The following is a 142,798-nucleotide window of genomic DNA, read 5'->3' on the forward strand; positions in this document are numbered from 1 at the left end:
TATTGAGCGGTATTTGTCTTATATAAACAATATTAACAATAGATGTGCAACCTCTTATGTGAATACGAGGAGATTATGTCATTTGAATTATAACTTTGACGTAATTTACATCATAATGGAAAATTCTAGGAAGCCAGCAACTTTTGTGTTTTATGGCCAGCACTTAACCATCAAAACAAAAGTGAGTGATTTCCCACCATTAGATGTAATCTCATACCATTAAAAATACTATTGATGACTAATTAATAGTTACAAAATACTAAAATTGCTGGCCCTAGTATTATAATATTGAAAATTGAAATTGATTTGATATGTCATTATAATATTTTATGGTTAGATTATATATATATATATATATATATATATATATATATATATATATATATATATATATATATATATATATATATGTCTTAATTTTTTAAAATTTAATAAGTTTGATTATCAAAATAATATTAAATGCTTTGGTTGAAAGTGGGGTATTTGAGTGGTTCAAAAATATATTTGCATTATTAGTAGGAAGTAGTAGCTTGTAAAATTTTCCTTCTGAGACTAGATTTTCCTCTTTGTGATGTCTGCATGCACCTGGTACAAAATTTGTGCTTAATTCAGTTTTGATTGTGAGGGCTATGCAGCCAAAAAGGAAATATCACTTTCCATTTTCTTTATGTGTTTGTCTGTTTGATAAGTAATATTGATTGAATTTTAGAAAGCCTAATAATAGGGTCCTTATTCTGGACAGATTCATTTCTTGTCATCAAATGCTATACAGGGCAGATTCATTTTGATCTAAATTAATAGTCTAAAATTTACGATTTACAATTTATGATTTTGAAATTATGTTTTAACGTTTGGGATTTAATGTTTAAGATTTAGGATTTTAAAATTATGATTTAGGTCTTAAGATTTAATATTTTGAATTTATAATTTAGAATTTAGAATTTAATGATTTAATCTATAATTTTAAAATTAGTAGTGATAGTTCATAATTTAGAATTTTAAAGTTAAGGTTTACGATTTAGAATTTAATATTTAAAAATTTATAATTTAGTATTTAGAACTTATTGATTTAGTGTATAATATTTAAAGTTTAGGTTTATAATTAGAATTATAATTAATATAAAATATTTATAAAAAATTAATACTTTTGTGTTAAGATGAATAATAATTATATAATATTATTTTTTCATGCAAAATATATTTTATTTATTTTTTTTTACCAAAGATAGGAGACTCAAACCCGCAACTTCTTAATTGAGTATGGGGAGATTATGCCATTTGAGCTATTATTCATTGGCATAATATTTTATTTGACTAGTCTTTTTTTCAGCCTAAAATAAAATTCAACATGTATGGTAATTTATTAGCATATGTTACATTTTCATAATCCCTAATTCCTTCTATCACTATATTATGATTAGAGTTTAATTTAATTTAAAATATTCATACCAAAGATTTGAAACTAGTAAAATTAAATATAACTTAAATGACTAATAAATTATAAGTTAAATGATATTTTTTTTTATATTTATTTAAAATTTGTGGCTCCTGTCTCAAGTTTGGTCATGATATGAAGGTGTGCAAGACTGATAGCAATGCAGGAGGAGGAACTAATGCCAAGGTGATCAGCGATGTAGCAAAACAGCCAGAAAGCTCAAATTCAAAAAATCCAGTGCATGTGAAAAAGGCAAGTTTTCATTTTGGCAAGAATCTTGGAGATGAGACTGTAAATGTTACTGTCCCGGATTTGGTGGAGAGTGATTTGCATGCTGTTCATGTAGACCATGCACAACATGAGGATTTGGAAGGTTGGACTCAAGTGATTAGGAAAGGAAAGTATAAAATGGGTCAAAAGCCTTCTCCTAGTACCCATCAGGTCCAACCAAAAGCAAAGAAGACTCCTAACAAAGCTACCAGTACTTGGACAAGGCCTAACCACCAACGTACAACACATGCTACTGGATCCAAAGTAAAATTAAGCAGGGGCATCAATATTGGAAAATCGGTTAGTGTGGCTTCTTCGGGGACCTGGCACAATGTTCATTATCAGCAGCAATGTGAGACAACAAATGGCACTGTGCGAAAGCGTCCTCGCCCAAACTCTTTGCAGAATTCACCAGTAGATAAGGATGGAGCATCGACGGCAGGTATGGTGCAAGTTTCGACGGAGAAAATTGGGCTGCCATTTGAGAGTCCATTAAAGGCAGGATTGTCGAAGACAGGGACAACATATTGAGTCTCGGGTTTGTTATTGGAGCTCCCTTTTTGCTGTTTTTTATGGATAGTTTTAATATCATAGCCTGGAATGTGAGGGGTGCGTCTAACAAGATGGCCCGTGTGCATTGCAAAAATTTGGTGAGAATATATAAACCATATTTCTTCTTTCTCTTTGAGACTCATACCATGTTTAATAATTTAAAAATTTTTTGGGATAAGTTGGGTTTTCATTGTGTTGGTATTGAGGAAGCAGTAGGACACAGGGGTGGCATTTGGTTTCTATCTTCTATTGCTAATGCTTCTTGTGTGGTTATTGATCAAATTGACCAATGTATCACAGTGAAAGTGAGTGTGGGTAACTTAGTTTGGCTTTGTAGTGCAGTATATGAGAGTCCTCAATTCGAAAAAAGATGTATGCTTTGGAATCATTTGCGTTCTATTAATTCAGGCCATAATAGACCATGGATGGCCATTGGTGATTTTAATGAGATTGTGGCACCAGATGAGAGTACAGGTGCTTATTTTTCTTCTCACAGAGCTAGTCTATTAGCTACTACTCTAGATGACTGTGAGCTCTTTGATCTTAAAGTGACTGGTAGGAGATATACTTGGTATAGAGCAGTTCAGGCTAGCAGGGACTTGGCTAAAAGGTTGGATAGAGCTCTAGTTAATGAGGCGTGGATGTCAATGTTTCCTGAGGGTTATTCTGAAATTCTTAGCAGGCTTCATTCTGATCATTGTCCTATTTTAGTTCGTTGTCATGGTAGCCCCAGAGTGAAAGGTTCTCGTCCTTTTAGGTTCCAAGCTGCGTGGGCAACACATCCTTCTTATAAACATGTTATTAGTAAGGCTTGGAATTAAGAGTTTGGAGGCGTTACTGAAAGGCTTAAGATGGTTCAACAGGCTTCTTTGGACTTCAACTCAAAGATTTTTGGAAATATTTTTGTGCAAAAAAATAAGCTGGAATATCAGATTGATCAGATTCAACGACATTTGGAGGTTACCGATGTGTTATCTCTGAGAATTAAAGAAGCTGAACTGAGGGAAGATTATAATAGGCTTTTATTGCAAGAGGAACTTTTTTGGTACCAGAAATCTAGAGAGCAGTGGGTCAAGTATGGGGATAGAAACACTAAATTCTTTCATCTTCAGACTTTGGTGCATAGAAACCATAATAGAGTACATGGATTATATGTTAGAGATGGGTCTTGGTCTACTGATCCAGATATTCTCCAGGAAGAAGCCCTCTCTTTTTACAAGAATCTCTTTGGTACAACGGAAGAGGTTGAGGTTGATTGTTTAGGGGATGTTCCGATGCCCACTCTAAGCACTGAGGCTTGTGCTAGGTTAATTGACTGTCTCTTTTGTGGAAGTCAAGTCAGCAGTATTCAGTATGAGCCCTTTTAAGGCTCCTGGTCCAGATGGCTTTCAAGCTTATTTTTTTAAAGAATATTGGGAGATAGTAGGCACTGAGATTTGGAATATTGTCCGGAGCGCTTTTTTGGGAGAGTTCTTAAATCCTAGCATCATGGAAACTCTGATTGTGCTTATTCCTAAAATTGATAATCCTACCTTTATGAAGGATTTCAGGCCTATTAGCTTGTGTAATGTTGTTTATAAAATTATCACCAAAGTATTGACTAACCGACTTCGGCCTTTTCTTCCAGATATTGTTAGTCCTTTACAAGGAGGTTTTATTCCGGGTCGTGGTGCTCCTGATAATATTATTGTGGCCCAAGAAATTTTGAATTTCATGAAGCACACAAAATCCAAGAAAGGTACTCTTGCTTTTAAAATTGATCTTGAAAAAGCTTATGATAGGGTGGATTGGAGGTTTTTGGAGAGTACTCTCATTGCTTTTGGTTTTCCTATCATCACTGTTAATTTGATTATGACTTGTGTCCGTGCATCCTCTCTTTCTATTATGTGGAATGGGAATAGATTGGATAGTTTTGCTCCTAGAAGGGGGCTTAGACAGGGCGATCCAATGTCTCCTTACTTATTTGTGCTTTGTATGGAAAAACTTGCCTGCTATATATCTCATAAGGTGGTCGAGGGTGTGTGGAAACCAGTTTCTGTCACTAGGGGTGGCCCAAAATTTTCTCATTTGATGTTTGCAGATGATCTCTTACTCTTCTGCCAGGCTACAAAAAGTCAGGTCCAAATGGTCATGCATTCTCTTAACATTTTTTGCAAGGCATCTGGCATGAAAGTGAATCTTGAAAAGTCTAAAACTTTTTGTTCTAAAAATGTGACTGCTCGTAGAAGAGATATTTTTACTAGTGTTTCTTCAATACGTTTTGCTTTGGACTTAGGAAGATATCTTGGAGTTAACCTTAATCATTCCCATACCAGTAGGGCTTCTTTTCATTCGGTGATTGAAAAGGTGAGGGGAAGATTAGCTAATTGGAAAGGAAGGCTTCTAAATAAAGCAGGGAGACTTTGCCTGATCAATTCTGTTGCAGCATCCATTCCTGTCTATCATATGCAGGTATCCTTTTTTCCAAATTGGGTTTGCGATGAATTATCTTCTATGATGAGACAGTTCCTTTGGAAGGGTCAAGTTGATGGTAGAGGTCTTTCTCTTGTTAATTGGAGGACCGTGATCACTCCAAAAAAATTTGGTGGCCTGGGTGTTAGAGACCCTGCGTGTGTTAATATATCTTTACTTGGTAAATTGGTGTGGCAACTTTTTCATTGTCAGGACAAGCCTTGGGTTGCTCTATTGAGGGCGAAGTATCTGAGGAATGAGGGAGTTTTAGATGGCCCTGTCCCTTGCAATGCTTCTCATGTTTGGAAGAGTATCTCAAAGGCTTTTGGTGCTCTTAAGGATGCCTTCTCTTGGTGCGTTGGGTCACTTGATCAATCTTTTTGGTTTGACAATTGGAGTATTGAGGGTCCAATTGCTCAAGATGTTCCTTTTGTACATATATCTGACTCTGATTTAACTATTAGAGACGTTTGGAAAGATGGTCAATGGAATCTCCATGATATTTTCTCTATCATTCCAGAAGATGTCAAACAGCGTTTGAATGCTTATAATTCGGATTTGAATGCTGGAGAGAGTTCGGGTTGGTCGTGGGGTTGGCATCTTCTAGACTCTACTAAGCTAGGAGTGGGTACAGTTGGCTAGCCAAAAGAAAGTTTGACTGGAATGAGCATGATAATTGGTTGTGGGTATGGCGTCTGCATATTCCTGAGAAGTATAAGTTCTTGATTTGGCTCAGTCTCCATAATGCTATTCCTACAGCAGAGTTTCGTTTGGGTCGTGGTTTAGCTTTATCTAGCACCTGTCATCGGTGTCAGAATGGTTCTGAATCCATTCTTCATTGTCTTCGGGAGTGCCCTAGTGCCAAGGAGGTCTGGACCCTTTTAGGCCTGTATTCAGATAACTCGAATTTACATGATTGGCTCTACAGAGGTGCAAGGAGTGGAGATGCTTTTCTTTTCTTTTCGACTATCTGGTGGATTTGGAGAAGCAGGAATCATGACTTATTTAATATAGATGATTCATGGAGTGCTAGTAAAGTGGTGAGTTTGATTCGTAGTTCAGTAAGGGAGTTTCACACTATTTTTGCTATGCATCAATCTCTGTCTCCTCCTTCACTTTGTTTGCATTGGGTTCCACCTCCAGTTCATTCTGTTAAATTGAATTGTGATGCTAGTTGGTTTGCTCCTTCTGGCTATGCTGGTTTTGGTTGTATTATTCGCAATCCTGATGGATGTTGGTTGAAAGGTTGCACTGGAAAAGTCGAAGTGTGCAGTGTTCTTTTTGCTGAATTGTATGCAATTTGGAGAGGTTTACTTCTTGCTTGGGAGAGTGGATTTCGTGAGGTTATTTGTGAAACAGACTGTTTAGAAGCTCTTTTCTTGGTAAACCAAAGAATGCTTAGTAAGGATATTCCGGAATGGGATTTGGCAAAGCATATTCAGGAGGTTATGAATTGGAATTGGAGAGTCTCTATTCTTTTAATTCAGAGGACTGCAAATAGTGTTGCAGATTGTATGGCTAAAGCAGCTGCTTCTGTCGCGGACATTCACTTGAATTGGAGCCAACCATGGAGTGAGCTTCAACATCTAATAGATTTAGATATGACCCTAGCCAATTAATTTGGTTTGGTCTCTTTTTTCTTTCTTTTCCTTTGATAGGCTATTCCCTTGAAGCTGCTTGCTTTCCTTTGATAAACTGTTGTAATAAATTTGGAGCTTAGTCAGAATTTAGAATTGTGAATATTTGAAGAAAACTCTCAAGTCTTATTATTACATTTTTCTCTATGTCTTGGACAATACAATCAACATAGACCCCTTTATTAAATCATTCACATTTAACATGTTACTCTTTTCTCTGAAATTATTTATTTATTCATTCTTGTTTTTGCATTGCTCTATGCATTTATGTATGTATGTATACATATGCAAAGGTTCTTGATTATTTATTTTTTGTCATCATCCTTTTAGTAAATTAGTTGGAGGGAGGAGGACTCACCATATGGAACTCTTTACCCAACAGAAGGTTCAAAGATACGAAGAATTCGTTGATCGTTGCTTGAAACCTGATCTTCAACGCGCTATCGATGAGCGGTATTCGTCTTATAGTTGTTGCTTTTGTTTGTTTTCTGGTTCAAATAGATGTGGATGTATACCTTATCGAATAATAATGTTGGTTTTCTGCAATTAGCATAAGCTCTATTAGGATATATATGATGCCATTGGATTTATTATGAGTTTGAAATCGAAAGAGTTACATAGTTTCATTCTTGTTGACATGGCATTGTTTAGGTATTGTGCTATTATATGATTTAGGATTAAGTTTGTAATTTCCTTGAAATGGATTTATAGATGCGGTTTACATGTGCATCCATAAGTATGAGTGTTTCTTGTCTGTTGCATGTGTTTCCACAGTTTTTCTTTACCTATTTCCTTTGTTCTCCTTTTTGCAGGGACAAGGTCTTTGAACAACAGAAAATTTTGTATCCTTTTTCAGTTTTATGTATTCTGGTGACGACCATATATTTTTATCATCCATGTCTTGTAAAATCCATGGTTACATCAAATCCCCCTATCAAGTGGATCATGTCATGCCAATAAGCTAATTTCGGGATTAGTTTGCAATTTGCATCCCAAGACTGCCTCTTTAAACTATCTTGTTCAAAAGAGAAAAAGAATATTTATGTATCTAATTATTTATATATATTCATGTGAAACTTGTTATATTACATACCATCTTTGAATTCAATGTTGCTCTTTATGAAGTTCCTTGTGTTATAAAGGGATTCACTTGAATTTTTGTTCTCAGTGCTGATTTGCGAAGAAACATTGAAAACCTAGAGAAGAATAGTGTTACCAGTCTAAGAACTCTGGTCAATCTTGGATCCGAGGTGTACTTGCAAGCAGAAGTGTAAGTCGTGATCATATCATATTTTCACTTTATTTCACTGCTGTTTTTCTTTTCTCAGAGTTGGTGACCAATTGCATTTTTCGATTCTTTAAATTACATATTTTCTTTATTTCTTTTGACTTTGTTCTTGGCATACATCTGTTTTATCATCAATCCTTATTATGAAGCATATGCTATGTGTTATAAAGATATATGTATCTACATTTGAGTCATTACTCATCACCATATTCTCATCAAAGATATATGCTACATGGTTCAACTTTCATATCTGTTTTATCTATCTTTCGTGAACCTACAACCTTGCAAACTAAGAGCATTTCTAAGTTGGTTTTATTTTAATTTCATTTTGGATTCCACAAAATGTCACATTAGCATTTGTCCGACTTGAGACTAAATATGAGAATTTTTCACTCGAATGTTTGGTTTTAATTAATCTAAAACTTTATATGAAGTGGCAAAATTAATTGTTTCTCCAGCAAAGTGAAACCGTCTCTCTAAAGTGAGACCGGTTTCATTTCATCAATTATCTTCAATGTAAAGTGAAATTTCGAACCATTTCACTTCATGTACACGTCAGATTTGAAACTCTAAAAGGCACTGCATTGGAGTTGCTCTAAGAGACCTATTCCCACATAGTCCACTCCTTTATCTTTTCACTTTTGCACCAATAAATATAGATCTTCATGTTCTCTCTTTAATCTGGTGAAATTCCCATTTTTAATCTATGTTAAATGTTGATGAAACTTTGCAGGCCCAAAACGCAACATATTTTTGTGGATGTAGGGTTGGAATTCCATGTTGAATTTACTTGGTTTGAAGCTTTGAACTACATACAGAAAAGGGAAGAAACAATAGCTAAGTAAGATATTTTCACTTAACATATTTTGTATAGCTAAAACATCAAGATCAATCTGCCTTATTATGCCTTTCCGGATTTGCTTTTGAAATTTTTAAGCAACAATATATGCCTTACTTAAATGGAGTGGTTTAAAGGACAATGGATTGGAACAAAATCTTTAGTAAGATTGTAGCCCAAGATCCTCATATTTTCTGTGCTGAACATCGTCTGCATCAATGACCACTAGAACTACTTGATTTTCCTTAGACATTGACATTAGTACTATGGCTTGGAGGTGTTGTAGATGATCATACTCAAGATTTAAGTGCATTTCTTATTTCAAGTATGCTGAGGGAATTTACTTATGACAAGTTTTGTGTGCCTTTTCTTTCTATCTTGCATGATTTTTGTACGTGGTTAGACTGAAAGGTCGCAGCTGATAATTGATCAGTGTATACAATTACTCTGGCTTGTAAGTTGGAATACTTGGTCACTTACCAAGTCCTCATTAAAAGAGTGATTAAAAAGGACATGGCTTATTTATTTCAGGCAAATAGATGAGTACAATCAGTCAATCGCATCAATTAAAGCTCAGATCAAGCTGGTATGTTTTGTTGAAGGTTTCCCTGTTTATTATTATTATTATTATTATTATTGGAGTTATGAGAACTTTTTCTTCCACTATTTCCACGTAGGTTCTCGAAGGGATTCGAGAATTACTACAACTTCCAGCTGAGAAATCATTACCAGAGCGGAATTTTTTATGCTTACTGAGTATAATTCCAGATCATTCATCTTTAGTCTCTTTTGAACAATTGTAAATTCCGGATCATTCATGTTTAGTCTCTTGCGAACAATTGTAAAGGAACAATGCAAGGCAATGATGTGATCATGTGAAACAGGACAAAGATTGTTATTTACCCCAAATATTGTCATTCTAATTGCATATATTATAATGATTAAAACATTGATTAAGAACCCAAAGGGGCAAGTCTGTTCATCTGTGATTCTCTTTAGTTGAAATGCTGATCTTAGTATCTCCCAACATTCTGCAGAATGATGCCGAAGTTCTTATACTTGTAAAATACATTTAGATAAAGGAACTTCGTTTAGTGGTGTGAATGGCCTACCTAAAGAGAGACAAAAGTATACCTTTCTAACCATACGAAACATTTTTTGACCCTCCAAAATGTGGGATCAAGAAAGGTCAAATTCAGGAAGTCTTTCTTGCTATTCTCTTTGACCTTAAATCAGAAGCCAAATGCCCAGCTGAAGGTGCATGGCCACTTAAGGACGCCTTTAGATCCATGTAGGATTGTGTTAATCTTGCCATAGCTCATGTAAACCTTTGTCGCATCCTAAGATACAACACAATGGTATCTTTTGATTCATGTAATCCACTCCATCTAATAAGAAGAGGCTTTAAGTAAATATTTGTTTTTGGAAGTTTTATAGTATGTTAGTTAGTTAGTATGAATCACCCTAGATTTTAGGCTCGGTTTAAGGGAAGTTTTTGAATTCAAGTAAACATTTTTAAACAATGTGTGAAGTGTGAACAATATGAATTAATAGAGTTAAAAGAGTAAATTAATCTTAAATTTAATTAATAGTATTAAATTAGGGTATAATATATTTTTATTTGATTGTTAGTTGTTCATATTGTTCAAGATGATCATTGTTTACCTAGTATTCTTCTTCTGAATTTTATCCACCATTATGAAATGTGTATCATGATATATGTGATTTTCATTGTTAGATTCAGCATCTCCTTCATTCTTCTTAAAAATATCATATTTTATTTCCATATTAATTTTTTTTTGCCTAAATTGAAATGTTGCATTAGCTATTAGTCACATAAGTTTAGTGTTTTTTTTAGCGAATTAGATGAGCAAAGTTTATTTTTTTTTGTAACTAAACAAAAAAGAAAGAAAAAAAATAGAGACAAAACCAAATTATTGGCTAGGTTAATATCTAAATCTATTAGATGTTGAACTTCATTCCATGGTTCACTCCAATTCGAGTGAATGTTCGCGACAGAAGCAGCTGATTTAGCCATACAATCTGCAACACTATTTACATTTCTCTGAATTAAAAGAATAGAGACTCTCCAATTCCAATTCATAACCTCCTGTATATGCTTTGCCAAATCCCATTCCGGAATATCTTTACCAAGCATTTTTTAGTTTTCCAAGAAAAGAGCTTTTATACAGTCTGTTTCACAAATAAGCTCACGAAATCCACTATCCTAAACAAGAAGTAAACCTCTCCAAATTGCATACAATTTAGCAAAAAGAACACTACACACTTCGACTTTTCTAGTGCAACCTTTCAACCAACATCCATCCGAATTGCGAATGATACAACCAAAACCAGCATAGGTGGAACCCAATGCAAACAAAGTGAAGGAGGAGACAAAGATTGATGCATAGCAAAAATAGTATGGAACTCCCTTACTGAACTACGAATCAAACTCACCACTTTACTAGCACTCCAAGAGTCATCTATATTAAATAAGTCATGATTCCTGCTTCTCCAAATCCACCAAATAGTTGAAAAGAAAAGAAAAACATCTCCACTCCTTGCACCTCTGTAGAGCCAATCACGTAAATCTGAATTATTTGAATACAGGCCTAAAAGGTTCCAGACCTCCTTGACACTAGGGCACTCCCGAAGACAATGAAGAATGGATTCAGAACCATTCTAACACCGATGACAGGTGCTAGATAAAGATAAGCCACGACCCAAATGAAACTCTGCCGTACGAATAACATTATGAAGAATGAGCCAAATCAAGATCTTGTACTTCTAAAAAATATGCAGTCGTCATAGTCACAACCAATTATCATGCTCATTCCAGTCAAACTTTCTTTTGACTAGCCAACTGTACCCACTCCTAATTGAGTAGAATCTAGAAGATGCCACATCCTACGATCAATCCGAACTCTCTCGAACATTCAAATCCGGATTATAAGCATTCAAACGCTGTTTGACATCTTCTTAAATGTTAGAGAATAGAGAGTATTTAGAGAATAGAGAGTATTTTTATATAAACAAATTTAGTATTTATATATCCCTAAACATATTTGGTATTTATATATCCTTAAATAGATTTGATTTTTATATAAATAAAAGTATTACTAGTTTTTCATATGAATGAAAGGTTTTTGATTCGACATTCATTCCTGATGTATTTTTTGTTTTAATAGTGGATTGAATTGACAATCTTATTTGACTGAATTAATAGAGTTATTTGTTTATGCTGTTCCTTATTCTCATATCTTACCTTATCCCGTTTATTGCTAGTGAAACAATTAATAGTTTAAGACCATTATATGATTACCTAATTCTTCAAGGAGGCCAAAGGGCAATTTTCTTTCTAAACTCTCATATGTATATGTGCAATTATATTTTTAAAAATTCTGTTAGCAGAAAGAAAGTGCATTTTTTAAGTGATGGTGCTTATGGGATCCACATCCTTTAGTAAATCTATCATAATAATATGAATTCAAATGATATGTATTATTTATTATTAATACAAAAGTTTATAAAAAATACTTTATATAATAAAATAATAGGTTATTGGATTTATTATTGCAGGATATTGATGGAAAAATTGAAAATGAATAACTGAAAAACATTTGTGTTTATCAGCGGATAAAAGTTAGATGAAAATGATATTATGTTAACTAATCGAATGGTATTATGTTACTAAACATAACGGTTAGATACTCAAAGTTCATGCTATTCATTTTTGAAAAGCATTCAATTAGATATGATAATATTGGATAAAAAATCAATTATCCTAATTCTATTATTTTCTTACTGTTCCTGTCTTGTAATCTGAGTCGAGGTATAACTCTATCTAATGCCGAGATATAACTCCTTCTTCCATGTGTATGGAGTTTTCTGTCCTAAGAGCACAGATGCCGAACTATACTTCAGCCGTCAAGGAACACCGGAGGAGGTTGGGACCTGCAAAGAGACTCCAACGCTCAAGTTAGTAAGAGTATAAGATGAATATCAAATGACTCAGAATGAATAGTGTTGTGTACCTAAGATTGGAGGTGGACGTATTTATAGAATTGTTGTAGTACTGATATCGTGGAGCTGTTATTTAGTGGGTCTAATTATGTGATAACTGCTCTTTAGTGAGCTTGTTTAGAGAGATTTGAGGAGAGATTCCTGTGCCATCTGGATTGGCACGTAGTTATATGATTGTATATGATAAGTTTGTTAGGAGAGCAAAACACGTCCTCTCCACGTACTCTGCACGTGTGTATTTAGTTTTAACCAGATTAATTCCAATTTATAGTCTTGAGCCGAATTATAACCAACGGACAGATCACTTAAAAAAAAGAATATAAGAAAAAGAAGTTATATCACGTTTGTTTTCTAAAAAAAAAAAACAGCTAAAAGAATCACAAATTTAATAATAATCTAAATTACAAATATTATTTTATATACTTAAGTTTGATTTGGTAAAATTTTTTAAAAAATATAAACTTTTTATTTTATATTTAGTAAATAATAAAAAAATCACGTGTTTATACTCAGTTTTTTTTTTGATAGTTTTAGAACTCACTTAAATCCCAAATAAAAAAGTGAGAGCAAGCTACAAACAACAAAAAATTTTTTTAAAAAATATATAAAGTAGAGTTTTAAAAATAATTTATACTTATCAAAATTAAAAAATCTAATATAATTTTTAAATTTAACTCTTATATTTGTGTCTATTATAATATTTATAAATTTTAAAAATCATTGTACTGAAAATAATTATCATTTGTATTTATTAAAAATTATTTTAAATTTAATTTACTAAATATAAATGTTACCATTTTTAAAAGATATATTTTAAAAATTACTTTAAAAAATAAAATTTTTACCAAATCAAATTTTAGTTTGTAATTTCGTTCTATTGTTTAAAGTTTAAACTTTATTACACAAATAGTTTTATTTAATATTTAACAACATGATTATTTAGATAAATTTGAATCATAGATACGCAAATCTTAGTATAATATCATATGACATGTGAATGCATCAAAACTATACAGGATGCCATGTGAACAATCTGTCGAGGACCAATAAGAGCATGAAGTCATTTTATTTTATTACAAAAATATTCAACACCTAACACATTTATTTAACTACTCAACACAGATCACAGTTAAGGCACTACCACAAACTACTACAACCAGTCAACCACCAGTCAACCCCTTGCTTTCCATCTGTTCCTTCAGATCTCATCACTTCTCTTCAGAAACATGGCTGCAGAAGCTGTTTTATCTTCCGTTCTTAGTGTTGTTTTCGACAGGATGTCCTCCCCTGAAGTTGTTAACTGGATCAAAGGGAAGAAGCTTACTCAGAACCTGATTGAAAGGTTGAAGACTAATCTCTATGCTGTTCAAGCCTTTCTCATCGATGCTGAGCAGAAGCAGATCAAGGAGAGACCTGTCAAGAACTGGCTTGATAGTCTCAAAGATGCCATGTATGTTGCTGATGACTTGCTCGATGAAGTCTTCACCAAAGCTGCCACTCAGAAGGAACCAGGTACCTTCCTCTCTCGTTTTCTCAATTTGCAAGATCGGGATGTAGCAAACAGGATGGAGGAAGTCATTGATAGGATAGAGTCTCTTGTGATTCAAAAAGACACTCTTGGTCTGAGAGAGATTCCTAAGGAGAACATGTCATGGAGGATCACTACATCTCTAGTTGAAACATCTGATGTATGTGGCAGGGAAGAAGACAAGGAGGCCATAGTAAAACTGTTGTTGGATGATGATGGTGATGATACAGGTGGTCATAGTGATGTATCTGTGATTCCCATTGTGGGCATGGGTGGGATAGGAAAGACTACTTTGGCGCAATTGGTTTACCAGGATGGCAAAGTAAAGGAGAATTTTGATTTTCAAGCTTGGATTTGTGTGTCAGAAGAGTTTGATGTTTTCAAGGTCACCAAGACTATAATCGAGGCAATAACTTCAAGTTTTTGCAGCTTGACGGATTTGAATTTGCTTCAGCATGATTTAAAAGAAAAGTTGTCAAGGAAAAAGTTCTTTGTTGTCTTGGACGATGTATGGAGTGAAAGTTGCGAAGATTGGGATAAGCTTCTAAAACCTTTTCAAAAAGGGGTTAAGGGAAGTAAAATTCTCATAACAACCAGAAGTAAAAGAGTGGCTTCTGTGGTGCAAACTGTTTCACCTTATGAACTGAGCTTATTGTCTGAGGAAAATTGTTGGTTAGTGTTTTCAAAACATGCACGTCTCTCAACTGTTTCTATGGAGAATCCGACCTTGAGAAAAGTCGGCAGAGATCTCGTAAAGAAGTGTGATGGATTGCCCTTGGCAGCTCAAGCCCTTGGAGGTTTATTGCGTGGAAATTCTGATATCAAGTATTGGAATCATTTATTGAAGAGTGAGATCTGGGAACTCTCCGATGATAAGATAAAGGTTGTTCCTGCGTTAAGAATCAGTTATTACTATCTTCCTTCATATTTAAAGGAGTGCTTTGTTTATTGTTCTTTGTATCCCAAAGACTATGAGTTTAGCAAAGATGAATTGATATTGCTATGGATGGCAGAGACTTTTTTGCAACCAGCAGGAAAAAAGACTCCAGAAGAAGTTGGTGATGAATATTTTGATGAACTGACTGCGAGATCATTTTTCCAACCTCATAAGATTCGTGAAAACAAGTTTGTGATGCATGATCTGGTGCATGACTTGGCAATGATATTTGCTGGAGAATTCTATTTCAGAGCTGAAGAGCTTGAGAACGCAGTTGAGGTTGATATTAAAACTCGCCGTTTGTCACATAATGCCAAAGGCAATTATCCAATCTCAAAACTTTTGGAAGTTTGTGACCGAGTAAAACATACAAGGACATTTCTTGAAATCAATTTGAATTTCCTGATTCCATTTAAGATGGAAAATGCACCTTGTATCTTGTTGTCAAAGTTGAAGTACCTGAGGGCTTTATCATTCAATGGCTTTCCTCTTGAGTCATTGCCTGATTCAATAGGCGAGTTGATTCATTTGCGTTACTTGGATTTGTGTTACACCCGCATCATGACATTGCCCGATACACTTTGCAACTTGTACAATTTACAAACATTGAAGCTGGTTGGATGTTGGAAACTAACAGCCCTTCCTGTTAGCACGAAAGATCTTACAAACTTGCGTTACCTTGATATTACCCAGACTCGTTTGCATGAGATGCCGGAAGGCATGAGCAAATTGACAAGTTTGCAGGTTTTAAGCCGCTATGTTGTTGGGAAGCGTGAAGGGAACAAGATTAATGAATTGGGAGCACTTGCAAATCTACACCAAACAATTTTCATTGACGAATTGGAGAATGTGGTCAATAGCAGCGAAGCTTTGGAGGCAAGAATGTTTGATAAGGATGGCATTGAATCTTTGATCTTGAAGTGGTCGCCAGATGAATATGAGAATACAGTTGATTCCCAAATTGAAAGAGATATACTTGAAAAGTTACGACCTCATAGTAATTTGAAACGACTAGAAATTTATTGTTACAGGGGTACAACATTTCCAGATTGGTTGGGACATTGTTCTTATCACAACATCACCCAAATAACACTGGGCAGTAATTTTTGGGGTCATTTCAGGAATTGTTGTATGCTTCCTTCACTTGGACAGTTGCCCTCTTTGAAGCACCTGGAAATTTCAATGTTTGAAAGGCTTGCTATTGTGGGGGCTGAGTTTTACCGCAATGATGAATCTTGTCTGGAGACTCCATTTCCAATGCTTGAAACTCTTACATTTGAGTCAATGCCTTGCTGGGAGGAATGGCGTTCATTGGAGTTCAATGCATTTCCTCGACTTAGGGAGCTTATCATAATGGATTGTCCCATGTTGAGAGGAGATTTGCCAAATCAACTACCATCTTTGCAATCACTTCAAATTGGGAATTGCAAGCAGCTCAGTTGTTGTGTTCCAAGAGCTCCTGCGATTACCTCTTTACGCGTAGAAGGAAACAATGAAGTGAGAATTGGGGAGCTACCTCCTTTGCTGGATAAGCTTTCAATTAATGGAAAGCATCAAGCGGAGTCGGTGATGGAGGCCATTGCGCACACCCAACTCACTTGCCTCACATCTTTATCCATCTCAGATTGTTCATCCCACGTATTGTTTCCAGTTAGTAGTATCCCCGCATCACTACAAAAGCTGAGGATATTGGATTGCAAAAAATTAGAATTCGAAATGGAAGGCCAACACCACTCATTGCATAAACTAATGATACAAAACAGCTGTGATTCGGTTACATCCTTCTCGCTGGATTCCTTTCCAAATCTTGTGCGTGTTAAAATCAGCAAGTGTAAAAAGATGGAGTATCTCGTGGTGTCACGCTCTCTTTCATGTCTCCGTTCTTTAGAAATAGAGAATTGTGGGAGTTTGAAATCCCTGCAGACGCTATGGATGGCATCACCTCAGCTAGAAGATCTCATATTACTTGGTTGCCCAGAGATTGATTTGTCGGCTACAGGGGATCCACACCGTAGCTTGAGAGATCTTACCATCAGCTGCTACGAGAAACAACTCAGCTGTGTAGCATCGCAATTTCATGGGCTTACTTATCTTTGTATTAAAGGTGAAAATGAGAGTGTGAAGTGTCTCCCAAAGGAAGGTTGGTTGCCTGCCACCCTTGAGTCTCTCAGACTGGAATTCATCACAAGTGTGAAGATGTTGGAATGCAAGGGACTTGCCCACCTCACCTCCCTCCAAGAATTAACTATGAATCATTGTTACAATTTGGAGAACATTGACGGAGAAAAGCTGCCTGCCTCTCTGTTACGACTCATCATCAATGGAGGCCGTTTGGGTAAACGGTGTGAGATGAAGGACCCGCAGGTTTGGCCCAAAATTTCCCACATCCCCGCCATTCAAGTTGATGGAAGATGGATTTGGTAATCCAACAACTTCAACAGGTAATTCTTTCTATCTCACACAACATTACTCTGTGTTGCCCAGTCACTAGTTTTTCATTCTTCATTGTTATTAATGTCTTGTATCATTCATACAGCTTTTCTATGGAAGCCAACAAGAGATAACTTGTGCAGTTACGATTTTGCTTTTCATGCATCAATAATATTCAATCATTGAAATACTCACAGGAATTCTCAGAAACAAGACAATCATAATAAAGTGGTACGGATGGCTGAAGTAATGATTTTTCTTTTATTTAAAAAGAAAAAATCATTTCATGAAAATTTGTATATTACCTGAGAAGGAATATCAACTTTATAATGTTGGAATAACTTTGATTACTCAATATGAAAATTTATATGTGGTGGTTGAAACTTTCTTGCAGAAAGCAACTGAGCAACCAGGGACAATCATGGACACAATCCAAGAGATTCAAGAGTGGCATGACACACTCATTGATATAGAGCGGAACCCCAATGAACTTCATCAACTGTTTTCTGGAACCTACCCTTTTCAAGATTGAGACTTTCATGTTCACGGTCTGGAAGGTTATATTTGTAGTGAAATAAGAGTGGCAAAAATTCACAAACGAAATAGTACAACACCAATGAACTGAAAAGTATAGGGAATTCAGAATGTTTAAATGGTTAAACAATGAAAAGGGAATGAACTAAGATGATGATGAAGACAATCTTTAAGAATGCCATCGTCTGTCCACTTGCATTCACTAACCTTTTCCATTAATTGACAGCAGATCCTTATTATTGGGGTTTAATTCATCAATACCCACTCTAATCTCTTTTGCATGCATGTATTTTGTTTTTTGGGATTTTAAAAATTTTCTTTACACGTATCACATGCTATAACTATTGTTGAATTACCTTGCTTGGAGTTTATATATTGGAGGAATGAGATCACTTGTTTTGCACCCTTAAACCTATGGTCTAATATTTTTTTTCTCTCCATTTTTTTGTGCATTGTTGTTTAAGAATTGCATGTTTTGTTAGAAAAATAACAAAAATTAGTCGATAATGCAGCAACAACTATGTTTATCCCACTTTATGATAAGTGAACAGTTGAATAGTAATACTAAAACCTTTGAGGATCAATAAAACCTGAAAGTTTCCACCTCAAACCATCAAAGAGAAGCAACTAAAAATAGGAATATATTACCAATGCATCAACCAACTGTTTAAACGTATTATTTACTCACTGAAAATACTATTCGCATCTCCTTTTATATATTATAATAGATAGATAGATAGATATTTCAAAATATAACATGTACAATACAAGTAGTGGAAATTGAGTTTTTTTTTTTTTGGGCATGATGTTCAAAATCACTAAGCTACGGTTTTATGTTGCAAAAATTCCATAAATATTATATCATATAGAAAACTATTTTTGATACTTTTATTTAATTTGTAATATTGATTAGAACTAATAACCTATAAATTAGAATGTTGCATTAGCTATTAGTTACATAAATTTAGGATAGGATCGGATGGAGAGTATTTTTACGGAGAAAGCTCGAGTATTTGAGCAATTACATTGTTCAAAACTCTATTAGCTGAAAGAAAGTGCAGTTTTTTAAATGAAGGTTCTTAGGAGTGTGTGGTTCAAGTATTACTTTGTTACAAAGATTTCATTCTTATGGGAATCAAATATACCCAAGAAAAAGGTGGAAATTGAAATAATGGTATTTTGATTCTTTGGAATCAAACTTATTTCAGAATATCTTTTCAAATTTTAAACAAAACATAAGCATATGATATTTCCATTTTAAAATTTTTAGAAATTATTTATAATTCTTCCGACCACACACACTCTTCTATACAAATTAGAATTTATTATTATTATTATTATTATTATTATTATTATTATACACAAACTAAATAAAATTGTACCAACCAATTATAACTCAAATAACATAGTCTCTTTATCTTTGTCTAAAAGTCTTGGGTTCGAATTTCACTTTTAATTTAAAAAAAAAATAGATAACATTGTGCTTATCCAATGCAAAGACACAGACACTAGAAGTGCGTTTGATTTAATTTTTATTTTTAGTGACCAAACTCACCCTAAAATTTAAGCAACGGAAATGTCGGAGATAGATGTACAATTACGAAGGTTCATGCTCCATATTCCATATATAATATCAAATACGATACGCAAATAATTAAATTGGACCAACATTCTATAATTGTAAATCATGTTGCATTTGTAATTGATGAGAAAGGTTATAGCCGCCAACAGCCATGGATCCGATGAGTTAATAATTATGGCTCCTTTATTTTGCTTCAAAATATTATATATTAAAAATTTTATATAATTGATTTTTGTTAATATAAATTAAGACATTTTTAATATTTTTAATAAAAAATATTATATATACATAAAAAAAATTAATTACAAAATTAAAAAATATATAATTTAATTTATTTTTTATATATATTTTATATTTTAATATCTATTTTATACTAGAATGATCGTATAAAATAAATGAATGCTTTTATGTCTCAAACAGAAAAAGAGCTTAAGGAATCCATCCTTTAGAATGCAATATAATTCTGAATCGAAAAGTCTAAGAGTAGCAACTTTATTAAATTTTGGCTAGCATGTAACCAATAAAAGAAAAGTGAACAATTATATGAAATCTCATACCAATCTCACACCATTAAAATATCATTGATGGCTACTTGATGACTACAAATCACAAAAGTTGCTGCCCCTAGCACTTCTCATTCTGAATTATGAATGCCGTCTAACTGTATTTTTACTGATAAAGGGCCAAAAAGTAATTCCTTATAAAATCACTTAATTAGCGAGTGTGCATGAATAATAAGTTCTAAAGTATACACAGTGTGATTCATTGGATATTTTGCTCTATTATTCTTTCCAAATTATAAAGAAAACGAAAAAAGATTGTAAATATATACAAAAACAAAAGGAAGAACAACAGTGAGAGTTGGTTACTAATGTTGTGTTATATACCAAGAATACAACAGAGAACAAATGGTGCCTAATGTGTCTGTGGATCCTTCAAGCTACATTTACAACAGAGAGCAAACATCATGGAGCATGATCATTGTTTGTGATTCCTATTCTTGAGGTTTCCTTGCTGAATATTTGATGATGAGCAAAGGTGCGGCGCTGAGTCTTTTCCTGGAAATTCTTATTGGGGCCACTGCCATTGTAGGGTCTCTGACTCTGAGGAGTAGCCTTTCTTGATTCCGATTGTGTCTGTGGATCCTGAAAGCATAAATTACAATTAGAAAAATTAAGGGTGTGTTTCGGTTTGCGTTTTTATTTTCTATTTTCATTTTCAGTTTCTCTTTTCAGGATCTTGTGAAAAAGAAAGAGGGAATAGGACAGAAAACAGAATTTTATTGTTCTAAGAACCAAAACAAATTTTATAAGGACTCAATTATCCGGAACCACATGGAGATTAAGCACAATATTGTTAACCAAACAAAGCTTGAGGAGAAAATGGGAAAGAAGATTATATTATTATTGCAAAGAGTTTAACATACCTTCTGTGTCTCCTTGTTTGATTCTTTCCTTTCCTTGTAAAAATCAGGTAGTGGCCTTGCTTTGAAGCAAAAGCTTTGGCGAAGTTTTCTGATCTCTGTCTCTGCTTTTTCCTGCAAAATGAGGAAATTGAATGATTTGGTGACTAAACTGAACTGAGGAACTAGATATTGTTCATAGTAACAGACACTTGGTATTAAATTTTACTTGTCAACCAACCTTGAGTTTTGTATGAAGTTGCACTTTTTGTGCCTCATTGGCATTGAACTTTTCTTCAAGTTTCTGAAATTGATTTAGATCAATAGAGAAAGGAAAGGCAAGTAATTTAGTAACTCAGTTAATTAATTCTCATTTTTATTTGTAGTAAGGTTTAATTAAAGCTCATAAACAACTAAATTTGATTGATGGCAGAACCTTCTTTCTTCTTGCAGCCCTTTCTTCTGTCCTCAAGCTGAAAGGTGAGGATATCATTGGGGATCTCATTTTATTTCTGCATTCAAGTAGAAACATTGTAAATACTAATGTAAAGAAGAGTTCACAAAAGCCATAAAACTTCTTTAAGCCAGAGATAGGTTATGTAAATTTGTGGTCCTTGAAACTAAAGATAGCATGTTTCAACTATTGACAAACTCTACATTATGTCTGGCATGGATAAAATTTGAACATAGAAACAATCCAAATCCATATAGCACAATGAAAAATCTTATAACACCTTCAATCAGAGTGGAAATGACTTAGGGTGTGTGTGGCAAACACGTTGGGGAGGAGAAAAGCCCGTTTGAGCTTCTTGAAAGTTTCACTTTGATGTTTGGCAATTTTTATCTTTGTAAACGCAGAATTGATTCTGCCTCTGAACCCAGGTTTAGGAGAAGCTCAAATTTGTAGCTTCTACGTTTCACGTTTCACGTTTCATGTTTAGGAGAAGCTAAAATATTTCTTTTTTACCAACCCTACCCTTCATTTTCTTCTATAAGAATGATACTAGTAACTATTATTTTCACAGTCATTCTTTGTAGTTCTTCCTACTTCTTCATAATTTTTTAGTTCCATTTTTTTTACAAATTTTATTTTTATTTGATTTTATTCATATGAATTTTATTTACGTTTTATGATATTTTTTTTGTTCATATGATATATGTTGTTGGTTTTATAGAATTTTTATTATTTTTTATCTGTATAATTTTTTTCTATTCTTTGATGTACTCTATTTTTGTTTTGTATTAATTTTTTATTTTTTATTTTGAATTTGTAAAATTTGTAATTGTAATTGTAATTATTATATACTACGTTTATTATTAAAATTTTGAATAATATAAATTATGATCCTATAAAAAAAGGACAAAATAAATAAAAAATTAATTATAAGTAACAATAGAGTCATATTTATAGTCTAAAATAATACTAAATTAAAGAGTATTGACGATACTAAAAAAAATTATAGAATATTTTTTTTTGTGTGACATTAAAAAATTTATAGTACTCTTTTTTATATTTTTATTTTTTATTGTATTTATTTTATTTATATGATAAATATTTTTTATATTGATGTCTATTTTAGTAATTTTTCATCTAAAAGTGATTTTGAGTAGTATAATCCAAACAACATTTATTTTACTATAATCAATTTTGATATAAAGATTACCAAACATAAATCACGTTAACCCAAACTAACTTATCATCAAAATCAATTTTACAAAATCAATTTTATGCAAACTCTGGTTTGCAAACTGTAATCCAAACACACACTTACTCTGTTGAGAGCAAGCGCCATTTAGAGCTGGCTGTATTTTTGCCTGTGCTTGATAAATCAAGAGGAGTTTTGTTCCTATGGTTTAACAAAACTCAAATGCACCTAATCAGGATATAAAAACAGTTTTACATCATAATTAACAACTTACTAGAATTAGATACCTTTTCTTTTCTGTTAATGGGGTCAATGCAGAATGCATCTGCATCTCCTTCTTATAAGCCTGCATTTAAAAAACAACACTTTAACATCATAGAAATATAGATTGTGAAAGACATGTCAAAGAATCTGACAAACCATAGTCGGTGTTCTTAGAGGAGTTAATGATGCATCCTTTGAAGCCTTTGAGGAACCAGCACTAGCCCTTGCACTTTCAAATTTCTTCATGACTGATGCAATCAATCTATTAAGTTCTCTAATCGGTGTAAAATTGACTGACTAGTAAGGAGTAGATCTTCTTTTATCAGCAGAGCTTAGTAATGAAGCATGCTTGTTGCTACTGCTAGTTGGGGTAGCAGCAATATTACAGTTATCTCTCTTTGAAGAAACAGTAGCTGCTGTTGGTTTGATTGGTGTAGAAGCAACTTTGGAGGTTGCATTGCTCTTTAGCAATTTGAAGGAAGAAACTGGTGGTTTCTTCTTGCTAACTGAAGGCAAAATTTCTTGATCATAGCTTGAACCCTGCTGAAATAATCAATATTAAATCAATGCTATGATCTTGATTCTTAAACAATCAAACCAAAGAGAGTAATATCAATAACCACCTTCAGTAATGGTGTCATAATTGGAGTTGTTTCAAGGATCTTTTCAGCATCTTCATTTTGGCTTTGCCGTTCAATCTTCATTGAATTCCCAACCAAAGGTTCTTCTTCCATCTTTGACACAGCTTCTTCTACCTTCTTCATATTATGTATCTAATTATTTATATGTTCGTGTGAAACTTGTTATATTACATACCATCTATGAATTCAATATTGCACTCTATAAAGTTCCTTGTGTTATAAAAGGATTCACTTGACTTTTTGTTCTCAGTGCTGATTTGCGAAGAAACATTGAAAACCCTAGAGAAGAATAGTGTTACCAGTCTAAGAACTCTGGTCAATCTTGGATCTGAGGTGTTGACTTTGTTATTGGCATACATGTGTTTTATCATCAATCCTTATTATGAAGCATATGTTATGTGTTATAAAGATATATGTATCTACTTTTTAGTCATTACTCATCACCATATTCTCATCAAAGATATATGCTACATGCTTCAACTTTCATATCTGCTTTATCTTTCTTTCCTGAACCTACAACATTGCAAACTAAGAGCATTTCTAAGTTGGTTTTATTTGCAGTCGACTGCAGGTGAAGTTGTTTCTGGATCGTTGACACGTGTTACTGTATAGTTTAAAAAAAATCGATTTATTTTATAGAAATGGTTTATTTAAAAAAATCGGTTTAAATAGATCAAATAACTACTTTTAAAATAATTTAAATTTTTTTCTGCGTGTTATTCCTAAATTCCTAACAGATGAATTTGATATGTTATTTTTCTTCATTCATATTGACCAATTTTTCTTTAAATTTATCTGAAACTTTTTTTTATTTAATTTTTGTCAAATATATGTATATAAATTGTTTGAAAAAGTAAAATTTAGTATTCTGAAAAAAAAACAAAATTCACGATTTTTTTTATAGGAATGACATAAATGATATCATCTGTTATTTTTGTGTGTCTCTATTTCTATTTTCTTGATTAGTTTTGTTTTGTTTCTCATAACTTACATTTTCAGTTACTTTTAAATTAAGTTGTAAAAATATGTTCAATTGCAAATTTATCGTTAAATTAAATTTTATGGTAATCAATCAATTAAATTTTATTTTACTAATAAACTATTTTCATGCAAATTATTGTTGATTTTTCAATATTATTCTATAAATAAATTATTTTTTTAAGATAATAAGACTATAATTTACTTGTCTAGAAATTATGATTTCACTGTCATGCACGTTTTTGTGTTTTTACTTATCAACTAGAATTTATTTTTTAATGAAATTAGAATTTATTTTCAATAAAACAAAAGTATCTAATCAAAATATTAATTTGGTCTCCTTAAATAATTGAACATAATATTATTAATTTTGTCTACAACAAAAAATTTTAATAAATTTTTTCAAAATAAAATTGATTCAAAAATAGAGAAAAAAAAAGAACTAACTAATGAAAATATTTATTTTGACATTGTCATCAAGAATAGGATAACCATAGAAAAAATTCAACCAAATAAAAAGGACCTAACTCATACAATTAAACTACCATCATATCATCACAATAAACTATAACATCACCAACTAAAGAGACATATAACACATATGAAAGAGATCATGCCAAAATTTCAACAATGCTCATGCTATCAACTAGTCTACGTTATACCATAATTACATTTTTATCTTCCATCACATAAAATTGCCATGAATTATCTTGGTATTTATGATTCTGAACATCAAAATAGTGTGATGACATAAATATGTACGTATTTATTAAATAATTTTCATCATTCACAGAGGAATGAATAAAAACATAAATTAAGAAATGCATTTAAAATAATAAATTTAATTAAGAAATATAAATAAAAGGAACATACCTAATTGAAAGTTTCATATTAGTTCTGAAAAATGAATTGAAAGAGAACGAATTTTACGTGTGAAACGAAGAAGAAAGGAATAAAAGTAACTGCTTCATCCAATTCAAACCGAATTTTTAAAATAAATCATTTATATAAAATAAACCGATTTTTTTTAAACCATATAGTAACACGTGTGAGCCATTTAGAAGCAACTTCACCTGCAGTCGACTGCAGGTGAATTTCTGTCTTATTTTAATTTCATTTTGGATCCCACAAAATGTCACATTAGTATTTGTCCCATAAAACTTTATATGAAGTGGCAAAATTTAATTGGTTCTCCAGCAAAGTGAAACCGTCTCTCTAAAGTGAGACCGGTTTCATTTCATCAATTATCTCCAATGTAAAGTGAAATTTCGAATCATTTCACTTCATATACATGTCAGATTTAAAACTCTAAAAAGCACTGCATTGGAGTTGCTCTAAGAAACCTCTCCCCACGTAGTCCACTCCTTTATCTTTTCACTTTTGCATCAATAAATATAGACCTTCATATTCTCTCTTTAATCTAGTGAAATTCCCATTTTTAATCTATGTTAAATGTTGATAAAACTTTGCAGGCCCAATACACAGCATATTTTTGTGGATGTATGGTTGGGATTCCATGTTGAATTTACTTGGTCTGAAGCTTTGAACTACATGCAGAAAAGGGAAGAAACGATAGCTAAGTAAGATATTTTCACTTAACATATTTTGTATAGCTAAAACATCAAAGATCAATCTGCCTTATTATGCCTTTCCGGGTTTGCTTTTGAAATTTTAAGCAACGTTATATGCCTTACTTAAATGGAGTGATTTAAAGGACAATGGATTGGAACAAAATCTTTAGTAAAATTGTAGCCCAAGATCCTCGTGTTTTCTGTGCTGAACATCGTCTGCATTAATGATCACCATGAGTGTTTTATTATACATATCAAATTAAGTGATAAACATGAACTGAACTACGTGATTTTCCTTAGACATTGATATTAGTACTATGGCTTGGAGGTGTCGTAGATGATCATATTCAAGATTTAAGTGCAGTTCTTATTTCAAGTATGCTGAGGGAATTTACTTATGACAAATTTTGTGTGCCTTTTCTTTCTATCTTGCATGATTTTCATACATGGTTAAACTGAAAGGTCGCAGCTGATAATTGATCAGTGTATAGAATTACTATTTACTCTGGCTTGTAAGTTGGAATATTTGGTCACTTACCAAGTCCTCGTTAAAAGAGTGATTAAAAAGGCTAGAGTAGCAAAATAAAGAAAATATAGCCTGAGCATTTTGAGCATTGTGGTGTTATAAAAGGATGGTATCTAATCAGCGGGTGGTTCAAAATTTTGAAACTATGTCACGTCATTTTGGCCTGGGAACAATTATATATGTATGCACTATGCAGATATACTTGTGACTGTTAGTTATGTAATTGATTCTGTGAAGATTTTAACTTGTTTGTTCTACTTTGGCAATCAATTGTGAAAAATCTTTGCCCTTTTATTCTCTTTTCTTTTTGTCTAGACGGGGCAATGAGTTCCTCTTATTTGCTTTTCCATTTGAAGTCTAAAAATAATGCTAATTGGTTTTAACAATAATGTTGCAAATTCAAATTTAGGACATGGCTTATTTATTTCAGGCAAATAGATGAGTACAATCAGTCAATTGCATCCATTAAAGCGCAGATCAAGCTGGTATGTTTTGTTTAAGGTTTCCCTGTTTATTATTATTATTATTATTATTATTATTATTAAAGATCCCTGGTCTCCTAGTCTCTATTCGTTCTGGCCATTCTTCCCACTAAAGGGATGGTACTTGTCCCGTTATATTCTGTGAAGTATCGGCAATGTTGGCTTGTGTTGTAGGGCATAATAGTTTCAGACTTGAGCCAGAGTTGAATTTACTTTGATTAGCAAAGTTGTAATTCTATCCAAATATTGTTGATTTTACTTGCTTTATTTGGAGTTACGAGAACTTTTTCTTCCACTATTTCAACGTAGGTTCTCGAAGGAATTCGAGAATTACTACAACTTCCAGCTGAGAAATCATTACCAGAGCGGAATTTTTTATGCTTACTGAGTATAATTCCAGATCATTCATCTTTAGTCTCTTTTGAACAATTGTAAATTCGGGATCATTCATGTTTAGTCTCTTGTGAACAATTGTAAAGGAACAATGCAAGGCAATGATGTGATCATGTGAAACAGGACAAAGATTGTTATTTATCCAGTATGAAAAGTTGCATCTTTGTCTTATTTACCCCAAATATTGTCATTCTAATTTCATATAGGGAAAGTACGAGAAGCCAATGGAATATTTGTACAATGTGTACAATGGAGATTTAGGGAGTATTAGAGATATAACTATTAGTGTTACTTTTTTCCATTAGTTGAAGCTGATATCATGATATGGTATTAGAGCTCTAGATCCGAAAGGTCAAAAATTCGATCCTTGGTGAACCCAAAATAACGGGATCCCATTTCATATATTATAATGATTAAACACGAAACGAAAACGTTGATTAAGAACCCAAAGGAATGATGCCGAAGTTCTTATACTTCTAAAATACATTTAGATAAAGGAACTTCGTTTAGTGGTGTGAATGGCCTACCTAAGGAGAGACAAAAGTATACCTTTCTTACCATACAAAACGTTTTTTGACCCTCCAAATTGTGGGATCAAGAAAGGTCAAATTCAAAAAGTCTTTCTTGCTATTCTCTTTTACCTTAAATCAGAAGCCAGATGCCCGGACGAAGGTGCATGGCCATGTAAGGACGCCTTTAGATCTATGTAGGATTGTATTAATCTTGCGATAGTCCAAGTAAAACTTTGTCACATCCTAAGATACAACACAATGATATTTTTTATTCATGTAATTGGCTCCATTTAATAATCATCTAAATTTAATGAAAGCCAAAAGAATCACAAATTTAATAATCATCTAAATTATAAATATCTACTTAATATACTAAAACTAGGTTTTTCCTCAGCTGCTAAAGGTGATGTGTCGATCTCTCATGCCTCCGTTTTCCCTCCAAAACGAATAAAAAATTTTTTCTATTCTAAATTATTTTATTGTAATTATATTATAATTAATACTAAATGAATAATATATAATTATACTAATTTAGCAACATATCTTCATTATAATTATATTAAATCAATATTTAATGCACTATTAAACTATTTATCAATTATCAATTAAAAATACTTTTAATAATTTTAATGATAATAATAATATCAATAATAGTAATAATAATAATAATAAATCTTTGTTACTCGATTCACGTATATCAAATAATTTTTCTAAATTATTTTATAAGAAATATCTTTAATATAATTATATTGTAATTAATATTTAATGAATAATATATAATTATACTAATTTAGAAACATATCTTCATTATAATTGTATCAAATCAAAATTTAATGCACTGTTAAACTACTTATCAATTATCAATTAAAAATACTTTTATTCATTTTAATGATAATAATAATATCAGTAATAATACTAATAATAAAAAATATTGGTTACCCGTGATATGATGAAATTAATATATAATTATACTAATTTAGGAACATATATTCAATATAATTGTATCAAATCAATATTTAATGCATTATTAAAAAATTACCTTAATAATAGGTAATTTACATATTTATTTTTGTTTTACTAAAGTCTATATATAGTGTTTTCCTGTGGTACATGAATCTAAATTTGAGAGTCAATTCATAATTTTATATTTAGTGTTTTTTCATTTTCACTACTTCATAAAATAAGAATGTATTCTTCGTTTTTTATTGAAGTTGATCCTTTTAAGGTATAATTTATAATTTTTTATAATATTTTTCATGTACTCATTCTATTATATTATTCTTTTAATAATTTTTTATTTGTTGTTACTCTAAGTTATTCTTATCGTCTAATGTTCCAGTTCGATTGTCTTTTGCCACAATCATTTATAATGCATCACATCCATGAAATACCTCATCGAGTTGTCTTCACTGAGACTGGGTTTTTTCCCGACTAATGAAAGTGAGGTGTCACTTTCTCGTGAACCCATTTTCCCTCCAAAATGAATGCATTTAATGAATAATGCATAATTATACTAATTTAGGAAAATATCTTTATTTTAATTATATAAAATTAATATTTAATTTATTATTAAACTACTTATCAATTATTAATTAGAAATATTTTTTATTATTTTAATAAATAATACATAATTATACTAATTTAAGAAAATATCTTTATTATAATTATATAAAATCAATATTTAATGCATCATTAAACTAATTATCAATCAAAAATATTTTTAAATATTTTAATTATATTCATTTTAATTATATTCATATCCTTCTAATTCTTATTCATTATCCAATGATTTTATTAGTGGCAAGTTGTTAACCCATTTATATTGATAATAATAATAATTTTATTAGGATAAATATCAAATTCTATTCCTAATATAAAAATATAAAATTTGATTCCTTCCATTTTTATTTTACCACTATAAAAGACCATGTATGCTAGAAGAAAATATCATTCGTTTACCAATTACTCTTTCATTTGATAGCTTTTACAATAATTTTTTTTCTTCCTATGAGGCATCGTTGCAAGAAGACAACTATCGTGGATACAAACTACCACACTCTCCAACTTTCGTGGTTATCATTCGGAGCTCTATAAGATATGTTATCTATGAAGTATTTATAGACCATGGTGTTATCATGTATGTATAAATAAAAACTGTTTTGTATTTAAATTTAAGTCATTTATCTGTTTGTGATATATTGTAGTGTGAAATTACTTTCAATATGTGTTATGTAATGATATTATGTTCTAATTTAAGCTTTTACTTTAGAACTGTATTATGATTTTATCTCATCATTTTTTTCTTAGATATCAAGTTGACGTATTTTTATTTATTATTATTATTATTGAAACGAATGTGATATGAAATGTACCAAAAAATTCTCACATTTAATTTATTTTATTGTAGTCTTCTATCTATTCTATTTATTTTTATTTTCTTCTTATTCATTTTTTTTCAAATGTTATGTAATCTATCATAATTTATACCAATCTACTTCTATTTAATATACTAAAATTGTGTTTTTCTCCAACTAATGAAAGTGAGGTGTCACTTTCTCGTGAACCCATTTTTCTTCCAAAATGATTGCACTATTTCTCTCTTTTAAATTTATTTTTAAAAATTATCTTTAATTGATATAATTATATTATAATTAGTATGTAATGAATGATACATAATTATACTAATTTAATATAATCTCTTTATTATAATTATACTAATCTCTTTTAAATTTATTTCAGAAAATTATCTTAATTATAATTATATAACAATATTATACTTAGCATTTAATGAATAATTCATAATTATATTAATTTAGAAAAATATCTCTATTATAATTATATAAAATCAATAATTAATGCATTATTAACCTAATTATCAATCAAAAATATTTTTAACTATTTTAATTATATTGATTTTAATTATATTAATATAATTCTATTTTTTATTCATTATCCTAAAATTTTATTAGTGACAAGTTATTATTTTAATGGTGACCTATATTATTATTATTATTATTATTATTATTATTATTATTATTATTATTATTATAAATAATAATAATAATAATAATAATAATAATAATAATAATAATAATAATAATAATAATAATAAGATAGAAAATTATATTTTAGAGAAATATAAATTGATTATTAATAATTGATTATTAATAATAATGATAATTATAGGATTAATTTTTAGTAATTATTAAATATATTTAATATAAATAACCAAGTTTAATTAATTAACAAATGAAAGAAAATATTATTGCACGATTGTAGAAGCAACAATAAATATATATATATATATATTAATAACCAATTTAATATTAATAACGATAATTATCGTTATTATTCAATAATAATAATAATAATCTTTTTTTTATTAAAACACTCATCTAATTGAATTAATATAAATATTTAATGAAAATAAAGGATGGATTTTTTTGGTAAATTTATTAGTTGCTCAACCGATTCATCTTATTTATTGTGATTGAGATTGATATATAATCATAAAGATTTTTTTTCTCCGTTAATTTTAGTAAAGAAATCCATGACGTAAAATAAAATAAAATAAAGTCAGTATCTACTTTTTTCTCAATATTTTTTATATTTACGGTAAATATTAAATGTAAAAAAAATAATATTAATTATTATCACTTTTATTTATTTACATTCATAATTAAATTTAATATAATTATAGTAAGTCTCTATAATTATAACAATTTATATCTATTACATATATAGCAATTATATTATATATAATTATATATCTCCTCTTTTATATATACTTAGCAAGTATTTCTATTTATATAATCTGCTTAATATATTAAAATTGGATTTTTTTCAACTGATGAGTGAGGTGTGAATTCCTCATGAATTCATTTTCCCTCCAAAATGAATGCATTTAATGAATAATGCATAATTATATAAAATTCATATTTAATATATTATTAAACTACTTATCAATTATCAATCAAAAATATTTTTAATGATAATAATAATAATAATAATAATAATAATAATAATAATAATAATAATAATAATAATAATAATATACTTCTACTTAATATACTAAAATTGTATTTTTCTCTAACTAATTGAAGTGAGGTGTCAATTTTTCATAAATTCATTTTTCTTCTAAGATAAAAGCACTATTCTCTCTTCTAAATTTATTTTACAAAAATATCTTTATTATATTTATATTACAATTAACATTTAATGAATAATGTATGATTATACTAATTTAGAAAAATATATTTATTATAATTATATAAAATTAATATTTAATGCATTATCAACTAATGAAAGCAAGGTGTCAATTCTTTATGAATTTATTTTGTCTCCAAAATAAAAGTACTATTCTCTCTTCTAAATTTATTTTAGAAAAATTAAAATTTCATGCTGAATATAGGTGGCAAGTAAAAAAAAATTAGCAAGTTCATGGAATCAAATCATATTTCTATAACATATATAAGAATGTATATTTTTATTATATAAAATTTGTATTTCTTCACTTCATGATGGGCGTGACATACTTCTTAGCGTGTTTCTTAATTTGTTTTTTATAACTCATTGAATACAAATTATTATAGCAAATTAATTATATCAACTAATTGATTTGATTATGTATTTAAATATCACACGATTTATTATAATTTATATCAATCAAATAATTGTAATTTATTATATCAATTATTTTAATTCATTAATTTATAAGGTACATAATAACATAGATGATTTATTACTTATAATGATTAAATACAATAAATACATATTAATTTAGTTAAAAAAATCATTGTCTCCTATGTTTTCCTATTTATTTTTTCTAATTCATTAAATCCAATTAATTATAATAAATTAATTATATTAACTAATTAATTCAATCAATTATTTTTTAATTTATTTTTTGAATTCAATAAATCAAATAAAATTAATTATACTAATTATTTGTAATGAATAATTAATTTGATTAATTCTTAAAAATATTTTTGTTTAACTTATTTTATTTATTTAAATATAACTAATTAGTTATTTAATTTTATTAGGATAAATATCAAATTTTATTTCTAATATAAAAATACAAAATTTCATTCATTTTATTTTTATTTTACCACTATAAAAAATCATATATGTTAGAAGAAAACATCATTCATTTACCAATTACTCTTTCATTGGGTAGCTTTTACAACAATTCTTTTTCTTCCTATGAAGTGTCGTCACAAGAAGGTAACCATCATGGATACAAATCAGAACACACTCTTCAACTCCCGTGCTCATCATTCAGAGCAATATATGATATGTTATTCATTAAGCATTTATAGACCATGGTGTTATCATGTTTGCATAAATAAATAAAAAATTCGTAATTAAGTTTAAGTCATTTAACTATTTGTGTGGTATATTGTAGTGTAAAATTACTTTTAATTTGTGTTGTACAATGATATTATGGTTTAATTTAAGCTTTTATTTTAGAATTGTGTTATGATTTTATCTCATCATTTTTCTTAGATATTAAGTTAATGTATTTTTATTTATTATTATTGAAGCGGATGTAATATAAAATTTGTAAAAAAAAAAATTCATTCAATTTATTTTATTATAGTCTTCTATTCTTCTATTTCTTTTTATTTTTTTATTCATTTTATTTTCTTTTTAAATATCATATAATTTATTATAATTTATACAAATTAATTAATTATAATTCATTATATCAGTTAGTTTAATTCATTAATTTATAATATACATGATAAAATATATCATTTGTTACTTATACGTTTATTTTTTTAAAATCTAAATCTGAATAATTATATTTTTATTTTTTGTTATGAACAAAATATTATTAATAATGAATAATAATTAACCACTCATACTTTTAATCAAAGTGATTGGATGATTTTTATATTTATTAATATTAATTATTGATTATTTTTTCATAAATAAATTATATTATAATTTGATGTTATTTCATAATTGATTAATGTTCATGAAACTATGTTACTCTAAATTTTATATTTTATAAATATTTTATTTAAATATAATTTTTTACCATAAAAATGTATTATTTTTAATAATATCATAATTTTATTTATTTAATTATTCTAATTGAATATTTTATCAAATACTAATTAAAGTCATTCTTCCATTTGCTTTTACTAATCTATTATCTAACTATTATATAAAATTAAAATCGTATTAATGAGTTTAATATTAAAGTTAATTTGGCTTTTTATTATTTAGAGTATTTTTCAATCAATAATTTTATACTCTTTACTTTTTTTTTCAGTTTCATTTTGAATTTTAATTTAGTACTTAAAGGTAGTGAAATTCCATTAATACTGAAATAAAGTTACAAAAGTTACAAAAGGGTTCATAGAGTAGAATAAGTAAAATAATGTGATACCCACATTGCAATATCCAAATGAAACAACTTAGGATTTAAAATTTTTATCTTTCTCTTTCTCGCCGTTTATTATATTATCTATTCTATCTATTCTATTATATAAAAATCGAATTTTTACCTTTAATGATAGAATCAACGTAGCATGCTTCTGCTTTATTTTGTTTAACTCATTAAAGTCAATTCATTATGATAAATTAATTATATCAATTAATTGATTTGAATAGATATTTAAATATCACACAATTTAAAATTATGTATATTAATTATTTGATTTAATTTTTATTATATATAAATTTAAGAAATAAATTAAAATAAGATAATTTATTACTTATTTAAATTGAATACAATAAATATAAATTAATTTAGTTAAAAATTTAATATTTTCTAATCTTCTATCTTTTTATCACTTTTGCTATTTTAATTTTATTTTCTTTGCTTTTTTTTATGTATAATTTTATTTTATATTAACTTTGTTTATTTAATAATAAAATATACTCATATTAATTCTATCATGTAATAGAAGTTTAACCCAAGTTCAAAATGCTAAAACAAAAAAGAAAACAGTGGATATATGATTAGAGAAAAATGTATAATAATGACAAAATATACTAAAACTGGATTTTTTCTCCAACTAATAAAAGTGAGGTGTTAATTCCTCATGAATTCATTTTTTCTCTAAAATAAAATCACTATTTTCTTTTCTAAATTTATTTTAGAAAAATATATTTATTATAATTATATTACAATTAACATTTAACAAATAATGCATGATTATACTAATTTAGAGAAATATTTTTATTATAATTATATAAAATCAACATTTGATACATTATCAACTAATAAAAGTGAAATGTCAATTCCTCATAGAATTCATTTTTCCTCCAAAATGAAAGTACTATTCTCTCTTCTAAATTTATTTTAGAAAAATATATTTATTAGAATTATATTACAATATTACAATTAGCATTTAATGAATAATGCATAATTATAATAATTTAGAAAAGTAAAATAAAGTCCAGTAATTTATCTTCTGACCGCACACGTGTATAGAATAACTTTTAAGAATGAGTCATGTATAGTAAATACGGTTGATAATTGTAAAAATGTATACTAACATTGATATAATATTATTTCACGTATATGTTTTGCAGGCATCAAAGAAAAGTGTTGAGTTGTTTTTTAGTAGATTTAGATTATTTATTGTTTATTAAAGAATTTTATGCATTAGAATTCTCTAATAATTTCTTATTTATTTTGAGCTAATTTTGATATGTTCTTACTTGACAGTAAAATAATATATAAAACTTTGTTGGTGGGTCTAAATATTATTAAGTTATTTATGGTCACATTGAGTATATATGTTTGGTTTATTGAAGAAAGTAGATTACTAAAACCAATTAATAACTATTTTAGAGTTAATATATTTAACACTAGCTTAAGAAAAAACCAAATAATACATAACATGTATATTTTTATTAATCAAATTATTATAATTTAAATTAATTTTAACAAAATAATTTAAAATTATAATTTCAATTTTATCACGTGCATAGCACGGGTGATTAAACTTGTTATTTTATATACTTAAGCTTAGTTTGGTAAAAAAAAAATTTTAAAAGTATAAAATTTTCATTTTTTGTGTGGTAAATAATAAAAAAAATTATGTGTTTGTATTTGTAACTTTTAAAATATAAAGTATTTTTGAAAGTATATAAAGTAAAATTTTTTAAAGATGACTTATACTTATAAAAAAAAGTAGTATTATTAGTTTATTATTATTATATAATATATATATACAAACAACAACAACAACAAAGCCTTGTCCCACTAAGTGGGGTCGGCTACATGAATCAAACGACGCCATTGTGCTCTGTCATGTATCATGTCTATAGAGAGACCGTTTACATGTAGATCTCGTTTGACCACCTCATGGATAGTCTTCTTAGGTCTTCCTCTGTCTTTCGCCCTTTGTCCATCTTCCATCTCATCCACCCTCCTGAATGGATGTTCTATCGGTCTTCTTCTCACATGTCCAAACCACCTGAGATGCGATTCAACCATCTTTTCCACAATGGGTGCTACTCCAACTCTCTCCCTTATATCTTCATTCCTTATTTTATCCAATCGCGTATGACCACTCATTCATCTCAACATCTTCATCTCTGCCACACTCAGCTTATGTTCGTGCTCCCCTTTAGCCGCCCAACACTCCGTACGATACAGCATAGCCTGTCTTATAGCGGTGCGATAGAATTTACCTTTAAGTTTTAAAGGCACTTTTTTGTCGCATATAAAACCAGATGCACTCCGCCATTTTGACCAACCTGCTTGGATCCTATGATTTACATCCTGTTCAATCTCTCTATTATCTTGTATGATGCACCCAAGATACTTAAAACTTTTAACTTTTTCTAGAATGTTTTCTCCAATCTTCACCTCTATATTGGGGTTTTCCCTTCTCAGACTGAACTTACATTCCATATATTCCGTCTTGCTACGGTTTATGCGTAGACCATACACTTCTAAAGCTTCTCTCCATAACTCCAACTTCTTATTTAGGTCTTCTCTTGACTCTCCCATAAGGACGATATCATCGGCAAAAAGCATGCACCATGGCACAGGCTCTTGGATGTGCTCTGTGAGTACTTCCAGGACTAATGTGAAAAGGTATGGGCTTAAGGATGATCCCTGGTGTAATCCTATACCAATAGGGAATTCTTCCGTCACACCACCTTGAGTCTTCACACTAGTTGTGGCCCCATCATACATGTCTTTAATTGCCCGAATATATGCGATCCTTACTCTCCTATTTTCTAAAACCTTCCATAAGACCTCCCTTGGTACCCTATCATACGCTTTTTCCAAATCAATAAACACCATATGTAGGTCCCTTTTACTACTACGATACCTCTCCATCATCCTTCTTAATAGGTATATCGCTTCAATGGTAGATCTTCCTGGCATAAATCCAAATTGATTCTCTATTACTTGTGTCTCTTTTCTCAACCTCCGTTCTATCACCATTTCCCATAACTTCATAGTATGACTCATAAGCTTAATCCCTCTATAGTTTCCGCAACTTTGTATATCCCCTTTATTCTTGTAGATAGGTACCAAGGTGCTCTTTCTCCACTCATCAGGCATCTTCTTTGACCTTAAAATCTCATTAAAAAGCTTGGTTAACCACTTGATGCCTTTTTCTCCAAGACCTTTCCAAACCTCAATCGGGATATTATCAGGTCCTATTGTCCTGCCATTTTTCATCTGCTTTAAAGCCTCTTTTACCTCGAAGTCTCGAATCCTTCGATAGTAGTCAAAGTTTTGATCTTCTTCCCTTATGCATAATCGACCAAGACTCGGAAGAGTCTTCTGTCCCTCATTAAATAACTCGTAGAAGTAACTCTTCCACCTTTCATTAATCTTCATATTTTATATATATATTAAACTATATAATATATATATATTAACTATATATATATAATATATATATTAAACTATATATATATATTAACTATAGATTAAATATATTTTAATATATTACACACTAAAAAAATTACATGTTAGTAACTTAATATGTATAAATTATAATGTGTATTATAATATATTAGTAGTAATTAAAAAATAAGTTTAAAAAACAATAAAAGCTTATAAATATATAAATAATAGAAAAGTTATTGAAATATATAAGTTTGGACTAATGTAAAAAATCATAACTATAAAAAAATTATTATTTTGACTTTTTCTATGACAATAATAACCATTGAATAGACTTTTTAAACAATAAAAATTATAAAAACAAGATGAAAAACGAATTTTTAACAGATTATATGATTGTATATATTGAAAAAGAGAATGTTTCAAAAATTATTCCAAATGATAAGTTGATAATTTTAGTTATATGAAATATCGCAGAACAAATTTAAAAATACCAAAATCTTAAAGTATGTAGTTGAATGTTGATTTTTATATAATATAATTATTAATTTTGATCTATATACTATAAATTATATTTTGTTGACTTTTTGTTATATTATATTTTAATTTATTTTATATTTAATTTAGTCCTCTTCTTATAAATTTTTGGATCTGCCACTTATATTTATGTCTTTTATAATATTTTAAATTTTAAAAATTATTTTACTAAATACAATTATTATTATTTGTACTTGTTGAAAGTTATTTTAAATTTAATTTTTTAAATATAAATGTTACCATTTTTTAAAAGATATATTTTAAAAGTTACTTTTATAAATTACTTTTAAAAAGTAAAAATTTTACTAAATTAAACTTTAGTTTGTAATTTCGTTTTATCATTTAAAGTTTAAAGTTTAAATTTTTTTACGTAAATAATTTTTTTAATATTTAACAACATGATTATTTAGATAAATTTGAATTATTAGATAATCAAAACTACACAGGATGAAGGCCAATAAGAGCATGAAGTCGTTTTATTTCACTACAAAAATATTCAACACCCAACACAGATAAGCCACAACCACAAACTACTCCAATCAGTCAACCAAGTCAACCCCTTCCTTACCATTTGTTCCTTCAGATCTGATCACTTCTCTTCAGAGACATGGCTGCAGAAGCTGTTTTGTCTTCCGTTCTTAGTGTTGTTTTTGACAGGATGTCCTCCCCTGAAGTTGTTAACTGGATCAAAGGGAAGAAACTTACTCAGAAGCTGATTGAAAGGTTGAAGACTAATCTTTATGCTGTTCAGGCCTTTCTCATCGACGCTGAGCAGAAGCAGATCAAGGAGAGAGCTGTCAAGAACTGGCTTGATAGTCTCAAAGATGCCATGTATGTTGCTGATGACTTGCTGGATGAAGTCTTCACCAAAGCTGCCACTCAGAAGGATCCAGGTACCTTCCTCTCTGGTTTCTCTCGTTTTCTCAATTTGCAAGATAGGGATGTAGCAAACAAGATGGAGGAAGTCATTGATAGGATAGAGTCTCTTGTGATTCAAAAAGACACTCTTGGTCTCAGAGAGATTCCTAAGGAGAACATGTCATGGAGGATCACTACATCTCTAGTTGAAACATCTGATATATGTGGCAGGGAAGAAGACAAGGAGGTCATAGTAAAACTGTTGTTGGATGATAATGGTGATGATGATACTGGTGGTCATAGTGATGTATCTGTGATTCCCATTGTGGGCATGGGTGGGATAGGAAAGACTACTTTGGCCCAAATAGTTTACCAAGATGGCAAAGTGAAGGAGAATTTTGATTTTCAAGCTTGGATTTGTGTGTCAGAAGAGTTTGATGTTTTCAAGGTCACCAAGACTATAATCGAGGCAATAACTTCAAGTTCTTGCAGCTTGACGGATTTGAATTTGCTTCAGCATGATTTAAAAGAAAAGTTGTCAAGGAAAAAGTTCTTTGTTGTCTTGGACGATGTATGGAGTGAAAGTTGCGAAGATTGGGATAAACTTCTAAAACCTTTTCGAAAAGGAGTTAAGGGAAGTAAAATTCTCATAACTACTAGAAGTAAAAGAGTAGCTTCTGTGGTGCAAACTGTCTCACCTTATGAACTAAGCTTATTGTCCGAGGAAGATTGTTGGTTAGTGTTTTCAAAACACGCACGTCTCTCAACTGGTTTTATGGAGAATCCAACCTTGAAAAAAGTCGGCAGAGATCTTGTAAAGAAGTGTGATGGATTGCCCTTGGCAGCTCAAGCCCTTGGAGGCTTATTGCGTGGAAATTCTGATATCAAGTATTGGAATTATTTATTGAAGAGTGATTTCTGGGAACACTCCGATGATAAGATAAAGGTTGTTCCTGCTTTAAGAATCAGTTATTACTATCTTCCTTCGTATTTAAAGGAGTGCTTTGTTTATTGTTCTTTGTATCCCAAAGACTATGAGTTTAGCAAAGATGAATTGATATTGTTATGGATGGCAGAGAATTTTTTGCAACCAGCAGGAAAAAAGACTCCAGAAGAAGTTGGTGATGAATATTTTGATGAATTGACTGCGAGATCATTTTTCCAACCTCATAAGATTCGTGAAAACAAGTTTGTGATGCATGATCTGGTGCATGATTTGGCAATGATATTTGCTGGAGAATTCCATTTCAGAGCTGAAGAGCTTGAGAACGCAGTTGAGGTTGATATTAAAACTCGCCATTTGTCACATAATGCCAAAGGCAATTATCCAATCTCAAAACTTTTGGAAGTTTGTGACCGAGTAAAACACACAAGGACATTTCTTGGGCTCAATTTGAATTCACAGATTCCTTTTAACATGGAAAATGCACCTTGTATCTTGCTGTCAAAGTTGAAGTACCTGAGGGCTTTGTCGTTCTATCGCTTTCCTCTTGAATCATTGCCTGATTCAATAGGCGAGTTGATTCATTTGCGTTACTTGGATTTGTCTTACACCGACATGATGACATTGCCCGATACACTTTGCAACTTGTACAATTTACAAACATTGAAGCTGGTTGGATGTTGGAAACTAACAGCCCTTCCTGTTAGCATGAAAGATCTTACAAACTTGCGTTACCTTGATATTAGCCTGACTCGTTTGCATGAGATGCCGGAAGGCATGAGCAAATTGACAAGTTTGCAGGTTTTAAGCAGCTATGTTGTTGGGAAGCGTGAAGGGAACAAGATTAATGAATTGGGAGCACTTGCAAATCTACACCAAACAATTTTCATTCGCAAATTGGAGAATGTGGTCAATAGCAGCGAAGCTTTGGAAGCAAAAATGTTTGATAAGGATGGCATTCAATCTTTGATCTTGAACTGGTCGACAGATAAATTGCGAGAATATAGTTGATTCCCAAATTGAAAGAGATATACTTGAAGAGTTACGACCTCATAGTAATTTGAAACAACTACAAATTTGGGGTTACAGGGGTACAACATTTCCAGATTGGGTGGGACATTTTTCTTACCACAACATCACCCAAATAACACTGGGTGGTTTTTTTTCGGGTTATTTCAAGAATTGTTGTATGCTTCCTTCACTTGGACAGCTGCCCTCTTTGCAGCACCTGGAAATTTCAAAGTTTGAAAGGCTTCCTATTGTGGGTGCTGAGTTTTACCGAAATGATGAATCTTGTCTGGAGACTCCATTTCCAATGCTTGAAACTCTTAGATTTCAGTCAATGCCTTGCTGGGAGGAATGGCGTTCATTGGAGTTGAATTCATTTCCTCGACTTAGGGAGCTTATCATAAGGGATTGTTCCATGTTGAGAGGAGATTTGCCAAATCAACTACCATCTTTGCGGTCACTTCGTATTGAGAATTGCGAGCAGCTCAGTTGTTGTGTTCCAAGAGGTCCTGCGATTACCTCTTTACGCATAGAAGGAAGCAATGAAGTGAGAATTGAGGAGCTACCTCCTTTGCTGGATAAGCTTTCAATTAATGGAAAGCATCAAGCGGAGTCGGTGATGGAGGCCATTACGCACACCCAACTCACTTGCCTCACATCTTTATCCATCTCAGATTATTTATCCACAGCGTAGCTTGAGATCTCTTACCATCAGCTACTGCGAGAAACAACTCAGCTGTGTAGCATTGCTGTTTCATGGGCTTACTCATCTTTATATTGAAGGTGAATGTGAGAGTGTGAAGTGTCTCCCAAAGGAAGGTTGGTTGCCTGCCACCCTTGAGTATCTCAGACTGGATAGCATTAAAAGTGTGGAGATGTTGGAATGCAAGGGACTTGCCCACCTCACCTCTCTCCAACAATTATCTATTCATTTTTGTTACAATTTGGAGAACATTGACGGAGAAAAGCTGCCTGCCTCTCTGTTACGACTCACCATCTATGGAAGCCCTTTGCTGGGTAAACGGTGTGAGATGAAGGACCCGCAGGTTTGGCCCAAAATTTCCCACATCCCCGCCATTTATGTTGATAAGAGATGGATTTGGTAATCCAACAACTTCAACAGGTAATTCTTTCTATCTCACACAACATTACTCTATGTTGCTGACTCGCTAGTTTTTCATTCGTCATTATTATTGTTATTCTTCATTGTTATTAATGTCTTGTATCATTCATACAGCTTTTCCAACAAGAGATAACTTGTGCAGTTACGATTTTGCTTTTCATGCATCCATAATATTCAATCATTCTAATACTCACAGGAATTCTCAGAAACAAGACAATCATAATAACTGCAACAGAGGAAGGTTCTTCAGGAGATAAGGGTAGAAAACAGAGAATGGAATTCTCACCATGATTGCTTTCATATAAGTGGTTAAGAAACCTGATGATAAAAGTGGTATGGATGGCTGAACTTCAAATCATTTCATGAAAATTTGCATATTACCTGAGAAGGAATATCTACTTTATAATGTTGGAATAACTTTGATTACTCAAAATATGAAAATTTGTATGTGGTGGATGAAACTTTCTTGCAGAAAGCAACTTAGCAACCAGGGACAATAATGGACACAATCCAAGAGATTCAAGAGTGGCATGACACACTGATTGATACAGAGAGGAGCCCCAATGAACTTCATCAACTGTTCTTGGACATGCCTGTTTTGGTCCAGCCGGGGGTCTGCGGTGGGTCCAGCCGTTCCAGTTTGCAAGGAAGCACCAGAAGAATACCGGAAGTCCACTTTCATTGCATTCATAATATTGATCATTTTCATATTGATTTTTGTCCAGTCACCAAAAAAAAAATTGATTATTGTCCTTATTTACCTTTTGAATTTCGGTTCATGTGTATGTTACACTCAAATTCTTCCAAACCATCTGATAATAAATTTCAGGCGCATGAACTAAAGTTTAGCAGATAAATTTAGTTTTGCTTTAGTTAATGGGATATTGATTGGTGGCTATGAACAAATTGGACTAATTCAAAACCTTATCAAGAGAAATCAGGTCAACATATTCTGTCACTGTGTCACATAACCATTGCATTGTAAAATAATACCTTCTTTGTTTTTCTGAACCTACGCTTTTCAAGATTGAGAATCTCATGTTCATGGTCTGGAAGGTTATACTTGTAGTGAAATAAGAGTGGCAAAGATTCACAAATGAAAAGTATAGGCAATGCAGAATATTTAAGTGGTTAAACAATGAAAAGGGAATGAATTAAGATGATGATGATGAAGACAATCTTGAAGAATGCCATCATCTGTCCACTTGCATTCGCTAACCTTCTCCATGAGTTGACAGCAGCTCCTTATTATTGGGGTTTAATTCATCCATAGCCACTCTAATCTCTTTTGAATGCATGTATTTTGTTTTTTGGGATTTAAAAAATTTTCTTTACATGTAACACATGCTATAAATATTGTTGAATTACCTTGCTTGGAATTTATATATTGGAGGAATGAGATTAGTTGTTTTGCACCCATAAACGGTTAAACCTATGGTCTAAGATTTGTTTTTTTCTCTATTTTCTTATGCATTGTTGATTAAGAATTGCATGTTTTGTTAGAAAAATAACAAAAATTAGTCAATAATGCAGCAACAACTATGTTTATCCCACTTTATAAGTGAACAGTTGAAAGTTTCCAGCTCAAACCATCAAAGAAGAGAAGCAATTAAAAATAGGAATATATTACCAATGCATCAACCAACTGTTTAAACGTATTATTTACTCACTGTAAACACTAAACACTATTTGCATCTCTTTTTAGTTTTTACATATTATAATAGATAAATAGATATTTCAAAATATAACATGTACAATACAAGTAGTGGAAATTTATTATTATTATTATTATTATTATTATTATTATTATTATTATTATTATTTTGCATGATGTTCAAAATCACTAAGCTACGGTTTTATGTTGCAAAAATTCCATAAATATCATATAGAAAACTATTTTTGATACTTTTATTTAATTTGTAATATTGATTAAAACTAATAACCTATAAATTAAAATGTTGCATTAGCTATTAATCACATTAATTTAGGTTAGGATCGGATGGAGAGTATTTTCACAGAGAAAGCTCGAGTAAAGTGCAGTTTTTTAAATGATGCAATGTGATTCCGAATTATGAATTTCGTCTAACTGTATTTTTATTGATAAAGGACCAAAAAGTACTTCCGTATCAAATTACTTAATTAGCTAGTGTGCATGAATAAGTTCTAAAGTATACAGTGTGATTCATTAGATATTTTTACTTTCTTATTCTTTCCAAATTATAAAGAGAACGAAAAAAGGATTGTAAGAATAGCTCAATTGAATATATTGAGGATACAAAAAACAAAAGGAAGAACAACAGTCAGAGTTGGTTACTAATGTTGTGTTATATACCAAGAATACAACAGAGAACAAATGGTGCCTAATGTGGTGCATTTCCTTCAAGCTACATTTACAAGTTCAAACTGATCTTTCATCTGCTACATCATGAAGCATGATCATTGTTTGTGATTCCTATTCTTGAGGTTTCCTTGTTGAATATTTGGTGATGTATTCTCAAGAGTAGTACTCAGATGATGAGCAAAGGTGCGGCGCTGAGTCTTTTCCTGGAAGTTCTTGATGGTGCCACTGCCATTGTAAGGTCTCTGACTATGAGGAGTAGCCTTTCTTGATTCAGATTGTATCTGTGGATCCTGAAAGTATAAATTACAATTAGAAAAATTAAGAGTGTGTTTGGTTTGCGTTTTTATTTTCTATTTTCATTTTCAGGATCTTGTGAAAATGAAAGAGAAAATAGGACAGAAAACAGAATTTTGTTGTTCTAAGAACCAAATCAAATTTTATAAGGACTCAATTATCCGGAACCGCATGGAGATTAAGAACAATATTTTTAACCAAACAAAGCTTGAGGAGAAAATGGGAATGAAGATTATATTATTATTGCAAACAGTTTAAGATACCTTCTGTGTCTCCTTGTTTGATTCTTTCCTTTCCTTGTAAAAATCAGGTAGTGGCCTTGCTTTGAAGCAAAAACTTTGGCGAAGTTTTCTGATCTCTGTCTCTGCTTTTTCCTGCAAAATGAGGGGATTGAATGATTTGGTGCTTAAACTGAACTGAGGAACTAGATATTGTTCATAGTAACAGACACTTGGTATTAAATTTTATTTGTCATCCAACCTTGAGTTTTGTATGAAGTTGCACTTTTTGTGCCTCATTGGCATTGAACTTTTCTTCAAGTTTCTGAAATTGATTTAGATCAATAGAGAAAGGAAAGGCAAGTAATTTAGTAACTCAGTTAATTAATTCTCATTTTTATTTGTAATAAGGTTAATTAAAGCTGATAACAAACTAAATTTGATTGATGGCAGAACCTTCTTTCTTCTTGCAGCCCTTTCTTCTGTCCTCAAGCTGAAAGGTGAGGATATCATTGGGGATCTCATTTTATTTCTGCATTCAAGTAGAAACATTGTAAATACTAATGTAAAGAAGAGTATTCACAAAAGCCATAAAACTTCTTTAAGCCAGAGATAGGTTGTGTAAATTTGTGGTCCTTGAAACTAAAGATAGCATGTTTCAACTATTGACAAACTCTACATTATGTCTGGCATGGATAACATTTGAACATAGAAACAATCCAAATCCATATAGCACAATGAAAAATCTTATAACACCTTCAATCAGAGTGGAAATGACTTACTCTGTTGAGAGCAAGTGCCATTTAGAGCTGGCTGTATTTTTGCCTGTGCTTGATAAATCAAGAGGAGTTTTGTTCCTATGGTTTAACAAAACTCAAATGCACCTAATCAGGATATAAAAACAGTTTTACATCATAATTAACAACTTATTAGAATTAGGTACCTTTTCTTTTCTGTTAATGGGGTCAATGCAGAATGCATCGGCATCTCCTTCTTATAAGTCTGCGTTTAAAAGACAACACTTTAACACCATAGAAATATAGATTGTGAAAGACATGGCAAAGAATCTGACAAACCATAGTTGGTGTTCTTAGAGGAGTTAATGATGCATCCTTTGAAGCCTTTGAGGAACCAGCACTAGCTCTTGCACTTTCAAATTTCTTCATGACTGATGCAGTCAATCTATTAAGTTCTCTAATCGGCGTAAAATTGACCGACTTGTAAGGAGTAGATCTTCTTTTATCAGCAGAGCTTAGTAATGAAGCATGCTTGTTGCTGCTGCTAGTTGGGGTAGCAGCAATATTACTGTTATCTCTCTTTGAAGAAAGAGTAGCTGCTGTTGATTTGATTGGTGTAGAAGCAACTTTGGAGGTTGCATTGCTCTTTAGCAATTTGAAGGAAGAAACTGGTGGTTTCTTCTTGCTAACTGAAGGCAAAATTTCTTGATCATATCTTGAACCCTGCTGAAATAATCAAATATTAAATCAATGTTATGATCTTGATTCTTAAACAATCAAACCAAAGAATAAAACACTAAGATTAAATTTTCTAAAAAGACAAACATTGTGAACCAAGAAAGTAATATCAATAACCACCTTCAGTAATGGTGTCATAATTGGAGTTGTTTCAAGGATCTTTTCAGCATCTTCATTTTGGCTTTGCAATTCAATCTTCATTGAATTCCCAACCAAAGGTTCTTCTTCCATCTTTGACACAGCTTCTTCTACCTTGTTACTTTGAGGCAAAATAGTACTACTTGCCTCTAAATCCGAAACTGAGTAATTCCCATTGGCACTGATAATGGAATCTTGTTCTTCTTTGACAACCAATCTAGTGCTTGAACTTCTTCTCTCTGAATTATCATCAATAGCATTGTTTTGTGCAACATCATTGTTTGCAACTTCGTCGACATGCTCATCTTCATTATTGTTTTGTGCAGCAGCATTGTTTGCTTGTTCGAGCAATGCTGCTGCAGCCGCCTTTTGAGCGGCGAGTTTCTTGTAGTGAGCTTCAAAGAAGGCCTTCTTCTGAGCAACTGAGCCAGGCCTTGAGAACCTCTCTGCCTCTTCGACGTAGCGGTTGTGAGAGAAGCTTGACCATTTCTCCCATGCAAGAGATTCTGACATGAACCTCCCAAAGGAAACTGATGATTGCCCCAATGCATGAATCGGGTTTCTCTGAAAAGTTTCACAGTTTTTTCAAGGTAAAACACCTTCATACAACATAGAGAAGAAAAAAAAACAATGTCTTTTCAAGTTTTCATGATTAATTGCACCCAATAATATCATGCATGTGAAAACCTAACTCATCAAATGATTAACAAAAAAAATAATAAGCAAAATTCATGGTCCATGAAAAATCAGATATAGGGTTCCTAAGCAAAGATTTGCAATTTCAAGCAGTTCATATAATGAGAAAAGAAATGAATACCAGCTCGAATTAGAAATTTTCATCTTCTGTTCCCATTCTTTCAAAATCACATGCATTCAAGTGAAAATTTAAGGAAAAATTTAGGTTAAAAAAAGGAAAACAAAGAAAACAGTCAAAATAGCAAAAGAATAAGTAGTTTATTATTGATCAATTGCACCCTAAATTATCCAAAAAACAAAGAAACTAAGACAAAATCTGCAAGCAGTTAGTGAAATAAGAAACTAACACCAGCTAAAACTAAAGAATGAGAATATAATATGAGACAAGTTCTTGAATTAACCTCATTGGCTTCATTGATAATCCCAGAAGCATAACAGAATGGTTGTTGCATTTGCATGAGACAAGCTGAGTCCCCCATGTTTTTCAGTTTCACTACGCAACGTAGTAACTATAACCTGAGAAAGGTCCAAACTTTACCACTAACAATAACAAATTATAATCATAATTAATATTACTATGATGATATATGATATGATATGATGTGATTCACCATGTTAATGTTAGTAGTATTATTCTTCTATTAATATTTTTATGCTAATGTGGCCGTTTGTTTTGTACACATTCAAATTTGAAATTCAAAATAATAAAGGCATTCTGTGTCCAATACGATGTGGAAAAGCTGACACAACTTTAACATATTATAAAATAAATAAATTAATTAAAAACAAGATGTGCAGTGAGAGCGTCGTGTGTAAACTTTTACAAGTTTGCAAAGTATATGTGTAGGGCCCACTAACAAAACGGTTGGAAGAGGAGCCCAAGTTTGGGCCCACATATTTGAGAATTGAGACAATTAAAAAAAATGAAAGAAAATTCTCTAACGGCTATGTTTGAATTTGGTGAAGCTTGCCTTCAATTCAAATAAAAAATGTTGTTGTGGTTCAACTTTTCAACCTAGGAAGAGAGTTCTTTGATATGGATGTAACATTTTTTCAAGCCTCGTATTAAAAGGGTTTTAAGAGAAAGTTGGTGGCAACTACAAAGTGTCAAAGTTGTAGAAGGTTAAGATGTAACAATGCTGAACCACAGTTAGTTGCAACATCGCCTTGGTGAAAATAACTAGCTTAGGATATTGACTAATTTATCTATGGATGTCTATAGTTGGTAATTTGAAAATAATATATAAGCCATTTTGATGCATATGTACTAGAAGGAGTTTGTAGTGTGGATGATTTGCTAGAGTTGAATGGTAATGAGATGGAATATTACGAGAATAGATTCTAGTCATTTTTTTAAGTGGGACAAAAAAAAATGTTTTGCTAAAAAATAGAATCGAGTAAAGAATAAAAATTTTTACTAAATTTTTTTAAAACATATGTTCATTGTACATGATTTTTTTTCTGTTGAATTTTCCTATTATAAAATAACAATGTCAATTTTGGTTGAAAGAAGATGTAAAAAATGATATATAATAAGATATCACAGTTTAACATTAATTTTAGAGAAAAAATTGAGAATTTTCTGAATAATTGTTGCTAGAATTGATGCATACGTAGCATCTTCAACTCTTCAAGGGATACTTTCATTGTCCTATTTATTATTTTATAATAATATAACGTTTTCACTTTTCTAATACATGGTACTCTAATTGTTTTTGGAGATAACGATCAAGGGATAGATGGATGAATAATGGGGATAGGGACACAGTATTTTCCACTAAGCAGCATTGATTAGGAGAAGGAAGAAAATAATATGAGAAATTAAAATAGATGGGAGAACAGTAAAAGAGGTGGAAAATTTTACATAAATGATACAAGGTGAGTTATTCAATGGGCAAAGTATAATAATACTATGTCAGAGCTCAAAATGCCTTTGTATCCCAAGGCATAAAGAAAAAGTGAAATGTATACATATTCTCACTCACCTATTCTGCATGATCATCCAAGTTGAACTTGAAGGTGCATGCTTCAGTCACTTTCTCTACATTACTAACGTTACATCTTATCATTTTTGGGTACAAAAATAATACAAGCACTCTCAAATTCAATAACAGAATATTAGTTTCTCCCTGTAAACTTTCTCAATCATTAATGTCCAAAGAAAACATCAAATGGGAGGCCTCTTGGATGGTCAACAATCAACATTGCTTGCTTGCTTTGTAGGAATGAACAATATAGGCTCAGTCAAGGAACATGCCTACTAATCCTTCAATTTGAACTGCAGAGTCAAATTCTGACCACCCGGCATTACAATATGGGAAAGAAAAGGATCAGAATGTTACAGAGGTACGTCGAGGCCACGGCTATGTCGGTCACGACCGTTCATTTCCATGAATCCTGTATGAACACTTCTTCTCCGTGTTCTATGGGGTTTTGCCCTTGATCCTCTTCTTTTATGACCTGAATACACCATATAAACGACAACAACGAAGCCACATCCGGAAAAGGCCCATAGGAATATCACCCAGAATCTGAAAGAGCTTGGCATCTCGTCTTTTGGAACACTATCCAAATCCTCAGAATCCTTTCTCAGTTGCTCAGAATGATTTACTGAGATATGATTGCTTATTGAATCAGTACTTTCATCTACAATGCCAAATTTCCTTGACATGCCGCTTTCTTCTGTTCTTTGATCCTCTTTTGGTGGGGATAAAGAATTCGCATTGGGGCATCTTCTCTCATGATGCAAAGTCAGTGCTTCATTAAGTGTTTTTGCACATTCAATGCTGAGCAGATCACGCTGAAAACCATCCTCATTGGCTCGATCAAGTGTCGATAGATCTGGTGGGTCTGGGAACTTTGCCCAGCATCTGTTGACCATGTCAACGTCCCGCCAATCTGCCTTGTCAAAACTCCAATTCCCAGTACCAAAACGTAACCCATAGTGAAAAACTCGATATTTGACCCCCGGTGCAGGTACATATCCTGGGTATATCAGTATCTCATTGTTTACAGTATGCTTCAATTTTAGCTGCATCAATAACATTACTGGTTATAGCGGTGAAGTTTCTTTATACTAGAAAGGAAGTAATTACATAGCATACAATACATAACACGACATGCCATTAGAGAGAAAGACATAAAGCAGAATGATAGGCAATGAAATGAATCATTTCAATCCAGAACTTTGACTATAGAGGCTCTAAAATCATGACAATGACCAGTTCTCCAAAAAACTTCACCTGTTAGGTGTAAGAGTTCACAGCTCAAGAATGGTTTTCTAATAAATAATATACCCTTTATCTACTTGTCTTATTTGCATCTAGATGCATGACGGAACACCCTTAAGTCAATCGCCACTCAACAATAGCTTTGTTTCAAAGTCTGCCACCATCATTTGTTTGAAATTATCAAACACTTTTCCCTTCTTTTCTGATAGAAGAATGAAAGAGTTTGTTTGAATTAGTTGTTGCAATATTCACTCCCCCTAATTAATTCTAAACCACGAGTGTGTTTCTTCTTAACTAAGATTATTCAGTGTATGTGTGTGCAATTACATATGCTAACTCTATTTTGGCTATCTAAAAAACCAAACATAAGTTCGATTCATGTTTGTTTACTAGATTGGTCTTCGCTAGTGTTTGCAGAGAACAATAAAAGTAAACATGATTGCAAAAGGTATGCTTATATTTATAGATTCAAAGAAGCTACTACTGAATTTTGAAAATTGTGTGGTTGGTGGCCAAAACATGTAGGAGCAATAGCTACCCAATTCAAAGAAGACGAACAAAAACGTTTGTGTTCATATGCATCTTAGTTACTCAATAGCAAATGATCTCTAGCAAAGAGCCAAGCTACAGAATTGATTAATGCTTTAAAGGCTTAAGGAGGAGATGCTGGACCTTAGGTTGTATTTGTAACACTATGGAACCCATAAGCATAAACAGGTCAGTAGAGTATGCATAACAAAGTATGTAAAAAGTAAGAGAAAATACCTCGGCTGCTCCAAATGAGTAGCCATACATCTCACTGATCCAACCAGATTCATATATGTCTCCTGTTATATTTCTTGCATAATGAGCTCTATCAGCTCGGACTTCCTCAGTTTTATGTAGCCATAGCAAAGCGAATTTCCGAAGATCATCTATGTGCATAATGATTACACCACCAACCTTGTCACAAGCCTCAGGATGGCTAGTGTGCAATTTGGCAAGCTCGTTGTCACAGCCAATGAGGTAGCTACCAATAACAGGAAAAAGTAAATAAGTCACCCCGAGGATGCAAGAGAAACAGACATCATGAGAAACATATATGGATGGATTCATGCAAACTCTAGTCATCAAAATCGCATCTCCAGGAAAACAAAATTAACAGATCCCATAAACATAAATCAACTTCGGCAAGCTTACTCATAGGGAGTTGAAACTGGACGGCCACGAGCAGCCTTGAATTCCCATGGTGTAATCGGGCCTCTCAAGATCATATCAGCATCAAGAATCACTATGAACTCAGCATCAATATTTGCATGGTTAAGCCAGTGAAGTACAGCAGCAGGTTTATTAATTGCTGGATACCTAAAACAAAGAGACAGAAAATCATGTTTTTTTTTCCTATAATCTAAATCATACAGGCGAGTGAAGCATTTAATAGTGGTAGGCTCTCAATAACAGCACATAAAGAGTTGAGGCACAAGAGATCTTGTATATAATTTAGGTAATCAAAATCAAACATGAATTGATATAACACAGACTAAGCAGTTCTGCAGTACTAAATAAATATATGAAGATTATTTGGACAACATCTGAGGGTATCCTGAAACAATAATAGAATAATCCATAAACCATAATTTAGAATACCAAAATCAAGCACAATTTTGATATAATGATCACATATAGCTGACTTCTGAGAAATAAACACAATTGAAAAAAAAAAAAAAAACAAAGGGGAAAAAAACGCAAACTAATGTAGATAATGAGCTTCGTCATGGCATATATTGTTTCAGTTAGAATTTGAAGATAGTCATTGGTCATAGTGATGAACCACGGAGATTGAATTTGATCTAAATTAGTATCCTTAAAATAATTATACCACAAAAGTTAATTCTTTGCTTGTTCCGTGCCTGATTTTGCAACTACTAATGATAATCACTTCGTCCAACAAAGTCAGTCAAACTGTAAATATCAGTTCAGACATGACAAGCAACTAACAGGAAAAAGGTTAGAACAGCACAACTTGAATTGAATAGCAGAGATACATAATTACCAGTCTCCTGTTAATGGATGTCGGCTCATAGAGGGAACATAATGGGTAGGAGCCAGATCATGGCCCTTATATTGCTTCAAGTCTTCATCTGTGCAGCTAAGAAGTCTAGTGATATTTCCTGGCTGCCCACTCAATCGGAAACTGTGCATAAGTCCTACTGTCTGCCAATCAAAGTATGTGGTACATTCTGTGGAAAAAACAGTATGAATTTTAGGTTGCGGCTTCTCAGCATCAAGAGCATTGTCATCTTCTTTGGTATCCTCCATCATTTGTAAAGTAGCAGGAGTTGGATATTTTGGCTTCGTTAGTTCAGCAAAGGCTTTGCTTTTCAAAAAGTTCAAATATTTAGACCAAGTAGGTTTAGGACAACCATTTGCTGCATGCTGCAGCAGAAGACCCTCATTTATAATATTTATGCACTCTATACTTAGAAATAGTCCTCGCCTTCGATTAGGGTCAAGTTCCATCTGCCTTACCTGCAAGAAACTTTCTATTTTCAGCAAAACTTGGGAAACCAATGCTAAATTTATTGTGCCATATATTCAGTATATTAGAACTAAAGCATTACGCATTTATCATTATTATTATTAGTTAAACCATCACACGTAAATTTCCTCCCATAAGTATACTTGTTTACATACCTCCCTGGGATAAGGGGGTTCTGGAAAAAGACGGCCACATTCATAAACAACTCCATCTTCATGGTGAGCCAATTTATTAAATGACCAATTTCCTACACTAAATGGAAGCCCATAGTGAAGAAGAATCGGTTCAATTCCCTCCCGAGGAACGTAACCTGGGTAGATCATCAAGTTATCATTGATCTTGTGCCGAAGTCCTATCTGTAAACAGAAGGGTGGAATCCAACAGTGTAGATTGAAAGAAGAAAAGAAAGCAAAGAAAATAATCAGCAAAAGTTGAATAGTCAAGCACTACAAATGGAGTGCTAAATGGTTTGAGTAGAGTTTAGTAAATATAATAAAATAAAAAATTAATTCAATCATTTTAAGGCAATGAATTTGACTCACTTCAGCAGCACCAAAAGAGTAGCCATACATCTCACTGATCCATCCTTTCCCATAGATGTCACCAGTTATGTTTGTTGCCCAGTGTGCCTTATCTTCCCTCACTTCTTCTGTTTTGGAAAGCCACAATGGTGCGAAAGCTCGGAGGTCATCTATATGAAAGGCCAAAAGCCCACCAACTTTGTCGCAAAGTTCTGGGTGTTTCGTATGCAGTTGAGCCAAAATATTGTCACAACCTCGTAAGTACCTGAAGAAAGAATTTTGGAATATGGCAAGTTTCAATGATAGTGCCTGAGAAAGAAACACACTACAAATTTATAGTTTTTTTGTGCTTGAAGATACTTAAATGCATTTCATAGGTTCAAGCAAAGCACCCTAGTTTGCACTTTGAACTTTCGATTCTCTTATATGTGATACATTTAAAGATGAGATACATATAAAAGACCTAGGCATCCCAAACTCTAATATTTTCATAGTATACGTACTGCCGCGTGTTAAGGCGCACAATGCCATTATCATCATCCTTCTTCTACAAATATGTTCAACTGGTAGTGGGAGGTATTATCTAGCTTCTAACACTCTTATTATTATTAAGGGTGAGTTTGTGTGTTTTGATTTACATTTAAAGGCAAGGAAGGGAAGTGCTCCTACTGTAAAGCTTAATCCATTTTACACTATGAATAAAAATTCCATAACAAATTGTTAAAGGGAAAAGGGAGTAAATATATTGAATGAGAAATGAGTAAGAAATTAGTGATTACCCATAATATGCGGCAACAGGTCTTCCTTTCTCTGCACCAAGCTCCCAAGGTAAAATTGGGCCTCTGATTATCATGTCTGCATCCAGAATGACAACCCAATCAACATTTTTTGCATCTTTACTATGTTTGAGCCAGTGCAAAACCCCAGCTGGTTTGTTTATTGCAGGGTACCTGAATAGCGGACATAGAGTTAATATCTCATGCTCATATGACAGAGGAATTACTCTTCATTTGCAAGGAGGTATGAATGTGTTTGATTCGGCACAATGAAGCAATAAAACTCAAAACATTTGAACAGAGAACAGCAGAGAGCACAAAACTTTTCCAAAATACCAAAAGTACAACAAAAAAAACACATCGATAATGTAGCAAGATCAGTAAACAATACTTATCTAAGACCCTTCACTAATTGCTGAAAAGAGTAAGCTTAGAGATCTGAGTTTCAACACTCAGAAGAGATATCAGCAAACTTCTTACAAACCTCATAAGATGTCACTACTCATTGAAGCACTTTTAAAACAACAAGTAGGAATTCTACCAATCAAAACTTCTATAAACACAAATCTCTACCCTTAGTTTAAAAGAACAATTTAGCTACGACAGCAGCCCACAATCCATTTCAAGAACATACACATCCCAACATAAAACATACCTAAGAAAGAAGAACAATACTAGCAGCTATCACATAACTATACATGCGACACATTGTTGCAGAGCTAAAAAAAAAGGATGTCCTACTAAACAACATAGGCCAATCAATCAGAAACTAAAGTCAACGGCACCATTAGCATTCATTCTCAACAAAACACATCAATCAATCTACATTCAGGTCACAAGGCAAAAACCTTATCATCCTTCTCATTGTGCCAAGGTTCACCTTCTAAACTCAAACATATACATATACTAAAAGAACGAAATAACAGATGATTTATCCTCTAATAAATGCATCCTCCTAATCATCTTCCTAACAACTTCAAACCAAATGCCTTTTGATGTTTTCAAATTATTCAATGCATTTGAATATTTTTCTAGTTCAGAAATTACGAGGATAATCAGGAGAGTATATGTATCATCATTAATCAAGAAATAATACAATGCTTGCTTAATTAATATCTTTGAACACTAAGTGATTGTCGATGTAACCTAAAATTGAGAGTGATCAATTTTACCAGTCACCACCAGAACTTAACTTGAACACTAATTGATCGTTTCAAAAGCTACTAGATTTGGATAACTTCTACCACTAATCACACCATCACATCAAAAAAAAAAAAAAAGAAGATTACCAGTCACCAGTTCTGGGATGCTTGCTCATAGAAGGAACCTCAAACGTTGGCGCCAAATGCATCCCTCTATAGTTCTTCTTCTCCTCATCCGTACAACTCAGGAGACGGGTTATGGGCCCGGGCTGCTTGGCCTTCCTGTAACTGTTCATGAGCCCAACCGTCTGCCAGTCGAAGTAGTTCTGACACTCAACAGAAAACAGCGTGTGGAGCCTCCATTCATGCTTCCTCGCCGCTTCGCTAAACCCAATGCAAACCACAATTCCCACTAAAAAAGAAACAATTAACACTCTCGCCATTGTTTTCTCCTCTGAGCTAGATGTGAAATTGGTGTTTCCTGAAGCTTGAAGATCTGGATTTCATGCCTGGCTTGTTGTTCTTGTTGTCAAGTCAAAATTGAAGCGTTGAGATTTGTATTTATAGTATTGAATTTGCTACTATAAAGTATTGAATAATTGAAGAGTTCAATTAATTGCCTACGATCTACAATAGTAGTAATTAATTATTGTTATTATGAATCTGGAAAAACGTGTTGTTGGTAATGGTAACGCTGGCTATACTGTGAGATTAACAAGTATACGATCGCCAAAGAAACTTTTTGTCACTCTTGCATTTTTTTTTTCGATTTCTATAATTTTTTTAAAAAATAATTGTAAATAGAAAATAGACGTTTATTTATTTAAAGTATTATAATAAAAAATAATTGCGAGTCAAACAAATTCTAAGAATTTCATAATTTAACATACCAAATAAAACATTATTATTTTAATGAAAATTATTGAAAATAAATACGATATTCAATCTATAATACTTTAAATAAGTTATTTGCATAATCCAAAACAAACACAAACGTCATAACTCATAAGTTTAAAACAAGCTCTCTTTTATAACCAAAAGATAAATAGAATATATTTTAGTATATATTTTATATATTATTTTTATAACTAAATCTAATTAATTTTTTATGTCGTTATTTTTATTTTTTTATTTTTATTATTAATTTTAAATTAATAAATTAATTTGATTAAATTTAATTACTAAAATAACTTAATAACCGGTTACTACATATATTGATCTTAATGGCTCTTTTGCAGAAAGGATGAATCTGAAGAGCATATTTTGTCCACTTAGTTGGAATTAATAAATTGATACACTTAGACTTGAACCATATCTTTGGCTTAAATCATCTAAAAAGTTAAGATAACAAATTTATTTTTTCTTTAATTTTTACATCGTAATCATATTAGTATCTTAATTTTAAAATTAATCAAATTGCTTCATAATTTTAAATCATCAATAAATTAATTTTTCTATTAAGTCAATAAAATTAAGATAAAAACTCATATGCAGATATTTTTATATAAAGTTATTAATTAAAAATCTTTAAATGATTTGACATATAAAATTTTATTAGAATATAAATTAAACTTGTTATATAATTATTCTTTAAAATATTATATTATAAGAAATAAATATATTTATTAGTATATTTAACCATTTAAAATCTAAATTATTTCTGTTATCAGTAGTTTATTTTTCTTACTGGTAGACACTTTTGTCAATGCAATGTTCATTCTTTAACACTAAGCAACAAGAACAACAGTATAGGACGCTGGCGTTGCCGCAGTGTTTTACTGTTTTTACCTACCATAGTTGGTGTCACTTTGATCTTAATACTAAATTTGAGTTTCTGGATGGAGAAGACGATGAATTTGCATGCATGAGAAGAAGAATCTGCATGGAGTGTTTTTAATTTTTTGAAAGGGCAATTTAGAGAATTCACTCTACTACTCTACTTGTTAGTTGTTACTATAATTTTTGGTTATTAAAATAATATTTTTCATAATAATTATTCATAACATTTTAAGGAGTTATTGACAACCTCCTTCTATCTCTATCTCTGCATTGTTTCTGTATTGTGCTCGATTCCATGATTCAATCTCAACAACCTTCACATTACAACGAGCAATTAGCTAGGGGAACCAAAATCAAAACAACCAAAGACCCCTAATTCCCACGTAATTTATGAATTTCAAGACTAATCGTAATAATTAACCCATGCATTTATCGTGATAATCAAAATCCCCAGAATACCCCTCCGTTTTCCGGTTACTTGGGTTGGGGGAAAAAGGAAATGCCGACCGTGGCGGTGAAGCTCTACAGCGTCTTCTTCAAGTTTCTATTGAAGCAGCGTTTGCAGAATCGGATCCAAGACTCGCTTCAAGAATCCGACCCGTTCGGAGTCACGTCCAGGCCCGGCGAATCCGTCGCAGCCGCAAACCCATCCTTCTCCGACGGCGTCGCCACCAAGGACATTCACATTGACACCTTCACGTCCCTCTCCGTACGAATATTCCTACCCGAGTCAGCACTCGCCGAACCCGAACTTGCACGAGGTTCAAAGCCTCACCATCTCAAATCCATAACTGACTCTACAAACAAATTAGCTCAGGCAGGACCTGGATTAATCCGCGCCGAAAAGGCGTCGCTCGCGTCGCGGCGAGCGGGGGCGACGCCGAGGGAGGAGCCTCGACGGAACAGCCTCGGCCCTACGGGAGAGGGATTGAGCTCCGCATCCGGTGGCGGAGGGTACCTTGGATACTCGCCGGCGCCGGGAGGCCGCCGGAGAAAGCTGCCGGTGATTGTGCAGTTTCATGGAGGAGGTTGGGTGAGCGGGAGTAGTGACTCGGTGGCGAATGATTTGTTCTGCCGGCGGATCGCAAAGCTGTGCGACGCGATTGTTGTGGCGGTGAGTTACCGGCTGGCACCGGAGAACCAGTATCCGGCTGCATTCGAGGACGGGTTCAAGGTTCTGAATTGGCTGGCGAAGCAGGCGAATTTGGCGGAGTGTAGCAGGTCCATGGAGGTTAGGAAGTTGGATGCTCACAAGGCTATTGTTGATTCGTTTGGAGCTGCGGTTGTGGAGCCATGGCTCGCTGCTCATGCAAATCCATCGAGGTTTCTTTTCTTTTTCCTTGAGTTTATCATATTGATTTTTCCCTTGTAGATTGCTCTGTTTAAGCTATTTGTATTGAAATTTGACATGATAGGATCCTAGTTATCAGTGAACTATATAGGATATGATTTTCTTCCTTTGTATACATTGATTGTTTCGTTTAAATGTCGATGCTGATTGGCCAGCAAATTTAAGTTAACATTTGCTTGTTTAGGTCTAACCAAGTTATAGCAGAACAGCAAGACATGATTATGATTTTTGATTAGAACATCATAGTCTCTAAACAAGTTATGAACTTCTTAGTAATAAGAATATAAGATGCTCCCTTAGTCTACAACAACAGAGAAGCTTAAACCAAATATATGAAGAGGACGTGATTTGTGAATAGTTTAAATGAAGCAAAGACATGTTTCTGTACCTTAACTTCTTCCTTTCATGTTTCCTCTTGGAAGCTTGTTAGTAACCACTTTTTCCACTTTGATTTTGAATCAGGTGTATTCTTCTAGGTGTGAGTTGTGGTGCAAATATTGCCGACTATGTGGCTCGAAAAGCTGTAGAAGCCGGCAAACTTCTGGACCCTGTCAAGGTGGTAGCACAGGTCCTGATGTATCCATTTTTCATTGGAAGTGTGCCCACTCATTCTGAAATAAAGTTGGCAAAGTCTTACTTTTATGACAAGGCTATGTGTATGTTAGCATGGAAACTTTTCCTAAACGAGGAAAAATTTAACCTCGACCATCCAGAAGCCAATCCCCTTGCCCCAGGCCGGGGTCCTCCCTTGAAGTTGATGCCTCCAACATTGACAGTGGTAGCGGAACTTGACTGGATGAGGGACCGAGCCATCGCTTACTCGGAGCAGCTCAGGAAAGTGAATGTTGATGCGCCTGTTCTGGAGTATAAAGATGCAGTCCATGAATTTGCAACGCTTGATGTACTTATCAAAACCCCAGAGGCCCAGGCTTGTGCTGAGGACATCGCCATCTGGGTCAAGAAATATACCTCACTTAGGGGTCACGAATTCTCGTATTGAGTATGATATCCCATATTAAGATGCTGATCAGTGAGAAAATATTGACCTTGTTTTCGAAATTAGCTTTAGATATCTCTTGCGCTACCAAATTAATTGGGGGTTTGGTGGCATATTAGTTAATTTGTTTTAATGCTTATGTCCTGCCGTCCTAGGTGTTGACAGGTTCTATGTTCAATCCACCTGTTGTTGCTTTTTTATAAGATAGAGTTATCTGAGAGTGGGATTAGTTGAATCAGTGAGATGCATTTATCTCATGCACACAACAGTTGGAAGCCACCCAGTTCATTTTTCCCCTGTATTATGATGTACTATCTTATGGAAGGGTATAAAGGGTATAAAATTTAGTGCAATGCTCCTTTAGCATAAGTATGACAATGTAGTCTCCAATCCATTTTCTTATTCTATCTAATCTCCTTGTAGTAATGGTGGGTCATAGTTAAATTTTGTACAAGAGTTGTCCTTGTTTCTCGATAGGATTTAGAGTTCAGATTAAAACGACTTTTTTACCCATGAGGTACGGTTTAGTGATGATCATAGATGAAGTATCGAGTTTCTTTAATAATAAAGCATGTTCTTGCATAGTTTGCTTTGTTGGGCACAATGTTTTGCCTCCACTACAGACAATTGTTGAAGTCCTACTGCGACTATAAATATGCTATGGTCTTAACATGATTTCCTTGGGCTATTATCACAAATATGTTGAGGTAATTGGCCCCACTGGTTCCACCACTTGGTTTCTGGTGAGAAGAACCATTGGAAGCTCCATTAGAGGATCCTCTAATATAGCTTTAAAGCTATGTTTGGATATTGTCTCTAAGATAGAAAGATGGAGTTAGTAGATACCAAAATTTGTTTGGTTGTAGAGTCAAAGAAAAATGTCTCTGTCTTTATTTTTGTCTTCCTATTTCTGTCTTTCTATCTATTTATTCTGTATCAAAGGCAGAATCTGAACGCGAATTAAGAGATAGTCTGGTTAAAACTTATAACTATCTTCATGCCGAAGCCAAACCAATTTGGCTTGTTGATCTCAAAATATTGGAAGCATTTGAGGGAATGAGGAGCCAGTGTGACTCAGTGAAGTATGCCCAGTGATCAATATGTTACTTTTTTTTTTGGCGTATTTTGCCTGGGTGGCATCTCTGCTGAATGTACTGTATAACCATTTGTTATACGGACTAACTAGACATAGAATTATATTTCTTTTTTAAAAATTGTACTACAACTTTAGTTTCAAGCAAGCTAGAAACTGCAGCCAAGGCTTGGACCCAGTGGCAGAATCTGCTGCCTCACAAGGAAGTTATAGAACCCATATTAGTAGTGGTGTGTATGTTTGTGTTGTGTAAAAGAACAAAAAAAAAGCAAGCTAGAAACTATTGTAAGATCACTTTACTACATAACGAAAAAGAAATATTTGCAATCAATCTCTTCTTTCTTATTATCAACGTGTGATGTTTTCGGTTGAAAAATTTAAAAGCAACTTGCAGGGGGCAAATTGCTTCTGCCCTTTTCAATTTTCTTTTCGTAAAAAAATTTCTTTCGGGGAAAACTAATTAAAAGTGATATTCGGATGAATAACGAAACAGACATAAAATAAAAAGAAAATAAGAGAAGCATTTGAAGTCAAATAGAAATTGTTGATGCAAACGATATGGAAAAGAGGATGACAAGTTTGGCGTCCACGACGTGGTATGCACAACTGGGCCAACATGACCGTGTAATTAATCAACACAATTCAAAGTTCTGCATATAATTAAATTGACATTTCATAAATAACACTATCTAATACTATTATGAATAATTAATTATATTACAATAAAATTATTTAACAAGAAAAGCATAGATATTGGATATGTAAATTTGCAATAATATGATTTTTCAGGTATTGTGATATCTCATTGTGAAACTTCAAGCTTGCACTTCTATTTTCCCTTACCTTCAACTTTCTTCACTTCCAATTTTAACTTATAGCCAACCTTCTTCGGCTCTTACTTTCAGAGTTTCAGTTTTTCAACCTGAACCCAACCTTCTTCAACACTCACTTTATTATTTATTTATTTAATTACTTTTTGTCAATAAGTTACTTTAATTGAAAATCAAAGGCAGCCCAGATGCAATAAGAACATGACAAATTGACAATAATTGTTAAGATTCTTACTATTACTGATTAGAAAGAAGTGACCAAGAGAGACACCATTAAGTGTCATTTACATTAATGGCAGACAAACTGCCCCAAAATCAACTGAAAAAGAATTGTTTCCAGAATAATAAACAAGAAGCTAATAAATAATAATTAACTACAAAGAACTTTCCTGATCAAACTTTCTGGGCCTATAGCTATCAAAATTGGAGATGTTACCAACCTGTACAAATATACATGGCAACAGAAAATAAGTCGAACTATTAATCAGTGAATCTTCTGATTCCTCTCCAATGCAACGCAGATACGTCTCAGACAAGTCCCAGCACTCAAGGGCAATGCAGAAACTGTAAATATCCATATAACATAAATAAGAAATAAGAAACAACTTAATTCTTGTAGCCAACTACCAACGAGCCCCCTAACAAAATCGACATACTGAATTTTAGGACACCAAACAAACTATTCAATGCAAGTACGGGCTACCTAGCAAACATACAACCATAATGCATTCAAATATCTAGAATGATATCAAGTCTATGCAAAAGCTCAAAGAAGAATAATGAGCAAATAGATTGTAGTCTTTCTTTATTTACTCAAGAACTGAGAATGTAAACCAGTGACATGAATAGTTTGCAATACAAACCTGATATAAAATCATCAACATATTCAGCATCAATCTTTCCATGAGCCATTGCACCAACCTCAATAACAGAAGCACGCAAGTTAGTCGATGACCTCAACAAAATCTCACAAGTTTGTTTTGGTGGCCAGGATACTGATACTAAGACTGAGACTCTGAGACTAAGACAAGAGACCGGACACAAAATTGTATTTGGTTCCAGAGACATGGAAATAGATACTAAAATTTGTGTATTTTGTGTACCTTGAAAATTGGGAACACTGAAGACAACTTGGGGACACAATATTTACCTCATTGCTCCCACCGGAGCACCACCGCCGACTGCCAGACCTTTGCCGTCAGCAACCTCTTTTTGGCAAGGATCCAATGGCCGACTACTTTTCCGGCAGTGGTCCAGCTAGGAGTAATCATGTCCACCTAAAATATTTTGTCTTGTCCTCAACTATTGCCAAACAAGTTAGACACAAATTTGTGTCCATGTCTCTGTCTTTGTCCCTATCATTAAATATATACAAAGGCATTAAGCATACCACAAACACAAGGTTCTCATCTTGATTAGCAGCAGCGAGGTAGTCGTTTATTTGAACAGCCTTAGGTGAACTGACAGAAAGCCCTAAACACAAGAAAAGCTATACATAAGAATTTTTATAACAAGGATGAAAATATCAGTGGTTTATAGAAGAAAACTCACCAATCTTACGAGAGTTAACGGGTAGGTGTTGAGTTACAGGATTTTCAATTAGGCGCAAAAGTTTTCCACGTTTACCCTTTGACTTGATGCTGAACTTTTGCAGTAGCTCAGCTACAATTATAATTAAAGATTCATAAAAATAAGAATAAATTAGGTACATGACTTTAATGGTGAACCATAATAATGAAAGAAGAATGGAATAACAGATTTATCTGAAATAAAACTCACCCATCATGTTGCAAAAGCTTCCAAGAGTCTTTGGTATCTGGGTGTTTGGTTCAACTCGGATTAGTATTCCTTCATCAGTCCTAATGAACACACCACGCAACCTACCCAGCCATGCAAAGCCGACTACCCATAATTTGAAGAAGGGCCTAATGATAATATGAATAAAAGAAAGTTAAATAAAAAATGAAAAAAAAAATAAAACAATGGCTGCTTGATAAAAAGGGAAGTAAAAAGAAAATAAAAAACCCTCTTAAATTAGATAAAAATAAATTCAAATCAAAATGAAAGGGGAGAAAAAAAGTATATACCCATAGCACAAAGGAACAATATTTATACCCCCGGACAGAGAAATATGAACAGATCAACACTCAAAACAAGGTTTTACAATTACCCAACAGAGAGAAAAGAGGATGAACACGGCTGGTTCTACTAACCTCATGCACAATATCAGGCCTATAATCATAAGGGTTCTTGTTTTTCCTTCGAAGGAAATTAGCATGCTCATCTGGATTTAAAATCTGGTACCTCTGAAAGAGTTCACGAAAAGAAAAATGAATTTAGATATAGCATGAAAATTACAAAGTATTTAGTTTCATATTTATCACAAAGCAGTTTCATTCTTATCACTACTAAGAAAAATGGGAGAAAAACTAAGTAAGGAACAAAGAAAGAGGCACGAAAATCTTTCCATTAAAAGCGCAAATCAACTTTCAACTTTACAGATTATAAAAATATAATAAAAAGAATACCTTTCCAACATAAGCAGCAACCAGCGAGGCTTTCTCAAGAACAAAATAGACTCCACCTTTTGAGTCCGGGTAGCAAGGAGATACAGGAATTCCTGCAAGCCCCACCATTGTAGTAGCATGTTCTTTGGGCCCCATTGATTCATCACATTTGCTAAGCTTTGTCTGTAACAAAGCAAAATGTACTTCAAACTATTTGTTATACCTTGGGATGTAAAAGCACAAACTAAGGCATGGAGCATACCACAGCAAGACTGAAAATAGAAGGTGCATGTAACGTGTAAAATACTCGCAAATTTATAGCACCCCCAAAACTTGAAAGTATATTTAAGTGTAAACCACCATTTTGGCACATGTAAGATTCTGTTAAGATCTTTCAGGATCCACGAGTGCCGTTCTTTCTGGCGGCTTTTTTGGCGGTACCATAAACTTTCGGGTGCTAAATTTAAATTGGCAGCTTACCCTATATTTGATGAGCAGAGAAAGAAAAGACACATTCTGCAAATGGAAATAACTTCAGGCTTCAGCTATGACAGGCCATCCTAACCCATCTGGTCAACAGGTCAAGTATATGGGCTGGGCGGCTGGGCCAACTTTGTAGTCAGTTTCATAGTGTATGTTTTAGGACAGCCACATGCCTATACAGCCTAGGCTTTTTCAATTCTTTCTTTTGAATATGATTTACATAAGTACTACTTAGCTTCAAATATTCAAACTGAGTCCGAACATCAATAACATAATGTCACAATAACACAATATAAACCAAATTATATAACTTAAACACAAACTGAACTAAACATCACATACAAATGCAAATGAAGGTTGTGAGGGTGAAAATAACCTTTTTAATAAGACCCCCCTTGAGAGAAGGGTTGCCAAGGATCTCATTACCATGATTCTCTGGCTCTTCCTCCTCCCAACATTGGATTTGGGTTTGTTCTTCATCCCTCTTATGCTTCAGTTTACTGTCTGCACGAGGAGTGACCATCCCTACAATAAGTCATTAACATCAACGAATTCAGAATTGTCTTTCCAGCACCAAACAATGCACATGCCTATTTTTTATTGAAAGAAGAAGAGCTTATTATGATAGCTCAAGATTTAAACCAATAAATTAAAGATAAAGCACATTGACTTATACAATGTGCCCAAAATATAGTCGAGCTTATGCCCAAATATCAACATGACAATACATGCTTTTTCTTCGATGGCATGTCTTTTGGACTCTAAACATCCAAATTTGGATAGAGTCCAGTGAGCATCAAATCATGCTACAAATGGCAACAGAAAAGGCCATAACACACCATCATATCCAAAATAAAAGGTCTCAAGAAAGAGACATTACATAGGAAAAAGGGTAAATTAATACTTACCTTCCTCCAGGCTTACTAGGATTATATTTGATCCCCTATAGTGTTTAACCTAACACTTACCAGTTACCATGTAATACTCACAACTGGTGAGAGCATTAGTACCCTTCTCAAACTGTGAATAACTAGAAATATACATATAAGCCTCCATATTGTTATTCTCACTTAACTAAGATGGAACATTCTCTTAAAACAAAATAAAATTAGACAACTAATCATCGGAAAGTACAAAAGTAACATATGTAAGATTGTAAGTACAAAGAAGTTCCCAAAAAGTTTATATACAATCTAATCCAATTAGCTCTTTAGTCACATAAAGCTACATTTCAACCTAAATCTTAATTAACCATTTACAAGACTAACATAAGCTTAATGCTAATCATAGATTAGCTAACAAGAATCACCAATCTAGTTTTTTGAACTTTGGACGTGCATATTTAACTAAGTTACCCCTAAATCCTCTCAAACTAATCCACAATTCTAACAACTAGGCTATTTCAACCCAAGTTACTCTTAAGTAAATCAGTAATGAGAGGGTTTAGCTCCTATTCCACATTCTTATATCTAACCACAATACAGTGCCCAATCGCATTAAAACACGTTCGATTTCTTAAAACCACGATCAAAATCACGAATTACTCAAAGTCACATGGCCTAGGATTTGACGGAATAGCACCTCAGTTTGACTTAGTGATACGCAGCTGAGACAAGCGGCAGCGACAACGTCTACAACGGCAGTGGCAGAATCGGCGGGCTTTCTCTTCTCTCTTCTTCTTCTCCCACACGCACACATGCTCTCTCCCCTCCTTCTTTATTTATTTTGCTAACTTGGTGAAGAACAATTGGAAATTATATATAGAGATTAGGGCAAAGAGCAATTTGGTCATTTTAATTAGTTTAGGAAATAAATATATAGAGTAATTTAGGAAATTGTATCATTTGTGTGATTGTGTTTAGTTTATCTTTTATCTTTAGTATTTTTGCATTGTTTTGTTACCAAAAAAAATTAAAATAAATAAAATAATAAATTAAAAAATAATAATTAAGACAATATTTAGTTATATAAATATTTTTTCTTTGCATTTTATTTTGCATTTGAACAACATTAACTAACTCTTCATTTTTTTCACTAAAAGTATTTTATCTCTAACATTTTTCAAATAATTTTTGTCTTAATAATTTTGCATAGTATATCATAAAAAAAAATTATTTACTTAAAATAATACAAATTTACTTAGTATTTATTTGGACGTTATTATTTTGTTAAAAAAAACTTTTTCAGTGAAAAAAATTATTTTTTATTTTTTAGTGTGTTTAGCAAATTTTTAGTAGTAAAAGTAAAAGTACTAGAAAAATGAAAACAAAAACATTTTTTGAGAAGATATAATTTACATCTTTTTTCAAAAGATTTTTTTCCTTAAAAATAAGATATTTTTCATGTAATAAATAAACAAAAAAGTATTTTTATATTGTTATACACAAACATAATTGATAAATAAAAAGATCTTTTTGCATAAGATATTCAAATATAAAATTACTTTTACTTTTCCATAAAATTTTTAAAAAAAGATAACTAAAAAAAATTTTTTTCTTAAAAGTTTACCTAAATAAGATCTTAAAATAAATACAATAAATAAAAATATTTGTCTGAAATACTTTAAATTCAGTCAATTGTTAGATGAAATAAACAATTCCTTAATTAGTCACAAAAAAAACAATTCCTTAATTAGAACAACGTTGTTGTTTATTTATCATTTTTTAATATAGCGAAACAATTCATGTTCCTTAATATAGTGACATGTTTTTTATGCTGCAGTGATAGAGTACCACAAACTTTTTGCATGTATTAAAACTTTTGCTGAAAACATGAGTAATTACCAAAATTAAATAAAAAAGTTGTAAATTTGAGTCATTATTTACACAAATATTTACAATTTTTGTGATGTAAAAGTAAAATATACGAGCTTTAAAATTACTACGATATATGATACTATATATATATACATATTAGTTTAAAAAAATTATATTTTTACGATGATATAATTTTATTTTCATTTATTATTTCAACAACCATATCATATAAATACTATGTCTTATCATCAATTATATTTTATATTTTAGTTTATATAATCAATTTGTTTATAAAAAAATATTTTTTTATTTTTTTATTTGTTTACATTCTATTTATATGTTTGTATATATTAATGTTATTTTTAGTTTTTAGATGTTTGGGACATAATTTATATTTTTTAATCTTTACTTAAAATCTTTTTTTAAATTTCTTATCATTCTTTACAGTAATGTGTTTTGCATTCATTAACTCTTGGAATTTTAATTTCCTACCTCTTGTATTTTTTTTTGTAAATAATTAAAAAAATGAATGAATGAGAATAAAAAACATATAAAAATGTTATATTAAATTTAAAAAATTTTTGACAATTAATATAAGAGACTAAGAAATAAAGAGTAGTAAGAGTTTTAATATGTATAAGTTGTAGAATTTGAATATTTGTAACTGAAATTTTTTATAATTATCATTATTATGACACTTTTAATGTATATTTATTACATTTAATTAGTACTTAATGTTTCAATTGAATAATAATAGATAAAAATTTTGTTTTAATTTTTTAAAAATATTTTACTAAATAATGATCGGTTGATTTTAATTTTTTGTCAAATCATTAGAATTACTAAAAAAAATGATTTAAATTTATTGTGGAAAAAATTAGTAGCAGCTTTTATAAATAGATAAATAGATGTACCATTGAATGAGAACTTAAATGTGATCAATGATATTTATAAAAGTTTGCTGTTGAAATAGTAGTGATGATGATTCATTTTCTAGGTGAAGAAATGAAGATGAGTATGAGTAAGAATACATTGTGTATAATTATTAGTAGTTGAAATTGTAATTACTGAGAAGATTGAATGCAATTGTAATAGTTTATAAAAAGACTGAATAGAAAATAAGTTTCGATGATAAAGCAAGGAAAAAGAAGACAACTATACAACAATAATTATGCAGTAAAATTATAGAATTGTAACTTTGTAAGATCTTAATTACCCATTTGTGTGATAATATTTTCATTAGCTTTTAATATAAATTGATTTTAATGGCCTTATCTAGATGAAGAATAGCTCAAGATGTAAAATTTCTAGTCCACCAATATATTTTGCCACAAGACAACTAACCCATCTTGCAGTTCTTGTTAAGATAAGATGTATAAGATAGACAAACAATTTAAGCAGGGGGAAGGAATCATATTCCACTACTTAGTCATGTTAAGTATTAAAAAATACAATCCATAATTAAAAAAATAGAAGAGGAAGCAAAGAGACAATGCAATCATATACAGAACAGTAGAAATAGCGTAAAATTTTCATTCCTGATCATGAGATACAAGGCCTAAATCATGAGATACACAACTGCCCAATGCTTAAACCGATTTTGGTTGATTTTGGGTGAAGGGAGAAGGGTATTTTTGTTCGAAAGACGATTTTAAAATAAACTGAAATTTTGGGGATTATTTTGGAGCGAAAAAAAAGCCGGAGACGAAATAAATTTTCAGCTTCTACATTAGGGACCAAAATCATACTTATCCCTATATTTTTTATATATTAAATATTAACTTGGAACAAGACAAAAATTAAAAGAAATAATTCAAATATTAAATAAGTATAGTCTATTAATGTATAAAGAGAAATAATCTGAATAGTTGATTTTATCTTTATATAACAAGACATATTTATTTATTTATTTTTTAAATTAGTTAAAATGTGTTCTAAAAATTTTCATTTAAAAAAACCATTAAAAACATATAAATTAATATTAACCATTTTAAATTTTATATACTTATTTTTTGTAGCTAGATTAAACATCAGGGATATATTTGATACAAAATAAAAAATTTTAGAGATAAAATTAAAACAAAAAAAATTTAGAGATAATTTTAAAAATTTTAATAAATTCCAGAAACAAAAAATATACTTTACCTATAAAAGAATATTGACAACTCAATTTGTGCAACATGCGAAAAGTTTTGTTATTCATATATACACTCCTTTACGCATAAATTAAAAACAAAAAATAAAATAAATTTATAAAACATCATGCATGAATAATAAAAAATATACTAGAAAAAATTCTAAATAATTAATTTTACCATTCCATAATAGTTAATTTATCTTTTTTTTTAATTTAGTTGAAATATATTTTAGAGGTTACCATTTGAAAAAAATATAAAAATATATAAATTAATGTAAACTAAAATATTATAGAATATTAACTACATTAATTTTTTGTATACTAAGTAAATTAATCACTTAATCTTTCTGTATATTAAGTAAATTAATCTTTTTAATAAATATATATTAATTTTATTTTAAATAAACTATATATAAATATTAGGGTGATGATATATATAAGTATTTTTTGCAACTAAGTTAGTCCAACTATAATAAAAGTCACTCTCAAAATGAAAAATAAAACGTGTGACACGTGTTCCAGTGCTCTTCTAGCACATAATTCAAAGAGCTTGTACTACATGCACAAGTCTTTTTAAAGTATAGAAATAAATTTTAAAGTATAGCACACAAAAATTGGCGGAAAAAAGAGCCCAGATATACCACATCATTTCTTCTGGGATAGGTCCCTGGTTATTGGCACAGTGCAAAAGGGGGTGTCCATGTCAAAGTACCTTGGGTTTGGATGGATTTGGGTTATGATAAGGAGCTGGTGTAGCCAGTAAAACAAGGTTTGTCTAGCTAGACTATCTATCCGAAACTTTGTCTGGGGTGTTGCTTGGAGTGGAAAAAGGCCAATCTTTCTTCTGTATGGGCTTGAAGAGGGCAGTCAGGGAATGGAATGGTGTATGAGGGTTTGTAAGAACTCATGGTGCAGATGTAGTAGATTGGTTTTGGGATTGGTTCTATTGGTTTGGGAGATAGTTCTTTGGTTGGCCTAGATAGGAAATCAGCAAGTGTGTTTTGGTGGCCTTTTATGTGTTTCACCTCGAATTTATAGCGGGAGAACCAGTCTTTCCATCGCAAGAGTTGAGAATCTGGCAAGATCTTTTTCTTGATCTCCAGCATTGATGGGAAAGAGGTGTTATCCATTTCCACAGTGAAATGATAAGAACTGAGGTGGAAATTGAATTTTTCTATCCTTCTTTTGACAGCAAGAATCTCTTTGTAAGTGGCATGGTAATGTCTTTCAGATTCTTTGAACTTTCCGCTAGCATGCGCACAGTAGTGTCTTGCCCCATCAATCTCTTCGAATAGCACAGCTCCCCAGAATTCATCACTAGCATCTGTCTGCAATATTCTTTTTCCTGTACTGGGAATCTTTAAAGGAGGGGGGTCCTGTGCTATCTTCTTCAGGATTTTGACAGCTGTGGTTTGCTCTGGTCCCATGGTGGGGGGCTTCTTTTTCAAGAGCTTTGACAGCTGGCTGGTGTGTTTAGTCACATCTGGAATAAAGTCTCTAATGTAGTTGACGATTCCCAAGAATTGCTGGACTTGTTTGACTGTCATGTTCTCATCAGGGAAGTTGATTAGCCCTTTGGCAATATGTTCTCCTGGTTGGAAAAATCCATCTTCAAAAATCATCCCAAGAAATTCGATTCTTGTTTTTGCAATAGAGCTCTTTTTTGCTGATAGCATGATTCCTTGATCTTTGATGATTTGAGTGAACTGGGCCAGAAGTGCTTTGTGGGCTTCATTGTCTTTCGAGAACAGTAATATATCGTCAATGTAAATAAGTGTGGAGTGTAATATGGGCTCAAAGATTTTGGTCATGGCCTTCTGGAAGAGGGACGGGGCTACTTTGAGTCCAAACGGCATTACTGTCCATTGATATTCCGCTTCAGGAATACAAAATGCTGTTTTGTATCTATCCTCAGGATGGAGCCCAATTTGCCAAAAACCAGCCTTTAGATCAAACTTGCTGAATATCTTTGCTCTATTTAACCTTTGTGTAGTAACTGAGATTTTTGGTAAAGGAAACTTGTCATCTTGTAAGAAGACATTAAGTGGCTTATAATCAATAACAAGCCTCTTTTTTTCTCTGTTTTGTTCAGCCCTTTTTTCAACATAGAATGCTTGACATGCCCAGTTAGAATTGGTCGGTTCAATAAGTCCTTGAACAAGAAGGGCTACGCATTCAGCTCTTGCCAACTTTAAATCTTCAGGGTTCATTCCTGAATGCGTGGCCTTTATTGGGTTGATGTCTTCATTCTTTTTGAAAGGGAGGCGAACATAGAATTCTGGATTCTTTCACAAAGGTGCAGGGTGATTGAATAGGTCATGACTGTCACAACAGGCACTAAGAAGTAGTTGTTGGATCTCTCTATATTCTTCTGGAGCTTCTTGGATTTCAAAAATGCTTTGCATCCCCGCAAAAGGCAAAAACTGCCCTTTGTAAGTTAGGCCAGTGGGTTTGATATGCAACCCATGAGTTTAAAAGAATGCATCAAAGCCAAATAGAACATCTTTATCTGGGAGATAGCTTCCCAGCACCCTGAGCCAAGTGGTTTGGCCTGCAAAAATTTCCAAACCAATAGGTTTTTTGGAAATAAGGTTAATGGTGAAGATTTCACTGTTAGCTGCTGTGAACCTTTTAGAAAAAGGTGCCTACATTTCTTTTGGCAAAACATGTGGTCTTAGGACAGTGGCGCAAGATCCAGTATCCATTAATGCGACAGCCTTTGTTGGTTGGTCATAGACGGATGTCTTGACCTTCAAATCAAAATGAGGACGAGAAGCACCATCAATCTGTTTCATTCCTAAGGATCCAAGGTATCCAAGTTCTTCTTCTGGAAAATTTGATCCTTTAGGAATTTTGTAGTAATGGAGGCTATGGGTGGTGCAAAGGATGATATAGAAAAAATTGATCTCTTTGGTGGGAGGTCTTCTTCTAAATCAGAATCTTGGAAAACATATTCAGTTTCTCCATCTTTAATTTCTTGTTCTTCAAGTACTGATTCAAGATCTTCTTCATCTCCAATGGAAGCTGCATCCATTAAGGACTGAAGCATTTTTATCTCCTTTTTTGTCTTGTGGGGACATGACTTAGCAAAATGTCCTTGTTTTCCGCAGATGAAACATCTGTTTGACTTAGTTTGGGGCTTCCTTCTCTTGAAATAATGGTATTTTTGCTTCCTTCTTCTCCTTCTAAATGCCTTTTGATGAAATGCTTTGGTTGGAGATTGTCAATGGGTCTTTTTCTTTGGCTTGCATTCACACGTGCTTGGCTCTTTGCATTTGATCTTCAAATAAGATTTATTGCATGCTCCTTTGAGTTTGCTCGAATGTTTGCTGAGCTGTTTGAACATCTGTTGTTGTTCACACAGTTTGTCAAGAGCGGCTAGAGCCAGTTGGTATATTTCTCCAATGGTAGTGGTTGCCACTTCTTTACGAAGAGCCATCATCATTCGGTGTAGCTCTGGCTAGAGTTCATCTGGCAAGGATGCGATAAAGACTTGTTTAAGTGGCGGATTATTATTTCCTCCAAGAGGATAATATTTAGTAGCCATCTTCTTGTAGTGTTTTTCCAAGTCCTTTCTGTTGAGTGAACAACACTTCATCTCAAAGTATTCTTGAGAATTTCTCTTCTGAATGATCGTAATGTCTCCCAGAAATTCTTGGTGTATTATTCCTAGAAACTATGAAGAGGTACCATTGATGAGCTGGAGTCTTTCATACTCAGAAAGGTTAGTTGCCCATTCCCGGAGATTGCCAGTCATCCGATTTATGAAGTCTGCAAGGACTTGTCTGCTTGTGAGATTTGGGTTGGCCATGTTGGTCTCGATCCAAGCACTAAATTCATTTAACCTTTCTCTGTACCTTGCTGGTGGGATATCATCAAAGGTGAACCATTTGTTGAAAGTTTTAACTTCAGAGGACCCTGTCTGTGTATGGCTAGATGAAGCTATTGGTTCATCCCTTTCAGAGGTTATTTCTTCCTCTTCTTCTTCTTCTACAGGGTTGACCATGACTATTGCTGAAAGGTCTGCTTTGTAGTCTTCTTCAGACCAATCATTTGTCTCTTCTCCGGTTTCAGCAGTCCCTTCCTCAGATTCTTCAGTGATTTCTTCACTGTGTGATTGATTGTCCAAAGAGATCATATTAATTGATCGTCATGGGGCCGGCGACCCTTCTTTGATGCCTTTATCTTTTTTAGGGACATTTTCTTCTCTGAAAAAATTTCCTGGTTTCCAAGGGGGATAAGGCTTGGGTTGACAAGAAGGCTTAGACTGGGATGAATAACTCTGTCCTTGGGGGGAGATGGATTTTTTGGTATTTGCTTGTCTGGCTAAATGGTAGGTGGACTTAAAAATAAAATCATAATCTGGGATTTCTGGTGATGAATATGTTGGAAGGAACAAGACAGGTGAATATGAAGGATATGGTTTAGGATACATGGATAATGGGTCTATAGCCAGTGCTTGGGGTACAGCCGCTTTGCTTTTGTCCATCTCAATTTGTCGAAGTTGAGCCTTGACTTGATCTAGCTCTCTATTTTTCTTGTGGAATTCTAGGCTAAAGTACCTACTGTCAATATAGGTTTTGAGTTCTTGATCAAGTTGAAAAGCTTGCGCAGATAGTCGCTTTGTGAGTTCAGCAACCTGTTCTGCCACGGAGCCTATTTGTGCTGAGAGACCTTCAATTTTTTCTACTAGAGCATCAAGGGTGTGATCAATTTGGAGTAAGACTTTATTTTGGCTGACTGCATTGTCTGTATGCCAATTAAGTACTTCCTCCTGAGGAGTTGTTGCTTGATGTCCATGTGGAGTAATTCCTTGAGGAATCACATAAGGTCTTCTAGTGATTTTCTTTTCATCAGTTTAGGTCACTAGAGGTAGGAATTCTTCCTCATAAGATTTGAGAGTGGCAATGCATGAGATAGTATTGACTGACTGATAAAGATAATCCATAGAGCCTTTTTTGGACAATCTTGTATTTTTGAGCATTGGTCTCTTTTTGGCCATCGGAGTTGCTTTATCATCATCAGGAGGCTCCAGTCTTTTGAAGGAGCATGGGGCCTGTAATAACTTATTTTTCTTGTTCCTTCGTCTTTTAGCATAATCCTTATCATCAGTGTCACTCCATTGGTTAGCACAGTCACAATCAGAATCACACATAGAGGGATCAACATCCCAAATGAAATGGCCATTTATATGAGAAACATAAACAGGTTTACCCCTCTTTTATTGCCCCCTCTTTTTTCTTCTAATCTAATCCTTTTCTCTTCATTGTATGTTTTTCCTTTTTTTTTTTTACTAAACTAAAAAGAATCTTTGTTTTCAATTTTTCAGCAAAGTTGTTTTTTTTCTTCAAATCCCAAGAATTCTTATAGGACAATTCTTCCTATCTTTTTTAATGAGCCTATCCTTTCTTATTTTTATTTGTATTCAAATATTTATTTGAAAGATATTGAAATTGATAACTAACACAAGATCGGAATTTTTATAAAAGTGCACCGGTGGATCATTCTGATCGTGAGTTGTCTATACTTGAATAGGAGATATCATATTGATTCTTCTGAAGGATGGTCCTCTCAGTGAAGTTTGTTTGGTAATTTCAGGTCTCTGAAAAATAGTGGTCACCGTTCCATCACTATTATGCGTAATAGTTGGTGGTGCTATAGTGTGAACATCAACCTGTTCTTTCAAGAAAGCTCTCTCATAATTAGTAATCCATTCCAATGGAATGATAAAAGAAAGTTCATCAGTGGTAATCATTCTTGGAATGTTTATGATTGCTGGTCCTCTTGCATTATCTGTGAACATGAATAATACTTCTCCTATAGTGTTCGGGAGATTGAGGTCAAGAGCATGATCTTGAACTCTATAGAGAACTTGATGGTGCAAAGTGGCTTGTTCAGAATTAGAATCCTGAATTACTCCAACTAACTGAATCTGGATCTTTAACCTTTGACCTATCGTTGGATCTGAGAGTCTCATGGTGAAATTAGGTGCAATAGTGAGGATGACACTTCCGTTTGAGAGTGTAGTTACTAATGCTCCTATCAATGCATGTTGGTATTCTTTGAAAGTGGTATCTAAAAGAGCAATTTTGGCTATTACAGGAAGGGATCTTCTCCCATGAAGAGTGAGAATCAGCCTGACTGCTCCTAGATGCAAATGAGTATAGCCCTGATTTTGGTAGTTTTGAATAAGTTCTGGAGGGATCTCCAAGGTTATGTATTGTTCAGCAGTAGTGGCTTTTAGACCACACTGTTGTAGATGGAAGGACTGGATGACTTCTTTGGGAGGAGGAGAAGGGTTTCTGTGGATGAGATGACAAATGGAAGTGAGGGTAGATTTCCTTATCATAACCCAAATCCATCCAAACCCAAGGTACTTTGACATGGACACCCCCTTTTGCATTGTGCCAATAATCTAGAGACCTATCCCAGAAGAAATAATGTGGTATATCTGGGCTCTTTCTTCCGCCAATTTTTGTGTGCTATATTTTAAAATTTATTTCTATACTTTAAAAAGACTTGTGCATGTAGTACAAGCTCTTTGAATTCTGTGAATAGTAGAGCACTGGAACACGTGTCATACGTTTTATTTTTCATTTTGAGAGTGACTTTTATTATAGTTGGACCAACTTAGTTGCAAAAAATACTTATATATATCATCACCCTAATATTTATATATAGTTTATTTAAAATAAAATTAATATATATTTATTAAAAAGATTAATTTACTTAGTATACAGAAAGATTAAGTGATTAATTTACTTAGTATACAAAAAAATTAATGTAGTTAATATTCTATAATATTTTAGTTTACATTAATTTATATATTTTTATATTTTTTTTAAATGGTAACCTCTAAAATATATTTCAACTAAATTAAAAAAAAAAAGATAAATTAACTATTATGGAATGGTAAAATTAATTATTTAGAATTTTTTTAGTATATTTTTTAATTTTTATTATTCATGCATGATGTTTTATAAATTTATTTTATTTTTTGTTTTTAATTTATGCGTAAAGGAGTGTATATATGAATAACAAAACTTTTCGCATGTTGCACAAATTGAGTTGTCAATATTTCTGTAAAGTATATTTTTTGTTTTTAGAATTTATTAAAATTTTTAAAATTATCTCTAAATTTTGTTTTGTTTCAATTTTATCTCTAAAATTTTTTATTTTGTATCAAATATACCCCTGATGTTTAATCTAATTACAAAAAATAAATATATAAAATTTAAAATGGTTAATATTAATTTATATGTTTTTAATGGTTTTTTTAAATGAAAATTTTTAGAGCACATTTTATCTAATTTAAAAAATAAATAAATAAATATGTCTTGTTATATAAAGATAAAATCAACTATTCAAATTATTTCTCTTTATACATTAATAGACTATACTTATTTAATATTTGAATTATTTCTTTTAATTTTTGTATTGTTCCAAGTTAATATTTAATATATAAAAAATATAGGGATAAGTATGATTTTGGTCCCCAATGTAGAGGCTGAAAAATTATTTTGTCCCCAACCTTTTTTTTGCTCCAAAATGGTCCACAAGGTTTCAGTTTGTTTTAAAATCGTCCTTCGGACGAAAAAACCCTTCGACCTTTACCCCAAAATCAACCAAAATCAACCACCACCACCACCAGAATAGAACCTACGCCCAACCAGAACCACCACCACCACCAGTATCATCATGGTCATCATCATCATCATCAGAACTTTTTTCAAAACCAACCAAAATCAACCAAAAATTTCTCAAAGAATCCAGAAATTTCACAAAAAATCCAGAAAAATCACCACCATTATCATCATGGTCATCATCATCATCATCATCAGAAAAATCATGCAACATGAACTTTAAACAATAATCAACAAATTCAGCAACAATAATATTCTAAATTCAAATTTCAGCAACAACAATAATATTCCACGACAAATTTTCCAAAGAATCTAGAAATTTCACAAAAAAATTCAGAAGAAGAAGAAGAAGAAAAAGAAGACACGGTGGTGGTGCGGTGGTGCAGGGTGGCAGGGTGGTGGGGCGGCGAAGAAATGATGGTGGTGCGGTGGTGCAGGGCGGCACAGCGGCGGGGCAGCGAGGAGAAAGAAGAAGAAGAAGAAGGAGAAGGAGAAGGAGAAGGACAAGGACAAGGAGAAGAAGAAGAATAAGAAGAAGGAGAAGAAGAAGAATAAGCGGGCAGTGAAGGGATCGGCAGTGCGGCAGGATGGCGGTGCGGTGGTGCGGCAGGACGGCGGTGCGGTGGTGTTCTCTCCCTTCCCCCTTCTTCCCTTCCCCTCCCCCTTCTCGCACCCCACCCCCTTTCTTTCCTCCCCCGATTCTGTCTATCCCTTTCTTTCCTTTTTTTATTTATTTTATATTTATTTTATTTTATTATTTTTTAATGAAGGGTAATTTGGTAATAAAAAAATAAAATTGGTAAAAAGGACGATTTTAAAACAAATTAAAATCTTGGGGACCATTTTATAGTAAAAAAAGGCCAGGGACGAAATAAATTTTCAACCTCTACGTTGGGGACCAAAATCATACTTATCCCAAAAATATATTATCTAATTAATATGCATATGAATATTATATTATAATTTATAAGTGTAACTTGAATAATTGAGGTTAATTTTTAAAGTCTTAAACATATATTATTAAGCAAATTTATAAAAGAAATAAATACTACTATGTATCTTAATATATTGTGTGTCATTTTAAAAGACGTTAATATTTTTGTAGAAAAATAGAAAAATAATTATATTAATTAAAATACAAAAACACATGAAAAAACTACTATTTGTATATTAAATATTTTTGACATTCGTATAAAAATATAATTGTTATTAATTAATCGCATATCTAATTTTTTTAATTAACAAAACAAATAATTTGTATATATTGTTAAGAAAATACTGATGTCAAAACAATATTTATTAAAAAGATGTCTAGACTGCAAAAATAAAAAAAAATTAATCACTTAATACATTTTTTTAAATATTTATTATTAATAAATTCATAAATATATCTTATTTTTTATTGTAGTATATTCTATTCTACTGAAATTTTGAATAAAATAAAAGCACATTTAAATTATTGTGTGTCATGATAGCAATTAAGACAGTGTTTCATTTATTTGTTTAATTATTCTATAAAAGAGTGCTATATAAATTCTAAAAATAAAAAGACAAAAGTACTACCTATTAAAGTGATAGTAATATACATCATCATCATCATGCACACAAATCTTAAATAAAAAAGAACAATTATATATAAGATCAAATATTATTTTTTTCATTATTAATAACAAAAAAATAGTAATTATAAAAAAAATAGTGAATTACTGAAAAGAAAAGAATTTTGATATGATCTAATCTTTATATAACTCTCGAATTTTTTGTCTATTTGATAGAATTTACAGAAAAACAAATTCATATACTTGAATTACATAAAAGAGTAATTATATACTCAAATATAAGGATGTCCAAGAGGTGAATGAAAAGAACCACCATACTTTTGTGAGAGGAAAAGTATTGGATTTTAGTCCAAGAAGTATCCAACAAGCCCTCTAGTTGCCACTTGCTGAGCACACTTTGACTTGTTATAGTGAGAGGGTGAGCCAAAACCAAAAGTTGGATCAAATATGTGCTGAGATTTGCCTCCCACGAGTTCAGTGGAGGTTGGGTTCGGATAGTAGATCGAACTAAATGAAGAGCAGCAACCTCATTGCTCTAGCTACGGGATGGATGGACTTTATCTATAGGTTTATTATGCCCACTAACAACCAGTCGGAGTGCACGATAGACAGAGCCATACTAATTTACTATATCATGGGCAGAAAGTATGTGGGTGTGCAAGAAATAGTTGCACACTGGTGCATGAAATTATAAATCACACTTTTCACAACTCGTACCACTAACCAGCAAGTGCATTGGGTCGTCCAAATAATACCTTACGTGAGTAAGGGTCGATCCCACGGAGATTGTCGGCTTGAAGCAAGCTATGGTTATTTTGTAACTCTTAGTCAGGAAATTAGTAATAAAAATGATTGGGTTTATGAAGAGTAAATAACATAAAATAAGTACTTGTTATGCAGTAATGGAGAACAGATTGAGGATTTGGAGATGCTCTGTCTTCCGAATCTCTGCTTTCCTACTGTCTTCTTCTTCACGCACGCAATGCTCCTTCCATGGCAAGCTGTATGTTGGTGGATCACTGTTGTCAATGGCTACCATCCGTCCTCTTAGTGAAAATGGTCCAAATGCGCTGTCACCGCACAGCTAATCATCTGTTGGTTCTCACTCATGTTGGAATAGGATCCATTGATCCTTTTGTGTCTGTCACTACGCCCAACACTCGTGAGTTTGAAGCTCGTCATAGTCATCCCATCCTAGATCCTACTCGAAATACCACAGACAAGGTTTAGACTTTCTGGATCTCAGGAATGGCCGCCAATAATTCTAGCCTATACCACAAAGACTCTGATCTCACAGATTCGAATGCTCTATTGTCAGGAGATGCAATCAAACACGTGGACCAGGAATCAAAGAGATACACACTCAATCTAAGGTAGAACGGAAGTGGTTGTCAGGCACGCGTTCATAACTTGAGAATGGTGATGAGTATCACGGATCATCACATTCATCATGGTTAAGTACGAGCGAGTATCTTAGAACAGAAACAAGCGTGATTGAATAGAAAACAGAAGTAATTGTATTAATCCATCGAGACACAGCAGAGCTCCTCACCCCCAATCATGGAGTTTAGAGACTCATTCCATAGAGATACAATGTAAAACGTGAAAATGTCATAAGGTGCCTAGTAAGTCTCTAAAAGTTGTTTTTATTCTAAAATAGTAGCTAGGGTTACAGAAAATAAGTAACTAAGTGCAGATAGTGCAGAAATCCACTTCTGGGGCCCACTTGATGTGTGCTTGGGCTGAGCATTGGGCTTTACACATGTAGAGGCTTCTCTTGGAGTTAAACACCAGGTTGCAGCCTGTTTGTGGCGTTTAACTCTGGTTTGTAGCCCGTTTCTGGCGTTTAACTTCAGAATAGGGCAGGAAGTTGGTGTTTGAACGCCAGTTTACGTCATCAAAACTCGGGCAAAGTATGAACTATTATATATTTCTGGAAAGCCCTGGATGTCTACTTTCCAACGCAATTGAAAGCGCGCCAATTGGGTTTCTTTAGCTCCAGAAAATCCATTTCGAGTGCAGGGAGGTCAGAATCCAACAGCATCTGCAGTCCTTTTTCAGCCTCTGAATCAGATTTTTGCTCAGGTCCCTCAATTTCAGCCAGAAAATTCCTGAAATCACTGAAAAACACACAAACTCATAGTAAAGTCCAGAAATGTGATTTTTGCATAAAAACTAATAAAAGTATACTAAAAAGTAGCTAAATCCTATTAAAAACTATATGAAAATACCCCTAAAAAGCGTATAAATTATCCGCTCATCACAACACCAAACTTAAATTGTTGCTTGTCCTCAAGAAACTAGATAAATAAAATAGGATTGAAGAAAATCGAGAGGCAATAACATCTCAGAGTTTTATATGAAGCTCAAATTCTCATTAGATGAGCGGGGCTAGTAGCTTTTTGCTTCTGAACAGTTTTGGCACCTCTATTTATCCTTTGAGGTTCAGAATGATTGGCATCTATAGGAATTCAAAATTCAAATAATGTTATTGATTTTCCTAGTTCAGTTTGTTGATTCTTGAACACAGCTACTTTATGAGTCTTGGCTGTGGCCCTAAGCACTTTGTTTTCCAGTATTACCACCAGATACATAAATGTCACATACACATAACTGGGTGAACCTTTTTAGATTGTGACTTAGCTTTGCTAAAGTCCCCAGTTAGAGGTGTCCAGAGTTCTTAAGCACACTCTTTTTTTCTTTGGATCACGACTTTAACCGCTCAGTCTCAAGATTTTCACTTGACACCTTCACGCCACAAGCACATGGTTAGGGACAGCTTGGTTTTAGCTGCTTAGGCCAAGATTTTATTCCTTTGGGCCCTCCTATCCACTCATGCTCAAAGCCTTGGATCCTTATTACCCTTGCCTTTTGGTTTAAAGGGCTATTGGCTTTTTACTCTTGCCTTTTGGTTTAAAGAGCTTTTGACTTTTTCTGCTTGCTTCTTTTTTTTCTTTTTTTCTTTTTGCAAGCCTTGTGCTTCATTGATTTTTCTTGCTTCAAGAATCAATTTTATGATTTTTCAGATCATCAATAACATTTTTCCTTTTTCATTATTCTTTCAAGAGCCAACAATTTTAACATTCATGAACAACAATATCAAAAATTGTGCACTGTTCAAGCATTCATTCAGAAGATAAAAAGTATTGCCACCACATATAAATAATATGAATTTTTCTTATTAAGAACTCGAAAATAAAACTGCCTCCTTATTCTAAAAATCTGCTATTTTATTCATGTTTAATGATGATGAGAAAAATAAATTATAGTTTACTTGGAGATAATAAAATAAAAACTAAAAAGAAAGATAAAAATAAAGATACTAATTACTATTATTCATGTGACTCCTAAGGTAGATCTCTAATAGCAAAAGTTATCATAGAGTTAAAATTAGGACTCAACAACCTTTATTTTGGGAGATGGATGCTCTTTTAATCTGTGGGGTGTTTGGCCCTTCAAGAGACAGCTTCTGGCGCTTCAGCTCCTGTAGCTCATGCCCTTGCTTCTCATGTTCCTTCAGTAGTTTGCAGAGCATGCTATTTTGAACTTGCTGTTCTCCTTTCAGTTGATCCACAGCTTCTTGCAGCCTGGTGACAGAGGCTTCTAGGCGAGTCCAGTAGTCAATCTGAGGTATTTCTGGGAGGAACTCTTGTGCCCTCCTTTTGATGGAGTTATCTTGCACTTGTTGTCCCTCCATTGACTTTTTGGTGATTGGGTGCTCAACTGAGATATACTCATCCGCCCTCATCTTTACCCCAGCATCCTTGCGTAGCAGAGATATTAAGCCTGGGTAAGCCAATTTGGCTTCTTTGGAGTTCTTATTTGCAATTGTGTAGAGCTCACACGAAATCAGATCTTAAACCTCCACTTCGTTTCCCTGCATAATACAATGGATCATTATTGGTCTTTTGAAAGTAACCTCAGAGCGGTTACTGGTGGGCAATATGGAACGCCCAATGAATTCCAGCCAGCCCCTAGCGACTGGTTTGAGATCCCCTCTCTTGAGTTGATTTGGGACACCCTTTGTGTTGGTTGTCCACTTGGTGTCAGGGATGCATATGTCCTTCAGAACTTGGTCCAAGCGCTTATCTGATCTCACTATTCTCTTGCTGAAAGAGTTCGGGTCATTTTGTAGTTGCTGCAGCTTGAAGATCTCTCTTATTTTGTCAATGTGAAAGTAAATAGCTTTCCTCTTACCATGGTTCGAAAGGTGTAACAGGCGATTCCAGCCCTTCTCTGCCTATCCGTTTGCCACACATTTGCGTAGAATTCCTAAACCATGTTTCTTCCCACCTTTGTCTCAAGATTAGCTAGGATTTCCTAGCCCCTTTTTCGAATTTGCTCTTGGATCTCTAGATATTCGTCTTCTTTCTGGTCAAATTTAACTTCCGGGATCACTGACCTTAGACCTATTATTTTGTAGTAATGGTCTTCATGTTCTTTTGTTAAAAACTTCTCTTGATTCCAAAGTGGTTTTGGATTATTCTCTTTCTTCCCTCTTGAAGTGGTTCGTTTTCCCTTGGGGCCATGATCTTAGTGAGTCTTGGCTTAGTGATCACGGAAAAACACACCAAACTTAGAGGTTTGCTTGTCCTCAAGCAAAAGAAAGGAAAGGAGAGGAATAGAAGGAGAGCCAAATTCGAATGGTGGAAGAGAGGGGGTGGCCGAATGGCAATTTAAAAGGGAGGGGGTGGGCACGAAAAATTTGAAAAAGATATGATAGAAGATATGATTTGTAAAAGATAAGTTTGAATTTGAAAAGATAAGGGATCAGAAAAGATTTTGAAATTGATTTTGAAAAAGATATGATTGAAAATTATTTTGAAAAAGATTTGAAAATTAACTTGAAAAGAATTGATTTTTGAACTTAAAGTTGATTACTTGACTAACAAGCGACTAAAAGATATGATTTTAAAATTTTAAATTTAAAACATTAATTGTTAGTAGGTTTTCGAAAATCATGAAGCAAAATAAGAAAAATATTTTGAAAATCATCAATTTTTTTTTAAATTGAAAGTGAAGGATGATAGTTTGAAATCTGTTTATGCAAGAAATTGTGGATGGAATTATGAAAATTTGAAAAAAAATTAGGTTGGAAAACAAAACTTCCTCTCCTCCACAATCCTGGCGTTAAACGCCCAACTGCTGCATGTTTTGGGCGTTTAACGCCCCTCTGTAGCCTCTTTTGGGCGTTTAACGCCCAGCTGTTGCTTCTGGCTGGCGTTAAACACCAGAATTTCTTTGTGCTGCAAGTGTAGCGTTAAACGCCCAGAATGGGTACCATTCTGGGCGTTTAACGCCTAGAAAGGTATCATTACTGGCGTTAAACGCCCAACATATGCTTCTTTTGGGCGTTTAATGCCCAAATATACCTCTTACTGGCGTTTTCTTGCCAGTGAGCTCCATTTCCCTGTTTTGTACTCTGAATCCTTCTGTAACTCTGTGAACTTATGCAATTGATTTTTTTACTTTGAAGATTATTTATATTAAACTCGTATAATTATTATTTAAATAACAAATAAGCTTTGCTAATGGCTGGGTTGCCTCCCAGCAAGTGCTTCTTTATTGTCTTTAGCTGGACCTTGCTGAGCTTTTAATCTAGCCTCAGCTTTGAGCATTCTTGCTCAATATTGCCTTCAAGATAATGCTTGATTCTCTGTCCATTAACAATGAACTTCTTATTAGAATCAATGTATTGAAGCTCCACACAGCCATATGGTGACACACTTGTAATCACATATGGTCCCCTCCACCGGGATTTCAGTTTTCCGGGAAATAATCTGAGCCTAGAGTTAAACAGCAGAACCTTCTATCCTGGTTCAAAGACTCTGGGTGACAGTTTCTTATCATGCCACCTTTTTGCTTTCTCTTTGTAAATCTTAGCATTTTCAAAAGCATTGAGTCTGAATTCCTCTAGCTCATTCAGCTGCAGCAATCTTTTCTCTCCAGCTAATTTGGAATCAAAGTTTAGGAATCTGGTTGTCCAGTAGGCCTTATGTTCCAGTTTCACAGGCAAATGACAGGCCTTACCATACACAAGCTGGTATGGAGAGGTCCCTATAGGAGTCTTGAATGTTGTTCTGTATGCCCACAGAGCCTCATCCAAGCTTCTTGCCCAATCCCTTCTGCGGATACTTACAGTCCGTTCTAGGATTCTTTTTATTTCTCTATTAGAGACTTCAGCCTGCCCATTTGTCTGTGGATGATATGGAGTTGCTACTTTGTGTCTAATTCCATATCGGACCATAGCAGAGTAAAGTTATTTATTGCAGAAGTGAGTGCCCCCATCACTGATTAGTGCTCTAGGGACACCAAACCTGCTGAAGATATGTTTCTAGAGGAACTTCAGTACTGTCTTAGTATCATTAGTGGGTGTTGCAATGGCCTCTACCCATTTGGATATATAGTCGACTACCACCAGAATATAAGTGTTTGAGTATGATGGTGGGAAAGGCCCCATGAAGTCAATACCCCATACATCAAACAACTCAATCTCTAAGATCTCTTGCTGAGGCATGGTGTAACCATGAGGTAGATTCCCAGCTCTCTGGCAACTGTCACAGTTACGCACAAACTCTCGGGAGTCTTTATAGAGAGTAGGCCAGTAAAAGCCACATTGGATGACCTTAGTGGCTGTTCGCTCACCTCCGAAATGTCCTCCATACTGTGATCCATGACAATGCCATAGGATCTTCTGTGCTTCTTCTCTAGGCACACACCTACAGATTATTTCGTATGCACATCTCTTAAAGAGATATGGTTCATCCCATAAGTAGTACCTTGCATCAGTAATTAATTTTTTTATTTGTTGCCTGTTGTACTCCTTGGGTATGAATCTTGCAGCTTTATAGTTTGTAATGTCTGCAAACCATGGTGTTTCTTGAATGGCAAACAATTGCTCATCTAGAAACGTTTCAGAGATCTCAATAGAGGGAAAAGACGCCCCTTCTACTGGTTCTATCCGGGACAGATGATCAGCCACTTGGTTCTCTGTCCCTTTTCTGTCTCTTATTTCTATATCAAACTCTTGCAAAAGACACACCCATCTTATGAGCCTGGGTTTTGAATCCTGTTTTGTGAGTAGATATTTAAGAGCAGCATGGTCAGTGTACACAATCACTTTTGATCCTACTAAGTAAGATCTAAACTTGTCAATGGCATAAACCACTACAAGCAATTCCTTTTCTGTGGTTGTGTAATTTTTCTACGCATCATTTAAAACACGGCTAGCATAGTAAATGACGCGCAGAAGCTTGTCATGCCTCTGTCCCAATACTGCACCAATAGCATGGTCACTGGCACATTAATTTGAATGGTAATGTCCAGTCTGATGCAAAAATGACAGGTGCTATGACCAACTTAGCCTTCAGAGTCTCAAAGGCCTGCAAACACCCTGTGTCAAAGACAAATTGTGTGTCAGCAGCTAGCAGATTACTCAGAGGTTTTGTGATTTTTGAAAAATCCTTTATAAACCTCCTGTAGAATCCTGCATGCCCCAAAAAGCTTCTGATTGCTTTAACATTGGTGGGTGGTGGTAATTTTTCAATCACCTCTACCTTAGCTTGATCCACCTCTATTCCCTTGTTTGAAATTTTATGCCCAAGGACAATTCCTTCAGTCACCATAAAGTGACATTTTTCCCAGTTTAAAACTAGGTTGGTCTCTTGGCATCTTTTCAGAACAAGTGCTAAATGGTCAAGGCAGGAGCTGAATGAGTCTCCAAATACTGAGAAGTCATCCATGAAGACTTCCAGAAATTTCTCTACCATATCAGAGAAGATAGAGAGCATGCACCTCTGAAAGGTTGCAGGTGCATTGCACAGACCAAAAGGCATCCTTCTGTAGGCAAACACTCCAGAAGGACATGTGAATGCTGTTTTTTCTTGGTCCTGAGGATCTACTGCAATTTGGTTGTAACCTGAATAGCCATCCAAAAAAGCAGTAGTATTCATGACCTGTTAGTCTTTCTAGCATCTGGTCTATGAATGGTAAAGGAAAGTGATCCTTCCTGGTGGCTATATTGAGCCTTCTGTAATCAATACACATACGCCACCCTGTAACTGTTCTTGTAGGAACCAGTTCATTCTTTTCATTATGAACCACTGTCATGCCTCCCTTCTTGGGGACAACTTGGACAAGGCTCACCCAGGGGCTATCAGAAATAGGATAAATAATCTCAGCCTCCAGTAACTTGGTGACCTCTTTCTGCACCACCTCCTTCATGGTTGGATTTAGCTGCCTTTGTGGTTGAACCACTGGCTTAGCATCGTCCTCCAATAGGATCTTGTGCATGCATCTTGCTGGGATGATGTCCTTAAGATCACTTATGGACCACCCAAGAGCTGCCTTGTGTGTCCTTAGTACTTGAAGTAGTGCTTCCTCTTCCTGTAGATTTAAAGCAGAGCTTATGATCACCGGAAAAGTGTCACCTTCTCACAAAAATATATATTTCAGGGATGGTGGTAGTGGTTTGAGCTCGGGTTTAGGAGGTTTCTCCTCTTCCTGAGAAATTTTCAGAGACTCTTTTATTTCCTCTGATTCCTCCAGCTCTGGTTGAACATCTTTAAAGATGTCTTCTAGCTCTGATTCGAGACTCTTAGCCATGTTGATCTCCTCTGCCAGGGAGTCAATAATATCAACACGCATGCAGTCTTGTGATGTGTCTGGATGCTTCATTGCCTCAACAACATTCAGCTTGAACTCATCCTCATTGACTCTTAAGGTCACTTTCCCTTTTTGGACATCAATGAGGGTTCGTCCAGTTGCTAGGAAGGGTCTTCCTAGAAAGAGAGTTTCACTCTTGTGCTCTTCCATCTCCAGCACTATAAAGTCAGTGGGAAAGGCAAATGGCCCAACCTTGACAATCATGTCCTCAATTATGCCTGATGGGTATTTAATGGAGCCATCAGCAAGTTGAAGACATATCCGGGTTGGTTTGACATCTTCAGTCAAGCCAAGCTTTCTGATAGTGGATGCAGGGATTAGATTGATACTTGTCCCAACGTCACATAAAACTGTCTTGATACAAGTACCCTCTAATGTGCATGGTATCATAAAGCTTCCGGGATCCTTAAGCTTTTCTGGTAAGCTTTCTAGGATGACTGCGCTGCATTCTTCAGTGAGAAAAACTCTTTCTGTTTCTCTCCAATCCTTCTTATGACTTAAGATCTCTTTCATGAACTTAGCATAACAGGGTATTTGATCAAGTGCCTCTGCAAACGGAATCTTTATTTCAAGAGTCCTGAGATAGTATGCAAAGCGGGCAAATTGTTTATCCTATTTCGCTTGGCGGAGTTTCTGAGGATAAGGTATCTTGGCTTTGTATTCTTCAACCTTAGTTGCTGCAGATTTATTTCCTGCAGAAGTGATTGGAGAAGCCTTCTTAGAGGGATTACTATCAGCACTTATAGGTGTCTGATCCCTCACTAGCCCTTGAATGCCAGGGTTGGAAGCTGGATTGGCGTTTAATGCCAAATTCCTACCTTTTTCTGGCGTTTGAACGCCAGAATTGAGCTTCCATTGGGCATTTGACGCCAACTCCTTACCTGTTTCTGGCGTTTGAATGCCAGAATTGAGCATGGGTTGGGCATTTAACGCCAGCTTTTCATCATTTTCTGGCGTTTGAACGCCAGAATTATTCCTCTCTGGGCTCTTGTCGTCCTCAGAGGGATTTTGAGCAGTAGTTTGCTCATTCTCTGTCAGCTGTTTTGTTCTTGGCTTTCTGCTGCTTTGAGTTGATGTATTTAACATTTTTCCACTTCTTAATTGAACTGCTTGGTACTCCTCTGTTATCTATTTTGATAACTGCTGTTTTGTCTGATTCAATTGTGATTCCATATCCTTGTTAGCAATTTTGGTTTCTTGTAGCATCTCCTTAAATTCTGCTAACTGCCTTGTTATAGAAGATAGCTGCTGATTAAGTTCAGCAACTTGTTCCTGAGGACTAAAGTCAAGTGATACTGCCTTGGCTTCTTCTTTCATGGAGGACTCATTACTTATGTACAGATGCTGATTTATAGCAACTATATCGATAAGCTCTTGAGCCTCTTCAACAGTCTTTCTCATGTGTATAGATCCACCAGCTGAATGGTCCAGAGATACCTGAGCTTTTTCTATAAGCCCGTAGTAGAAGATGTCTAACTGCACCCACTCTGAAAATATTTCAGATGGGCATTTCCTTAGTATTCCTTTGTACCTCTCCCAGGCGTTATAAAGGGATTCATCATCCTCTTGTTTAAAGTCTTGGATGTCCATCCTTAGCTGTGTCAACCTTTTTGGAGAGAAATATTGATTCAGGAATTTGTCTGATAACTGTTTCCATGTTCTTATGCTTGTTGTGGGTTGGTTATTTAACCACCTCTTAGCTTGATCTTTTACAGCAAATGGAAACAGTAACAGCCTGTATACGTCCTGATCTACCTCCTTGTCACACACTGTGTCAGCAATTTGCAAGAACTGCACCAGAAACTCAGTAGGTTCTTCTTGTGGAAGACTGGAATACTGACAATTTTGCTGCACCATGAAAAAGAGCTGAAGATTTAGCTCAAAACTGCTTGCTTTGATGGGAGGTACAAAGATGCTACTCCCATATGCAGCAGTAATGGGGTTAGCATATGACCCCAGAGTCCTTCTGGACTGTTCATTTCCATTTGGGTCCATGATGGATAAAATGGAATTGATGTGAATTGTAAACAAAATATAATTTTTTGTTTTTATTTTATTTAAGTAGAACAAACCGAATTATTAAGATAAATAGAAATAATAAGATAAAATAAAATAATTAGAAATTAAAATGTAAATTTCAAAAACCAAAAAAATAACTTTGAAAACGAAAATAATTACTTAATTAAGAAGATTTGAAAAACTTTGGATATGATTTTTGAAAAAGATTTTGAATTTTGAAATTTCAAAACTAAGATAAGATAGAATAGAAAGTTTTAAAATAGAAATCTGAGTTTTTAAAGGAAAATTCAAAAATTAGTTAAAATAAAGAGAAAATATAGTTTTGAATTTAATGAAGAAATAGAAAAACAGTAATAATGACACCAAACTTAAATTTTTAGATCAAAACAAAAGAAACAAACAGGAAAACTTTGAATATCACGATGAACGCTAAGAACAACTTTTGAAAAATTTTTAAGAAAACAGAAACACAAAGGACACCAAACTTAAAATATGAAACTAAACTCAAACAGAAAAACTCAATTATTAGTTTATAAAAAAATTTTCGAAAAAAAATTGAAAAAGAAAATAAGGATTTAAAATATTTTTAACCAAAAACAAAAATAGAAGACTCTAAACCAAAAAGAAAAAAATTTCCTAATCTAAGCAACAAAATAAACCGTCAGTTGTCCAAACTCGAACAATCCCCGGCAACGGCGCCAAAAACTTGGTGCACGAAATTGTAAATCACACTTTTCACAACTCGTACCACTAACCAGCAAGTGCACTGGGTCGTCCAAGTAATACCTTACGTGAGTAAGGGTCGATCCCACGGAGATTGTCGGGCTTGAAGCAAGCTATGGTTATTTTGTAACTCTTAGTCAGGAAATTAGTAATAAAAATTATTGGGTTTATGAAGAGTAAATAACATAAAATAAGTACTTGTTATGCAGTAATAGAGAACAGATTGAGGATTTGGAGATGCTCTGTCTTCCGAATCTCTGCTTTCCTACTGTCTTCTTCTTCACGCACGCAAGGCTCCTTCCATGGCAAGCTGTATGTTAGTGGATCACCGTTGTCAATGGCTACCATCCGTCCTCTCAGTGAAAATGGTCTAAATGCACTGTCACCGCACGGCTAATCATCTGTCGGTTCTCACTCATGTTGGAATAGGATCCATTGATCCTTTTGCGTCTGTCACTACGCCTAGCATTCGTGAGTTTGAAGCTCGTCACAGTCATCCCATCTCATATCCTACTCGGAATACCACAGACAAGGTTTAGACTTTCTGGATCTCAGGAATGGCCGCCAATAATTCTAGCCTATACCACGAAGACTCTGATCTCACGGATTCGAATGCTCTGTTGTCAGGAGATGCAATCAAACACGTGGACCAAGAATCAAAGAGATACACACTCAATCTAAGGTAGAACAGAAGTGGTTGTCAGGCACGCGTTCATAGGTTGAGAATGGTGATGAGTGTCATGGATCATCACATTCATCATGGTTAAGTACGAGCGAGTATCTTAGAACAGAAACAAGCGTGATTGAATAGAAAACATAAGTAATTGTATTAATCCATCGAGACACAGCATAGCTCCTCACCCCCAATCATTGAGTTTAGAGACTCATGCCGTAGAGATACAATGTAAAACTTGAAAATGTCATGAGGTACTTAGTAAGTCTCTAAAAGTTGTTTTTATACTAAAATAGTAGCTAGGGTTACAGAAAATAAGTAACTAAGTGCAGATAGTGCAAAAATCCACTTTTGGGGCCCACTTGATGTGTGCTTGGGCTGAGCATTGGGCTTTACACGTGTAGAGACTTCTCTTGGAGTTAAACGCCAGGTTGCAGCCTGTTTGTGGCATTTAACTCTGGTTTGTAGTCCGTTTCTGGCGTTTAACTTCAGAGTAGGGCAGGAAGTTGGTGTTTGAACGCCAGTTTACGTCGTAAAAACTCGGGCAAAGTATGGACTATTATATATTACTGGAAAGCCCTAGATGTCTACTTTCCAACGCAATTGAAATCGCGCCAATTGGGTTTCTTTAGCTCCAGAAAATCCATTTCGAGTGCAGGAAGGTCAGAATCCAACAGCATCTGCAGTCCTTTTTCAGCCTCTGAATTAGATTTTTGCTCAGGTCCCTTAATTTCAGCAAGAAAATACCTGAAATCACAAAAAAATACAAAAACTCATAGTAAAGTCCAGAAATGTGATTTTTGCATAAAAACTAATAAAAGTATACTAAAAAGTAGTTAAATCCTATTAAAAACTATATGAAAATACCCCCAAAAAGCGTATAAATTATCCGCTCATCACACACCAAATATACAACATAGCATCCAACCCCTCTTCACATGCCAGACTGGGATTCCCACACCTTATTTATCGTCTCTGTGACGCCTCTAAAGCGTAGGTGGAGAATGATTTTTCTATTTCGGTTGAAAGACCAATCACCAAGAAAATCATGGAGTATGTGAGAGAGTATCAAAGAGTCCAGAGAAGAGAACAGGTCGAGGAGAAGACTCAGTAGAACCAGCCTCCCGCACCTCAAGGCCATTACTTTCCACCTCAGGAGTATTGGCAACAGCTCACTTCCTCTCTTGAGCAGATGAGGATGAAACAGCATAGTCACGACGTCCTTCTCCATCAGATTGTGGCGGAGCAAAAGACTCAGTACCATGAGCTTTTTCAGCTGAGGCCAGATTTTGGACGACTGAGAGGACCATACGGACCATAGCCTAAGGAGAGAGGCACCCACCATGATGACTGAGGTGGTTTAGTTCCTTTTTCACTTCCTATTTTTCTTCCGTTTCAATTCTGTTATATTCCTATTTTCTATTGTTTTGCTTTATCTGTTGCATAATCTCTAGTATTTTCAGTTTCTTAGGTTTTAGTTTATTTTGGTTGTTTGTTTTTAATTTAAAAAGATGTCTCATGTACCGCTCACTGAGCTTGAAAAGAAAAAGAAAAAGAAAAGTGATATATTGCATGAGAAATTAAGTTTAGATCTAAGAGTAGTCTTATTTACTTAGATGTGGTGGTGTTTATCTGTGACTTTGAATGCATGATATGAATAGTACATAATTGAATTGGGATCAAAGGATGTTGATGCATGATGAACAGGAATTTAGAGAACTATGATGAATTCGCTAACATTCCTGAGCTTCAAAGGATAGTGAGATGCCATAACTAATTTTGGTCACAGTGTTATTAACCCCACATAGAAAAGAGACTGGAGCTTAATGGAAAACCTCAACTCATGCAAATTCACATCTCAGGTCTATATTGTTTTCAGTTTCTTGAGAACAAGTAACAATTCAAATTTGGTGTTGTGATGCGTGAGCATCTTTCTTATCTTTTCTTAGCGAATTTGCAATTGAATTTGTTGAATTAAATCAGTATTTAGGTGTTTTAAGCCACCATGAATACTACTTTGCGTTGTTTGCAATTTGATTGATTTCGGGTAGCATTCGGGCATATCTGACAGAGTTTAGAAAGAAGAAAAGGAACTATTTACATGCAGAAGGTGGCGCCAAACTTGAGGATTCAAATTTGGCACCAAGATCACAAGAAACTCACAATTGGACTCAGCAATAGTGCGCGCCAAACTTGATCCAGCTCAAGTTTGGTGCCAAGATCACAACAAAGCCACAATTGGATGCTGCCATGATGGCTCCAAACGCCACATCCCAGCATTCGGCGCCGGAAGCGTGGGAATATGGCAATGTTACAATGGACATGGCGCCAAACTTCAGTCAGCCCAAGTTTGGCGCCAGTTTACTGGACGAGAGAGGATCCCACATGAATTACACCAAATCCCAATTATTTAATTTGATTCTTATTTACTTTTTAATTAAGAAAATATATTTTTTAGGTTTTTGAAATCGTATCTTACATTTATTAGGATTAGATATAAAAGGAGAAGATATTCTGACTTAATCTTCTTCTTCTCTTCTTTCGCACTTTACACTTTTTTTTGCTAGGATTTTTTCACACAATGAGCAACTAAATCTCCATTATTAAGGTTAGGAGCTCTGTTTATTTTGATGGATTAATAATTATTGTTTTGTACTTCTGATTAATGCATTGATTTACATTCAAGAATCTGTTCCATTCTTCATCCTACTGATTAGAGTATATTGAAAAATAACACTTTTCTAACTTGAATTCTTGTTGAATCTTGGAAAAGTTATCTCACCTTAATAACATCTTGAAACTGAATTCTCATAACTCTCTAACTATCTGAACTTAATGCGATACGTGACATATATTCATATCATCTTTGGACTATTAGGGTTTTATGTGATTTATAAACTAGGATTTGAACCTAAACCCTCTAATTAGATCAAGTGACCAAGGAATTGACAATTGATTGAGTTAGAGGAGGATTAAATTACCAAGAAATTGAAATATAATCACTTAAAGTTTGCTATGAATTGAATCTTTACATAATCAAAGTTGCTAATAAGAATTGTTAATCCTAAAATCTGAACATCTCCAAACCCTTAACTATTTTCTCATATAATTCTCACAACTAATTTACTGTTTGCTTTCTTAGTTTCTCTAATTACTGTTTAATGCAATTTGAACTCAAAACACTCCTTTTTGTTTGTCTGACTAAGTAAATCACTCAAACATTGTTGCTTAATCCATCAATCCTTGTAGGATCGACCCTCACTCACCTGAAGTATTACTTGGTACAACCTGGTGTACTTGCCGATTAGTTTATGGTTTTTGAAATCTGCACCCATTAGGCGAGGAGGTGGAAACTTCTTGGTGCGACATATCTCCCTGTAAATGTCTACAAGAGAAACTCGGAGTGGGGTGTAATTATGATACCTTCTAGGTTTTTTCGAGTTATACTCCTTTTTTTTCGTAGTTTCTTTCTCCTTTTTCCGAGGTGGGTAGGGTAGGTTGGATATTGGGAGAGGCTCTCAAAGTCGAGAATTTCCTTTCATGTTGATGTATTTTTCTGTCTGTTCTTGTACTTCGTACAATGAAGCCGGGTGTTGCTCGAATATGGATTGAGAGAACGGACCCTCTTTAAGGCCATTAACTAATCTCATTATCACTGCTTCAGTAGGTAGGTTTTGAATCTCCAAGCATGCTTTGTTGAATCCTTCCATGTAATCTCGAAGTGTCTCCCCGACTTCTTGTTTAACTCCTAGCAAACTCGGGGCATGTTTTACCTTGTCCTTCTGAATTGATAATCTAGTGAGAAACTTCCTTGCCAGGTCATCAAAACCAGTTACCGACCTAGGGGCTAAATTATCAAACCATTTCATCGTGGCTTTGGTCAGAATTGTCGGGAAGGCTTTGCAACGGGTAGTGTCGGAGGCATAGGCTAGGTACATCCGACTTTTGAAATTGTTAAGTTGGTACCTCGAGTCGGTTGTTCTGTCATAGAGATCTACGTCGGGAGTTTTAAAATTTCTTGGGATCGTGGCTCGCATAATCTCTTCAACAAACGGATCTTCTCCTCCCAAAGGGCTTTCTTCCCGATCTGCTCGATTGCTCTGTTTTCTGAGGTCAGCTTCTAATTGTAAGAGCTTTTCTTCCAACTCTTTTTGCCACCGTACCTCCCTTCGCAGTTCTTGTTCATCCTTCCGATGTCGTTTAGCTTCCAGCTCGAGTTGCTCTAATTGTCCACTGTGCCTGTGGACTAAGCCTAGTATCTCTGTTGGATGGGGAAGTTCCTCATTCTCGAGCGGGTGGATCTCTGATTGGATTCGCCAAGGATGAGGGTTTCTAGATGTTCCTTCTCCGTGAGGAATATGAGTTCTCTCCCGAGGGGGGGTATTGCAAATGTGAGGTCATCACGGTGGGCTCTGGTTCTGACTCAGATGCCGTGTGACGTCTTCGTATTGGCCATCCGCCATTATCAATGGTTGAATCTTCGTTCCTCGGCAATGGCGCCAATGTTCCGAGGGTTATCTGAAACGTTGATTTGGGCTTAAGCCTGAGGCTCACTCCTTCTAAGGCTCACTCCTTCTGAGGCAGCATCCGACTTGTTTCGGTGCCGATGTGCTGCCATCCGAGTTCCTCGTGAAGAAGAGGAGGAGGGAGTAGTAGCTGCAAGAGACTCCAATGCTTATGCTAGCAAGGACTTTAGGCAGAGTTTTAGTAGAATAGAATGTGAATATACCTGAGGAGTGTCAGTGTATTTATAATAGAGTTAATAACCACATTTTGGAGTAGTCCCTTTATTTTAGGAGTTTGTTAGAATCTATCGTTTAGTGGAGATAGAGATTGTAGAAGATATTTGAAGAGGCAGTTACTTATTTGGATAAATGAAACTGCTCCTTATCGTCGTGTCCGACCTCTTTAAAGAGGTCGGGTTAATGGTAGAGGCCACCCTTTTTGGGTGGGTATTTTGTCCTTGTTGAACCTGACTTTATATTTTGGGTCAAGATCTGAACACTAACCATACCTCAAAAGTGAGGAGGTTTCATCGAGTTTAAGATCGGATTAAAGTCTAAAAATTAAATCGATAAACATTTAGGACCAAAACTTAGTTAAGACAAATTCAATTTCACCCAATCCCATATACACTCCTATTCATATAACTTAATATCTGTCCAACTTCCAACTTCTCTCCCACCCAAAAAAAAGGAAAGGGAGGAAGGAGGATCTAATTTCAATATTTTACATAATTCAATTAATTTATCAATTTTTTCTAAATTGCACGATGACCCCTTTCGGATACAAGTTACAAGCACAAAAGACACATTGTGCCTGTAAACAAAAAAACTCCAAACAAGTGTGGCAAACAAGTCAAATTAACAATACTCTTTTTTTATTATTATTTTTTTGTCTTATGAATTTTATTAATTATTTTTTTAGTTAATTAGACATCAAATTATAATTTTTATTTTAATTAACTTGATAACAAATTAACAATATTCTTTTTTTCAAATTTTTCTAAAATAAAAAAAATCTTTATGGCACCACGCAACTTGCCAAACACGCTTTTAAAATAAAATCCTCCACATGAAGTGATCAAACAAGATTTATGTGTGAATGATCTCATAGTAGACATAACATGTGATAAAAAGTTTGGATCATTTGATCCATGTAACCAACCTCATCTAGTAAGATCAAACTGCTCATTATTGTGTTACTCGAAATTACCACATTTTGATAACTGCTCATTATTGTGTTACTCGAAATTACCACATTTTGATAGTGGGTGAAAGTGAAACAACTGAATATGCAAATACTAGAGTCCTTGGAGAATAATAATCTTGGGTCTACAATATTGCCACAAAAGAGGGGAAAAGAAAAACGCAAACCTGATTGCCAAATCAATGCACATCATTGCATCAATTTAGTCACATTTCACCTACTGCGACCGAGCAAATCAAGCTGTCCTGCTACGACATAATTATACCTTGTGAAGAAAGGCTTACCACAATTTTGGGTTGGACAAATTCAAAATGCAAAACAATTCATAAGCTAGGCATCAGTAAGTTAATAGCAACAAGTATTGTGTTGAAAAACAGGAAAGCTCATGTCATGATCTTGGCCGATCTAACATAAAGACTATCCACAACTTTCCCAATATTGGAAATGGTTTCCAAAGTTGCAGGATATATGGCATCTGTCTTGGGGTCATCAAATATGATGAGGCATCCGGCACCTTGATCTAATGTCCCAGCGAACTTCTTGTCCAATATCATCTGGGACAACTTCCGCTCCACGTGATCAATAGGTAGTTCAATGAGCTCCGCAATGTGTGCAATCTCAACTCTTGAGAATGGCTCGATCAACCTGCAAAGATTCTGCTCGAGAAGGGTATCATACAGGGATTGCAAGTGCCTATGGACGATTGGGTCTTCCTCCAACTGCACCTTGTAGTCTCGCAGAGTAATCTCGAATAACTTCAGGGAGCGCTTAGAATGAGCATCTGCAACAGCTTTCATTGCATCCAAGTCAGGGCCGACATATTGCAAACCAGCTTTAGAGGATATGATTCCACCAACGTCGTCAGCTTGATTCACCATGATCTTACATAACAACATGTATTTCAGGCTGAAAACAGCCTTTGGATCTTCAAGTGCATTGAAGGATTCAAAGGCTTCAAAGAAATAACTATATGCAGTTTTATAATCCTTCTCCTCAGCATGCAGTATTCCACTCTGCAGATCTATGGCACCTTGCTGTGCCGGCGGCACATAAATAGCATTTGCAGCTGTTCTTGCTGCTGTGAGTGCAGCTTTTGCCTTTGGAAGGTTCCTTAATGAGAAGTGTAGCTTGCTTTCCAGCAAGTCTATGTCTACAAGTAGAAGCTTGTCATCTAATCTTCTAACCTCTTTGACCAAGCTGGAGAGTAAAGTCAAAGCTTCTGAAAACTCCTTAGTTTCCATCAGAAGTGCTGCAAGCCTTGCCTCAACTCTCTGCCTCAAGAACGTACGCTTCTCAGCACGAGTCCATTGCACCATTTCTTTGCAGAGTGCAATTTGAAGAGCAGATGTCCCTGGAATTTTAGCAACTGCGTCAATTATTCCCCTGACAATCTTTGCAGTTTTTGCCTTAGGGATCAAGGAGAAAAAGGGCCTCAGTTGTGTGAGAAGGCTGCGCAGATCCTCCCCCCTATTCTCTTGTCTTAGAAGGTCAGTAAGGTTTGTGATGGCCTGCTCTTTCATACGCAAAGCTTCGGATGAAGAAGAAGGATCCTCGAGTACACGGTAAAGAATGGAGATTGCTTCAGATGGGTTTTTGGCCTCCATTGCAAGAGCAAGTGACTCAGTTGTTGCAGCAAGATGAGATGAAGCCATGGCTCCGGTTTGGACAAGATCCTGCATGAAAACATTTATAACTTGAGTGATCGGAGTAAGAAGCAAAAGTTGCATCTACTTTTGCTTTACTATCATATTTAATTTGTGATTGAGTGAAAAAGCAAGTAGTTGCAAATTGAATGGGTTTCAATAATTTTTAAGATTTATATAAGCTACCTGTCTGAGCCTTGCATGACTTGTTTGGTTAAATTTTCCATTCTATAAATTAAATTGGTTACAGCAGTGAAATATATAACTTTTTAGTCAGTATGGTCCATGGTATTATGCCATACAGCATTATCGGCCACAAATCAGACTATAAAGAACCACCATACCTAAAGCGTGGCAATTGACAAGGCAGACATCATTGTGACATTACAAGACAAGTTTTCAAATAAGAACAGCCAAAATTTCTTCAAAACAGGTGGGTTCAGCTAATGGCAGTTTTTCAAATTATCATAAAGTTTAACCAAATGCAATATAAAGTATCATCACAAAAACAAGGTCAAATTACACTCATGATTCACCCCCTCAAGGTTTGATAAAATAAAACCCAACTCTCCTATATTTCTAAAACCATACATTGACCTCTCCTGAAATTTAGGTAATAATATTGTCCGTACTTTGTAAAATATGAAAAGATTGGTGTCATTTGCACTAATAAAATAAAAAAATAAAAATCTTTATCAGAAAATTTAAATTCACAAGAGATGAAGACTGTACAAGAGAAGTTGTCATATTGGAAAAATCAGCCATTCTTACAGATTCCATTCTACAGTGATTTTCCCTGGAGTCTATTCTTGTTTTTATCGAATATGGATGAATAATTAGGAAGAAGTTTTTATTACTGCTATACTTATAAGACCAGCTTATTAACATCAAGATGGCTACAATGTAAAATAATCAGCTGTTATCAATCCAGTAGACATACTGGTAAAATGATCATGAAACACCATACTGATGCCAGACTAAAGCTGCTAAGCAATTCTGCAATGGAAGCACACCTCACTGATTGCAAACACCCTAAACCATACTATAAAAGGCCCATGGTATATGACAAACAAAGATATCTTCTCTTTTTCTCTAAATGTGAATAATACACAATCTATTTGTTCAAAAAATACGAGTGACATAGAGTTGCCTTTCATGCGCATCTAACTCTGGATCCTTCGTCAATACACGAGTGACATAGAGTTGCCAAAAAAATTGGAACAAAATCAGCAGCATAATCAACATGTAGAAAGAAAATATGCAACAAGAGCAGCAACAATAGCACAGCAACAAGAAACAACACCAACGCACAATTTCAGAAGCAGTTTTAACAATTATGACAGTAATCACAAATAAATAAATAAAAGAAAATTCAGAACCACTAAGTACAAGAAATGTAACATTCATCCTTACGATTTAGACAAACAATTCTGCGTGTGGCACTAAATTTGCGTTTCTATTTCACAGCCATTCTAAATTCTTAAGTATAATCAAATGAAGCCAATAACCAGTACTATACAAGAGTATCTAATTAAACGCTCAAGTAGTGGAAACATGAAAAATCCCAAAATTATGAAAAAAAAAAAAAAACGAATTTCCCTAAAATCCAGAAATAAGGACAAACGAAACTACTAATTAGTTCTAAGTTCTAACAAGAAATACAAATGAATAAATAGCTTCATGAAATTTCGCAATAAAAATAACAGGGAAAAAATGCAACCTTGGGGTCGGTGACGTGGGTGTTCTTGCGGATCTCGGACGACCGTAGACAGAAGCTAAGAAACGGAACGGACGGAGCAATAATGAAAGGCAACAACCTGAGACAGAGAAGAGCGGTGAAGAGCACGAAGAACAGCACTGTTGTGATGGAGCTCGAGGAAAGTTGGCGACAGCTGCATCTCCGATGCAGAGAAACAGAGGAGGGAGGGGGATGACGGACGAGTGAAGTCGGTAGGGTTCGGATTTATAACTTAGGCGAAACTAAATTAAATAGTCAAACAAGGTCAACGTCCATTTTGCCAAGGTACACACCAAAACTTAGGAATTTACTTCACAAAGTAATGGTGTACATCGGTTCAAAATATATATTGGGCCTATAGAAAATTGTATTATTTGTATGATTGTGTTTAGTTTATATTTTATCTTTAGTATTTTTGCATTGTTTTGTTACCAAAAAAAAATTAAAATAAATAAAAATAATAAATTGAAAAATAATAATTAAGACAATATTTAGTTATTTAATACTTTTTCTTTGCATTTTATTTTGTATTTGAACTAACATTAACTAACTTTTCATTTTTTTCACTAAAAGTATTTTATCTCTAACATTTTCCAAATAATTTGTCTTAATAATTTTGCATAGCATATCATAAAAAAAAATATTTACTTAAAATAATACATTTTACTTAGTGCTTATTTGAACGCCATTATTTTGTTAAAAAATATCTTTTTTAATGAATTTTTTTTTTAGTGTGTTTGGTAAATTTCTAGTAGTAAAAGTAAAAGTACTAGAAAAATAAAAAAAAAACATCTTTTTGGAGAAGTTATAATTTACTTCTTTTTTTAAAAGATTTTTTTTCTTAAAAATAAGATATTTTTCATATAATAAATAAACAAAAAAGTATTTTTATATTGTTATACCCAAACGTAATTGATAGATAAAAAGATCTTTTTGCATGAGACATCCAAACATAAAATTACTTTTACTTCTCCATAAGATTTAAAAAAAAAAAGATAATTCGAAAAAAGATATTTTCTTAAAAATTTACCCAAATAAGCTCTTAAAATAAATACAATAAATAAAAATATTTGTTGAAATACTTTAAATTCAGTCAATTGTTAGATGAAATAAACAATTCCTTAATTAGTCACAAAAAAACAATTCCATAATTAGAACAAGTTATTGTTTATTTATCATTTTTCAATATAGTGAAACAATTTATGTTCCTTAATATAGTGACATGTTTTTTATGCTGCAGGGATAGAGTACCACAAACTTTTTGCATGTATTAAAACTTTTGCTGAAAATATGAGTAATTACCAAAATTAAATAAAAAAGTTGTAAATTTGAGTCATTATTTACACAAATATTTACAATTTATGTGATGTAAAAGTGAAATATACGAGCTTTAAAATTACTACGATATATGATACCATATATATATATATATATATATATATATATATATATATATATATATATATATATATATGCATATTAGTTTAAAAAAAATCATATTTTTACGATAAAGTAATGTCATTTTTATTTATTATTTCAACAATCATGTCATATAAATACTGTGTCTTATCATCAATTATATTTTATTTTATATAATCAATTTGTTTATAAAAAAATATTTTTTTATTTTTTTATTTGTTTGCATTCTATTTATATGTTGCATATATTAATGTTATTTTCATTTTTTAGATGTTTGGGACATAAATTGATATTTTTTAATCTTTACTTAAAATCTTTTTTTAATTTCCTACCATTCTTTAAAGTAATGTGTTTTGCATTCATTAATCCTTAGAATTCTAATTTCCTACCTCTTGCATTTTTTTTGTAAATAATTAAAAAAATGAATGAATGAGAATGAAAAACATATAAAAATGTTATATTAAATTTAAGAAATTTTTGACAATTAATATAAGAGATTAAGAAATAAAGAATAGTAAGAGTTTTAATATGTATAAGTTATAGAATTTGAATATTTGTAACTGAAATTTTTTGTAATTATCATTATTATGACACTTTTAATGTATATTTATTACATTTAATTAGTACTTGATGTTTTAATTAAATAATAATAGATAAAAAATTTTTGTTTTAATTTTTTAAAATATTTTATTAAATAATGATTGGTTGATTTTAATCTTTTGTCAAATCATTAGAATTGCTGATGGGACATTATTAACAAAGAAAAAATGGCTTAAATTTATTGTGCAAAAAGTTAAATACATGTGCCATTGAATTAGATAACTTATGTGTGATCAATGATGTTTATAAAAGTTTGCTGTTGAAATAGCAGTGATGATGATTACATTTTCTAGGTGAAGAAATGAAGATGAGCATGAATAAGAATATATTGTGTATAATTTGTGATTATAATTAGTAGTTGAAATTGTAATTACTGAAAAGATTGAATGCAATTGTAATAGTTTATAAAAAGACCGAATAGAAAATTATTCAATTGTAATAGTTTATAAAAAGACCGAATAGAAAATAAGTTTCGATGATAAAGCAAGGAAAAAGAAGACAACTATACAACAATAATTATGCAGTAACATTATAGAATTGTAACTTTGTAAGATCTTAATTACCCATTTGTGTGATAATATTTGCATTGGCTCTTAATATAAATTGATTTTAATGGCCTTATCTAGATGAAGAACAGCTCAAGATGTAAAATTCCTAGTCCACCAATATGTTCTGCCACAAGACAACTAACCCATCTTGCAATTCTTGTTAAGATGTAAGATAGACAAAAAATTGAAGCCGGGGGAAGGAATCATATTCCACTACTTAGTCATGTTAAGTATTAAAAAATACAATCCATAATTAAAAAAATAGAAGAGGAAGCAAAGAGACAATGCAATCATATACAGAACAGTAGAAATAGCGTAAAATTTTCATTCCTGATCATATGAGATACAAGGCCTAAATCATAAGATACACAACTGCCGAATGCCGAATGCCGAATGCCGAATGCTTAAACCGATTCTACTAAAATGGCACACCAGAGGGATAGAGTTGTGGTAGAAAACCCAGAATACATTTACCATATCCACAATTTCTTTTCCTTTTTTCAACAGGCCTCACTGGTATGCCAGTTTACTCTTGTAGGGGTGATGAAAACTTCAAGGAAAATTTGAGTCCACACTGCATTCATTTGGTTAAAGACATCTTCACCCTTCAAAACCCAGCTTGCACTTCCTGATTTTAGCATTTTCATCTCAAAGAAAATCATTCAAGATGAAGAACACGGGTAGGTAAATACTGTTCTCTGCTAGCAGTAGGGCATCATAGGGCAAAGAGAATAAGATATAGCAAACATTCAAATAAGAACAGAAATCATACAATCATCGTGTTATAAAAGGTGGGGGGACAAATATCCCAACAAAAGAATAGCAAATCCACACAGGCAATCATTTGATGTCCTCAGTTAAATTTTGGCGGCTGCACAAAAAAGTCTTAATGGTCCATCAATGCTGTTTCATTCTCAGACAGGGGAGCTGCAAGAACGGAATCCCAAACTGATTAGCCTGGCAAGGAATTTTTTGTGTTAATATAACACCCCCCCCCCAAAAAAAAAAAAATTGATATTCTAGTTCAATTGCTGAATGTATGCGTCAAAAGTAGTCGCTTTGACAACATGCATTGTACTTTATAAAAGCAAAACATTTAGAAATCATCAAATTCTAGGAAAGGAAACTCAACATACCCAACAAGTCTTCAAATGAATCTGCTAAAAGTGATGAGTCCATTAGCAGAGGGGGAGATAAGACTTGATCCTGAGCATCCTCAAAGTCAAGAACTGACCGTTGTGCATCAGAAGTTGTATTTGAACCAGTAGAAAGGAAACTATTTACATGGTCATAATCAGAAGAGAGCCTTTCCAAATCATTAAACATATCTGGAAATTCATCAAACTTTCTCTCCCCATGACCGTCAGATACATGATTCTCAAGCAAGGAATCTTCAATTTGAGTTCCAAATAACCTTTTGCTTCTCAATGAAGCCGCCCTCTTTTCTGCATCTAAGTGAGAAAAACCAGATTCTGAAAGAGGAACAAAGAAGTGCTCAGAACTTCCATCCGAATGACTATCTCGCGAAGATTCTGAATTGCATGACCGCAAAGACAATGCCGCTTCTCTTACCGACCTCTTCAAATTCTGGATGTAGTAACTGTCACTATCTACAAAATACAGACATTATCAATCACTTCATTAATGAACACTGATGAAATTCTCACAGAAATGCCACTTCAATATAATGCAGCATGTTTAAGGCCAACTCTCCTACAATGTTGAGTGGTATTCTCAACATGCCCTCTCATGCAAGTGACCCTTGGACTGAAAAGAATGGGCATTGCACAAGTTTTGTGTTGAAATATAATTGATATGAATTATGAAACAGGCAAGGATCAAACACCTAAGCTTAGTCAGAAAGACTCAGATATCAAGTCAAAGACACTCTGTAAAGGTGAAGCTATCAGGAATTTGCCAAAGAATGATTTTATATCCTCAAAAAATATTTGGGAATAGAGCAGAAAGACACGGCATACCTTCTCCAGAACTAGCTACTTGATTACTTGAAGGAGGATCCAAAGATTTGCTATCAGATTGATTCTCTGTTTGACTGGGTTGAGGAGCATTAGCATGCCGCCTTTGCATATTTCCAGCTTTTCCAGAAGACGGGGTCAAGCTAAATAATTGAGGAAGCTTTAAAGTAGGAGGACTAACTGAAACCTTGTCAAGCTGAACATTGGATAGTCTTGAAGTCACCTCAACAACATCATCACTGCTACTGTCCTGAATAACACAGACGTTATGTTAAACATTGAAGTAAAACAAGATCTCTTTGTTAAGACAATAATAATAATAATAATAATAATAATAATAATAATAATATTATCATATTACCATCCTCCCACTATTATGTGCTTGAATAGGTGACGTTGACCGACCATGATGCCTGTTCATTTGAGGTAGACTGGAGGCTATGCAGTTTACCTTCTCGGTACACTCTGATATTGACTTCTGTATTGTGGGAGCAACATCCTTGAGTTGGTTAATAAGCACCTACAAATGGAGAGTACAATGTGAAATTCCTACTAAAAAGAGAAAAATACTTGCTATAGGAACAACAATTACAAATCAATAACCCTATTCCAAGAAGTGAACATACATAGAGCAAACACATGTTTTAATGATATACAACAATTTCAAGCATTGAACTGGCACACAGTAGGAAAAAGGGATGTAACTCTTCATAGAGCATAATGCAATAAATTTCTTCCTCTCTCTATCATCAGAGCAATCAAGCATTTGACTGTTTGCATCTTGAAGAAGACAGTCCATGATTCCATCAAACACTTAGAGGAAAAGATGCAGAAATTTATAGATGCATTTGATCACTCATAAAGGGTACGCTAAATATTTCTGACACAAAACTATTCCTCCACTCTCAAAAACAATATCCCCTCTTCCTAAAACAGGGGAAGAAGGTTAAGTAAAAATAGAAGCAAAACAATGTAATTTTCTGCATAATGTAAGTTCTAGCCTCATCAACACAAGTTGACTGAGAAGCCAATAAGGACATCATTTCTCCTTCACTGTAGAATCAGTTTGAAGAACATGAAGCCACCTTTGGAGGTCGCTCAAGCAGCTCAGCCTACAAAGGATCTTGCAGATCATAAGCATGACTTATGAATTACCTGAAAGCTAGCCAAGTGTTGCTGATGCTCTGCAAGGGTTGCAGCTAAGGACTCGGCATGGCCACTTGAACCACCTTCTTGTGCACTCCGCAATATATCTGGACCCTCTCCATCGTTTGCTTTTGCCTACAAATCATAGTAAGGTTAGTTAGAAGTTTCCATATATAATAGAGATGATAATTCTAAGCATTATGAGTGTCAACTTAAAAAGGTTAGAGAAAATATGCATGCAAGTAGTAGAGACTTGAGAAACAAAATAGAACCAATAAAGTGAATCCCCAAGCATTTAGTGCAACATAGGTAAGATTATCTTATTTTCAAGAGTTGACCACAAACAATCAGCACAATTCCAATGTTATTAAACAAACTGTTAGAAATGACATGGTTAATGTCTTATGCCAAGTAATTAGTGTGTGGCATTCCTCAGGAATAGCTATGTATTTATTTGTCCTTAAAACTATGTGTGTAATTAGTTACTCTTTTATTAATGACTATATATAGTACTCAAGAATTCAACCAATTTGAACCTAAGCAATTAGTCTACCCTACTCCTTATTCAACATGTATTAAAGAAGTTGTATCTCGCAACCTATCCTTTAACTACTCTGCTGCTGAGTTGCTAACTAAAAATTGAAGTTCCATTGTTGAGTATATATTGAGAATTTCAGCCATCAAACACCTTCTATTTTCCTTCCATTCTCCTACTTGAATTCAAATTACCTCCTACTTTGCCCTCTTTCATATAGATACTGTTTACTTTTGCCACCAACAACTCTGACATGTTTTCCAGCTGGAAAACTCCTTAACATTTCAGTCAGTGGTATACTTCATACCCAAACCTCAAGACACTCCCAAGAACTTTGGTCCTGTCATATAGCATTCCCAGATGCTATAGCCATGTTACAGGGCATTCTAATGTGGCCCCATGACCCAGGCACATGGCCCCATTTAGTGGCTTTTCAAACATAGATTGAACTTAGAGGAAGTCTATGTTGAAATTTTATTCTACTATCCTATTCCTTGCCACCATTGGTGTCTTTATATTCTATTTGATAAGGGAGCGTGAAAGTTTAGAGAGATTTAGCTTGAGGTGAAGTGTTATAAGTGATAAATGTGACTAATGTATTATTCATGTGATTAGTGTGTGGCATTGAAAACAGAAGGAGTCTTAAGAATTATACATTAATCATCAGTCCTTGGAGTTATGCATGCATTTACTCACTAATGACTATATACTGATGGGTATCTAAACCTAAATACTGAAACACACAACCTCTTTGAATCCAAGAAATTCAGCATGCACTGTATTTTGATTTTTCCTAAAGTTCAGCTAAAGCATCATAAGTTAACGGGGACAAAACAAGGACACGCATATTTATTAGGAAAGCCAGGTAAAATGTTTATCATTATTTTGGACTACAACAAGATTTAGTTGCAGTAAAACTTTTACTCAAAATTTAATGTTTTCTGAAAATGTTATGTCTAAAATTATTTTTTCTCTGCACTTTCTTCTAAATTGTCAAAACTTTCAATAAAAGTATTTCACTCAAATTTTTGTTTTATCATATATAAATTAGAAATAATAAGTTCATTAATTTGTTTAAAGTTTTTAATAAAGGTGAAGGACTAGTAATGAAAAACATCCTGTTCTCCTCTCCTTTCACACACACACCCACCCATCCAAACACAAACATGCATGATCGCATATATAAACACACACACACATAATAAGTTCATTGATTTCTTTAAAGTTTTAATAAAGGTGAAGGACTAGTAATGAAAAATATCCTACTCTCCTCTCCTTTCACACACGCACACATGCACACACACACACACACAAATAATAATAAATAAAACAATTTGACAAAAAAATAGAACTTGCAAACATGCCCTTAGAAATTTTAGGCCTCTACCCTCATAGCCTATAAAGCACTGACACATCATTTTGGTACCAAGAGCACAAGGATTTCGTACAACAAATGAATGACTCATCAATTCTTGTTCAATTTAAACTTACTTTTTCTGATTCCGACATGGCAGGATATGACAGACAAGTCCATTTAAGTTTTAAAAGAAACAGATACACAAATTTCAGGTTTATTTTATATCTTTAAACAATATTAATAATACATAAATAATAAAGAAAGAAACTAATGTAGCTCGGGTAAAGCTTATTATATGGTTTCACAGTGTTTAATTTTTCTATCACCGGCAACCAATGCATAAACAATAGAAAATAATGAATGAAAGTGGCTACACGAGCAGAGGCACTAAGAGCTCTGAAGAAAAGCTTGTAAAGAACTTACCAAAAGAAGAGATTGTTTGTGAATACGTTGCAATGCATGCGTCCATCGACGTATAACCTCTGCTACATCAACAGTTTGATGGGCTCTTCCATTCCTGTCTTCTGCTCTTGTCAATATCTCATTGCTAAAATGAGATCCATCACTTTCTTCTTTGTTATCCATGTGCACTGCAGAAAAATCACCAGGCTGACCAGATAGAACATCTGAATAAGGAGCCTGAGAACTCTGGTCCATTGCTGCAAGCAAAGATGAACCAGAAATTCGATACCTGAAATTTATATCAAAAGCATGTTAGTGAAATTACCCCAAATATACCAGAAAGCTAACAAAAGCTACATCCAACTTACCTATGCTCCCGGTGAGCTATCAAGTCCTCAATAGGGCCTGATGCAAGAACTTCATGTTGACCTGTTCGTAAATATCGACAAAATTCAATATCATTTATATAAAGTACCATTCCAGGTGGTTGAGAGACAAAACGTGCAATTTGAACCTTAATTCCCTAGATTGAAAGGCAACCAATAGCAATGGTTTGTCAACAATACCCATTGACAGTAACAATAATGAACATATCGGGGGTAAAAGACCTTTGAAAATTTTGTCAGCTACAAGTGGAATGTATTATGTGTGTTGAACAGCAATACGAAAAGAGTCAAAACATACTCTTAATCAAATTTTCAGTAAGGGTGTACAATTGTAAAAATCAAATCCCAGCCTTAGCAACTTACAATTGATTACTTTTCCAAAGTCCAAACATAAGGAACATAAAAATGGGGTTGTAGAATTACATGAGCCATGAGATAAGTGAAAAGAGCAAGCTACTTCTTAATATCTCCACTTACTTTTACGAGCTAACAAAGACTCCCATAGACGAGTAGCTTTTGAAACCAAATGGGAATTCTGACTTGAACTGGATACAAGATCATCCCAGAGTTCTCCTTCCAACTTCACCTTATTCCTCAAGTCATGCAGTTTTTCCAGCTCTTGTTGCAAATAAGCCTGAGTTCAGATTTTCCATTATAACAGTTTAAAAGAAAAAATGTTATAATATAAATAAAAACATCTGTACATTGTTTCAGGTAGTGTTCAGTTATTGATATACCTCTTCAGCACATAAGCCACGAAATTCAGCAGTCATTTCATGAGCCAAATTTGACCACATAGCCTGACGTTGTACAGCCATTTCAGCATTCTTAAGAAACTTTCTTCTTTCAAGGGCTATTCTTGCCTGAGTAAGATAAAAGATTCACTTGAGTTATTCAATACCATGTGATGTTATAAGAACATAAAAGAAAATAAATAAAGCCAAAAATAATATGGATTACATAAAAAAGAACAGTGTCAAAACGAAGAGTACAATTCAATTAAACAGAAAATATACGCAGAACTATAATTTTGGAATGCATCAAAGAATTTAGCTAGAGAAGGAGACAATTACAAAGACATGATAAATGGCTATGTCCCAAAACAGAATTTCCCTGTATTTTTTGTCTACCCAAACATGGGGAAAAATTTCTGTCTCTCTACTGTCTCAGCGTCTTGGACTATTAGTGTATTACTAAATGGGGCCTTATGGCTTTTAAAAACTCATCTAAAAAAGAATCAACATGGAACATTCTGTAAATGTTTAGCATGAAATTGAGAATTCATTTCATTCTCAAATAATCATGTGAAACACATCACAACTGTTTCAACTTTCAACTAAGAGACACATACACAATGGAAATCAAATCATCCTAAAGAACTTATGGATGATTAGAATCTGTCATACCTTTGTAACTGGAAGAAGAGTAGCTGCATGTGAAAATGCTACATCAGTCAATGGTGCAGGCAATGGGTTGGAAGATATATCATCTGAAAATGTCCGCCTATGAACCTCTCGTAAAGCATGCAAAGAAAGTTGCCATAGAAGCTCAACAAACCTGTATCAACATGTGTGTATCTCATTACAGAATCCAGAACGGAGGAACCCCAAAAATTTCTCACTACATGAAATTAACTCAGTCCATCACAACGTATTTTCTTTTTGTAATGGCATCTTTTTTGGCTCGGGTGAGGGAGGAAGGAATCCAGTCACTTAACAACATTTTTAAGTTTTACCAAAGGATTTCACTTATAGTCTATAGTCGATGTATGTTCAGGGTTCACTAACTACAAAAGAACTTCCTCCTCTTGTCATCAAGAGATTTAATTTTGATGCATGGCTCATCCAACAATGTATTTCTAACCATTAAAGGAATGTGTAAAATGTCCATGTATATTGTTAAATAACAGTTTACATTTCACACTTGACACTTACACTGACCCGATCAAATTTAAACTATAAAAAAAGCATCCACCACAAGGTTTCATCTAATGTTGGGATCAAAAACAAGTAACAACACACAACACAAATCAACAGAAACATATGGAATCAACAACAATGTGCGACTATTTGGGTACCAACCTAGGTCCACAACAAGTAGCAAGCGAAGAAACTCTAGAATTGCTCCGAGGAAGCGCGCCCTGCGACTCAAGCTCACTGATAATCCCTTGCACAACCTAGCAAGCATTTGCCATCGCAATTCTCAAAACCATTCACATTCAAACTCAAAACACACATAACAAAAGTTGCTTGAAAGAAAAAAAATATCACCTTGCGAAAATCACGCGATTGCGCGGAATCAAAAATAGGCCAAACCTTATCAAAATCCTGAGAGATCAAAATGGGCAAAGACGGGTCAGAGATCACAGGAAGCGAATTAAAAATAAAAAATAAAAAAATTGGGGGAATTAGGGAAATGAACTACTTTAGCGGATTGAATTGGGCCACGAAGGGAGGAGAGGATGAAGTAAAGAAGCTGTTCCCCCAATTTAGGGTTTGAATGGCGGAAGAGTCCGACCCGAGGGGATGAACTGGATGCTCCAACTCCGATAATCGCCGGATCCAGACCCAACAACAAGCAGTTCGTGTACATTGCACTCTCTAGCTCTATCTCTCTCTCCTTCTCTCTGTCCATCGTCATCACCCTTCTTCTAGAACCTTCTTCTATGGCTTCTTCTTCTTCTTCTTCTTCTTCTTCTTGGTTCTCTCTCTTCTCTCTGATCTTGTTCTCCCTCTCCCTCTCCCTCTCCCTCTCCGTGTGTTGTTGTTGTTGTGAGTTTTTTTTATTTTTTTATCCTTCAGATTTTGTTTTATTCGTATTTTCTGGGAATGGAGGTCCTTGTAATTGTCCAAAATTGCAAAATGGTGCCGAAATTTGAAAAGTAGGGGGCGGGTTTTAAATTCTAAAATATTAGGGGCTATTCGGTAAGCAGCACTGCTTGGAAAAAGTAGCTGTTGTCGATGCCGGCCGGCTGCGGTGTCGTTTGTTTTGGGAATTTCAATTTACAAATTTGTTTTCAATATATTTTTTTATTATTATTATTAGCTGAATTCTGACGTTTAAAAAAATTGATAGATTAAAAAAAAAAAAAGACAAAATAGTTTATTGAACTGAAAGGTACGTTCGACAAAAGGTTCAACCGTCAAGTAATGTATGTTCATCACGTCAAAGTTTCTCTTAACTGAAATGAGATTATTTGATTGTTGCATATTTTTTTATAAAACCATTTATTGTTTTTAGATTTTTTTTTGATAATTGAGATTCACATATAATAATTATCTTTATGTAAAATTAATAATAAAAAAATTTAGATAATTTAATAGAAAACTATGTTATTATTTAATCATTATTAACTATCAATTTCACTTAAAGGCAATTATCCCAGAATTTTTAGTGTTAATCTTTTATTTAGAATTTTTTGTGTATTTTTTAATGTTTCAGCTGTTACTATTTTAATAGTTTATGTTATCAAAAAAAAGATCAATTGATCCACTTTTAAAGAATTTATAAATAAATGGCAGCTTAAATGGTTAATAAAAATAACAAGTATATTAAAAAAGAAGAATTAAATAATGTAAACTATATTTATAAAAATAATAAGTTATAATTAGTAATTACTAATTATAATTATAATTACTTTTATATTAACGATGTATTTTTTCTTAAGAAAAAATAATAATCAGTTAGCATAACATCATATATAATGAGATTGTTAATAAATAGTGAAATATATATTTAGATTGAAACTTCTACCCAAAATTAATACACTGAAAATATTTTCATCGGCCAAATAAATAAAGATTGGAAATTGTAAAGAAATGTTAAAACATATTTCTATTAGAGTAGTGTTTGGAGTCTTAATTTAGCTTTTTAATTAATACTTAAAAGAGTAAAAAAAATATAAATATATATTTTATCTTTTAAAAATATCAAAAAAAATAATTTTTTATTTAAAATTAAAAATATAATTAGGTTGATGAATTTGGACTCATTATTTTTCCTTTTATTGTACCTGGGGATCTTGTCATTCAAATTAATACTTCAAATGTTGGGTTATATAAGAAAGTAGATTAAAAGGATCATATGCAGACAATGCAAGTAAAAGAAAAGGTAGATTATAAGGGTAAAATATAATACTTCGATCTCTTCCAATTTATTTTGTGTTTTACTTGGTAATGATTAAACTATTAAAGAGTCATGAACTGATTTTTATAACCTCTAATATCTATTATAATATATTAAAAAAATACTTAAAATAGTATTACAGTGAATGAATGATATATAAATTTTTATATTTTATATAAAATTATCATGTCATTTATAGTATTAATATAGAAAAAAATATTTATCTTATATTTATATTTATACTACTATAAAAAATAGCATTTATATAATAAATTTAGTATTAATCTTATAATTTTACATATTAAATTATCTAACTTTACAAAAAAAATTAAAAAAATAATTCATATCAATTTTCTAAATTCTAATATTGCAAATCCTATTTGAAAATTTTTATTTTATAAAAATTTATTTATTTATCTATCTATTTATTAATTTATTTATAATATATAAAAAAAACAAAGAAACAATATTGAGAAATTATGTTTCTTCTAGCTTACAACATTGGATAAGTATAGTAATATTAAGAGACTTGAGACGTTTTTCTTGCAATTCTTTGGTGGATATAAAGACAAAGAAAAAAGAAGAGAGAGAAAGGTAAATAGGTTATTTTGACTTTTTGATTTGTCAATATTTAAATTTTTAAAAATTTGAAAATACATTTAAGTTTTTGACATTTTTAAAATTTGGACATATCAATCTCTTGAATTCATTTGGGTCTGTCAAACTCAACGAAAAAATAATAACTCGACCTGGTTGATACATATATACACGCGAAAGAGTTTAAACTGAACAAATTAGACTCAAGATCGATATGTCCAAATTTTAAAAAGATTAAAAACTTAAATATATTTTTAAATTTTTAAAAACTTAAATATTTACGAACTAACAAATCAAAGATCCATTTATTCTTTTCTCAAAAAATAATACCATTTTTAATCGTTTTAGTCCTTGATCTTTTTGACAAGCTAATTTTTCTCATTCGTAGTTGGAGTAATAGCTTCCTCCAATCTCCAAGAATAAAAATATTGTGTGTCACTCCTTCTCTTAGTAAGAATTGGATTACGCCTTCTTTAAATTCTTGTAAAATAAATTGGGATGCAAGTGTTAATGTTGATTGCGAGACAAGTGATTTTGGTTGCATAATTAGAGATGGAGATGAAGGTTGCACTAGTGCCCTTCCTCCATCTTCAATGGTCCGTTGTAATTTTGTTGTTATTTGGAGAAGGTTAGTTTTGACTTGGGAAGCTAGGTTGAAGGATGTCACATCATGTTAATTCAAGAAGAGTGTTCTGATAAGCAAGTTATGTATATATATAGACATCATCTCAAAAATTTGGAAATTTTTGCTTTACAATTGGAATGTACACCTTGTTCCTATTCTTAGATAAGCTAGTAGGCATGAGTATATTGAAGGATTGGGTCCTTGAAAGGAGCTTCACACGAAGATGATGAAAGATGCTGTTGATCATGTTTTCTCTTCTTCTTTTTTTTTCTTTTTTTTTTTTGTTCCTTTTTTTTATTGTTAAGTCACCAAAAAATATATATATAATTATTGATTTCAAAGCTTGTTAATGACTTAGAGAAGAGGAATTGAATCTAAGATCTCTTATTATTTCACTTTTAAACTTAATCATCAAAACAAATTTGAAATAAAATTTTACAATTTCTGGTAAACAATTATGCAAGACACAAATTGGTTTTGTCTCATAATATAACGTGAATAAAAAATAGAACAAAGAAGAGAAGTTTTTGCATTACCTGTATTTTGGTTCAATTATTAATGTAATGTGACTTACATTCAGTTTTCACTACAAATAATAATAGAACTTTTACTATAATTTCTAAAAATTACATTAACCAATTCTTTATAATACTTCCTAATCCTATCAAGGAACTCATGAACTTTTAACCAAAGCTTGTTTCGACTAAGCTCCTTAACCTAAATTCTCGACAATAAGTGCTTACTCAACTTAATACGAAAAATTTCTCAAGCTCATGACATAAAATTGAAAAATATCAAAAGATTTAGACTTTTTTCATTAGTCAAACAAATTATGGGTCTAACAGTTAGATGTCAAATACTGATCATGTCAAGATGGCTGTTTTGATTGTCCTAGAAACAAGAATTCTGACATTTGGAAGAGTCTTTGCGACGCTTGAAAAATGTTAAAGAATGAGTTTGTTTGGTGTATTCAGAATTTGAACAAGAATTTTTTATTTTTCAGATGGAGGAGAGAAGGACAGGTATCTAATAAGATGAATTATGTTCAAATTTTTTATTCGAATTTCTGGATATCTGGTCAATTGGTAGGTGGCATTGGAGATTCTTTATCTCCTCTATCTCAGAATCTAAAAGGTAACATTATTTCTTACAATCCAGATATGTAGATGGGTTTAGAAGTGAGTTGGTATTGGTCTAGAGCTGTATCCAAAGTCTATGACTCGCGCAATGGTTACTTGTAGTTGTCGAAGCAGCTTTTTGGCTGGAAAAAGTGAGAGAATTGACTTTGACTTTAGCGTCAGTTTGTTCCGAAAAAACATAAATTTTTAGCTTGACTGTGTTTTAGAGAGACTCTTCATATTGCAAGTTCGCGTCAAAAGAGAGATATCGACATTGGATAGTTGTCCAAGATGTCTTTCTTATCAGGCGCTGTTCTCCCTATCCCATCACTTTGTGATGTGGCTAGCGGCTAAAATGGCGTACCCGAACAGCGTGACCCCATTTAAGGACTACGCTATCCTCGGTGATGATGTTCTCATCACTGATGGTAACGTTGCGTCGCATTACCGGGAGATCCTTAGTAAGCTGGGCGTTCAGATATCTGGATATCTGATAGTAAGTCAATTACATCACATACTGGATGCATTGAGTTTGCTAAGCGATTTTGGGTGAAAGGAATGCAGGTCGATTTGACCCCTATTTCCGTATGGGCCCTAACCGGAGTGAACAGCTCAATTGGTCTGTGTGTCGTAGGTGAAAAGTACAACGTTTCTAGTATGAACGTTTTACAAAGACTTGCGGGCGCAGGCTATAGAGTCTGTGAACGCCTAATGTCCACCCAAAGTCAACGATGATCAGTTTTACATTGTATTTGAGATTCTCCGAAAATTCAGCTTGTATGGCATATGTTGGATATTTATTCTCATCCTCTAAATTTAAAAAACTGATTCTTGTATCATAATAGAGAGTATTCATTCAGGTTCTTTTTAGAACTTTGGTGTACATGACGAGCAGGGACGGATTTACGTTGGGGAGTGTGGAGGGAAGTGCTCCCGTTAAAATTTTATAGAGTTATATGTTGTATATAAGATAAAAATTTATTTGCCTCTCCTCAATAAATAAATTTGACTCCACTTTAATTTTTTTAAATTTATCTCTGTTTTCATAATGCATAAAAAAGATCTCACTATTTTATAATAATATCATATTGATTATAAAAATAATTAAATAATAATAATAATAAAAAATAATTAAAAATTAAGTCAGTAATTTAAATTTAAGTACTAAAAACATAATTTTTTATGCTCTCTAAAATTCTAATTTTCTTGTCTTGTTGTTTGTTCTTGACTTTTTGTTTTTTAGTAAGACTCATAACTTCATTCTTTAATTTCTTTTAATTCAATTAAAGATTTATTTTTATTTTTTTATATTTTTTAATTCGTTCAATTATTTTGCATTTTATTTTATAGTTATATTATTGTATATTTTTTATTACATGGTTAAATATTATTAAATAATAAGATTTATTAGTAATTTAAATTTTGAAATATAATACTATTAATGAACAACAAAGGACAGTTAAAATGAAAAATAAGATCCAAATATATGAATATCTATAGATGTTTTTTCTTTTAAAGTTTGCTCTAATTTTGTTAGTAATAACGACATCAATTAAAAAAAAAGTTTAATTATAAACATTATAAAGAGCCGATTTCGTAATTTTATAAAAGATAAATTTTTAAACGATTATTTAGTGACATGTATAAAAAATAAAATATTTTGTATTAACAATAAAAAAATATTTAATTTTTTTAAAATATAAAATTTAAAAGAATAAAATTCTAAGTTATATGTTATTATTTAAATTACCATATAAGTGTTTTAATTTATTAGTTAGATAGCTAGAAGATTAATTATATTTTATAATAATAAAATATAATCATAAAATTATTATCATGTTATATATATTTTGCCCCATTAATAAAATTTGGACCGTCACTTACGATGAGTAAAGAATATTGGCATCGTTAATCTTCAAGAAAATTGGCCTTAGAAAAAAATGAATGATCTGGTTTTAGTTTTAGAAAATAAATTTAGGAGTATGTTTGAATTACAACGTATGTTCCTCCATTTTATTCTAAGTGGTTCTTAGAATTTTTCATACTTTTAAGATTAATTGATATGCTAATTATCTTGATTCTGGTGATAATGTTTGTTTTACTTACGTCATCAGAGATTGTAATGAGTGTTAACAAAATGGGTGTTTAAAATGATTGAGAGTAGTAGTATTCTTCAAGTGAAGTTGTTTGTTATTTAAAGATGTTATCTCTTAGCTTAAAATATGTGTTAACAAGATGTTTGTGAGATAGATTGTGTGAAGTCATTTAATCTTGTTACTAATAATCAAAATGACTTTAGGTTTATTGATACGTTGATGCTCAAAATAAGAAATATCATGTATTCAAATTGACGTGTTGATTTCCATTTAATTACGAGAGATGTAAATACGGTGGTAAATACAATGATAAAAATATAATAAAATCACAATTTTATTAAGTGGAGGTTTTCTTTTTTTGAAAGAAATTTGAGAGTTATCTTAAATAAAACTGCTCATCTATTTAAGTAGCTTTTAAACTTTTTTTTAGTTTATTTAGTTAAAAAAAAGTGACAATTAAGTCTTGAAAATTTTAATTTTTGATTAATTAATTTTAAAAAAATAATTTAATCCTCTAAAACAGTAAATTACTGATAATATTAATTTATCACGTAAAATTTAAAATAATACTTATATGTATTATTTATTATCGTGACGTATTTATTTATAAAATATTATTATATTTTACTTATTTTAGTAAGTTTTGTAATAAATAAAAAAAATAACAAAATATGTATCACATTATCTATTAACAAAAGTATATATATGTTTATTATTTATTACCATAAAAAATTTAATTATTATTTTTTAAAAAATTAATATTTGTTTGTGCATCATTATTTTTATAAATCTTTTTAATAAAAAAATCTTTTTATTTTTTAACGTGTTTGACAAATTTTTAATAGTAAAAATAAAAATACTAAAAAAATAAAAAAAATTTTTAAAAAATTATAATTTACATATTTTTTAAAAAATACTTTTTTTAAAAAAATATTTTTCACATAATAAATAAAAAAAAATACATTTATATTATTATATTCAAATATAATTAATAAATAATTTTTTTTACATAAAATATTTAAATATAAAATTATTTTTATTTTTACATAAAATATTAAAAAAAATAACTAAAAAAAAACTTTTCTTATAAATTCACACAAACAAACCCTTAATTAGTCCGAACTCCGAAGCTTAAATTGCTTCGGAATTTAATTGTCGCTTTAAAGTATATAAACTATACTTTTTTCCCTATGCGAAAAGTGTACGCGTGGGACGAACAAAACTCAACATATCCGAGGAAGAGAACAATCAATTGTGATTTTCGTTCTCCACTTCACTCCTCCAAGTCTCTGATGGTCATTGATGCCTTGTCTCCACTGAATCCTAAGCGGAGAAGGTTCACCAACGCTTATTCCATGGTAACTCTCTCATCCTCCTAAGATTCTTTTCTTCTTTCTTGCCTCATGATTTTTTATTTTTAATTTCGCTTATTTCAAGAATTTTTCCTCCTTTTCTTTCTTTTTTAAAGCTTAATTTCTAGTTTTTCTTGATTTTCTTATCCAATTGATTTATGTTACGATCTGGCTTTGCTTTGTTTTTTGCCCATCTTTGTTTTTCTCATTTTCCATAGGTTTGTTTAGAATTCTTTTCATTTAATCCTCAAAATAATTCTAATGAACAAAAAACCCTAAATTGTTGATCACAGAGTGCAAAATTTGTGAAAGAAATATGAATGGTTAATGGTTTAGTACTTTATTGCAAAGTTTTAGTTTTGAGGCGATCTTTTTGAGGGTTTTTTTTATTTTCTAATTTTTTTTAAATCATCCCAATTAGATAGCCACATAGCTTTCTAAACAAAATACCGGTTATGATCTATGAAGTATTGTTGCATTTCCACGAATCACCATTCCACCTCTTTGAAGCTCTTGATTGAAATAATCTGAAAATGCATCTTTTAAAGCGAGGGTGTGTACAGATTATCTTATAATGTATGATAAGAAATAGGGATTGTTGTATCTTAAAATACCCTAAACTATTGTTTACTTTATGTTAGTTTATTTTTTTTCTGCTAATGGTTGGTGCAACCCACTCTCCGCTAGCATGAAGTTTTGAACTTCTCACCTTAGCTAAGAAGAGTCAAATCTGAATTAATTCATAGCCCTTTTTAGCTTCTTTTGTTCGCCTTGATTTCTTGGATTTCCTGAATGATTGGTGTTGCTCAAATTTGGCTTCATTTGACATCTCATTTCCTTCAAACCTTATGCTTAATTGCGAAATTCAAATTGAAAGTTTCCTTATTGGTGCCTGTAAGTGGGGCATTGGGATGTGTCCTTAAGTTTAGTCGGTAATAGGAATGCAAAGCCTATTGGCTATTGTATAAAATTTGTTCATGGTGAAAATATGGGTGTCCTAGGTTCTGTTCTGAATGCAGACCACCATGCATTAATATTTATTCAAAATCTATGATTGGCCTTATAATATTGAAATAATGAATTAGAGAATCCACAATTCACTTTTCCTATTCTCTGAAATAATTAAGATCTTTTGAATCATAACTACTGTTCCAATACACATGTATCACAGGTATCATTTCCGAGTTTAATATACTGTGCCAACTTCTTGTACACTCATTATTTTGATGATGTTTGATTGCTTACTCAATTTGCTGTTTTTTGTCTGTTCTTTCTGAATCGTGTTTTATGGCAACAGGCCAATCTTGCAGATATGAATGAAAGGTTTGGGCGAGAGATTCGTGTTTTTGAAACGTCACCAGTTTCTCCATCATTAAATGCTGCACCAAGTAACGGTATATTTTAGCAATCACGTGAATTTAAACCCTCACTTATTGACTTTTCTATATATAATTTTCCTTTCTTAAACTTATATTTTGTGATGGTTTTCCAGAAGGAGATGAGACAGATGACTTCTATGAGTTCACCCCAGAAGACTATTACCGACTTCTAGCTACTAAAAAGGAAGGTAACAATGATGAAATCATTTTATGACTGAAGAAGTAACACAATAAAATAAGAAGTTAAACATAAGCATTAATTTCCATATTTCTCATTATAGTTAAAAGTTTATCTAATATATGTCAAAAATTGAAAATTTAAGACTTAATGATTAGTTGATGATCAGTATTCCATTTTACATGCCCCATTCATTGGTCATAAGTACTATGTCATACTGTATTTTTTGTATTTTTTGTATTCCAAGAGTCCACTAAAGAAAATTATATTATTCCACCTTTTGTAACTGTGTTCTGTTTGCACTTGATGATCAATAGTGATGACAGGGAAATATGAAATAATAACCTAACTACCTAAGTACCTTACAAGAATTGCACACTGCAATTTCCTCGCTGTGATATTGTTATATAATTATATTAATGATTAATGATGTGCAGATAAATTCTTGAAGACTCGAAAAATCCGAGAAGCAGAAGAGGCAGCTCGTAGGTCAAGAATAACGAAGGTAATGGCTACCTTCTTTTTAATGGTGGAGAATTTTGGTTAGTTGCCTGTATAGAATTTTTTTTTTCTTTTTATTCCAAAGAATCTTAAAATTTTCATGAATATTAAAATTTAATTCATATCAACAAGAGTGAACACTAACAAGTCAGTTGTATTTGATCTTGTTGTAGGCTGTAATTCGAGTTCGTTTCCCTGATAATCACACATTGGAGGCTAACTTTCACCCATCAGAAACCATCCAGAATTTAGTTGATCTTGTGACTAAAGTGATTGCGCAGCCGGAGCAGCCATTTTATTTGTGTAAGCAATAACGAATTGATCTTCTATATATGATTAAATATTGAATGAGTTACACTGATAGTTTGTAATGATCTGTAACACAGTTTTTTAAGGTCTCTCAATTTCTTTACTATCAGATTAGCTTTTCCTAACATCATCTCCTGTTAAGTGCTAACTGAACTGAAACACAAATCATATGCACTTTAATTATGCAGATACCACACCGCCTAAGAAGCTGATCAAAGACATGTCTCAGGATTTCTACACTGCTGGTTTTTGCCCTGGTGCCATTGTGTACTTTTCGTACGAGGTTCCAAAAGGTGTGTTTCTATTGTTCGAATGACCATTTTTTAAAACATTTGTGTTATGATTTTACCACACAATAATTATGCAAGTTCTATGCGATCTTCCTTTTGTCCCACTTGAGTAACCGACCACACAGGACAATTATTTTGGTAAACCAAGAATTTGGTTTCATTTCAGACATGTAAATTGAAGTGGTTATTAAGATCAATATGTATGGCTTGTGCATTAGTTATCTTTGTTAAGAGTTTTCTCATATATATACTCATATGTATCTTATATTCCTACTCTAACTAGCAAATAAAATGAATATTGCATTTAGAAATATTAGTTTGGCGTTGTCCAAAGTTTTTCTGCATCTATCCAATCATTTTATTCTTACGCATACAGTGAGGATTGCATGTAAGATTTGTGCAATTTAAATGACACTCGGCGTCTATGCTTACTGCTAGTTATCTTTAACTCCTATATAATGGGGTGTACAACTTGTCACAAATTTGATTACCTATTCTATATCATTAGGAAATTGATCGGAACTTTTCAATGGCAAAGAGGAAGTTGAGAGAAATTGATAAAAATTAAGGAATAGAAAAAAGAAAAACTTGAAACATGTTATAAATGAGAAAAAAAATTATTTATTTTAAATGTAAACTAAAAAAAATGTGAATTGAGTTGAACCCTCAAGTTTTTTCTTTTTCTTGATTTAAATTTTTAGTCTTTTAAGGGTTATGAAAAATTTAATCCTACTTGGTTTGTTCACCTCTCTTGATTCCAATGTTATGTTGTAATTAGGTGATAACACTCTTGTTGGCTCCTACTTGGGTGAAGATATCATGGCCTTGAAGGATTTACATGTATCTGCTGATCAAGGTCAGCAGTCACAGCCTGTGCAAGTGGAACCAGAGTCTGTAGTGGCACCACAACCTCCTCCTGTCGAAGAGCGAAAACCGGCTGAGAAAAAGCTTGTTAAACCAAAGTGGCTAAAAATGTGATATCATTGTTCCATAGTTCCCATGGTTGTTTCTATAGCACAATTCACTTGTGCTTAATTTATACCATGTATAGTGGTTGTTCATTCTGGTCTTCTGGAGATACTTTTTTATGCCTTATTTTACTTTCTAGTCTTGATATCGGTCGAGTATATGGATCTTAGTCAAGTGTATCATGCTAAATCCAATAGTATGCAGCATAGTTGTTTCTTCTCTTTTAATTCACAGTATACATAGTTGTTTCATCTCTTTTAATTCACAGGATACCTTTCCTTACTATGTTTCTTTGTAGATAATGTTTGAAATACCTTGGTGAGAAAAAGTCTCCCATAGTCCCATGATCTAGTTATGTTCTGGTGTTAGGTTAATTCCCCTGATGAGAAATGATAAGATAACCCCATCTTATTGTTGCACAAGAGGTGCCTTAGTATTTATTTGGGGAAGGAGGAGGGTGGTTGAGAAAAATGTTGATGGAAGTGTCAAAGAATGAGAAAGAAGATGAAGGTGAAAAGCGGCAAAATTGGAAAATAAACTATTGAGTTGTTAATGTAGTAGATTTGGATTTGAATGGTAAGAATAAAATTGAAATTTAATTTACAAAGTTTGGATACAATTGAATTAAATTAAAAAGGTAGAGACAATTTTGAAATTCTAGACAAATTTTAAGAAAAATAAATACATTTTATCCGATTATAACTTATTTGTCAATATTGCTTTATATTATGTATATTTTTAGGTAGCGTGATTGTATTTGGTGGTCATAGATTGTATTTGGTGGTCATAGATTGAAATTAAAATTCAAGAGTACTGAAATTTTTGGGACGGATACTAAAATTTTAATATTTTTTTTGAAAATATTTTTATTTAACTTTTTAAATTCTAAATTTATCTCTCAATTTTTATATTTACTTAAATTAAACATAATATTGGGACATAACTTAGTTCATTACGTTTTACATCAAATATAATACAAATATTTAATTTAGTCTCTATTTCTAAATCTCAATCTTAGTCTTTCTTTCGTAAGCAATTTTAGTTTTCATGTTAAATTCTTTTCAATTCACTTTTCAATCTACTTCTAAATTCTAAGCTGAATTGTTTAGTATATTAGTACTAAAATGATGCATTACGAGATGGATTTATAAAAAAAATACTTTCTACAATTTTATATTGAAAAAGTTTATTTGTATTTTTAAATACGATTGACATTCGTATAAAAAATTAAAAATATAATTATTATTAATTAATTACATATTTTAATTATTTTTAAAAGTAAAAAAAAGGGTCAAATTCAAGTTATGGGATATATGTTTCTAAATAATAAAAAACATTTAACCTATATTCCCACTTTCTAGTCTTTCTAACTAGCAATTTATATTTTATATTGTGAGTTGTAAATGGTTATAATGCAATGAGTAATCTTGAAAGTTGAAAAAGATTATCCAAAAGATATATACTGGGATAGAGAGACAGAGACGAAAAGATTGAGATTGAGAGATAGAGACAGTTAGAGATTGAAATAAATTTTAGTATTCTGTTTGGTATAAAGTGGGAGACAAAAATTAAAACAAGAATGAAATTTTAATTTAATTTGCACAAAGAGTAAAATTAGAATTAATTAATTGAAATGAAGGTATTTTAGATATAAAATGTTATTAAAATTTCAGTCTCCATCTCTAAAAATTTTAGTCTCATGTGTCTCCACCTTTTGGAGGTACTAAAATACTGAAATTTTGAAAATAGAGACAAAAATTTTAATATTAGTTTCTGATCCAACAAATATAATATTAAGTTTCAATTTCCTCAATACCTCAAAACAAACACAAACTAAAGCAGATTCAGCCCAGTTTCAAACATTTATTATTGTCAATATATTATAACTCAAAAATAACATAATTTTTCTATTTAAAAATTTCGAATTTGAATTTCATCGGTTGAAAACTTGAAATCCAGCAAAAAAAATCCGGTGTGTGAAAAGATTGTCTAATCCATTAAAAAAAAAGACATTTATTATTATTATTATTATTATTATTATTATTATTATTATTATTATTGTGGTGAAAAATTGACCTCAATCACATCGTTAATACTTAATACACACAGAAATCAGAACAAAATCTTATAGCCATTCTCATTTCTTCTCTGTTCGTTCCTCCGCTGCTTCTGCTCTCGCCGTCGCCGCCTGCGCCTCTCCGGGTAACCGCTCCACCACCGCTTCTACTCTCGTTCTGCTGCTCGTGCTTCTCCAATCTTCACTACTTCTACTGCTTTGCTGCTGTTCTCGCCACCGCTCTTCTGTTTCCGTTTCTCTGGTTCGCCAGCTCACCTCTTAAACTTTAAAACTTACATTTTGTGATTGTTTTCCAGAAGGAGATGAGACAGATGATTTCTATGTCTTCACCCTAGAACACTATTACCAACTTCTAGCTGCTAAAAGGGAAGGTAACAATGATTAGATCATTCTATGGCTGAAGAAGTAACACAATAAAATAGGAACTAAAAATATAAGCATTTGGATCTTTCTCATCTTTAGTTAAAACCTTATCTAATATAAGGCAAAAGTTGAAAATTTAAGAATAAATGATTCGTTGGTTATCGGTCATAAGCACTATGTCGTACTGTATTATTTTTTTTATTCCATAAGGCTGCTAAAGAAAATTATATTCTTCCACCTTTAGGAACTACGTCACGTTGTGTTCATGTGAAGTTGATGGTTGAAGATCATTTGATGATAATTTAGTGAAAACTTTTTTTAATTGTCTTCGTAGAAGTTGATAGTTGAAAATCTTTTGATGACAATTTAGTCAAGCTTGTCAAATTATCTAGCGATTCTCAACTATCACCTTTATGTTAATTGCATGTGAGTCTTCACCAGAAAACGATAATAACCTAACTACCAAAGTACCTTAAAGGCTGGCGTAGATTGTTCAAGCATTCTGGTACTGTCAGAGAATGGGGTCAGGTCAATGGCATGTTGAAAAGAGGTGCTTTAGCAGTGAATCTCCCCAATCAATGGATCTCGAAAATGGACCTGAAACTGGGTCACTCTCCATAGTTGTGCTTGGTGCTTCTGGTGATCTTGCTAAGAAGAAGACATTTCCAGCATTATTCCACCTTTACCGCCAGGTTTTAATTCAATAGCCTCTAATTTGTGTTGGAATCGATGATAATTTCTCTTTTTCTTGGTGACCTTTTAAACCAATAACTGTTATGAAGTTTGGCGGTTTCTTTTGTAGGGATTCCTACCAGCAGATGAAGTTTCTATTTTTGGATATGCAAGAACAATAATCTCTAATGATGAATTAAGAGAGCGCCTACGTGGGTGAGGTTTATTTGAAAAAACTCGATCACTGTATTATTTTCCTTATCTAGAGTGGAAAAAATGTTGATGTAACTTGCTTCTTTCAGCTGATTCACAAATTGTAAAGTAATGTAAATCATTTGATTACTTGAATGAATAATAAAGCATATTTTCTTGATACTTATGTTTATATTAACTGAAATTTTTCAGCAAAGAGCTTTCTATGATTGTTATGTTGTGCATGCGCTGGTTGTTCTATTATGACTCAGTCACATTTATCTTCCATGCCTTCTTAAACTAGTTTCAAGTATAATAAATAATTGGAGTTGATTGTGAGTTGACATGCAGCTATCTTGTTCGGGACAAAGATGCTTCCTCTGAAGAGTTGGAGGTTGTAGCAAAGTTTTTGCATCTGGTAAGCACCGGCCATTGTGCATCATTTTATAATTTTTGGCAGTCTTATCATAAAATTTACCCTTCTGATTGGTCAAATTTTCATTCTCTTTTCCTCTCATCTTCCTTTTAGATCAAATATGTAAGTGGCCCATACGATTCAGAGGATGGCTTCCATTTGTTGGATAAAGAGATTTTGGAGCATGAATCTTTGAAAACTAGTGCAAAGGGTTTATCTCGACGGCTTTTCTATCTCGCTCTTCCACCTTCAGTATATCCATCTGTTTGCAAGATGATCAAGACTTGCTGCATGAACAAATGTAAGATCTAATGATCTCTTGCTGGGAATGTGCTGCAAATGTTTTTGCAAGGAAAAAATAGGCAACCCTGTATGGCATAGCATAACCCCACTAGGGTGTAGTTCTCAGTCAGACAACTATTATATAGATTGAGAAGCAAGTCAACCAACACTAATCTCTTCTTTCCTTTGATTGAGTAAAATGTTAAATGTAGATTACTTTCCTGCATGATATTTTTCTAGATAATAGTGGAGTTAGATTGAAGTTATTTCTATGTAGTGGGTTATGTTTTTGGCATTTGAAACTAAAGAAATGAGAATGTTGTAGGGATGAGAATATTGCAATGGATTAGCGAAAAAATTGGACAAGATCGGGTTAGAAATAAAAATATCAAGAGAAATTTGGTCTGACACCTAATCTGATTTGTGAAAAAGATGGTAAAATAGGCCTTATATGATAAAGTAGAATAGATGAAATCCAATACCTAGAATACAAAATCAAGCATCCCATACCACTTGATGGGAACTTTATGCACCTCATAATACCCAATTCTCTAACACTTTCCCATGTTATGCTCTTAATATTTTTCACAGCATCTACTATTGCATTTATTGATGGGTCACATCTATTTCAATTTTATAGCTGATGGTGGATGGACACGTGTTGTTGTTGAGAAGCCATTTGGTAAAGACTTAGAATCTGCAGAGCAACTCAGTACCCAGATTGGGGCATTGTTTGAGGAGCCTCAAATTTACCGTATTGATCACTACTTGGGAAAGGAACTAGTACAGAATATGGTACTTAATGATTACATAATAGCTTCTTGTTTACTTCATGAGTTCCACCTGATCCCTCCTCATTTGACTTACATTGCCAGTTAGTACTTCGTTTTGCAAATCGCTTGTTCTTGCCTCTTTGGAACCGTGACAACATTGCTAATGTGCAGGTGAGAAAGTGCAACTTTGGGTTGAGGTTTAAAAACTTGAATGAAATTAAAGAGGAACTGTTAGTTGGGATTCACAATTCATGTTTTATAGTTTGTGATCATATCTATCAATTGTTAATGAGCATGCCAAAATTCACCCCATCTGTCCATTGTTACCTTTTTCAGTTACTGCATTACCCAACATTGGTGTCACCATCTTAAACTTTAGAATGTGATTGCTTGCTATTTCGCAGATAGTCTTCAGGGAAGATTTTGGAACTGAAGGCCGAGGTGGATATTTTGACCAGTATGGGTAAGTGGATTAGTTTATTTCAATTCTTTATATTAAGTTATTTGGTTGTATTTTGTTGTGTAATGAAAATCCATGGCAATAATAGGTTTTCAAGTCAAGTGATGTTAAGAAAAACAAGTTTCTGCATACATCAATTATTGCTTTCCTATATATGTCTATTTTTAGCTTTTTATTTGACATGTTGTATATCTATTGTAATGATGAGAAAACTACAATTTATTAATATTCTACTTCATTGTGGCAGAATTATTCGAGATATAATTCAAAACCATCTACTTCAGGTGAGGCCTTTATTGTAGAATAAAGTAGATTTCACATCGCCATGGTGTAATGTTAAGTGGTTGCTTCTGTCCAGTAATCAGATGCAACAATAGTGCTTAACTTCATTCCCCTCCATTCTTGTTATCTCTCTTGAGGATGCATTTGATAGAACAAAATAGTATTGGCACTTAAACTTCAATACTTTAAGTGTTGATTTTCAAGCTTGTATTGGTAATGCATGAAGGAAATTCATATAAAGAGCCAAATGTGTATTTGGGAAAACTATTAAAAATATCAAATTTAAATTTTATGTAGTACATAAATCTAAAAGGGTCTGTTTGGAACCTTTTGGAATTGAAATTGAATTCATTTGTAAATCAATTCTTTGTTTGGAATGGATAAAAATAGGAATTGATTTTATTTGTAAATCATATGGGTTTACTTTATAACTTATCTCAGATCCTCTCATTTTTGGGACAAGAATAGGACAAACGAAAGTTTGGGACAAAATTGAGACTTGAACAGAGTGTTTGGGATAAAAGGATACTTTACCCTAATTATTAAATATTATACTAACTGTAGATATATGATAGGAATCTTTGTTTGGTTGGGGGGGGGGGGGGGGGGGGAGACAAAACAAGAAGAGTGATGAGGAAAATAAATAAGAAACTAGAATAAGTTTCAGGGAAGGGGTGATCTGAGAAACTTACTGCAATGTTTTTGTATTTGATATTATATGATTCTCTCCTCATTTTAACAATAGGGATTTTTACTTTCATGCAAATTTTGTGTCTTATTTGTGAACTTTATTGCGTGTAATTATGTGCATCTCCTTACACTCTCAATTTCTCAATTTGAATGGTAACGGGGATATAAATGATGCAGAGAGTCAAAATGGCTGACTTACCAGCCCATTCCAAATCCCCCCCCCCCCCCCAAAAAAAAATTTCCATGGGTCAAATGGACCTACAGAAATTCAATTAATATATGTTGTTCAAATTCTATGTACAATTGTTTTTTTGTGGTATGTATTTGCAAAGAGAAAAAGAAAAAATGGCATGTGATGATAACTTAACAAACCGCTTATTGATATACTGATTTTGCAGTGGTGACAACTGACAAGTACAACATAATCCACTTATCTGATGCCAAAGATTTAATTAGCTCAATTTTAATCTCATGTTTTAGGGGTTTTTTTTTTTGGCCTTCTGGTACATGAGAGTATAATATATGAGGCTTTAGTTGATCATTTTGAATTTTGGTTTTTTATGTATTTTTATATTTACAGAAGATGTATTTGTTATCATGTGCTTATTTATGATGTAGTATATTATTTTACTATAATCTAGTTATTCTAGTTGAACTCCGGTTAAACTGGTTGGATCTCTGAACCCTGTAGCTTGGTAATCTAAATGGTTTGATGTCCGGTCTAGTTTTAGGAACCTTGGTTTACATATTCCTCTATTTTATTGCTATTTTATACGATGGATCCAAGATATTTAAACCGCATGACTTGTGATACGGTATTATCTCCAGTTTCATCTCTAGAAACATTAAGTGTGTTGCTGATGGTGAAAAATAGTTTCATCATTGCATGTTCTATTTCTTTTTTTTCCTTTTTATTTCAAGTATTGAATTAAATTATCAAAGTGGCACTAGGAATATTTCTAAGTGTACCTAAATCTTTCTCTAACCGGTGATTGGAAAACTTAATAATACTTTCTTGATGGACTTCACCGTGATTTTTAATTTTGTAATAACAAAATTTTCATTTTAAAACCTGGATATGTCAGGCATTAGTTCACACAGTAAGACCTATTAAATAGTCTCAAGCTACTCCAGCATTTTAAATCCTACATTTATAAGCTGAATATGATAACCTTGTTTATTTTCCTACAAGATCAGGTTTTTTGCTTGATTGCTATGGAAAAACCTGTTTCTCTCAAGCCTGAACACATTCGAGATGAGAAAGTGAAGGTTTGTCTCGTTCGGCTAAATTAATGTGGAAACTATAAGTATATTATTTTGTTCTGTAATTTATTCTGTCTTTCAGGTTCTCATATGAAGTAATCATGGTCTGTACAAACATTTTGCTCTCGTGTTTTCTGGTTTTATGTATTTATTGTGCATACTATTACTCAACTGCAGCAAAGTAGGGTATTTTTATAGTTAATATCTTTCCATGTTACACTTTTTTTTTGTTTATCTTGAATTTTTCGGTTCGTGTTTTAGATTGCTCCTCACTTTCTAGTTATTTGAAAATACAGGTTCTTCAATCAGTAGTTCCTATTAAAGATGAGGAAGTTGTCTTAGGACAATATGATGGCTATAGGAATGACCCAACCGTACCTAACAATTCAAACACACCAACTTTTGCATCTGTTATTCTCCGAATAGACAATGAAAGATGGGAAGGTAGGAGAATAACTCCAGCATTATTTTCTAAACTAATTTGCATTACAAGTTTAGGAAATTCTCTTGGCCTCCCTTATATGCTGAATGTTTAGCAAATAACATAATGGTTGACATTCTCTTAGGGCTGTCTGCATGTATATTTTCTATTCTTTGGTATATATTTCTGCACATTTGATCAATTAAATCACAATTAAAGACATTGATGGTGAGAAATCGGATTCTTTTAAGCTGTCTCGCCGTTTATGGCAACAGGACCCATATCTCATTTTTTTTTTCATTATTTGTATTCTTCATGGGGGAGTCAGATCTGGTAGTTGGGATCCGGTGAAGATACCCAGCGAGGGTAGTGGGGAAGCTTACATATGGTATGACAATTGACAAGTTGAGTCCAATGGGAGAATGTAACCACTGGTAACTGAGGTAGTGAAATTAACAAAAACAAAGAGCAAGACAAATAAAAGAGTGAAGCAAGATGATTTCACTCAGTTTGCGGACATAGAAGAAAGGAAATACAAGAAAGAAAAGATTATGGCTGTGATGGTAAGAGCCAGCCTCACTCTCCTAGCCTAGCCTTAATTCTTTCCAAAAGTCTGCCTCTCCCTCTCCCTATTTTGCTACTACTTATACTCTCCTCACTCCAATCGTGAAAATCTGTTAGAATCATCCCTACTGACCCTCTTTTACGTTTTTCCCACTAATGCTGTCATGATTCTCTTCCCTTGTCTTTCCTATTCTACCCTCCACTCTCTTCCTTCTAGTGTAATGTAAGGGCAGAGGAGAAATTTGCTTCCCTTTATGATTGGAAGCTTCTATTCCTAATACTTCATTCTTGCTTGGGTACGTAACAGAGAAATTGGTGAGTTAGTCCTCTACATCAATATCCGTAACTCCCATATACAATTGTGAGACATATGATCATAATATGTGGCACTTTATTTGTTTGGCAACTCAACTTCCACAAGCTTTGAAGATGATGTTCTCTCCTTCCCAGTGGTAGAGGCTGTTGCTATTGCTATAGACTTGAGCTGTGGTCTTTTGGGCTTGAAGGTGCCAGAGAAGATTTTAGGTTCTTTGTTTGGCAGATATATCATAAGGTACTCCCTTTGGCGATAACACTTGGCAAATTCATATGGATTATGAGAATTGCCTGCGACTGTGTTCGAGGGCGTTGCAAGTGTGGCTTTAGGCTTTGGAAACTTGATGGCAAGACCAAGAAATGTTTTGTTTCCTGGTTATAGAGGGGAGCTTTTGGTGCTAGAGCCACTGCATTTGTTGTCTACTTGCGGTGGATTTGGTGAGCTTGACAGGCATTCATAACTACCAAGCCACAGTTCTTTTAAAAAAAATGCTCTTATTAGTTATAAGTTTTACCATCTTTTTTTTATCAATTTTTTAAAGAAAAGAAAAGAAAAAAAAAAGGGTACATTTGAAGATTTTGTCCAAATTAAAAGTAAATTGTTAAAACAACGTGATGACAAGAACAAATGTGCATGTATTTGGAACAGTAAAATGTGTGACTAAATGACAATGGTTCTGTCTCAACCATTTTATTAGTAGTAAAGATTATCATTAAACGTCTTTGTGTTAGGTGTTCCTTTCATAATAAAAGCTGGGAAGGCCCTGAATTCAAGAAAGGCAGAGATACGAGTTCAATTCAAGGATGTTCCTGGTGATATATTCAAGTGTATGGCATCGGACCTTTTTGTTAATTGGATTATTTTTCTTCAATAAGTGCTTAAACTTGGAGTTGCATAAATTTTCTTTCCCCCTTTTGGATAAGTAATCAGATATAGGCATAGGTTGTAACTTTGGAAGATCAGGGTATTTTTTATCTTAAAAAAAAGAAAGTATATTTGGCACTTCTATGAGTTTCCATTAGGTAACATTTTATACTGTCAATGCATATAGATTATTTTCTGTTTATAAATCCATAGCCACAACCAAAGGTAACAATTAAGAGGAACATATCTTTATTAGCCACTATGAATCTTTGACAAGGAACATAAATACATAACAGCTGCTACTAGCTTGCCTATATTCTTTAAGTATTTGATAAATCTTGATCTTTTCGTTTTCACTGTGTCTTTTATTCCTGGGTTTTTATTTTCTTATCAGATACTAACTAAGTAAATGCTTAAATTGGTTTTTTAAATTTTACGTATAAGTTAAATTAGTTCCTCAAATTTCCATTGAATTAAATTAGTCCATGACCTATTCATGTTGTTTGACCATGCTGAGTTGGACCTATAGGTAGGATGCAACAAAACGAGTTTGACCATAGTTTTATGGTGGACAATAATGTAGGTCAAACAACATGCAAAGGAAAAATGAGTTAGGGGAGAATTTAAAGATTTGATTGAGGGATCTATTTCATTCATGCATAAAATTTAAAAGGATTAATTTGAACATTTACTTAATCTAATCATTACCACTTGCCCTTGTTTAGGTCAAAAGCAGGGGAGAAATGAGTTTGTCATACGCCTGCAACCTGAAGAAGCTATGTACATGAAGCTGACGGTAAGTTCGTTCTTAAGTAGAACTGTTCGGTTACTTTATTACCAGATTTTTTATGAGAATCTGAGGTTTTATTAACTAAGGAAGGTGAACTTAAGCATAAGAATGAGGACACTTGTTGTTTATATATTGAATAGTATAAACCAAATGTGTTATCCATTGCAGCACTGCCTGTAATCAATTTCTTTGCAGTGAAATTGAAGCTTTGATATATGTGTGTTTAACACTTCCAAACTATTACTTTTGTTCTACCTCTTGTATATGTGAATGAAAAAAATACTAACATGTTAAATTTATTAAGATCTAGACTTTAAATGTTATATAATTTAGGGTTCAATCATTTTATAGGTTCTTCTAGTTAAAAATTTATAATTAAAATATTAACAGTTGAAGTTAAAAACAACAGAAACAAAATATTCTAAAAGTATTCAAACATAACAATGTTAATATGAAATTAGTTAAAAGCTTTTATTTACCATAGAAATGTAATCTAAATATAAAATTTTAAATTAGAGACTTTACTGGTGAAACTATACCTGAGACTAATTAAACCATAATTTAATGATACTTCTTGAAGTGGACTTACTAGTTCAATGTGTTGTAGGTCAAGCAACCTGGACTCGAGATGTCAACGGTGCAAAGTGAACTAGATTTGTCGTATCGACAACGCTATCAAGGAGTAAAAATTCCAGAGGCTTATGAACGTCTAATTCTTGATACGTATGTTGCTTTTCCTACCTCATTTTTTTGCCTTAGCTAGAAGGAAAACGAGTTGAATCAATAATGATCTGATTGGAAATTTGTTTGCAGAATTAGAGGTGATCAGCAACATTTTGTTCGGAGGGATGAGTTGAAGGTAGATTGTAGGAGGATTATTACATTCTTTATAAACTATTGCAACCGAGTCTGTTATGAAATCACTTCTCTTATAAATTTAAACTAATAAGAGGAAGAATATAAATTAGAGTAAATGTCTTTTCTGGTCCCTAACTATTTGACCGACGGACTTCCCACCCCCTAAGAAATCTAAAAACCCAAATCAGTCCCTATCTACTTTGATAAATGTACGTTCCAGTCCTGGTTATGGACCGGAAAAAGCATTTACTCAAAGTAGATAGGAATTGGAACGTACATATATCAAAATAGATAGGGACCGATTTGGGTTTTTAGATTTCTTAGGGGGTGGGAAGTCCATCGGGCAAATAGTTAGGGATTGCAAAGAGTATTTACTCTATAAATTATTATATCTCTTAACGGATTGTTGATTCAAAACTTTGTGTGATCAGGCATCATGGGAAATCTTCACCCCACTTTTGTACCGCATCGACAAGGGTGAGTTCAAACCATTCTCTTACCAAGCAGGAAGCAGAGGTCCTGCTGAAGCAGATAAGTTGCTAGAAAAAGCTGGCTATGTTCAAACACATGGTTATGTATGGTCACCTCCTTCCTTAGAATGATTCAAATATCAATGCAATAATTTTGCAATTTCTTATATTTGTAATCAATATGTTTGGGAAGATTTCATGACATAAAAATATTTTCTCCTGGTGGGTTTGTGTCTCATGAATTTGAGTTGAACAAATATGTGCCGTTGAGAAGGTATGTGTAAAGTGATGTCTCTATAAAGTCAAAAAAGACAAAAGTTCATGTAGCACTGTTTGTTACACCATCTTCTTAAGATTAAATTGATGCTTAAAGGTCTGATTTCATATTTTAATAGGAATAAATAAGGAGTGCTGGATTTTTTGTTTTTAAATTTTATTATATTTTATATGAATAGGTAGTATTTAAAATGATAATTCATTAATCAAGTTAATTATTTTATAAATTTTTTTAAAATAAAGTACAAATGATTTTTTCAAAACCAAAACCGATATCATGTCCAAATATACAATTGATATAATTCCAGTTTAAAAAAAAAATCATATAATTGACAAGAGTTGGGAGAAACAGAAGGTAATAAATAATACTGTGAAAAAATTTTATTTTAATAAATAAATATACATTTTCTCATTATATGAAAAATATAAGAGATTAGCTGTTAAAATATAAAATAATGTTATATATACTATTCCTCTTTCTATTTTTTATTTATAGTATTAAAAGTAATTAATAAAAATTTTAAAAAATGTGATCTTCTATATAATTAAAAAGAAGGGAAGTAAATAAAGTGGTGTAAATTTTTTTTTCCCTAAAATGTTTTGCATAAAGTACTGAGTTATAAAGGATTTGGAATTTAGAAATAAAATGTAAAAAATTGAAACAAATTCTTAACTATTAACTATCATACAAATTAATAATAAGGTTCAAATTAAAATTTATTTAAAATATTAGAAATAATCGAATGAAATTGAACATAAAAAATATTTTAAATTTTTGTCAGTAATAAAAAGTAGGTAAACCACTAAAAATACATTTAAATAATTTTTGGGTTAACAAAAATATTTTTAAATTTTGTTATTGATAAAATTATTTTTAAATAATTTAAAAATGTGCCAAAAATGTATAATTATGATCAAATATAAGTTCCCATAATAAAAGATCGGGATGTAATTTATTTATCGATATTAAAATTTCACTTACTAAATAAAAAATTTTATTTGGCATATCACTTTTTTTATTAATATATAAAATTATTTTTATCATATTTTTAAATAATTTAATATTATTTTTATAGATAATAAAATTTAAAGATATTTTTGTAAACCATAAAATAATTTGAGTGCATTTTGTATCGTTTAACTAAAAGGTAAATCTGCTCTTGTAAAAAATCCAAATCGTTAAACACAGCAGAGATACCCTAGCTTAGACACACAACCCCAAATCTCCATTTGCATCTCTTCTCTGCTCGTTCCTCCGCTGCTTCTGCTCTCGCTGCCGCCGCTGCCCCGCCGCTTCCAGTCTCATTCTGCTCTTCTGCTTCCGCCTCTCCGGTTTGCCAGCTCACCTTTTCTCGCTGCAAGGTGCGAAGTAATACTTCTGTCATTTTTTTCTGCCTTCGTGCCATTTTTTTATTTTTAATGGTAAATTTTATTATCTAATTTCTATATATTTTTGTTTTCATTGATGTTCAATGTGTTGTTGTTATTGCTGTTGCTGCTATAATTTTTATTGACGATCAATTTCTGTAAACAATTGCCGGTGTGGCTTCTAATACATGTTCCTCCGGTTAGTGCCTCGGAGAATTGATAGTTGATAGTTGAGACTCGATAGATGGTTTGACATGTTTGACTGGACCGTTCACATTTTAACTATTACGTTTGACTATATACTGTGTTTATATTTCGTAGGATTTGTATTCCTTCTGAATTTTTTGTATCCAAACTCGAGTTAATTCGTAAACTCAACCCATTCTACAATTTTAGAGTTTAAACTCATAAACCTGTTTCGAGTTCACGAATTTAGCCTTATGATTCTAGATTGGATAGGTAAACTCTCCAGCTTGCTTACCTTAAATGCTCCTCTGACTTAAACTTATCTTTCAGAAGAAAATCATGGCAATGAACCATGTTAGGTTAGTTAGTCGAAATCTTATTACCAAAGAAGCCATTGGAGTTTCATTCCAAAGGACATTTGCCACTGGCAAAGCGAAAAAAGGATCAAAAGGGGGTGCTGCGGATGCACCCAAAGCATCATCTCTCAGCAAGGAAGTCAAGGCAAGTACGGTTGTAGGCGCCAACATTCTCAAGGAAGGCGCCGATCCGAAAATCCAGCCTGATTCTGAATACCCTGATTGGTTATGGCATTTGCTTGATAAACGCCCGGCACTAAGTGAACTGCGTAGGAAGGACATCAATAAACTGCCTTACGAAGATCTTAAGCGCTTTGTTAAGCTGGATAACCGAGCAAGGATCAAGGAGAATAACTCTCTCAAGTCCAAGAACTGATTCAATGGTACATAGGAGAAAGTTGTGAGAATGACAGATCAGAGTTATATCCTTTTTCCTTTTTGTAGTGTTGTGGTTCCAGTCTTCTGGGATTCCTTGGAGCAATTGAAATGAATTACATGTGCTTAAGAGTTGCATGATGTAGCAATCTCGATTGGTTATACCCTTTGCTATTTCTCTTCGTCTTTTCCCCTGTGATCTTTTAGCAGATTAGACCCGATGAACTTTGTTTGCTGTATTGGACTGAGGTATGTCAATAAAATCTTTTTTTGTAGCTTTGTGTAGACCAATTAGATACTTGATTATAAATTTATAATACTTGTTCAAGAGGATTCGTGTAATTTCACTCAAATTTTCGGTTTAGGCAAAGTCACTTGGAGAAAGATGAATGCATGATCGTAGTCTTTGTATTGCATTTAGTGCTATTGTGGGAGGTTGATTTCTTCTTACAAGGGTGGCATGTTAAAACTTTCAAATTTGATATTCGAACCTATCTCTTAGGTACTGCAGTTATGATTAAAGAATGATAATTCTTATAGAATTGTTTAGAATCGGGATGAAGTGGTTGTAGATGATAACAATTTCACCCATTGTTCACTGTATTATGAGAAACATAAATTAGCGACGTTTCCTTCCCTCAACCCAATGAACTAAATAAATGAGAAATCAAATACGGTGAAGCGTGGACACTTTTCGGATTTAATTTTTTCTGTACAGGCTTAGGCATAATTAAATACTATTATGTGTCTAATTTTATTTTTAATATGTATTCTTTAAATCAATTTAGAAATAGGAAAAGTATAGGGTACCAACATACTATCTGCCAACTTCTGCCAACTCTTATTTATATTTGTGTTTCATGGAAGTGTGTTCGTAGATGTGTCTAATAATTAATATATTTTAAATACATATATAAAGAGACACATCCAGAAAATATATCTCTAAAGACATTTCTATTAAACACAGTTATAAAAAAGACATTTTTATTAGACACATCTACGAACACACAATTATAAATAAGAGTTGGTAGAAGTTGGCAGATATGCTGTTGGTAACGTAGCGGAACCGTTAGAAATAATATATATTAAAATAGTTTATATAATTAAAAAATATTAAAAATAGTTAAAAAATTAATTTATATTTTAATATTAATAAAATATTAAAATATAATTATAATTTATTAAAAAATATTTTATATTTTATATATATATCGTGTCTTCATGTCTTACAAAAATTTTAAGTTTGTGTGTTGTGTGTTCTGTATTTTATTCTGTCCTATTTTATATTTTGTTGTGTCTTATGACCATATCAATGTCCATTTACTAATAAATTGATTTTTATTTTCTTTACACCTTCTCTTTCCTAGCTTCTTTAATCTTTATTGTATGTTAATCAGAAATGAAGTTTGAAAATAGAATTCAATAAATACCAATATATGTCGATCTCTCTTTCTATTCTTTCCTTTTTTTTTAATCCTTTTTGCCTTTAAGTCATAGTTGTTACTTGTTAGAACCGAACTAGTGATTGAAACAGACAAATTATTAATTTATTAGTTTATTGGTTCAATCAATAAATCACTAGTTAAACCGATAAAATTGGTTTTATGTAAATAAAAAATAAAAAATAGTAAAAATTGAATAAAGTGACAATTAGATCTTTACAGTTTTCAACTTCAGATTAATTAGCCCTTAAAAAAAACAAAGTACCGATTTAGTTCTCTACGATAATAAACCGTGGACACGTTATGTCCCTCTATCAATTTATCATGTAAAATTTAACGATGATGCTTATATGTCCATACTAATTAGTCCTAAGTCGAAATTCTTTGAAATCCACTACTTGACTTAATATTCTAAAAAATTTAAAATAAATATCTTCACAAACATTTTAATATGTAAATGTAACTATTAAACTATTTAATACTTATTTTAATAATCGTATAAATGTTAAAGAATTATAAATTAAAAAAATGAATATAAAACTAAAATTAAATTAAATATATATAAAATAATTCAATTATGTATGTATATAATATATATATTAACTAGCATATAAAGTAATAAAGGGACAAAAGTTTTGTGGCATATCTTGTTGGTATGCAGCAAAAGGACATGAGTTCGAAACCATATTACCGGTTTTTCAGTCGAACTGCTTGTCTGGTCCAGTTCTTACGCTCTGTTACATATTTTAATTCCACCCATTAAAAATGTTGAAAGAAAATAACACTCTATGGGTTTTTTTTTTTTTGGAGATTGACACTCTCCTATGGCTATGTCATTGTAACATGTAGTTGGGCCCTAGTTTTGACATTATTGCTATCAAACTTCGTGGGTGGAAGCCACCATCTTCTGCTCCCCGGCTAGTGTCCTAAAGAGATTGGAAATCAAATGATATCTCACTTTTTGAACCTTCACTCCAAATGCATCATGCCATTCTCCCTTTTCAATCATCAACTTTGTAGGCCCTTTTTGTTTAGTCTTTATACCTTATTGATTCGGCTTTGTGAGCTATTTAAATATCTTAACTAACAAAGTGTATCACATACACATTTGTACAATGTTGATTGTGCATAATGTGCACAGAGCAATTATCATTCATTTTATTTTTTGGGTAAGCAATGATCACTCTTTTTTGTAAAGTTTAAAATTATACATAAAATATCAACTATTAATCAATTATTATGTATAAAAATATGTATTTCACATTTCATAAAAGAATTATTATAATATTATAAACAAGTTTAATTATTCTTCTATTACAAATTTGATTATTTTATTACAATAGATTTAATAATTTTAATGGTTGATTATTTAATTAAAAAATATATGAATTAATATTTGTAAATATATACAAATATATAATAACTATTTTGGTGGGTAATTTTTAGTGTAGATGAATTTTTTTTCCAAATTAACTGAAGAATTAATTCATGGAAGGCAAGACTCAAACGAGAATTAGGTTGGAGCCAAATTAGACTACAATAATTGATAATAGCCAAAAAGGTTTAAAAGATCTTCATTTTGGTGGTGAGTGTATTTTAAATAAAATAATAACTAGAACCTGTGTTTTTTGTTGGGTGCATCTAATCTAAATTAAATGTTACAATGAATAAGTACCTAACATACTAGAATTTCCCTTTTTTATCTATTTTTTTTTAATTTATTTCACCCTAGGTGTGGTCCCTTTCTGTAGTGTATAATAATACATCCATTATGAAGCATAACTATTCATAAATAAATCACAATCTTAATTAACTACCATGGCTAATTCACTCTCACTGCTAGTAGTGGTTGTGTGTTATCCTTCATTATCTTATCCCATGTGATATCTGAAGATAGGTGAAAACTCAGGTGCAGTCGACTTTACATGAAATTGATAGTTGAAAGCCGTTAGATGAAAATGTAGTCAAATTAGTCAAATCATTAACGGCTCTCAACTATCAACTTCACTTCACGTAAAGTCGACTGCACCTAAGTTTCTACCTTGAAGATATGGTTTCATTTCATTTCTGAACCCTTCAATTCACCACCCTCTACTAAAGCAAAAAAAGAGACTAGCATGAGGTAAAAGAGGGAGGCAAGAAAATGATATTAGAAGGTGATGGAATTGGACATGACATGCATGCATGCATCATTGTTGTTATAAAAAGCAGGAAAATCCCTCTGCCCTATAAATGAAAGAAGAAAAAAAGAAGAAGCTCTTTTTGTAGTGGGGGGATGCAGTACCTATATGTTAAAAGCTTCCTTTTCACATGGTTTTGTGCACTTTTTAGAGCTTTATAATGGACAATGGTTGTGATTCCAACACCATTCAATAATAATGTGAAGTATGGACTACTTTGGGTCACTTTTAGGTACCTAGCTTACCAGGACAGCTCACCAAAAATCATGTGCTAAGGTAAGGTGAACTGCTACCATAATCTGAAATGTTATCATAAGAAATGTTGATAATTAGTGTTTAGAGTATAAGGTGATAATAAGATTCTTTTGGAATAATTAGTCTATAAAAAAAATTAATCAATATAATTAAGTTTTTTACGATAATAAACAGTAAATATGTTATGTTTTTCTATCAATTTATTATGTAAAACTTAACGGCAATGCTTGAATTTTTTATTAATTATAGTAACGTGTCTATTTATAAAAGATCGATATAGAAATAACAATTTTTAGAGTGAAACTTTATTTGCTTTATTCTTTAATATAATTTCTCTATCCGTTTCATTTTATGCATGTAGTCCCAATTTCTATAGTACTCTATTATGAAAATCAATAAAGTTTGTAGAATGTCTCATAAAGACACACAAAAAATCTTTATTAGTAAACTTTATACTAGCTCGTTTTTTTTTCTTAATCGTGTATTTGTAGTGCACAAAAACTAAAATATTCTCTTTACCAGACATTCTGAGTTTACCTCTATATAACAATCCACGTTATTATTCTATTTATATAGTTCACGCTCTTTAAGTAAATTGAATTAAATCAATTCGATTTAATCAATATAATTTCGTCCCAAATATTAAATTCAATTTTTACGTGTAAATCGAATCATACTAATTCGAATTACATGCATCACACTTCTCCCACATTAATCGAATGAGTGTCATTTGAATTATATATATTAAAGGTAAATCAAATTACATTGATTCGATTTACGTGACTTGCTAGTAATTTAAATTTAGTGACTTCAATTTACATGTATAAAAAATAAATCAAATTTGTTAGGTTCGATTTATGTGACTTGCTAGTAATTTAAATTTAGTGACATCAATTTACATGTATAAAAAATAAATCGAATTTGTTAGATTCGATTTATATGAAATGAAGGTACATCGAATTGCATTGATTGGATTTACATAAATTTAGGACCTGTTCATACCCTGCCCCAATAATAAAGGCCCAGGTCCAAAAGAAAGGCTTAGTCCAGAGGATTGAGCCTTACTACGCACCGACCTGGTGTCAAGAAGTCGGTGTTGACTACGATTTGTCCTAAAGAAGTCGGGCACGGGATTAGCTGGCAGATAAACACTCATTCAAATGAGTAACCGCCCCTAAAATCTCTCTAACCGCTTCATCAAGCCATATCTTAACCTCCCTAAGATAATGGGACGGTTAACACCCTAAAGATATGGCACTACTCCAACGGTGGTTATTGGCTCACCACTATAAATACACTGACACCCCTCAGGTATCTCTAAGCCCAATACTCTCTAGACTTGCTCACACTCTTGCTAACTTAGGCATCGGAGTGTCTTTGCAGGTACCACCCCCCTCTCCTCGTACAAACAAGTCGGATGGAGTCCCCCGAGTTGCACACTCATTCGGAGTCCTCCTCCTTCACACATTTGGGCCAACCAACGTCATCTAAACCATCAATCTCCGGTTACCCCCCGTAACATTGGCACCGTTGCCGGGGACCCGAGAGATCATCCACCAATGGCGGACAGATCCCATGAAGAAGGTCATGTGGAGACAGATTCTGAGCAAGAGAATCTGGACACAGGTAATAACGATGTGGATCTCACCCTCCACCAGGAAATTGACAATCAGCACAGAGAAGGCACCTCCGGAGTAAAGAACCCGAAGGTAAACTCCTCAGAAGGGCGCGAGTCAGAAAAAGAAGGACCATCCCATGTAACTGAACTCATGGGATTAGTCCACAGCCGCCTGGAACAGTTAGAGCAAGAGCGAGAGCGGCAAAAGAAAACTGAAAAGAGCCTAAAAGAGGAGATGGAACGACGAAAAGAGTTAGAAAGAAAACTCTTAAAGTTGGAATCCTCCCTCAAAAGTCGCAACTCCCGTGACGAACAAGAAGAGCCGCCCTTGGGTGGGGAGGATCCTTTCAGCGAGGACATAATGAGGGCAAAAGTTCCAAGGAACTTCAAAAGCCCTGATATGGACCTCTACGATGGAACCACGGATCCAAAGCATCATCTGAGCAACTTCAAAAGTCGGATGTACCTAGCCGATGCTTCCGACGCTACGCGATGCAAAGCCTTCCCGACCACTCTATCGAAAGCAGCGATGAAGTGGTTCGATAGCCTCCCCCCGAGGTCGGTTACTAGTTTTGAAGACCTCTCAAGGAAGTTTTTGATGAGGTTCTCAATCCAGAAAGACAAAGTGAAACATGCACCGAGCCTCCTGGGAATAAAACAGGAGGTCGGAGAATCTTTATGAGCCTATATAGAAAGGTTCAACAAGGCATGTTTGGAGATTCAAGACCTGCCCACAGAGGCAGTCATAATGGGATTAGTCAATGGACTCAGAGAAGGTCCCTTCTCGCAGTCCATATCTAAAAGACATCCCGTTTCTCTAAGTGATGTACAGGAAAGAGCTGAAAAGTACATCAATATGGAGGAAAACGCCAAGTTAAGAGACCTGAGTTGGCGACCTGGGCCCCCTCCCTCAACAAAAGAGAGGGAGAGGGAAACCAAGAAAAAGGAAGAACTCGGTCTCGAGAGGCCAAGAAAATATCACTCTTATACTCCTCTGAAAGTTTCTATAGTGGACGTATACAGAGAGATTTGTAACACTGAGAGATTGCCACCCCCTAGACCCATTAAAAACAAAAAAAGGGGGAGCCGCAGCGATTACTGCGAGTACCATAAAATATATGGCCACTCCACAAACGACTGTTACGATCTTAAAAATGTGATAGAAAAGCTGGCTAGAGAAGGTCGGCTTGATAGATATCTCATAG

The 142,798-nt window shown here is 32.9% G+C and overlaps 13 protein-coding genes and 1 pseudogene across 34 annotated transcripts; 8 read left to right on the forward strand and 6 right to left on the reverse strand.

The window, feature by feature from the left end:
• The first annotated feature begins 6,365 nt into the window (after positions 1-6,365).
• Positions 6,366-9,437, forward strand: LOC112716752 (uncharacterized). Of its 2 annotated transcripts, none has more exons than XR_003160462.3 (6): positions 6,366-6,798; positions 7,158-7,615; positions 8,367-8,474; positions 8,875-8,925; positions 9,003-9,057; positions 9,149-9,238. XR_003160462.3 is itself a non-coding variant. In XM_025768739.3 (6 exons), exons 1-6 carry the CDS (start codon positions 6,707-6,709, stop codon positions 9,272-9,274), a joined length of 513 nt encoding a protein of 170 aa, XP_025624524.1. In that variant the 5' UTR covers positions 6,366-6,706; the 3' UTR covers positions 9,275-9,437. The 2 variants fall into 2 exon arrangements, 1 of the variants encoding a protein (XP_025624524.1); XM_025768739.3 differs by lacking the exon at positions 8,875-8,925 and having other exon boundaries at positions 7,158-7,187; positions 7,514-7,615; positions 9,149-9,437.
• Positions 9,438-13,503: 4,066 nt separating this feature from the next.
• LOC112716751 (putative disease resistance RPP13-like protein 1) lies at positions 13,504-18,181 on the forward strand. Of its 3 annotated transcripts, none has more exons than XR_003160460.3 (3): positions 13,505-17,400; positions 17,496-17,620; positions 17,784-18,181. XR_003160460.3 is itself a non-coding variant. In XM_025768738.3 (2 exons), exon 1 carries the CDS (start codon positions 13,721-13,723, stop codon positions 17,381-17,383), a length of 3,663 nt encoding a protein of 1,220 aa, XP_025624523.2. In that variant the 5' UTR covers positions 13,504-13,720; the 3' UTR covers positions 17,384-17,400; positions 17,784-18,181. The 3 variants fall into 3 exon arrangements, 1 of the variants encoding a protein (XP_025624523.2); XR_011866953.1 differs by having other exon boundaries at positions 13,548-17,400; positions 17,587-17,620; XM_025768738.3 differs by lacking the exon at positions 17,496-17,620 and having other exon boundaries at positions 13,504-17,400.
• Positions 18,182-20,470: 2,289 nt separating this feature from the next.
• LOC140172965 (protein WVD2-like 7) lies at positions 20,471-22,947 on the reverse strand. The gene is made up of 6 exons (XM_072204330.1): positions 22,841-22,947; positions 22,680-22,754; positions 21,344-21,419; positions 21,149-21,211; positions 20,932-21,042; positions 20,471-20,650 (listed from the first exon to the last, which is right to left on the reverse strand). The coding sequence occupies exons 1-6, from the start codon at positions 22,903-22,905 to the stop codon at positions 20,471-20,473; spliced, it is 570 nt and encodes a 189-aa protein (XP_072060431.1). The 5' UTR covers positions 22,906-22,947.
• Positions 22,948-38,732: 15,785 nt separating this feature from the next.
• LOC112716748 (putative disease resistance RPP13-like protein 1) lies at positions 38,733-43,085 on the forward strand. Of its 2 annotated transcripts, none has more exons than XM_025768731.3 (3): positions 38,733-42,224; positions 42,421-42,557; positions 42,697-43,085. In XM_025768731.3, exon 1 carries the CDS (start codon positions 38,900-38,902, stop codon positions 41,102-41,104), a length of 2,205 nt encoding a protein of 734 aa, XP_025624516.1. In that variant the 5' UTR covers positions 38,733-38,899; the 3' UTR covers positions 41,105-42,224; positions 42,421-42,557; positions 42,697-43,085. The 2 variants fall into 2 exon arrangements, with proteins under 2 accessions (XP_025624516.1, XP_025624517.1); XM_025768732.3 differs by having other exon boundaries at positions 38,773-42,224; positions 42,431-42,557.
• LOC140175777 (putative disease resistance RPP13-like protein 1) lies at positions 41,283-42,207 on the forward strand. The gene is made up of 2 exons (XM_072204331.1): positions 41,283-41,717; positions 41,776-42,207. Exons 1-2 carry the CDS (start codon positions 41,283-41,285, stop codon positions 42,205-42,207), a joined length of 867 nt encoding a protein of 288 aa, XP_072060432.1.
• A 1,379-nt stretch (positions 43,086-44,464) lies between the features above and the next one.
• LOC112716749 (uncharacterized) lies at positions 44,465-48,070 on the reverse strand. Of its 3 annotated transcripts, none has more exons than XM_025768735.3 (9): positions 47,788-48,068; positions 46,673-47,254; positions 46,154-46,537; positions 46,021-46,079; positions 45,860-45,934; positions 45,534-45,609; positions 45,340-45,402; positions 45,123-45,233; positions 44,465-44,855 (listed from the first exon to the last, which is right to left on the reverse strand). In XM_025768735.3, exons 1-9 carry the CDS (start codon positions 47,863-47,865, stop codon positions 44,661-44,663), a joined length of 1,623 nt encoding a protein of 540 aa, XP_025624520.1. In that variant the 5' UTR covers positions 47,866-48,068; the 3' UTR covers positions 44,465-44,660. The 3 variants fall into 3 exon arrangements, with proteins under 3 accessions (XP_025624520.1, XP_025624519.1, XP_025624522.1); XM_025768734.3 differs by having other exon boundaries at positions 46,154-46,540; positions 47,788-48,067; XM_025768737.3 differs by lacking the exon at positions 45,860-45,934 and having other exon boundaries at positions 46,154-46,540; positions 47,788-48,070.
• Positions 48,071-49,233: 1,163 nt separating this feature from the next.
• On the reverse strand, positions 49,234-56,371 carry LOC112716753 (peptidyl serine alpha-galactosyltransferase). Its single transcript, XM_025768740.3, has 8 exons — positions 55,721-56,371; positions 54,435-54,605; positions 53,677-53,920; positions 53,290-53,490; positions 52,649-53,124; positions 51,796-51,960; positions 51,382-51,625; positions 49,234-50,417 (listed from the first exon to the last, which is right to left on the reverse strand). The coding sequence occupies exons 1-8, from the start codon at positions 56,014-56,016 to the stop codon at positions 49,725-49,727; spliced, it is 2,490 nt and encodes an 829-aa protein (XP_025624525.1). The 5' UTR covers positions 56,017-56,371; the 3' UTR covers positions 49,234-49,724.
• A 1,334-nt stretch (positions 56,372-57,705) lies between these two features.
• Positions 57,706-60,078, forward strand: LOC112716754 (probable carboxylesterase 11). Its single transcript, XM_025768741.3, has 2 exons — positions 57,706-58,675; positions 59,166-60,078. Exons 1-2 carry the CDS (start codon positions 57,852-57,854, stop codon positions 59,701-59,703), a joined length of 1,362 nt encoding a protein of 453 aa, XP_025624526.1. The 5' UTR covers positions 57,706-57,851; the 3' UTR covers positions 59,704-60,078.
• Positions 60,079-61,832: 1,754 nt separating this feature from the next.
• LOC112716756 (uncharacterized) lies at positions 61,833-66,455 on the reverse strand (annotated as a pseudogene).
• A 30,125-nt stretch (positions 66,456-96,580) lies between these two features.
• On the reverse strand, positions 96,581-100,198 carry LOC112716757 (26S proteasome non-ATPase regulatory subunit 11 homolog). Its single transcript, XM_025768742.2, has 2 exons — positions 99,860-100,198; positions 96,581-98,169 (listed from the first exon to the last, which is right to left on the reverse strand). Exon 2 carries the CDS (start codon positions 98,146-98,148, stop codon positions 96,880-96,882), a length of 1,269 nt encoding a protein of 422 aa, XP_025624527.1. The 5' UTR covers positions 98,149-98,169; positions 99,860-100,198; the 3' UTR covers positions 96,581-96,879.
• Positions 100,199-102,628: 2,430 nt separating this feature from the next.
• On the reverse strand, positions 102,629-111,165 carry LOC112716758 (AUGMIN subunit 6). 2 transcript variants are annotated; one of them, XM_025768743.3, is made up of 13 exons: positions 110,671-111,165; positions 110,517-110,573; positions 110,328-110,422; positions 109,653-109,803; positions 108,984-109,109; positions 108,724-108,880; positions 108,229-108,289; positions 107,882-108,149; positions 105,576-105,701; positions 104,782-104,940; positions 104,424-104,670; positions 103,581-104,054; positions 102,629-103,371 (listed from the first exon to the last, which is right to left on the reverse strand). In XM_025768743.3, exons 1-13 carry the CDS (start codon positions 110,884-110,886, stop codon positions 103,331-103,333), a joined length of 2,178 nt encoding a protein of 725 aa, XP_025624528.1. In that variant the 5' UTR covers positions 110,887-111,165; the 3' UTR covers positions 102,629-103,330. The 2 variants fall into 2 exon arrangements, with proteins under 2 accessions (XP_025624528.1, XP_025624529.1); XM_025768744.3 differs by having other exon boundaries at positions 102,629-103,401.
• Positions 111,166-117,925: 6,760 nt separating this feature from the next.
• Positions 117,926-122,012, forward strand: LOC112716759 (plant UBX domain-containing protein 1). The gene is made up of 7 exons (XM_025768745.3): positions 117,926-118,165; positions 119,457-119,553; positions 119,652-119,726; positions 120,154-120,221; positions 120,391-120,520; positions 120,715-120,819; positions 121,595-122,012. Exons 1-7 carry the CDS (start codon positions 117,998-118,000, stop codon positions 121,792-121,794), a joined length of 843 nt encoding a protein of 280 aa, XP_025624530.1. The 5' UTR covers positions 117,926-117,997; the 3' UTR covers positions 121,795-122,012.
• Positions 122,013-123,836: 1,824 nt separating this feature from the next.
• Positions 123,837-133,863, forward strand: LOC112716760 (glucose-6-phosphate 1-dehydrogenase 6, cytoplasmic). 14 transcript variants are annotated; one of them, XM_025768749.3, is made up of 17 exons: positions 123,864-123,987; positions 124,159-124,233; positions 124,704-124,917; positions 125,028-125,113; positions 125,441-125,507; positions 125,619-125,805; positions 126,427-126,581; positions 126,662-126,730; positions 126,964-127,022; positions 127,267-127,303; positions 129,189-129,260; positions 129,551-129,698; positions 131,287-131,382; positions 132,145-132,215; positions 132,817-132,932; positions 133,023-133,068; positions 133,499-133,863. In XM_025768749.3, exons 3-17 carry the CDS (start codon positions 124,744-124,746, stop codon positions 133,667-133,669), a joined length of 1,554 nt encoding a protein of 517 aa, XP_025624534.1. In that variant the 5' UTR covers positions 123,864-123,987; positions 124,159-124,233; positions 124,704-124,743; the 3' UTR covers positions 133,670-133,863. The 14 variants fall into 14 exon arrangements, with proteins under 14 accessions (XP_025624532.1, XP_025624534.1, XP_072061616.1 ...); XM_072205514.1 differs by having other exon boundaries at positions 123,872-123,987; positions 124,714-124,917; XM_025768748.3 differs by having other exon boundaries at positions 123,873-123,987; positions 124,667-124,917.
• A 1,134-nt stretch (positions 133,864-134,997) lies between these two features.
• LOC112716762 (large ribosomal subunit protein mL54) lies at positions 134,998-136,373 on the forward strand. 2 transcript variants are annotated; one of them, XM_025768755.3, is made up of 2 exons: positions 134,998-135,182; positions 135,698-136,373. In XM_025768755.3, exon 2 carries the CDS (start codon positions 135,707-135,709, stop codon positions 136,097-136,099), a length of 393 nt encoding a protein of 130 aa, XP_025624540.1. In that variant the 5' UTR covers positions 134,998-135,182; positions 135,698-135,706; the 3' UTR covers positions 136,100-136,373. The 2 variants fall into 2 exon arrangements, with proteins under 2 accessions (XP_025624540.1, XP_025624539.1); XM_025768754.3 differs by having other exon boundaries at positions 135,010-135,175.
• Positions 136,374-142,798: the final 6,425 nt, after the last annotated feature.

The sequence above is a fragment of the Arachis hypogaea genome, chromosome 10 (genome assembly GCF_003086295.3).
Source record: "Arachis hypogaea cultivar Tifrunner chromosome 10, arahy.Tifrunner.gnm2.J5K5, whole genome shotgun sequence".
NCBI classification, from domain to species: Eukaryota; Viridiplantae; Streptophyta; class Magnoliopsida; order Fabales; family Fabaceae; genus Arachis; species Arachis hypogaea.

What these genes read in the sequence shown, in the direction of transcription:
- LOC112716752 (XM_025768739.3), top strand. Translation starts at nt 6,707, where the DNA reads ATGGAACTCTTTACCCAACAGAAGGTTCAAAGATACGAAGAATTCGTT. An exon ending in TTTGAACAACAGAAAATTTT is followed by an intron (nt 7,188 to 7,513) that starts GTATCCTTTTTC and finishes TTTTGTTCTCAG; the next exon opens with TGCTGATTTGCGAAGAAACA. An exon ending in TTAAAGCTCAGATCAAGCTG is followed by an intron (nt 9,058 to 9,148) that starts GTATGTTTTGTT and finishes ATTTCCACGTAG; the next exon opens with GTTCTCGAAGGGATTCGAGA.
- LOC112716751 (XM_025768738.3), top strand. Translation starts at nt 13,721, where the DNA reads ATGGCTGCAGAAGCTGTTTTATCTTCCGTTCTTAGTGTTGTTTTCGAC.
- LOC140172965 (XM_072204330.1), bottom strand. Translation starts at nt 22,905, where the DNA reads ATGCAGGCTTATAAGAAGGAGATGCAGATGCATTCTGCATTGACCCCA. An exon ending in CCATTAACAGAAAAGAAAAG is followed by an intron (nt 22,755 to 22,840) that starts GTATCTAATTCT and finishes GTTAAACCATAG; the next exon opens with GAACAAAACTCCTCTTGATT. An exon ending in CAAACAAGGAGACACAGAAG is followed by an intron (nt 20,651 to 20,931) that starts GTATGTTAAACT and finishes TTATGCTTTCAG; the next exon opens with GATCCACAGACACAATCGGA.
- LOC112716748 (XM_025768731.3), top strand. Translation starts at nt 38,900, where the DNA reads ATGGCTGCAGAAGCTGTTTTGTCTTCCGTTCTTAGTGTTGTTTTTGAC.
- LOC140175777 (XM_072204331.1), top strand. Translation starts at nt 41,283, where the DNA reads ATGCTTCCTTCACTTGGACAGCTGCCCTCTTTGCAGCACCTGGAAATT. An exon ending in GAAAGCATCAAGCGGAGTCG is followed by an intron (nt 41,718 to 41,775) that starts GTGATGGAGGCC and finishes TATCCATCTCAG; the next exon opens with ATTATTTATCCACAGCGTAG.
- LOC112716749 (XM_025768734.3), bottom strand. Translation starts at nt 47,865, where the DNA reads ATGGGGGACTCAGCTTGTCTCATGCAAATGCAACAACCATTCTGTTAT. An exon ending in TGGCACTTGCTCTCAACAGA is followed by an intron (nt 45,610 to 45,859) that starts GTAAGTCATTTC and finishes ACTTGAATGCAG; the next exon opens with AAATAAAATGAGATCCCCAA. An exon ending in CAAACAAGGAGACACAGAAG is followed by an intron (nt 44,856 to 45,122) that starts GTATCTTAAACT and finishes TTATACTTTCAG; the next exon opens with GATCCACAGATACAATCTGA.
- LOC112716753 (XM_025768740.3), bottom strand. Translation starts at nt 56,016, where the DNA reads ATGGCGAGAGTGTTAATTGTTTCTTTTTTAGTGGGAATTGTGGTTTGC. An exon ending in ACTCTTTTGGTGCTGCTGAA is followed by an intron (nt 53,491 to 53,676) that starts GTGAGTCAAATT and finishes TTCTGTTTACAG; the next exon opens with ATAGGACTTCGGCACAAGAT. An exon ending in AACCCCCTTATCCCAGGGAG is followed by an intron (nt 53,125 to 53,289) that starts GTATGTAAACAA and finishes AGTTTCTTGCAG; the next exon opens with GTAAGGCAGATGGAACTTGA.
- LOC112716754 (XM_025768741.3), top strand. Translation starts at nt 57,852, where the DNA reads ATGCCGACCGTGGCGGTGAAGCTCTACAGCGTCTTCTTCAAGTTTCTA. An exon ending in GCTCATGCAAATCCATCGAG is followed by an intron (nt 58,676 to 59,165) that starts GTTTCTTTTCTT and finishes ATTTTGAATCAG; the next exon opens with GTGTATTCTTCTAGGTGTGA.
- LOC112716757 (XM_025768742.2), bottom strand. Translation starts at nt 98,148, where the DNA reads ATGGCTTCATCTCATCTTGCTGCAACAACTGAGTCACTTGCTCTTGCA.
- LOC112716758 (XM_025768743.3), bottom strand. Translation starts at nt 110,886, where the DNA reads ATGACGATGGACAGAGAGAAGGAGAGAGAGATAGAGCTAGAGAGTGCA. An exon ending in GCCCAATTCAATCCGCTAAA is followed by an intron (nt 110,574 to 110,670) that starts GTAGTTCATTTC and finishes TTGATCTCTCAG; the next exon opens with GATTTTGATAAGGTTTGGCC. An exon ending in GTGGCTTATGTGCTGAAGAG is followed by an intron (nt 108,881 to 108,983) that starts GTATATCAATAA and finishes ATCTGAACTCAG; the next exon opens with GCTTATTTGCAACAAGAGCT.
- LOC112716759 (XM_025768745.3), top strand. Translation starts at nt 117,998, where the DNA reads ATGCGAAAAGTGTACGCGTGGGACGAACAAAACTCAACATATCCGAGG. An exon ending in TCACCAACGCTTATTCCATG is followed by an intron (nt 118,166 to 119,456) that starts GTAACTCTCTCA and finishes TTATGGCAACAG; the next exon opens with GCCAATCTTGCAGATATGAA. An exon ending in GTAGGTCAAGAATAACGAAG is followed by an intron (nt 120,222 to 120,390) that starts GTAATGGCTACC and finishes ATCTTGTTGTAG; the next exon opens with GCTGTAATTCGAGTTCGTTT.
- LOC112716760 (XM_025768747.3), top strand. Translation starts at nt 124,744, where the DNA reads ATGGGGTCAGGTCAATGGCATGTTGAAAAGAGGTGCTTTAGCAGTGAA. An exon ending in TATTCCACCTTTACCGCCAG is followed by an intron (nt 124,918 to 125,027) that starts GTTTTAATTCAA and finishes TTTCTTTTGTAG; the next exon opens with GGATTCCTACCAGCAGATGA. An exon ending in ACAACATTGCTAATGTGCAG is followed by an intron (nt 126,731 to 126,963) that starts GTGAGAAAGTGC and finishes GCTATTTCGCAG; the next exon opens with ATAGTCTTCAGGGAAGATTT.
- LOC112716762 (XM_025768755.3), top strand. Translation starts at nt 135,707, where the DNA reads ATGGCAATGAACCATGTTAGGTTAGTTAGTCGAAATCTTATTACCAAA.